At 39.8% G+C, this 140,367-nt stretch overlaps 2 protein-coding genes across 5 annotated transcripts; both read right to left on the bottom strand.

The window, feature by feature from the left end:
- Positions 1-21,124: 21,124 nt before the first annotated feature.
- On the bottom strand, positions 21,125-64,447 carry gata1b (GATA binding protein 1b). 2 transcript variants are annotated; one of them, XM_051933507.1, is made up of 6 exons: positions 64,265-64,447; positions 38,639-38,916; positions 35,847-36,308; positions 30,095-30,240; positions 25,782-25,910; positions 21,125-21,932 (listed from the first exon to the last, which is right to left on the bottom strand). In XM_051933507.1, the coding sequence occupies exons 2-6, from the start codon at positions 38,847-38,849 to the stop codon at positions 21,624-21,626; spliced, it is 1,257 nt and encodes a 418-aa protein (XP_051789467.1). In that variant the 5' UTR covers positions 38,850-38,916; positions 64,265-64,447; the 3' UTR covers positions 21,125-21,623. The 2 variants fall into 2 exon arrangements, with proteins under 2 accessions (XP_051789467.1, XP_051789468.1); XM_051933508.1 differs by having other exon boundaries at positions 25,782-25,907; positions 64,265-64,446.
- Positions 64,448-110,682: 46,235 nt separating this feature from the next.
- cdk20 (cyclin-dependent kinase 20) lies at positions 110,683-140,080 on the bottom strand. 3 transcript variants are annotated; one of them, XM_028813309.2, is made up of 8 exons: positions 139,792-140,080; positions 137,407-137,520; positions 134,737-134,925; positions 119,987-120,108; positions 118,626-118,688; positions 115,362-115,485; positions 113,285-113,440; positions 110,683-110,938 (listed from the first exon to the last, which is right to left on the bottom strand). In XM_028813309.2, exons 1-8 carry the CDS (start codon positions 139,864-139,866, stop codon positions 110,747-110,749), a joined length of 1,035 nt encoding a protein of 344 aa, XP_028669142.1. In that variant the 5' UTR covers positions 139,867-140,080; the 3' UTR covers positions 110,683-110,746. The 3 variants fall into 3 exon arrangements, with proteins under 3 accessions (XP_028669142.1, XP_051789476.1, XP_051789475.1); XM_051933516.1 differs by lacking the exon at positions 139,792-140,080 and having other exon boundaries at positions 137,403-137,516; XM_051933515.1 differs by lacking the exon at positions 139,792-140,080 and having other exon boundaries at positions 137,394-137,483.
- Between the last annotated feature and the right edge of the window lie 287 nt (positions 140,081-140,367).

Below are 140,367 nucleotides of genomic sequence, written 5' to 3'. Positions count from 1 at the left end.
AGCAAAGCATGCCTAACTGCCCAAGGTTAAGCAAAATTCTAAACGATCTCTTTCAGGATGGTAGTTGTAAGAATAGGTACCCCATTTGGGATAGTTTGGATTTTGCTGCCCAAAACAGAAGCTACTCATGATGATAGGTTTAAAGGTTTATATAGTCATGGCTGTCACACGCACAGATTACAGTGAAATTCTTACTTGCATGTGTTAATCAACATTCAACACGTTTAAACTCTCTAGTGCCATAATTCAAGAGAAGAACTACTTTACCTCTAAATGTCTCTCTTTGACAGATATGAAAGTCATTTTGCAATTGATGCCTTGATACCCAAGAAGTAGTAATTAACAACTAGCCAAAAATGTTCTTCCAGGACAACCGTTGATAGAAGAATAACTTCCCCTAGGAATAGATGGGGCTGTATTGAAGGTATTGCTTAGTGGTAGCCTTCACGATAATACACAGTGAATCAGGACGTTGGACACACTGCAGATGCCCGGTCACAGATAAGAGACTCAATAAGTCTTCAAAGATAACCAGTTTATTTGGTTTCCACCTTGTTCACATTATATGAAACTAGCAAAGGAATCTCTTTCACCTTTACATGCATGTTACATCAAGTTTGTGTGTGGTTTTCTTTTATAATTATGTTCACTGCAAAAGATAAAAACCCTAGACACATTAATGTCCAGCTCACTGTATTGGGAAAAAGTGGCCTAGCTTGTCACCTTGTAAGTGGTAGAAAAAAAAGAAACGACTTCCACATTCTTTTTTTTTATGAAATTGGGACACCAGCCTTCTTAACAGGATCCCTGCTGACTAATGCAGAAAACAGGCAATCTGGAAACTAATGAGAAATGATACTGTGGCCTGATGAACTTTAGACTAGATATCATGGTTTACTTGACACAAGATGACAAAATGGGAAGCAGGCTACAAAATACACCAAAATGTCATGTATAAATGGTGCATACGTACAAAAATGTTGCATACACCCATTTCCACGCTAATGTCGAGATGTATAAAAACTAAACTTGGCATAATGTCATGCACATTTTCACGGCAGCCTCAGACCATGCCTTCTCTTTGATTTGTTCTTCCTCTCCCCCACTACCCCAAATGCTTTCTGAATTGTGCAAAGATGTCCCCCTTTGCAACCTTTATCCTACAAGAATTATCAAATTTTTTAAACTTTTGATTCAGACCCCTTGCTCGTGCTTTACTGAGTAGAATTTCTAGATCAGTGTCCTTTTTTGTAGTAGTTTGATTTGATAGAAAATCACCCATTTCATTTCCTTCCATGCCTTTATGTCCTGAAACCCACGTAAAACTTACACATACTCTTATATTCTGTACTAGCAAAATACCCGCGCTTCGCAGCGGAGAAGTAATGTGTTAAAGAGGTTATGAAAAAAAAAGGAAACATTTTAAAAATAACGTAACATGATTGTCAATGTAATTGTGTTGTCATTGTTATGAGTGTTGCTGTCTTTTATATATATAATATGCACACACACACACATAAACATATATATACATAAACATATATATATATATACATATCTACATATACACATATCTACATATACATACGTATATACACATCCACATAAACATATATATACATATACAAATTTACATATCTACATATATATATATATATAGACATAGATATATACATACATACATTCATATATATATATATATATATACTGTATATATACATATCTACTTATTGGCTCCTGTATTTAGGATATGGCAGGTTGGATAATGGATGGATGGACATTTGTATGCATAGCCCTATTTGCCCATTTTCGTTTTTTTTCTTTCTTCAGTAATATTTCAGCAAACCCGGAGCTTGTCAGTTCAAATCCTGGTACTGACACCACTGTGTGACCCTGAGGAAGTCACTTCACCTGCCTGTGCTGCAAAAAACAAAAGTAATGTAACAAATTGTACTTCAGATGTTGTAAGTTGGTGGAATAAAGGCATAAGTCAAATAGATAAATATGTATTATACACATAGGAACTATTCATTTATTTTCAGTTAAGTCATCTGCAGCAAACTTTTATAAATGAGGGTTTCTCCTTTTTAGATAGTGCAAACTGTTTCTTCTTCATTGACGTTTTCTCTTGGAGAGCTTTTTTCATTTCATTGAAAATGAAAGCAGCAGCTGCCAAAATATGTAGCTTTCTTATTAATTTTTCAACATTGTGTAAAATAAATGTATAAAGTAACATAAAAGGTTTAAATACTGGTTATTCTTTTACACTAAAATATTACTACACAGATACAAAAAAAGTAAAATGGATATGTTCTTTTTCTTTAAGGAGATTAAATATTACTGAAGAAAGAAAAAAAAAATTAAACAGCCAAATGGGGCTATGCATATGAACTTAAAAGGTTTAAATAAAACAGAAATATATATTTTATTTTTACTTGGTTAACTTGTGGAGGGTGTATCCTGTAGCAAAGCCCTAACTGTTTTCGTGAAAGCCCGTTTCAGTCAATAAGTCTTATGTGTGTGTTTATGTATGTGTGTATATATATGTAGATATGTGTATATGTAGATATGTATATATATGTATATGTATATAAATGTTTATGTGTGTGTATATTATATATATAATATATATATATATATATATATATATATATATAAAAGACAGCAACACTTATAACAATGACAACACAATTACATTGACAATCATGTTACGTTATTTTTAAAATGTTTCCTTTTTTTTTCATAACCTCTTTAAACACACTACTTCTCTGCTGCGAAGCACGGGTATTTTGCTAGTATATACTATATATATATATATATATATATATATATATATATATATATATACATACATACATATACACACATAAATGCAGTTTCAATAACATAGAAATCAATATAAATATTAACATCATTATCATATGAGAATATGAAGTAATATATAAGAAGCACATTTCATATAAATATAAATTATTAAACAGTAAAAATCTTCTTCTGTAATTTGCTACCGTGGCAATTTGTGTGTCTGTCCAGGATTTTAAATCACCTGTAGCTCGCAAACCGTTTCACCTATTGACTTGAAATCTGGTACACATATAGTACGTCACGTCTACTATCCGCTTTATGGGTGATGATTGTATTACTCTTTTTATGTTTATTTTATTTTATTGTAGAATCAACTCCTATCTGCGCACACCAGGGCGGCCGTGGGCGGATGCGTATGGTGTATTCACTCCATGTTATCGTGCATTGCGCTGTCACTGGTATTTTGAAAAAAGAATTTGAACAACATATAAGAAGCGTATAAAATTATTAAACAGTAAAACATTAACATTTAAGAAGTAAAGTTAGATTAAGTACTACTGCAGTGCCCTCGGGTATACCTCATTTTTTGTTTGTCCATTACATGCTTAAATGTATACATTTTTTGGTGTACCTACCCGAGAACACGCGACATATAACCGAGCGTGGGAGAAGCATGGATTTTAAAACACGCGTTGAGTTCATCTGCTGGTCTCCCTCGTGGAATAACTGGTAATGTTTGAATAAAATCTACAGCGAGTAAAACGACATTACCTCCTATTTTTTGTTTTACGATCTCTGAGATGTTGCTTTTTTCGGTTCAAGGCTTCATAAGCTCTTTTATGTTGTATGGTGTACTTATCCCAAACCATCATCTTTGAATGTTGCAAGACTTTCGCCTTGTATGTAGATCGGGGTAATTACATTCATTGCATTCCTAGTCTGAATCACAATCTGATTGTATGGGTGGTTACCTGGCACTGTAGGGTTGCCACCCGTCCTTTAAAATACGGAATCGTGCCGCGTTTGAGAATGAAATTGCGCGTCCCGTTTTGAATCAATACTGGACGGGATTTATCCCGTATTTTTTTTTATCATTTTTTTTTTAAAGCAGCGTCTCATGCAAATCATCCCACACGCATTTTTATGAAGATGCCTCCTTTCCTACTTTTGATTGGGTAATACTTGATGTCATCGTTAGTTTGATTGGTGTTTTTAACTGTCCAGTGAGGAGGGCGTGTCTTTTAAGTACAGTCTGCAAAGTGTTGGCACTGAGATGTTGCGTCAGCGGCATAGTTGAAGCCCCTAACGTTGCGGTCAGCAAGTCGGCTAACATCCGCCATGTGCCGTCTTTCAGTTGCGAGAAGCAGATCATAGAATGGTTGAAACTGTTGCCCCTAACGTTGCGCCACGGCGTGTGCTTCGTTTATACCTCGTGTCTTCTCATTAAACTTTTATCTCGCGAATATGTTATTGCAATCCGCAGCGGGAGCGTTTCTATTAACTTAATTTAAAGTTACGTTTTACACCGTGCTTTGTTTCCCTTATGAACATGCTTGTATGCTTAACTCGCTCCGTTCTCAATTGTTTAATTAATTTTTTGCTCTTCGCTGTTTGCGGCTGTTCCTCCATTTCCCCCTACTTCGTTCTTTTATCTCGCGAATATGTTATTGCAATTCTTAACGGGAGCGTTTCAATAAACTGATTGAAAATAGTTTTGCATTTACCTTTTTAGTAAAAGGCGAGCTTTTAAGCCTGAGAAATCACCCCGTAAATGCACACGTTTAATTGGACATGTGTTAATATGTATGGTTACACAGTATTAAAAGACAGTGAACAACGTCAGTTACCTTTCTTCCCGCGTTGATAAAAGGTGAGCTTTTAAGCCTGAGAAATCACCCCGTAAATGCACACGTTTAATTGCACATGTGTTAATATGTATGCTCACACAGTATTAAAAGACAGTCAAAAATTAACATAATTTACCTTCGTTCCCGCGTGTGACTCGTGCTGTAAATGTGTTCCTTGTTTTTAGTTCACGTGATTACGTAGGAGGCGTGATGACGCGATACGTGACTCCGCCTCCTCCATTACAGTGTATGGACAAAAAATATGTTCCAGTTATGACCATTACGCTTTGAATTTCGAAATGAAACCTGCCTAACTTTTGTAAGTAAGCTGTAAGGAATGAGCCTGCCAAATTTCAGCCTTCCACCTACACGGGAAGTTGGAGAATTAGTGATGAGTGAGTCAGTGAGTCAGTCAGTCAGTGAGGGCTTTGCCTTTTATTATTATAGATTCTAAATAATGCCTGATTAATCTCCAACATTAAATCATTTCTTCTGGTAGAACATCCTGACTTAATACTCGTTAGTCCTGATAATGACCCAGCACATATTGCTGCTCTATCTAGCTGGATTTCTTCAACTGATTGTAAAACTACAATAATAACTATTATTTAAGCAGAAAGCACTAAAAGGTGATAGATAGCTTTATCTTTAACTTGACATTAAAATCTGGAATAAAAACAGCAGCTCCAGTATTATTATTCTTTTGAACCATTGGCATATATATGCAATAATCCATAATAATTCTTGTTGCTATATTGATTAACTACTACTGTATATCATAGGCAGAAAACCTCCTTCTAGTTGATTAAATAACCATGGAGGAATCTCAGACACGGCCATTGTTGGACTCGAAACAATGTTTAACACACCCATCATCTCAGCATTGTTTGAACTCATCCATCTAAAACTGTGAGCACTTTTCTTGTGATGCTCCCAACTGCTCTCCATTACCTTTTTAACAGGATTATTTATTGTAATACTTTACCAAAAAGACATAAACAGTTGAAGTCTCTACAAATATAAGAATAATTGTCCTGCCTCCACTTGTAAAGATGAAATTGGAGATGATTTTACAGCACCACAACAAATCCTTAAAGCTAGTGTCTATATTACCTCCAAACATTTTAATATTAAATTTGTTGCAGAACCAAAAGCTACTCATCCATAATCTAAACAAAACTATATAAACATTTAATAAAGACCTTCTAGTAGCTCCCCATTCATATTCACACAAGCATCTAAGTACGTTTAGAATCCCCTTACACCTGTCAACAGTTTTAGTTATATGGCAGCTTTAAAGATCTTCACAGGAAGTGACGTAATTTAGGTCAGAACCGAAAGTGACATCTTTCTTGGTGCCAGAACAGGAAGTGACATCTTTCTTGGGGCCAGAACCGGATGTGATGTCATTAAGGCTGAGTCAGGCAGAATTTCCAGTATTTGGTGTGCAGAAATAACAGAGGAAGGTTTATTGCACCCCGCCACCCAAAGGTCTGGTGCGGAATTACCTTCATTAGGTCCATTCAGATTCCTCCTAAGCACATGTGTGTCATATAGTGATACATATACAGTATATATTGTAAAGGCCAGCACTGACACAGACAGGCATAATACACAAATTCAAAGCACAAAGAGCTTTTATTTCTTTTTCTTTTCCCTTGTGGAACACGTCTTCCCCGTCTCCCACAAGCACAGCAACACAGTCCCAAACACAAGCACAATAATTAAACAAATCTTTTCCTTCTCCTTTTTCTCCTCCAATCCTCCTGGCAAGCTTTGTCTCCCTCCTCCCAACTCTGGCTCCCGGAGTATATATATAAAATTTTATATATGTATAAAAAACCAATAACAAAAGACACATCCATTTTGTGGTTTTGCTTTTTTTTTATGGAGAACTGAGAGATCTCAATAGTTTAAAAGTTTAAGATATGCTGAATACACAGGCCTCAAAACTACCGAGTCCACTGGTTTGAGAGCAAGAACTAAAAAGAAGTGAAATCAACATGAGGTTCATGTAATGTAGGCATCAGTACACCAACAAAACAGGGGAGTGGTTACTGGAAAGTGGGCAGAGTTAAAAGAGATGCCACTGATAGGGGCACCATGTTATGGGCCTCAGAATGTCCTTGCCATAAAACTGTATTGTCCTTATTACACTCAGGGAACCCAGGATAGGACTCATCACACTGAATTGAAGTACAGTAAGAGGGTTTAGAAATCGAGCATTTACAGATGTTACTTGTGGATAATTTAGTATTTTTTAAACTTGGTTTTTAAGATTTTCATCCTTATCACTGTGATTCTCATTCTGCTTTTTCAGCTGTTCTGGTTATTTAATCATTTTTTTCCAATGAGTGCCCTGCTGGGTCTGATGCTGAAGTATTTGCAGTCCATCAGCGTTCAGAGTTGTTTTCCCATGTGTCTGCTCTTCTTGTCTGATTTTTTAATTTAAATTTTGTTAATAAAATCCTTTTAATAAAGATTCTATTATTTGCCCTTTTTTTTGCACAAACCATGGGTTAATAGTTATCCCTTTCTTTGTGGGGGATTTTGATTATTTTGTGATATTGCTTACATAGTTTTGGACTTTTTAAGACAAAGCCCATTTGGCCCAGTGTAGGCCGAAGCCAGCTTGTAGAGAAGGAACTCAGGCTGTCGTCGAGTGTACCTTATCTAGGAAAACTGGTTAGTCTGCTTTGTGGCTATATTTGAGGCCTCGCACCTTTTGCTATTTGTGTGCTGCTAGAACACAGAAGCGAGAGATGTACAGTAGCCTGAATCCATAACCCTTTGCTCTCAGGTTTCTCTGCACTGATCTTTTCTGCCTCCCTTCTTGGGGTTTGACTGTTTTAAAATCAAATTCTTAGCCACAGATTAATTTCTGCCTGAATTAGCCTAAACCCTGTTAATAATCTGTCCAGATGCAAAAGCCAAAATGACAGAAATCATTCCAAAACTAATAAAACTTACACGTTTTAAATTGAAATGACCATTAACTACAGTATCAACAACTATTGATGAATTAAATTAAACAAAATGATTGCCTAATTAAATAAATGATTTTAACCAAGGACTTAGAAAAAGAACAACTACTGTAACTAAAATTAAATGCAGAATTAGAATGAGATCAATCTGAGGCAAACAGAGGAAGATACAAAAAAGAAACTATGATATGAACAAACTAGGGTGTTATGAAGTGGCTCGAGTTCAAAAAAGCACAACTGCAAAAACAATTCCAAGGTTGCCCACTAGTGTGGGGAAAGACCATCAAAATACCCTGACTAGAAACAAAAAGGGCCAAGATGAATCTTGATAAAAAAAAGGTTTATTTTCACCAAAAAACTGCTCAAACCCTAATGCAAAAGAGCACAAGGAGATGCCTGAAACTACAATTTGATATACAGTAAACAAAGTCCAAAAACGGAATTAAAAAATTGTGGTCCAAAAACAAAGCAGACATTGAAAAATATCAATAAGCATGGTACCAAAAAACAGAATCCTAGAGGCATAGTCAAAAGCAGAGCACAGGGTCAAAATTCCAGAAAACACAAAACAAACTAATAGCGCATAAACTCATCAAAACACTGTCCACTTCCAGCGTATTCAAAGAACTGCCAGGAACTATTGGATGCCCTCCCTTAAATAGGGTGGTGGAGCATTCCTGGTGGTAAAGGAAAGTTGATTTCATCCCTTGTGGGACCACACACAAAGCACAAGGGACATAACTAAAGCCCTTCCCCTTTTCCAACATACAAACAGACAAATATACATAATAACTAAAATAAACATAAATACAAATAGACCCAAAATATAAATTTGAACCCCAGCCTGGGGGAAAATATTGGCTGAAACATGACAAAGGGCTTAACAAACTGATTTAGACACAGAATAAATTAACAATAAGAAAAATAAATAGAAACAGTAAAATACCCAAACAAGAACCTAAATAAAGAAAGAATTGATCAAATGCCAATTTATCTAAAATATGAAAGTCTTACAAGAGACAAGCTCTTTTAATATAAATCTACTGTAAATGTCTCCAAACATGTGAACACTATAATGCAAACCTAAAGATTGCATGCAAAAAGACCAAAGAAGCAAAGGGACCAATGGCAGAGGAGAGCCATGGTAAGTCAAAGTCTTTTATAGTCACCCAGGTGACTGCAGTCCTCATGAATGTAGCACCTGAGAGTCTCAATTGCACATTATGCCCCAACCTTCCTGGCTTATAATTGAAAATAATTAAAATGCAAGGAGACAAGAAACCAGGAACAATACGAATCACGGGATTAAGCTAGTGGCTCTTTTGTATCCTTGTATTTTTTTGTACTTTTGTACCTACACCTTCATTAGCCCCATTAAAGAGCAGAGTCTCCAAGACGGCTCCAATGCTGCCTATAAAATGTCACAGTCATATTTCTCATGCCATTACTCCCCAAGTAAACACCATGTGTTGTCTCTTGTTGGTCAGCCCTTTATGGCCTCTCTCTCTCTGTTTCTCTAGTGTCTATGTGCTGTGTCACTTGTCTTCTTTCATTCTGGTAGAATTGCTTCAGACTCCGTCCTAGGCACCCCTCTCTCTCTCTCTCTCTCTCTTTCTCTCTCTTTCTCTCTCATACTATTTACCTTGCCCTTTTACCATCAGTTAATCCTCATTTGATTGGATCTGAGAACTGATGTATTGACTGCACAAGGTGGCAGCAGCTTTAAAAGGATTGGAATTAGAAGAAGTCACCAAGTCAAAACCTTCAAGCAAGTGTCAGAACTATAAAGCAAACACTTCTCTAGACGTTTCAAGAATCATAGTCAGAATGTGGCACAGGATAGTTTGGTACACAAAAAATAAAAAGAAACACAAATCAGAGTCAAAATCATAAATTGTGGTCAGAAAGCAGGGCTATAAACTTAATATCCAGGAAAAATGTATCAAGAACCAAAATTAAACAAAGTACGAGATTCCTTGTACTCAAAAAAACAAAACAATATAAGACCAAATTATTTTTTGAGGTCAAAGAGAATGTATAAAAAATTAAAACGCTTGATCATGACAGTTGAAAATTCTAATGTTAAGAACACTTAAGCTGACTTATGATTTATGTATAATTTCTTACCATTTTGGTGTCATATGATTATACCATAGTAGAGTGTGTAGTCTGTGTATGCATGATTGTAAAGTCATGGGTGTCAAAATGTGTAGTTTTCTATAACATTGTTTTGTTTTTTCTTGTTTTAGTTCTTTTTTCTGTTTTGCGGATTATTGTTACTATTTGTCATTAGTCTGAAGACTCCATTTTATGTTTTGTTTTATGAACTCTTGCTGCCATCTCTGCACAGTCACAGCTGTGTTGTATTTTAGTCATGATGTTCAAGTTTCTGGATATCTAAACATCTTTGTGATTTGTGCTAGCTGGTTAAGTTCCATTTAGGTAGCTAAATATCTTCAGTTGTTTTTGACTTTTGGTTAACATTTTGGGTTTGGGTGCTTTTGGTTAATTGAGCCTCTGGATTTTGATCTTGCCTTTTTCAGACTCTGCTTCTTTCTTTTTCTCTTTCATCTCCAGGTTCTGTTCTCTCTAAAAATAGCCTTTTGGTTGTCTAATTTCCACCTGGGCAGATCACCAAGGAATGCAGTAAAATGCTTTGAGCAGCCCTGTATTTAATGTTCAGGCACAGAGAGTGCTGAAAATTATTGTGATAAGTCAAATGGAGCAATAGCGAAGTCAGGACAGGCAGAAAGTCAGGACCTGGGGATCAAAAGATACTGGCAACCAGGAACAAAAGGACGAGACAAGAAATAAAAGTCAAAACTAAAACCAGTGCTAGGGCCTCCTTGATATTCAAACTAACTACACTATGGATTTTTAAACAGAATCCCAGCTCACCTGTTATAAATTAGTAGGTACGTGATGGTCAATACTATTTGAAATTAGAAAAAAATCACATTCTCACTTAAAGGATCTTTTCAAAACTTTTTAAAATATGGCAAAGTCTAATTAAAACAGATAGAATTATCATTTATATCGGAGACAAAAGGACATTTACACATTGTTAGATTTTTTAAAAAATTTGCTCAGGCTGTTGGCTCTCGTCTCTCGTCTCATCTCCCAGATGGGGGTTGAATTCTGGTTTGTTAAATTTGACTTGACTGCATGTAATGTTATTTCCTTTGTTGTATAAGTTAGGCTTGATCATAATGAATTTTTTTTTCTTCAAATAAATAAATAAATAAAAAGTTTTTATTCACCAAGTAATAATGCTTACTGAAGCTCTCCACCATATTTATACCATCACATTTTTGATGTCAATAACGCCATGATTGTGATTACATGATTACGTGATGCACGCAAGACTGGATAAAAAAAACTATTTAAGAGAAATCAAAACTAAAATTAAACTTGAGAATCATAATCCTGGTAATTAAAAACACCACAGAGAACAAAATACACATATAAAACTCATTATAATATCAATTTTAAAGGCAAGTCAAATGCTTATAACTGTTTGCTTTGTTTTAAGCAAAAGAAAGACTTCTTCGCTACATAAACTTGCTTCTCAAGCAAACCCATTTCTGATCTTAGGTTGATGTTATAATTTTTGGCTGTATAATGATCATTATTTTGTGTTGCCCTTTTATTTTGGGCACATATTCCTTGCCTATTAGTGTTTAGAACCTTGTCTGGATTTGATTACTCTCTTTTTCAGTTTCCAACTCTCAGTGCCTATCATTCCACTTATCTAGGATCATTTGCCCTCACTGCCTGTCACAGCCTTCTAACATCTGCATGCCAAGATGATCTCCATCTTTGTTTGAGAGGGTCCATCTGTTACTCTGAAGTTTGTTTCAGAAATTCATCGATCCCACCCATACCACATGCACTTTAGAACTGGTCATCCACCTGAACTAAGCATGTTCTGGCCCAGCTAATGGTGGGATGGGAGATCATCTAGGAAAAGCTTGGGTTGCTGCTGGAAGAGCTGTTGGCAAGGCCAGCAGGGGGCGCTTACTCTGTGGTCTGACTGTAGATCCCAATGCCCCAGTGCAATGTGGTGGACATTAAAAGCGTAAAATTGAGGTCCTGACTTTCTGTGGTCATAAAAGACCTTTGTAAAGAGCAGGGTGTGTCCCCATGTCCAGGTTAGACTGCCCTCCATGGCCTAGTCATTCTGCACCCGAATTCTTCCCCTGTTTCAAATTGTCTCTCTCACCACTTCAACACCTAATAAATTAATGTGTGGTGAGCATACTGGTGCAAAAATGTCTGCTGTTACATCATCCAGGTGGATGCTACACATTAGTGTTGGATGAAGTGGCTCTGCACTTACTATGAAAAGTGCTTTGAGTAGTGAGAACAATGCTATATAAATGGAAAAAATATGATTATTATTATTATTATTGTTATTATTATCCTGGTGTAGCCCTTGCCCCATCGATTTCTTATCAGCCAGATGCCTCTTCACGCTATACGATATCTTTATAAGTTAGTCGTTATTGTATCGCTACCCAGAACGCAGGTAACCTTCTCTTTTACATTAATTTATAATGCTCAGTTGGAAGGAGAGATGTTTCAAAGGATGAAGGCTTTGGATGAATGTGGAAGTTGAAAGTAGCTGGCAGCAGTGGTTGGAACCCTCCCAAGTATCTACAGTTGCAAATCCCCTGTAACTGGGAAACTGTGGCTCATCACAAACTGCATGTGGTATACTTGACAAGAGGGGTGCCTTATAATACATTTTATTACTTTCTTGGTGCCATTTACAAAAATTGAGGGTGTGATTCACAGATTAGTCTTCAAGGTTTCAAAGCCTTAAGCTCCTTGACCACTTCCTGCATGACTGAGTTTATATGAAAAAGCGATCATGATGAATACTTTCTGTTTTCTACATCTTTAAATTGAAAGTTTCCCTGACAAATTTAGGTAGGTCTCATGTGATGACCAAATTAGTCATTTTATGCTACAAATGAAAAGTGACTCATATGTACAAACCTGACCTTTAAGTGACTTTTTGGAATTAAAGAACAAGTGTCTTTAATGCCAAGGCTTAGTTAATTAAACTTGTATAGGATGCAAAATATTGAAATTTTGAAGCTTTACAAATTTCTTTTCTTTGCAATCATAGAAGGGTAGGCTGCCGTTTTCAAGCACCCTTTTCAACACGTTTCATGGAGGATAGAGGTGTCCCCTAGGCAGTCACAGTTTCACATAAATTGGTGTCCATAATGGATGGCAGGACATTTATGTTTTTGTTCCTTATTTCATCTTACTCACAAGACATTGATTTGCTGTGACAAGACAAGACCCGGTTCAATATAAAAGTAAGCTAATAGAATTATTTATGGCTTATCACAAATGGAAGAATAGCTATAGAAGTAAAATTTGTTCATCTGTTGTTTTAGTACTCCTTAGAGGGATAACATGGAGGCAGGGCAAAGTTACACCGGAGGTCAACATTCTTCTTGTGAGTTGCTCCACTGACTTGGAGGCCTACAAGTCAGGGAGTTTCTCCAGGCTTGAAATGGTGTGTGTCCAAAGCCGCAGATTCAAATGCCAAAGAAAAGCAGAGAATTAAAAAGCAGAGCACAGAGTTTAAGAGGTTACCAGCAGAAAACACATGCATAGAAAAAAAGGTTGAAAAGACAGAGTGGAAGCAGGTGAAACTTCACCATGTAACTTACCTGTGTGACGTGGTTGCAAACATGCACATGTGGAAAGGTGTAGGTTTGAAATAGTGAAACCTCGAGTCCCAGAGTCTGAAACTGTGCAACAGTGCCATGGCACGGAATGCCACATTTGAACTGATGTAGCGAATAGTAGGGCTTAAGAGGCGACTACAAGAAATCATGAAAATATGGTTTCATTGGCACATAATTATACAGACAGGTAAAGCCCAGACCACACATTCCTTCTCTTTCTTCAAGTTGGTGTTAACCAGTAAAACACTTAACACCCTAATTATGTAATAACAGTCTGCCACTCAAGGCCTGAGCAAAGAAAATATGTCTGTCTGATTTGTATCATTTAGCAAACTATAATGGATTAATAGTGTTTTATGCAAACCCATGTGAATTTAATTGGATTAGGCAGGTTTGAAAATGTTAAGTTGATGAATTTTAATGATAACCAGATTGCTTTTCGGTCCACACATTTGTGCTTTTACGCACTTGGACATCCAGTTACAGTTTGATCTTAACATTTTTCCTGTGTCCATAAGAGATTACTTTGATTTTTTTTTCATTGATCAGAGACATTAAGAACTCACATTTGTTATGGAGTGAATGGCTACTGTGGCTGTACATTGAACTAAGCAGGCTAAAAAACAGAGTGTTGAGAGTATAATTATAGATGTTATTGTGTGCACCGCAAAAACTGCATATACAAAAGCTAGACAAAAAAAATAAATGGGAGTTGTTTTGCTTTTATTTTGCAAAAATATCTGACAATGTGTTGAGCAAAATTTACTTGACAAGATTTCTTAAAGTAATCTTCTTCTTTCGGCTGCAATAAAATTTAAAGTCAATAATTCTTAAAATAAAGAAAACAAGATTTAATGTCATTATATAAATACGTTTCACTTGCATAGACTTCATTTTTTGCAGTGTAATGCCAACCACAAAAGAATACAACTCTGTATTGGGGTAGAACCTTTCCAGCTGCCTCTAAGAATACACAGAGAGTAGTATGAGGCAGTGTTTCTCTCCCAATTTTGAGTTATAGGATGCCGCCAGTGGCTTATGAGTTGCTATTGTTTATAATGATAGTGGATTTCAAGTGGGTTTCAGGTGGGTCATGGCATGTTGTGTTTAGTTCTTCCCCAGTTCTGAAATTCGCACTCAACTCACCAAGGGGTGGCATCCCCATCGATGTTCATGGGAGGCAAAGACTTACTGTATATGGTCAAAAGTCGGTCACAACACCAAGAAAGTTGAGAAACACTGGTGTAAGGGTGTTATGGAATCAAAGGTTCTCCCCATCATTGAAGAAGACTAGGAAAGCTTAGCTATCAAGTAAGCAAGCAGTCTTTTTTTAATGGTGTAGTACAAACCCCTGACCTTTAGTAGTTTAGGATTGGGCAACCAGCTTCTAGAATTTATTTTTGGATTTGGTTTGGGCCACAGCCTTGTGCAATATTCTAAACATAAATAGTTGATGTTGATATCTTTACCTGCATTACTGTCAAATACAGAAGTTCCTGCTTTACAAAGTTGCACTCCTAAATTCTGGTCCAGTGTTAATCTTTGATGTAAACACTTATCACAGTGAGTATCAACATTTTCTGCACTTGTCTCTAGTTCTGTGTTTGTGGCTGCATTCTCCAACTTCCTTTGGTCAAGATTACCTTGGGCTAAGTGTAAGTAAACACAGGCTGTTTTTCAGTATTTTGAAATATTCATATGATGTTCGTATTATTCTGTCACTTACAGGCAATTCAGATAATTAGAATTTGTAAATGTCAGTTTTATTTGACCTTATGACATTTTTTAGCTTTCTAAATCAAATGTTTGACCACATTTTATGCATGAATGATAACAGTAAGTACTTAAATAATCAGTAATCAATGTGTTACTGTGATCTGTACTCAAAATGGACTTTTCCATATGTTTACACATTAGTATACTGTAAATATAGCTGATGGTTATATGCACAGATAAAATCTAACTAAGGTCAGATGCGGTATGAAACACAAGGGTGTGAATTTTTAGTTGCATTAATCTACAGGACAGCCACAAGATTCTTTAGCAGGAAAGGATGTGTGTGATGAACTTAGATGACAAGCTATTTTTGTGCCTGTTTGTCGATGTCAAACCACAACAAGAGAGTTAGCAAATGAGCAAATGAAACCTCACAAAAAACATAGATTACTGGCTTTGAATATCTTATTATTTGTCTTAGTAGTTTTGTGATAGTTTCAGGAAATGGTGTCTGATATTATGATTTTCAGTCACTTTGTAATTTTTTTCTTGGATTTAATACATTTTCTATTTCTTATTATTTCTTATTTCTTTAGTTTTACTTTTATTTTGTTGTTTTGGACTTACAGTATATTTTATCATCATGTTTTCATTCTCTCACATCACCATCTTGTTTTTCATTTTGAGATTCTGTCACTACAGTATGATGTCCCATCCATTGCCATAGTCCCACTTCCTATAAGCTACAATGTATACCATTGCCACTGCAGCAGTTTATACGCTGGCTGTTTGATCATTCCAATGCCCAAGCAGCAGCAGCGTTTGGGAGTGGCAAGTGGGGCAACCGCCCCAGACCCCACGCCTAAGGGGGCCCCACTTTTGAGGTCCGCATGTCCCATTCGAGCGGATTTGTCAAGTTATATTCTCCAGTATACCTATATATTTGAGATGCTTCTAAGAGGAACCCTTTTAAAATCCCTCATTAAGGTCAAATTCTGTACATGTACTTCTTTGAAAACATTCCATAGTCAGAATATTAATGCACAAAAACATGTATCGCTAATGATAACCGGCTGACATGACATCAAAGTGAGTTATGACTATTATATCCTGCATATCGAGACTCAGAGTATACTTGCAATTTGGGTACTTTTCCAGAAGAGGCCCTGCTAATTTTCACATGACACAGCATCGCATTTCACACTGTTGTGGTATTGTCATGAATTATGAATTGCACTTTTTTAATAGATTATATCGTTATATTTTGATAAAGTCCGCATGTTATCTTGCAAAAATTTAGCTGAATACTGTAATGAGAAAATCTGGTGTATGTTAACATTATTTTTATTAAATTCGCCCACAAGTTTATACAGTCCACACATACCGGTGACAGCATTTGATATAACCAGCCCCGGGTGGGGTTGGTCAGCCCTAGGCCCCACATACCCCTAAGGCCGCCTCTGCGTCCAAGATTGCAGGTAATTCTTGAAATTTTTGGTGTGCATATCTTTTGTTTCTGGCTGTGTATGGCTTTAATTTTGTACAGTTTTCCATGGGTTTTGACAAGGTTTTGAACTTTTGGTATTGAAAGATTTGATGCCTTTTGACCTTGCCTGTTTTTCCTCTGACCTTACATGTTTTTCTTGTTGAAAGATCTGTCTTCTAGTCCTTATATATAAAAGTTCCTAAGGGCCTGCTATTTACTATCAGTTTCATCTAGACAGAACAAAAAACCTGAGATTGTGAAGATTATGAAGATACCTGTGAAGAGGAGTAGGCCTGATTGTTTTAGTTAAAGTGGATGACATACTCTTGCTCCGGTGTGCTGCTTTCCTGTGCCTCAGCACTTGCTTTGGTTTTTTGGGTTGGCCAGGATTTATAGTAATATTAAGATTATTTATTCTTCAATAAAAATTAAATGTTTCTTCTTCCATCACATGGTCTGCATTTGTATGGAAGCGTTTGCTAGATAGCATGGGTACAAAAAAGGAAGAAGAGGAGAGACAAGTTAAACAGAGCGGCATGAACATAAACATAAATTGTTTTGCCACTATCACTATTAGCACAAATGTAACCCAAACAATCTCGCTATGCTATGTAATGGATGCGCACAGTTAGCCTGTTAACTACCTGCTTGCACTCAGCCACCTGTACTTTCTTTTCTTTGTATGCTTAACAGTGCGATCTAGACATTATGGACATCACCAGTTTCTGTAGTGGTGAGAAAGATTTTAAGGAAGATATTGCATGTTGAGCCTGAAGTTTTTGTAATGTCATAATAATTATCTAATTAATTCTATTACCCAAGCATGCCTCCATAGCCATATTAAGTCAACAGGGAATATCCCCCAAAATTTGTGTTTATATCCCTGTATTTAATAGCTTCAGTCAGTGACATGGTCCAGTAATGTTATAATAAAAGGTAAAAGGGGTGACTATGTAATATCATTTATGTCATTTGAGCCACCCTCAACAAACACGTCGAACTCAAGTGTCCCTGTTTCTTCAGTTCTGCAAACACAAAAGTTCTTTTTGTTACGTCAGTCCTTAAATTTTGGTAACTGTTAGTTGTGAAAGCTCTGTAATTACTGTGTTATGTTTAAGTTATGTAATGTGTAATGTATACAGTTCCAGAGATATTTGTGTTCTTTAATTTATAATTACATTCATATATTTTTCATTTTGCATTTGCCTGAAAGCACCTATTTAAGGTATTATTATTGTCAGCACTTTGCCTATGTTTAGTTAATAATAAAAATAACAATAAATCTTTACATGTATACAGTTAGGTCCATAAATATTTGGACAGAGACAACTTTTTTCTAATTTTGGTTCTGCACATTACCACAATGAATTTTAAATGAAACAACTCAGACGCAGTTGAAGTGTAGACTTTCAGCTTTAATTCAGTGGGGTGAACAAAACGATTGCATTAAAATGTGAGGCAACTAAAGCATTTTTTTTTTAACACAATCCCTTCATTTCAGGGGCTCAAAAGTAATTGGACAATTGACTCAAAGGCTATTTCATGGGCAGGTGTGGGCAAGTCCGTCATTATGTCATTATCAATTAAGCAGATAAAAGGCCTGGAGTTGATTTGAGGTGTGGTGCTTGCATGTGGAAGATTTTGCTGTGAACAGACAACATGCGGTCAAAGGAGCTCTCCATGCAGGTGAAAGAAGCCAACATTAAGCTGCGAAAACAGAAAAAACCCATCCGATAAATTGCTACTATATTACGAGTGGCAAAATCTACAGTTTGGTACATCCTGAGAAAGAAAGCAAGCACTGGTGAATTCAGCAATGCAAAAAGACCTGGACGTCCACGGAAGACAACAGTGGTGTATGATCACAGAATCATTTCCATGGTGAAGAGAAACCCCTTCACAACAGCCAACCAAGTGAACAACACTCTCCAGGGGTTAGGCGTATCGATATCCAAGTCTACCATAAAGAGAAGACTGCATGAAAGTAAATACAGAGGGTGCATTGCAAGGTGCAACCCACTCATAAGCCTCAAGAATAGAAAGGCTGGATTGGACTTTGCTAAAGAACATCTAAAAAAGCCTGCACAGTTCTGGAAAAACATTCTTTGGACAGATGAAACCAAGATCAACCTCTATCAGAATGATGGCAGGAAAAAAGTATGGAGAAGGCGTGGAACAGTTCATCATCCAAAGCATACCACATCATCTGTAAAACACGGTGGAGGCAGTGTGATGGCTTGGGCGTGCATGGTTGCCAGTGCCACTGGGACACTAGTGTTTATTGATGATGTGACACAGGACAGAAGCAGCCGAATGAATTCTGAGGTGTTCAGAGACATACTGTCTGCTCAAATCCAGCTAAATGCAGTCAAATTGATTGGGCGGCGTTTCATGATACAGATGGACAATGACCCAAAACATACAGCCAAAGCAACCCAGGAGTTTATTAAAGCAAAGAAGTGGAAAATTCTTGAATGGCCAAGTCAGTCACCTGATCTTAACCCAATTGAGCATGCATTTCACTTGTTGAAGACTAAACTTCAGACAGAAAGGCCCACAAACAAACAGCAACTGAAAGCCGCTGCAGTAAAGGCCTGGCAGAGCATTAAAAAGGAGGAAACCCAGCATCTGGTGATGTCCATGAATTCAAGACTTCAGGCTGTCATTGCCAGCAAAGGGTTTTCAACCAAGTATTAGAAATTAACATTTTATTTCCAGTTATTTAATTTGTCCAATTACTTTTGAGCCCCTGAAATGAAGGGATTGTGTTAAAAAAATACTTTAGTTGCCTCACATTTTTTATGCAATCGTTTTGTTCACCCCACTGAATTAAAGCTGAAAGTCTGCACTTCAACTGCATCCGAGTTGTTTCATTTAAAATTCATTGTGGTAATGTACACAACCAAAATTAGAAAAAAAGTTGTCTCTGTCCAGATATTTATGGACCTAACTGTATAGCACTTTTGTCACTATTCAAAGTGCTCTCCACACAGGGAGGATCTGCGTAGTCTTTGCTGTTATTTTGGTCTAGAGTATTAAGCATGGGCATCTGTGTTTTTTTACATCCGTTGTTTGTGCAATTATTTTGCCATGGTGGTTTTTTTTTTTTTTTTTTTTTACCAGTGGTGAACTTTGCACCTGGGATTTGACCAGCAATGGATGGGGCCACTTAATTCAAAAATCTTTTTCTTATTGGAGTAGGAGCGGAAGCACCTCCACACCAGCAGCTTCAGCAACAATACTACAAAGCTACTCTCATTTGTATGTAATCATTAGATTCCTGTAGTTATGCACCATACAATATGATAGTGTTCAGTGCAATTTCTGATGAAAATAACTGATCAGAGGCAGTTTTCAATTTAATTTGAAATCACAGAACTGTTAATCTGCACCTAAAAATATTTAAATACCTTTCCACTTAATATCTGACTCTCTTTTTTCCAACACAGAATCATGGGTACTCAGAATCAGTAGTGTGTGAAATACCTCATGGAAAAAGGGGGATCCCGTTAGTGCTCCAGTGTTGTCTGAGCACTGAAATCTCATTCTGGAACTATGTAATATGCAATAAAACAAGTCCGGATAATGCAGTTTCTTTGAATATGCTTACCTCAAGTACAGGATTCACATCACATAGGAAACACACTCTGCAAAGCCCAATCCATGGCACCTTGTGCTTCTCACCAGCATCATAACACACATGCACTTAGGCAATACATGTTAAAGACTGCTGCAGCGCCACTCTGAACCACCAATCAAGTCTCCCTCCAGTTGGAGTCTGGGCACTACTGCTGACTGCTGGGAATTGAAGTCCTCTGGGTATTACTATCACAGACTCATTGCAATAATAGGCTTGTTTATTGTACAACAACACATTAGACTGATGACTTCACTTTCTGTTTTTTACAGACCACAGGAAACACCTTAAAAGCAAACAATATGAACTAGGAATAAGATGTGGCTGCCTTCATGCTATGAATAACCTGGACACTTTTGGTATCAATGTATTAGCAATTCACTGAGATGATGCCCCTTCACATTATCACTGACCCTAGCGTGGGACTCTGATTTATTTATTTCCTGTGAAGATTTTTGCCCTCTTTCTCAATTACTTCTGATGCAAAGGATGTGCCTCCCTTCCTTGCTGCTGGGCTGCTGCCACTCAAACACTTTCAGTAACGGGAACAGAGTAATTTATAATACTCTTACTTGTTTTTAAATTTTACTTTTCAATAATTACACACAAATTTGATTTTCAGACTTAGCGTGGGCATGAGGTTATTTACAGGGCCCAGACCCCTCCAGGACCCCTTATATTTTGTAGTAAAACAGAATCACTTGAGGAGGACTTATCTGTTCATATTGGGTGAATTTAGGATTGCAAGATAACTTTCAATGTAGCACACTACTTTGGGACATCAGAGAAAACAGGAATAACCTAAGAAAACCCATGAGAAAACATACATTCAAGACAGCCAGTGATCAGGCCAGGAAATGAACCTAGGTACTTAGAACTCAGAGATCAAAGCGTTAACTGTTATGCTACACATGAACATACATTTAAATACAAACATTGCTTTTTTAATCTTTTATTCCTTTTTACTTATTTAACAAAAATATAAATCACAAAGAAGGTCAAACATGAGGTTAGCATTTTACCCGCAATCCTTGTTCTTCTCACCAAAACAAAGAGACAGCTTCAGAAGCAGAGTAGAATGTTTAGGCCGTTTCATCATATAATTTACTTTTCTCTTGGTTACACTTTACACATCAAATTGCTCATGGTCTGTTTTTCAACACATACCAAAATAAAAAACTCCACAGAGTGGTTCCCAAAACATCAAAAACAGCCCGAGAAGACTCAATGGACTCTCTCATCTTAGGCCTAAGAAGAGTTGGTGGGGGGCACCAAGCTCAATAAGATCCTGCCAGCTATCAGGGTGCAGCTGTCAGAGCAGAACGTCCATATCAGCATTGCAGTACTTGGCCACAGCATGTTTTGAGCAATGACCCTTCCCTGTAAATTAGCTCAAATAATCAAATGATCAGTTTAAACCCTGAAAGTTTGTGCAGATTACTATACCAAGGTGGGCACCATTCCAGATGGGCCATGATGCCCATATGACAGTCCAGTGCTGGTATGTAAGGAAGATGGGGACGATGTAAGAAGATGTGGAGAATGGCTGAAGGGAAGCATGTGACTGATAGGTGTCATGTGAGCAGGCAGGGAGGATGGACTCAGAGGGTAAGGGCCAGATTCATCATAGTGCATCTTGGCATACTCAGGGAAGCTCTCTACTGATTTCTTGGCCTTCTTCGACTTGCTGGAGACTTTGCGGTTTCGTGTTTGAATTCCTTCCTTCTTCATAGTGAGAGGTCTGTTCACCTGCAAGCCAAAGCCAAGAGTGAAAAATGGGTAAATTCTCTGTTAGTGAGGAAGGAAAGTAGGATGAAGATGTCAAGGTCACTAGAGGAACAAAACAGCAAGTTTAAGAGCACACAAGCAAACTTCTATTTAGGGTCAACACATTACCTATAATACAAAAGAAGACAGAAAAAAGTAATGTGTGGGAAAAATAAAAATGAAATGATCCAATCTATACTTGTGTGTCTGCTTAAGGGTACTATTGGGGCACAAAAGAGATGGTTCTGGAGGGCTGTAGTGGTTCTTAGTTTTTGTTCCAACCTGACTGCTTAACTAGAAAATGACCCTTGCCAAAAAAGATCTTATTTAGCTTTATATGTTGTTAGTGTTTTCATTCTTTCATGCAGGACCAGCTCTAGCATTTTTGCTGCCCTAGGTGAAGCTGTAAATGGAGCCCATGCAAACAAACATATGACCTTTTCAGTGTGGTAAGAGCTGGGTCATTGGGTCAACACGGAGGGAAGTCTTGTGGTTTTACCCTTTGGCATACTGTAGTATTTCAGCAAACCTTTTTTTTTACTCTGGTAGTTTTCATGGATTATTAAGTAATTTATAAATCTATATTCAAGTATGTATTTAATGGGTCTATTGGTATATATGAATTTCAATAGATTTCACAAATAAACGGCAGCAAAGAAAACTAGCAGTTTACTACAGATATTAGGTAAATGAATGGAAATTTGACTTAGCTTTTTGAAATGGGTATATTTTACTTACAAAATGTGCTGACATAAACATAATAATCTATGAGAAGAACAATGTAACTTAATAATAAAATAGGTGATTTGCTTGATTGCAGTTTCATGTTCAGTATACCAGTTTTAAAAAGTAAAAAACAATATGTTTAAGTAAACTTCTTTTCAAAATATAAATTACTAATATACAAAACTGCTTTTTTCTTGACTTTATCTTTGCAAGCAATTGTTTGAACAGGTTCCTTCTCCAATGATAAATTTGATGAAAATTATATCACTCATAAACCTATATATTGTGAACTGGACGCTGTATAGCGCCCGACCTGGCACAGACTCAGACTGAGGCACATACAAAACACAAGAGGACTTTTATTTTTCTTCTCCTGTGGGGCACGTCTTCCCCGTGAACCCCACAGGCAATACACAGTCCCAAAGCACTTAATACCAACCAACAACACAACACTCTTCCTCTGACACCACCACTCCTCCCAGACAACCTCGCCCTTTTCCTCCCGATTATGGCCCTGAGTGGTGGTTGCTGGCCCTTTTTATTGCCCTTTTTATGGGGCTGTAGAGTTGTCCAGGCTGTCTCAGGGACCCATGCAGCACCCCCTGGCGGCCACCCCAGATCCCAACAGGGCTGTGGAGAACTCCATCTCCCATGAAGCCCTGCGTGAAACTGAGGCACTATCCTTAACCAGGGAGGCTGCCACCAAGTGTCCCGGGGGAGGTATTGAACAGTCCATGATTGCTCCCCCGGAACATGTGTAGAAGGGGCGTCCCGTCCACCCACCACATTATATATATATAAACAGTATATACACTGTACACTACAAAAGACCACTACATTGTATGATAGGATTTTTCTATATTTTTAACTAATTAAAAACAATTATTCATATAAATGTATTAATACAAATATAGAATAATTATGGTAATTGAAAAGAAGCATAATATTTATAGTATTAAATTTGCAATTCAAAAAATTCCAAGGTTGTAAAGTAAATGCTAACTAGTTCAATAGTTAAGCAGATATGAAGCCTTGGAGTGTTTTTGTTCCTTATTTGGTGCAGATAAATATGGTGCAGGATTAAAAACAGGCACATAAAAGGACTTCCTAAAACTGATTGGAAAATTAAGAAATGGAAAGCTGAATATATGCATGCATCAAGAATCTGCATCAACCCAATGTTGAAATAAGGATGGTAAAAAATATAAAGAACAATAAAGACAGCCTCTTTGAAGCTGCATACGATGAGTCCTGAGATGTGGAAGGCCACTCATAAAGAGTTTGTATAGCTTTTCAGAGATTAAGACCAAAATCATTAATATGCAGAAAAATGTATTAAGAGTAATAGAAGACAGACAACTGCATTAAACTGTGTGTTCATTGGTCAAGGTCTGTACTTATAAAAAGATCAATACTCCCTACACTAATTTTGCCCCGTAGGTGTGTGCCTAGTTGTTCTAAATAGTAGAGTCGGCCCTGCTATCATGTCAAGTCAATCTTATATCATAGACTTTCTCTTTTCACCAAGTCAGGTCAGGTCAGATTTATGGAGCATGCACTGGTATAGCGCATTGCCACACCAACCACACAATGAAACAGCTCGGGATCCTGGTTGGCAACCCCCCAGGCAGACACATGGTCCAGTCCCATCCTCCAGAAATGACCATCTATCTTTTGTAGTCAGGTGTTACATGGGCATTCCCTTGGCCTGGTCCAGACTCTCGGGTCCTTAAGAATGAGGGTCCTGCGAGCTGAATCACCCTTGGGGAATCACGCTACATGGCTGTGGTGCCGTAACTGACGCTCCCTCACAATATAGGTAATGTGCCTCATTTGGGACTCCATGAGCAACTGCTCATTCAACACAAAGTCAAACCAGCAAGGATTCTGCAAAGAGACACAGTACCAAAGTCCAGTCCAGTCTTCATATCAGGTCACTGCATAGTGTCCATGTCTTGCAGCCTTATAGCAAAAGAAGAAGCACCAGGACTTTCATCTTTTTGCAGAGATATCAGGAATGCCACACTCCCCTTTTCATTGACCTCATGACCCCCACCCCCCACCCCACCACCCCCGTGCCTTCTCATTCCATCTACTGACTTCATAGAAAGAGTCACCAGAGACATGAATGTCGCTGTAAGTAAGTAAACCTCTTGTTTACTCTTAAACTCTGGTTTAAGGTAAGTAAACCTCTTGACGATTCACTGATATCATTTAAATGATCTAATAGCTGAAAGAGAAAAATAATCCTTAGTCGTTCACTTTTTTCTCTTCAGTTTTCTTCCAAATATTTTAGTAAACTAGATAATTGATGATGAATATACAAAGGTGTAAATCGAAACAAGTTATGTGGAGAACTGCTTGTTCCTTTGTGATTTGTATCTTATTGCTAATAAGCAGCCAGTAAAACCAGTGAATGCAGCTGTTTAAGATAAAAAAAAAATCTTAACAAGTGAGACAATAAGTGTTTGAACAGCAATTATCAATCTTTCATTAAGAAATCAGGTTGGAAAAAAAACCTGCAGCCACTCTGGCCGTCCAGGATGGACTTTGCCTACCTCTGTTCTAGATGGCTGATTCTCCAGGCTGCTAAAATATCAGGAGTGCATGCATAACTGTGGATTGCCTAAGCCCGTTTTGAATTAACAAGAAACACTTTGTGGTCATAGATCTGATTAAACCGTGACTATAAAACAAGTCTCATTCAAGCGAGAATAATTCAAGTCTCAATTTTATATGTGTGCTTCGCTGAATTACCCCCTGGTGTCTACTCAATTCTGGGTTATAGATTATTCTTATTCATTCATTCATTCATTTTTGTATGTTGTCTGTCCAATTGAGGATTACAGACCTGAATTATTATTATTATTATTTGCTTATCATAGGAATTTACAGGTTGCTACTGGGGTGTCTGTGTCCTAACCAGATACCTGATTCCCACTTATTTTCTTAAGGTAATACTATATAAAACAAGCATTTAACTATATATTACTACAGCACAAAGTAATCCCAATTTAAAATTGTACATGAGTGACAAAACAAGACATTATCTGCCTCAGCATCAGGCTGAGCAGTCTCAGAAAGTGTAATGGTTGCAATACTCACATTATGAAGCTTGAAGTAGAGGCCACAGGCATTGCACACTGGTTCCCCGTTGGAATTGCGTCTCCACAGTGTCGTGGTATTTGTGTGGCAGTTAGCACACTGGGTGCCAGCTCGCTTGCTTACAATCTGCTTGAGAAGAAAATAAAGCCTTCAGAGAAAGCCCTCTTAGTCATGTTCCTCTAACCAAAAGGACTACATCCCTGTATTTTAGACACCTTGGATATCTGCTATAAAAATCAAGTTGCCTAAGCACAAAAATGAAAAGAGGAGTATCAAAATAGAGAAAGCAACAAAGTTAATTTTTTGAGGAACAAATCCCATGTATGTCCTTTGGAAGGCTTTGTCCTACTCTATAGGGTATGGTAGACACCACCTTATTTTTTGCCAGAATTGTTACAAATGTACTGCTGCTATCAGAATAAAATGTCCTCTTTTAGTGGTCTTTCACTAAGCAAAACCATTTAGCCCTCACGTGAATATCAATATATTAAGCGTCAAGTGACACCCCAGATGGATTGATGTCACGTGTAGACACAGGCGTTTATTACTGACGCAGATGTTTACCTGCTTCACCACTAAGTCATCCACAACTACAACATTTTAAAATGGATTAAGTGAGATAATTGCTGAATCCATTAAAAATTAAAAGGAGATGATTCCTTAATATTTCACTTAATGAATGCATTTAAAATTATAATACTTTCATCAATTAATTATATGAAATATTTGCAAATAAAGAAGAGAGAGGAGCAGCTGTTCCTGTTCTGTGTGAGTGAATGAAGTCTGGGTTGTGGTAATGACCAGCAGAATGGCTACAGCCTGACACTTTGATGGTGAAGCAGGAGTTTGTTTCATACAAAACATTGAAATTATTGGTCAGTGCTCCTCAGAATTCTCATTTTTTGGGGCTATAAGTGAGGGTTCTGATGTGTATGTGAACAGCGACCAAAATGGGATCACCGGTACAGGAGTTACAGGGATATTTCTTCACAAGATTGCAGTCTTGGTGGCAGTAAGCAAGGACTTGAAAGAAGTGTTTTCATACCTCAGAATCAAGAATAGTTGGTTTGGGCATCTAAAAAGAATGCCTTCAGGCACCCCCTGCTGGAAGTGTGCTGTGATTGCACATTGGAAGTATTTATTTAACCCCGGCCTAATGACTGAAAGTCCTCCTGGAAAAGCTAGTTGCGCTTTGTGCTTTAGTTATTTTCTCAATGTTCTTAGGCCAGTATAGGGACATGGGCAGCTGGAGCATTCTTGGATGCACTCAAGGCCATGTTAACATATGGGCACAATGGGCACTGGCTGGGGGTCCCAGGAGCATAAGAGCCCACAATGTTTCTGATGCCTATGTATGTTTCTGTTTTGCTGTCAAAACAAGACAACCCTGGACATACTGGACACAAGTATGAAACTGATCCTGGTTGCTAGTCTATCATCTATACACGGCTATACCCATGTACAGCAGGCCAATTTAGAAAAGTAAATTGGTCTAATCTGCTTGAATTTGAAATGTGAGCAAACATGCAAATTACACATGGACAATAAGAAAGAACTCAAATGAAAGATTATCAGCAAGTACAGTTTTTACAGTGTTAAAATGCTGTGAATTTGTGACAACCACTTAAACCAGGAAGAGCTTCCTCCATGCCAAAATGATTAGATATGATCATTTTTATTTTCTGGAGCTTGAACATTGATTTAATAATAAGTGCTGTGTTTTAAAAAATTTTAAATAAGAGTGCTCCATACTGCAAGGTAGTTCTCTCAGTAGAAAGGCCACAATGTGTTTCCCAAGGACACAGGCGTATGACGCAGAAGGCTGACAAAGTAACTTGTTACACAAAGTATTGTTATCACACTACAACAAGAAGAGGAAGTGACATTTGTTGTAAGAATAGTACAGGGTAATAGATGCTGCAAACATTTTGTGGGCTTTCCTTAAACACCTCCATGTTTGAAGTCAAGGGATGAAGGAATGGTGCACAACATAAAATCACACATTACCTCATTGCATTGGAATAACTTTTACCTGAATAGCTTTTCCTATTTTATACAGTATCTTTCATGGTGCATAGTATCTTAATTTTCTTTACAACTATTAAAAGTGAGTCTGAACTAAAGACTCTTGTATTTTAATGCCGTATGCCCTAAGGTGTTTTTGCCATTATTGTGCCTAAATTTCATAACTAAAGAAAATGGCTGTTATTCTGCTTATCTGATAAAGGAGCTGTAAATAGCTGAAGAGTTGTGAGTGTAACAGCCGAATCGAAAACGACCGTGCCGGACAACTTGATGTGTCAAACATTGTTAAGCCTTTTGCACAACAGAAGGCACACGAGCGAGTATTTTAAGGTACCCGCTGTGGCAACCCCTAACGGGAGCAGCTGAAAGAAGAAGAAGAAGTGATATTATACTGTAAGTAATATGATTTGTGAATTGTCAGTCAGTTCCATTTTTGTAAGCTTTAACAGTTTAACATATCTGTAATCTGTTTTATTGTGTACCTTAGTATGGCTTACTATGCATTAGTGTCACTACTGTGAGGATTTCTGAGCATCACCACTTTATGATGTCAATTTTCTCAGAACTTGTGTAAAACGGGTTGATTGTGTAGTAGTATCCTGTCAGCTGGTGTTGCCGTTTTAATTTGCTACAAATTGAAATTGTTTCTTTCATGTTATAGCACAGAACAGTTTCTACTTACTAGCTTATGTTACATTTTAATCATCTTCTCTCACAAAGTTGTCTTGGAAAAGTAAGCGGGTCCACATTTTACATATATTTATGTATGACTACTACTACTACCCACATCTCCTACATTCCATTCTCACAATTTATTTATTTTTTATTACAGAGGCTGTAATAAAGCAATTTAAAAAGTAATTAAAATTTCATTTAGAGAGCCAGTTTGTTTGTCACCAGCGTGACACCACTGCCCAGCTGGCCCCTACGATCTAGTTGTGAATAAATTACTAACAGTTATGCTAGACAGGAGGGACCCACCTTGGGCCGCTGCACAGGGGCCTTCAGCGAGCTAGCTACACCACTGTTCCATAGCACTGCAAAACTTGATTCATGCATTAAGCACATACCCATAGCTATCAACCAAACTCTACCTTACACATGCAGATCAAGTGATGGAAGAAAAAACATTTCATTATTGAAGAAAGAACAATCTTAAGTTTCAGTACATCAAAAAGTAAAGGCAATTTGAAAATTATGCAGTAACCGTAATGGATAGAAGCTGACACAATATAACACTTCACAGTGGCTTATGGGTAACTCGAACATGCACAGCGTAGCCTCTACATTTAGTCTAGTTGAAGTCAAGGTCAAATAATCCTGGATGCTGTGGGATTACACCATCGTCGAATAATCAGCTGCAGTGAGATTTCTTTAGGCAGAGAGAGTGAAAACTTTTGAAGCCACTGAAGGCTTGTGCAGATCAGTGCGCTGTTTGGGTACCCATCTTGAGAAAACTTCACCTCAAGTCATTATGCAGTATGTCATGTGCAGATCATTGGCTGATATCAAAATGTACAGCAACAGCGGACAATGTAATCCATCGATTTTCTGTGATGAAGGCATTCACCATGTCAATTGGGGCTTATGTGCACAATGTTGATGGTCGGCCAGATTGAGCTTCGTTGGTTGCATTTATTCTTCCTGCTTTAAACCTCTCTACCCTTTCATAAACATTTTGTTGACTGATGCTATTTCCACTTCCATACTGAGCTAACATCTCACAGTGAATTTCAGCAGGTTTTACTCCATCAGCCTACACATTACAGCGTGTTGTTCAGCTATGGTGCAATCCAGCAGCAGAGCATCCATGTTCATTTGACCCACCTGACTAACAGCAGGGTTCTGTGCTGTGAGTGTTCATAGTTTCCAATTGATCAAAGTCCTCATAGTGAAAACCTTGAGAGGCTCAGGTACAGTGTAACAGTTACGCTAAAAATTGATAACAGTATTCTAAGTTGAAAATGAAAGAGTACTGCTCAGAAAACTAACTTGGAGAAAATGTGCAGCAGACAGTGCTCGAGTATGGTAATTGAACCCATCACACTTGAACTGTAAAACTGCACGCCATTACACTTCAAAGTTTGTCCCACTCCTTTAATCTCACTGACCTTGCTCCGGCGTGTTCTCTCTATACCCTGCTCCATGCTTTCCTCTGATTCCAAGCCCATGATTCTTCATTCTATATGTAATTTCTGTCCTCTTGTCCTACCCTTACATTTCTGTATTTTCTTGTTTCACTCCACTTTACCAAATATCCAATGTAGACCCACTAAATTGATACATACCAGTCTTTTTTTGGGCCGGATGAGGGGTCTGTTCTGTCCATTCATCTTGTGATAGAGACCACAGGCATTGCAGAGGTAGTGTCCAGTTCCATCTCGCCGCCATAGTGGGGTAGCAGTTGCTCCACAGTTCACACACTCCCTGGCCTCTGCAACAACAAAGAGGCTAAGATTCTTAATTCATGAAATCATTGTAACTAACAACCAGACAAGTTATGTAACATCATGAGTGTGCAAAACAGTCTGAACAAAATTGTTTATCAAAAACTTTCATTTTAATTTTCCAGTAAAGAATACAAGTTACCATTGTGCCATTCTGTGAAATGCAGGTCAAGGACACCATGAATTTTAAAAAGTTAAAAGAACTCCTTTGAGACATTTAAGGAGTAGGTCAGACCATTGCAGCCAACCTTCTGTGTGTCTTACCCTTGGGGTATTGTATCCTCTTAGGTATGTGCAGCAAGTCTCTAGCCCAGAGAACACCTCGCCATGTGTTATGGCTGCATAGGCACAGAATATCAAAATTGTTAGACTTCTCTAACGTATGACAATGTTAGATATTGAAGTTGATTTTAACTACAGTAGGAGTAGAAGGAAATACAGTAAAAACAAATCAAATGATCACTACCTCACACCAACACTTTATTTTAGTTCAGGTCTCCTTAACTACTGGGTAACAACACAGCAATCTATCCATCCTTCTGTTTTCAAAAATAGCTTTAGCCTACTTCATGATAGGAGGTGCAAGAGCCTATCCCAGAACTCTTAGGTGCCAATTCAATGTACAGCATACTCATGAACTCACTCATATAGAGACAATCAAATGAAACTTACGTAGTGCAGGAAGCACAATAATATCTTCTGAAGACACACCATTAAACTCGTCACCCAACCACCACCTGGAATTTTTCTAACTCTGGTATAACCTTCTTACAATTGAAAGATGAAAAATACCGACAGTTTTCAACATGTGGACACATTTGTGCATAACCACATTTGACTTGTACTTCATACGGTGCTGACACAGTATAACCCATCATTCTATTAGCCTTTTTGACCACTGCCTAGTTGAGGACAGGGATGAGTCCACATCTTTGTGCTATCTCTCACCCATTGCATGATTATAGTGAATTCTTCTTCACAGTTCCTGTAGGTAGTCATAAATGTTTTACTGTAAAAATTGTTATAAAATATCACTTGCATGTATTCTGACCAATAAAAAACAACTGAAATTCTGCTTAAGTACTACTAGTTCCTCCATGCCTGAGGAGACATTTTATTAGAGAGAAAATTATGAAAAGAGCAATTTCCAAAATTTGGACTGCCAAAGAAAGGTATACTGGGGGGCATTGCAAAAGTCCTTAGCCTTTTATGAAAGAAGTAACAATGTGAAGCAAAGCTTATTCCCCCAAAGAAGGCTCATTTATTTGTGACTTCAACACAGCATTCCAGCTTCTTCCCCATAGTCACCATCAAGATCAATATACTTTCCATTTGTCAAAACAAGCAGCAAAAACACTTTGAGTTAAGCTCACAACTTCCTAATTTTCTTTATCAGACAATTCATCACATGTCTCAAAAGCTTTTCAACTCAAATGTTCTTTAACGTTAGGGAACAGCAGGAAATCACAAAACTCTAAAATGAATGAATAAGGAGGGGGTTCAACCAGCTGCACACCAGATTTCTCTAAGGTTTCAGTGGTTATCCTTTCTGCATGTGATGGTGCATTGCCATGGTGGAAAAATCAGTTGTTCATAATCAGGTAGGGACAACTTCCACTCCTCTCACTCTTCCACAATCTACCACTTGCCATGATTTCTTGTGGGTAAGAAATTTTCTTATATATACTTGGAAATGAATAAAGTTGGTCTCCAATTGATGTGAACACCATGGCACCTCACTAAGAACTGAAGGCTAAGGACTTTTCTAATGCCGCTCCTAGTCTTGAGAAGAAGCACAGCTTTTCCAGCAAAGTATCCTCAAAAGGACAAAGCTGTTTATTGTCCTTTCTTTCAATTAACCACCACTAAACAAACAGGCTTCTCATCAACTACAGATAAATATTTTTTTCTTTTCACTCAGTCTAAACCCTGACTGCATTTTTACTTCTAGAAAGTGTGGCTTATTGACCACAGTGTTGGACTATAAAGCACACAGAAGACAGTGACTCTTAGTCAGTGACCCAAAGGGTCACCACATAAGCTGCTGCTGCATCAGTAGCTTGTCTCATATTCATGAACATAACAAGAGGAAACCATGTTTTTGTTATGGTTTCTTAAATCATTGTAAATTAAAATTAAGTTATTTTTTCTTCCAAATAATCTAAAGTATTATTTTACATTTGGCTAGGAAACCCTTGGAATGGGCAACATCTCTAAATGATAGCAGAGTAACAATTTAGAAAACTTTTCTAAGGCAGTTCTGATCAGCTTTTGATGCTGAGCTTCCTGAAAGAAAGGCAACAGCTACAAGCTGATTGCTGAATTTAAAACTGTGTCAATAGTTCATTGGTCAATATAAATACATATATAGAGCGGGTTTATTCTTGTATTATTATTTATTTATTGATTATTGTATTATTTACTTGTATTATTTGTATTCTTGTGTTCTTTTTATTAGTATTATTAAAGTGTGCTTGAGTGTAGCAATCATAACCCACATGCCTTTTTACATACTAACAACTATAAACCTAATTTTACCCACCCTTATACAGTGTGTGTATATATATATATATATATATATATATATATATATATATATATATATATATATATATATATATATATATATATATATATATATATATATATGTAAATATGTGGTTTAATTTAGAAATGATCTTTCTGAGGAACTTAAAGGTGACATGCCACTCAGGGTATGTAAGAATTTATGAAAGGGACATTAATTTAGTGAAGAAACTGGGTACTAGGCTATCTAAAAGAGAAAGAAATAAATATACCTCAGTAGTTTATGTAAAAAAACCTTTTGAACCTCTAAGGAATCTTAGATGCCCATGGAACTGGTAAAACTGCCATACCCTCCTAGTACATAGAAAAAATAATATACAAAAATAGGCTTTGCTAAAGATTGATCAGTTCTTGTCTGGTGTATCAGTATAACTTAAATAATAGTAATAATAATAATTCTTTCCATTTATACAGCACTTTTCTCACTACGCAAAGCACTTTTTACATAGTTAGTGGGGTGCCACTTCAACCACCATTAATGTACAGCATCCACCTGGATGATACTACAGCAGCCATATTGCACCAGAACACTCACCACACATTAGCTGTTAGGTGGTAAACTGGTGAGAAATAGCCAGTTAGAGACAGGGGATAATTAGGGGGCCAGAATGACTAATGATGGACAGTTTAGCCAGGACATTGGGATACACCCTACTCTTCAAGAAGGATCTTTAATTACCACAGAAAGTTAGCACCTCAGTTTTACATATCATCTAAAGGATGGTGCTGTTTTTACAACACAGTATCCCCATCACTGCACTGGGACATTGGGATCCACAATCAGACTACAGGGTAAGTGCCACCTGTGGGCTCACCAACAATTCTTCCAGCAGCAACCCAAGATTGTCCTGGTTGGTTTCCCATCCAAGTAATGGCCAGGCCTGAACATACTTAGCCTCAGGTGGATGACCTGTTCTTAAAACTCACCCAACAAAGCATGAAAATTTGAGATTTATTTCTTTCAGTCCTTCACTTCACCTTTAAAAAATGACAACAGGCCTAATTCATAAAGACATAATATTCTTCAGTATGTCACAGATTCATAAAAAAGTAATATTCTTTGAAGTATATCTCACACACACATGCTTAGGGAGCATATGGAGAAGAGAACAAATGGCTCATCATCCGATGAATACCACATCATTCTTGAAACATGGTGGAGGCAGTTTCATTGCATGGGGATGCATGATTGCCAATGGAAGTCAGTCTTTAGTGTTTATTGATGATATGATTGCTGACAGAAGTTGCAGGATGAATTTTGAAGTGTACAGGGCTATACATTCTACTCAGATTCAGACAAACACTGCAAAACTGGTAGGACAACGGTTCACAGTACAGATGGACAATGAGCCAAAACATACTGTGACAGCAAACCAAGTGCTTTCAACACAAAGTCATGGAATATTCTTCAGTGGCAAAGTTTATCAACTGACCGTAACCCAACTGGACAAGCATGTCACTTCCTGAAGACAAAACTGATGGCAGAAAGTCCAACATTCAAGCAGCACCTGAAGACAGCTGCAGTAAAGGCCTGGCAAAGCATCACTTGGGTGGAAACCCAGCATTTGGAGATAGCCATGGGTTCCAGACTTCAGACAGTTATTGAATGGAAAGAATTTTCAACTAAATATTGAAAATTATCATTATGTTTATGACTGTGTTAGTTTGTTCAAATACTTTTGAGCCCCTGGAAATGGGAGGGCTTTGCAGAAAAATGTCTGTCAATCCTAAACGGCTTATTCAATATTTTTGATAAACCCCTTAAACAGAAGCTGAAAGTCTACACTTCAATCATGTAATTATTTCTTCATTTCAAATCTATTGTGGTGGTGCACAAAGCCAAAATTCAGAAATTTGTGTCAATGTCCAAATTCTAATGGATCTGACTGTAAACTGACTTTTTCAAATTACCATAATACTCGCATTATTTTTGTGAGAAAGGTATTTACAAGACTAAGGAAGAATAAATTGTTTCCAAAATTGTAAAAATGTGAGTTCCACTAAACATCAGTGCTGTTTATGTCTGAGGTTGAAAAAAAGCAGTTTCCATTATTCTGAATTGCAGACCACTAGACAATGTAAATTTAGTACAGAGATTCCTTGAGAATTTGAATTACAGTTCTCTTTTCATTAAGATTTTTAGTTCAATCATTTGCCATATTATGGCTCTTACTACGAGTAAAAAGTCACATAAGTGTGCTTGGACTACTGAACCTCAAGGTCCTTCAACATTTTGAAGAATCTATAGCGCACTTTTTACTAAGGCCAGTTTTCTGGCCTAACGACCGCAAAGGGTTAAGAATTATTTTGATATTGATATTTCTCTTCAATTTGAAGTGGAAGTTGAAACATCTAGTACCTTGAGGTAGGTACAATACTATTATAAAACTTCAGCAGAGCAAAATTATTATGTCGGAAAATAATAATTATTGGCCTTGAAAAGTGGAATCACTGGCTAGATGGAGCTAAATACCCCTTCATAAATTACTCTGCCCATAAACATTTCATGCATATTAAATCTTTCAGATGTCTTAATAATATGCAAGCCAGGTAGGTTGTATTTTTTAGTCAGTTTGATTTTGGTATCTTCTACTGATCTTCAGAGAATTATCCCCATTATATACACATTTAAAAATCTATTGATGCTATTTTGATGTGGTGTGTATTTCACTATTATTACTTCCAGTTTTAAATTGGTGCAAAACACCGCCTTCTCACTGAAAAGAGTGTTATATAAAGATTGCTTGAAATAAACAACTAAAAGGATGAAGAATGTGCTGACCCACCAGGGATGATTTGCATGATGGATTTATAAAATGGTATAAAATGTGACTCCATGGTCAGAGAAAGTCATACTGCTTAATTTATTCATCTGAGAGTAATGTAACACTGAAATGATGACTATTAGGGTTTGACATAAAACAAAACTTCAGTTTTAAAAGCAGGAGTATGTCAAAAATTGACCTAAGAGCTATATGACAGATCAAAGAAATCAAACGATCCTTACCAGGAGGAGAAAGTCGCATTTTGTTGCGCATTTTGGGGGAGAAGCTAGGAGAGAAGAGCCCCACTGTGCTGGAGTACATTCCTGTTCCACTGTAGTCCTGAGGCGAGGTAGGGTATGTGGCGTAAGGCCCCAAACCATGTGAATGCATTGAGCTGCTGCTGAGGCCAAGATTCAGAAAACTACTGCTGCTTCCAGGGCTGGCCCGCTCTGTCTTCAAGGCCTCTTGCAGCCTTGGGCTGTCTTTATCCTCTCGGTCTGGAGAGGGCATGATGTCTTTGGGTGGACTGTACAGTTGTGTAGAGGAGGTGGCAGGATAGATAGAACTGGAATGCTGAGGGTGGATTGGAATTTTGCTGAAGGAGGTCATTGACCAGTTGGAGCTGTACGGGGATGTCAGAGTATGGGTACCACTCTCCAGCCACTGCAGATTGTTGAGGATGGGCGACGAATAGACCGGTCTCACTGAAAGATAAAAGAGAGAGTGTAAACATCTCATCAGTGGAGCCAATTCTTTATTTTAAACTCAGGGCAAGAAAACAGAGTCAAATGTAGGAAATATTGTGTTCAGACAAGGATGAGTGCTGACAAGCATAGTAGAAAGAGACTGGGCATTAGGAATCCTGCCACACACTCAGATACAGAGGATAGTCATTATTAGAACAAAAACATGCTTGTACATCTGCATCAGTGGCATTTTGAAATTTCAGCTAGAGACTAACAGTCTGCCAGCATCTGCACAGGACATTTCATCCATCCATCCATCCATTTTCCAACCCGCTGAATCCGAATACCGGGTCACGGGGGTCTGCTGGAGCCAATCCCAGCCAACACAGGGCACAAGGCAGGAACCAATCCCGGGCAGGGTGCCAACCCACCGCAGACAGTACATTTCCTTCTGTATAAACAGTAACTGAATACCTCATGATATACTGAACAATAAAGTGTAAACATCAAACCTAGAAAGTGGGCTAAGAAAACTAAAAATTACACGTATTTTATACTTATTACATAGGCAAAATGTGATATATATTCAGCACATCTGTAATTTCTTCCAATATATCTATTCAGGAATTTTTTCAGTTCACTTTTTTCTGATCAGCAATGCAATTAACCACAGTCTAAACTGGCAGCAAAAAAGGGATTCCATTTGTCTCAGGCAAACACACAACCATACAATGCCAAGTTAAAATTATCTTTCCAAAAAGTGAACTAAAAGTGGAATCCAAAGTTTCCAAGGAAAGTTCCTCTGAATGAATGGAGAACATATAACATTTGCACAGAAGACACCCTGCTGAGAGTCACACAACAGTCAAGCAACTACAAGGTAGCAATGACTGCTGTTGACCCTCTATGTCATCTCTTACATCCACCAATCCATTTTCTAGGCTTACTTTTCATTTACAAGATTATAGCAAGGTGGTGCCTCTGCTGTAAGTCCATGTCATGGAACAGCTTTCGATAAGATGAGAGCTGTCTGAAGGACACACTAAGGCACACCAGTACTAACTGAGAATTGTCAGCTAACCTAACATGGAAATTTTTCGAAGAGGAGTGAAACCAGAGTATTGGTTGAAGAACCACATGCACAAAAATTCGAGCTCTTGCTGCATATTTCCTGTCAAGTTTGTGTACAACAGAAAGTGTTACAGTTCTAGATGGACATGCTGTTTGTAATGCAGTTGATTGACTTTACCTAGGCACCTCCCATTTTGCTTCAAACTTTGTGGTGCAAAAGTTGTTTTCAAAATCTGAGAACATTAAGGGTGGAGTTTGGATTCTGTGTCTTGTATCTTCTCCTGTTCTTGATTTACATTGACAGGATACCAATTCACAGCCAAATATGTCGAAATTATCCAATATGGAAACATTGACACATCTCTGCTGTTTGCAATTGATGTTGTCCTCTTGCTATCACTGGACTGTGATCTCATCTGTGTAATGGAACAGTTTGTATATCAGTGTGATACGCATCATCACTTCTATATCTGAGGTTATGGTCCTTCTAGAACAAAATGGGTTGTTTCTTGCATATATGGAGTTGAGCAGCTGCCCCCAAATGAGAGTAAAGGCAATTGTGAGATTGACTAATAACCAGGAGCAGTGGCAGTAGTTTTATAGGTTTTGTACCAGGCCATGATGTTGAAAAGAGGCCTAAGTCCTTGGACAAAGTTGTTGATTTACCACTCAGTCTACACTCAAACCAATTTTCATGAGCTTTGAGTACCAACCAAAAGAATGAGATTATGATTTCAAGTGGCTGAAATGAAGTTCCTGTACAAATTGCTGGACACACCCTGCATAATGGGGTTAGGAGCACAGGAAAATGGAGGAGCCAAACAGCTGGATTGACTATCTAGTTTCCCACTGGAGGTGTACAAGGCACGACCACCTGCCAGAAAATTTTGGAGATATAACCAGGAAATTCTGGGGGTTTTATATTTTTTCATTGTTCTGAAAACATCTAGGTACTTCTCAGAAAAGAGAACATTGTTGGGAATAGGGAGGCCTGATAAGCCCTGCTGATTGTGTTTCTACCAAAAGTTGCTAGCATGAACCTCACCAGGAAAAGTGGCAAAAAATGATGAGGATTACAATTATTTCAAAGCATTGTCTACAGGCATACTGTGAGTTTTTTTAAATATAAGCTAACACAAATCCTTCATATATTTGGTTGTTTCCACCAGGAAATGAGGAAGTGAGTAAAGCAGTTATCTCGATATTAGTTAGCAAACACCATAAAGATATCATAACAATATTAGTTGTACAAACACTACTGCTAGGCTCCTACTCACCGGGTGAGTGACGGTATGCTCCTCCTGATCGACTGGACACTGGATTGCTAAAATAGGAAGGCAGCGATGTGAAGTCTGAATCAGATCCATTGTAGAAAGATTCAGGCTCTTCAGTGGGCTGCAGAAGGTTCGGTTCAGAAAAAGATGTTAAAGCTTCTTGTCCAATCAGAGCCGGGGAAATCCAGCGGGCTTGCTCACCAGCATCCTCCATGGCACCTGGGCTCTGTGTGGAGGTTGAGAAACAGCACTGAGCCTGGACGTGTAAGCCGAGACAGCACCTGAAAATGCAGAAGAAAAACTGATATCTCATTATAAAGACGATTGGCCTGTCACAATGAGCTTAAAAACTGGAGCAGTTCTATTTGAGACAGAAACAGATGACAAGTGGACATTTCTCAATGCAATTTTTAGTAGAGCTACAGTACCTAACAATAGCAGACAGTGCGTAAAAGATAAAGACAAGTCTTAGACAGCTGCAGCCAGTCATTTCACACGATGGCACCAGTTTATGTTATCAATCCTTTCATCCATCCATTTTCTAACCCACTTGTCCAGTTCAGGAATATGGGTTGACTATTATTAATTAGTAGAACATTGTTCAATCAAACACCTTCCATAGTAAACATGTCTGTAAATGTTTTGACAATAGGCCTGGTGCAGCTGTACATGTTAGATGGGTTAAGCGAATACTATAACAGTCGTCAAATACAAGCCTTGCCATATTTAAGAGAATTTGAGATAAGACACAGCTGGGGGCAGAGAACAAGCAGGTAAGTATGTGGAGTAGGTGGAAAAACGAGTGAAGGTTAAGTATGTGCTGAAACATAAAAAATAGATGAGCCAGACGATTCCTACTATTTTTATTGACCTTAGTAAATTTCTGTACTCTATACTGTCTATAAGAGGCAATAATGACCCTATAAACAGAGATCTAACTCATTCTTATTACATCAATGTATTTGCATGTATTAAGATCTTTTTGAAGTACAGTAATCCCTCGCTATATCATGCTTCTACTTTCGCGGCTTCACTCTATCGCAGATTTTATATGTAAGCATATCTAAATATATAACATGGATTTTTCGCTGGTTCGCGGATTTCTGCGGACAATGGGTCTTTTTATTTCTGGTACATGCTTCCTCAGTTGGTTTGCCCAGTTGATTTCATACAAGAGACACTATTGGCAGATGGCTGAGAAGTTACCCATTCAGAGCACGTGATTAAGTTCCTGGGTGCTTATTGGCTCAGCAATGGAGTGTCGAATTCGATTCCGCTTTGCGTTAACCAGGAAATCTCGTCTCGCTCATTCAGCATCAATGTGTTTCGCTGTGTAAAGAGTTAACTTTTGTGCACTTTTGTGTTTATCTTTGTGCATTGTCAAGCCCTTCATTATGGCTCCAAAACGATCTGCTCCTGCTACTGCTTCAGGGGCCGTGCCCAAGCGCCAACGGAAGATGCTAACGATTGCCGAAAAGGTAAACGTTTTGGATATGTTGAAGGAAAGGAACAACTACGCTGCTGTAGGACGCCATTACGGCATTAATGAGTCCACGGTTCTTTTTATTTAAAAAGGAGGAAAAGAATATAAGATCTACGGCCGCAGTGTCCTTTAACCAGGGCGTGAAACGAGTTGTAAGTGGACATAATAAGTCGGTACTCCCGATGGAATCTGCTTTAGGGATTTGGATTGAAGACTGCTGGAAGAAGAACAACGGCGGTGCTACACAGTCGCCTGAAGAGGCTCCTTTAGAAGAGCTGTAATGCTCTCCTTTGTTGTGCAGTAAAATTAAACTCATCGTTATCGGACAAGTCGTCGTGTCACTGTTGGTGAGTAACCATAATTAATTTCCTATGTACAGTACTTAGTACATGTACATATGTTTAGTATCACTGTACACATATTTTACTGTATACAATTTTTCTTGCATTGTATGTATTTATTGCTGGTGGCCTGTCTATCGTAATGGCTGTAACATATGTGATATCGGAGACGCTCAATATCTTTAAAATAACATTTAGGTTTTACTGTATATAAACAGTGTGTTTACATACATAATTTCAATGAATCTTACCTAATATTTAAGAGAATACAAAGGGTTTATGCTGTATAACCGTGTGGGAAATGTTTATAAGAGTGGGGGAGAGTTTATAAGAGCTTAAAATATATAATAATAACCATATAAATATATGTTTTTTACTTCGCGGATTTTCACCTTTCGCGGGGGGTTCTGGAATGCAAACCCCGCGATCAAGGAGGGATCACTGTAACCTTTTAATTAAAACAGTAAAAAGTAAACAGTAAAGTACCTACTCTACACACTTTCGTTGAATCCATGGCTAAGATATCCTGATGAGGAGTAATCAATTAAATCCACCAATTATTTACTCACCCTGCTCAATCCTGTTTTAGAATGACTGGTAGCCAGCGCCTAATTCAGCAGAAGCCATCACTGGAAAGGATACCAGTCCCTGCCACACAACAGTCACAAAGCACACAGTTAACCGAAAATGTATCCTTTTGAGATGTGGGTGGACATGAGAGTAACCAGAGGAAGTCTACATAGGCAGAAGGATAGACAAAAGGACAATACGCCAACTGACTCATACAGTGACCAGGCCAGAATTTAAACATGTCTGTGGCACTGTGAGGCAGCAGTGCTAATCACCACACCACTATGCTCTATTTTATGTGTAGTTGTGAACATTGGGATTTTTATATAAAATATCCTTATGTATTGGCGATTCTAAATTGGCCCTAGTGTGTGCTTGGTGTGTGGGTGTGTTTGTGTGTGTCCTGCGGTGGGTTGGCACCCTGCCTGGGATTGGTTCCCTGCCTTGTGCCCTGTGTTGGCTGGGATTGGCTCTTGCAGACCCCTGTGACCCTGTGTTCGGATTCAGCGGGTTGGAAAATGGATGGATGGATGGATCCTTATGTACCTAACATTAATAGATCAAGTGGAAAAGATTTAAGAACCATTACCAAATTCAGACCTTACCAAGGATAGTGCTCTATAAGTTGAAGGATCACTAATCAGCTTCAAGAAAATATGTTACATTCTTTGTCAAAAACAAAATAAAGTTGAAAAAATAAATTTTTAACTAAAATATTGTTATTAAAAAATATGTTTTTCATGTGGTCATTCCTTTATTTTACAACAAAGTGTACACACTACTTTACCATATGTCTATCATATATAACATGGCAGCCATGATGTCACTAGTCACATGGCATGTGTATCATTTGCCTACCAATCACACAGCATCATAGTGACCAGTCATGAAATGGGAGCTCATATGACTGCAAGAAAAGCAAAATGATGGTGCTCATATAAACAAGGCCACAAGAATGATAGTCAGAAATACACTGCTGTTACAACAGTAAAATTAGAAGCAAATAATAAAACAACTGCGGTGGGTTGGCACCCTGCCCAGGATTGGTTCCTGCCTTGTGCCCTGTGTTGGCTGGGATTGGCTCCAGCAGACCCCCGTGACCCTGTGTTCGGATTCAGCGGGTTGGAAAATGGATGGCTGGATGGATAATAAAACAAAAAACGAAAAATTTTTAACAGGTGCTTGACATGAATTTTGTGTAAAAATATTTGAAAACATCTTATCTGCTTGTCAATTCTTACTGACTCCACTTTGATAACCCTTACCAGAGATATCACTCCATCTACTAAATAATAAAACACTAAGGTCTATGTGTGTGTCATGTCGCTCAGAACAATATGATTGGTCAGTTTGGCTTTGGTGATGCAATCAAAAGAGATACTGCGAGTGTGAGACACACAAGGATGAGAAACAGCATAGGAGACCCATTGAGATAGTCACCTTCAGAGAAAGAAAGTACAAAAACAAACAGGTGGCAAGAAAGGCATCTTGAAAATAATGATGGGGTCTGTGAAGCAGGCTTTATGAGAATGTGTTTGAGGTGAGGGTGCACCGATCAAGAAAGGTTTAGACACATGCAGTTACTGAGGAATGGCGCTGAAGGTACACATAGGGTACACAAGAGGTTGCATATATTGTAAAAGTATTCTATTGTCTGTCTTTGACAGAAATAAGAATCAGCACCTGTATACATGAGGTTATAGTTCTCCCAGAAAAGAATGGCTTATTCTTTGTGGATATGCATTACACAGCTGCCCCAAAGTGGAGGAATTCAGTTACCTTGGATGTTTGCTCACAAGTTTTCAATAGGTAGTGTGGCTAGTCTGCTATATAATAAAGCAATAACGTCTATGTTTCCAGGCCCCCAGGGCAATCAGATTGGTCGGTTTGGTTTTTGTGACACAATGAAAGAGGAAGTGTGAGTGTGAGATGCACAAGGAAGAATAAAGACGTGAGTGCATGCATCATCTGTCATGATGAGACAGAATATTATTATGTCTCAAATCTCTGGCCTTTTTTTATAGCGGCTGCTTTTTCTGAAGAGAATTTTTTATCATTGCAGTAGTAAAAAAAGCAGACAGAAAATGTCCTCTATTAATCATTGAAACTGCATAAAGTTTTCTGATGGAGTTTTGGCAGCTTCAGAATAATGAGCAAAGGTGAGCAGTCCCATCCAACCTTGCGTCACTCTTGAAATCAGCTACCTTATTAATAAGATTTGTTTTTGGCCTAACATGCCTGACACTGAATGTGATTGGAATCTGTTGATATAATTTTTGTCCCAGACAATACAAAGCACTTTTAGAGAAAAGACAAGGATACAATCAGAGAATAGGCTAAAACCTGAATACCAGTGAAGACTAAAGATAAGTGAGACACCAAAACAAGAACATTAATGAGAAACTATGGTCTTAAACACAGATCATTGAATGTTAAGGACCTAAGCTAACAGGAATATTTCCCTGACTGTTCCACAACAAAGTTTGTTTGCTATAATCATATCCAGTACTAGGATACAAAAACAATACACCACCATCTTTTATAAGCAGGAAAGATGACTCATGCTGCTGTAAGACAGACTGACATTACCTATTTTGCTTCACTTTAGCACTCAAGAACTTCACTTAAAAGTAAACTACCAGACATTCTTAATTCTAATCAAGAGTGTCAGTTTTCATTCTACAGGGCCTCTTTGGAGTGCAGCCTCAGAGCCATATCTGATAAAATTATCAATCACCTAATGACACCCCAGAGGTGTCTTCTTGCAGTACCACATAAACATTTGTCTCAAACAATGAACCATAACTTCAACGACTGGCAGCCTTGATGCTCAAAGCTTTGAATCAACATTAAACCAAAAAGGATGGGCTTATGTGCATTCAAGAAACCAACAGCAAGATGTGTACACGTTCCTTTAAAAAACACTGCCAGCAACAGATCAACTGTATGATCTCTCTGTATGCTCACTGCTTGGATTGGCCACAACATCTCCTGTCTGTAGCAACTATCCTAATGCCTAGGGCATGGCTACAACAAAGGACTGGAAGAGTGAAAGATGTGTCCGAATTGGAGTCAGATGAGTCCATGGTGCCATTAGTCCAAATCTTGCTAAAGAATAGTAACGGCTTGAGCAAGAGAGATACCTTATATAAAAGCCATACATTCGTCTTGCTGACTGATCACCAGCCTCCCAGCAGACATAAACTTTATCCTAGTCAAAAGAGGACACTGTGTAAAAACCTTGAAAAGAAAACTGCAATACAGCCCGCAACCCTGAAGATGTGGTCAAAGCAAAAAAAAAGACCCTCTAAACAAAGAAAGCAGGGTACATTTAATATTTCCAAGTGAGCCTACGAAATCCAACCAGGAAAGGAACAAAGCATCATCTACACCAATCCATAAATACACCTGCATTTATTCCAAAAACTATTAATTCTAACTTAATATTTAGGAAAAAGCCAGTCAATGTACTATAATATTAGTATCACTGTAACTGAAAAGCAAGAAGTACACAATGCAATCCCAGTAATCACCAACACGAATGGAGAAGAAATCATTGAACATAAAAATATAATGCACACATTTAGAGATTACTATAAAATCTTATATTCTACTGAGTTCAAAGAAGACAACACACAATCTAATGCATTTCTGGATACATTACAGACACCACAAATAAATACTTTAAGTGCTGAGGAACTGGATGAATCTCTGACCCTATCAGAATTACTAGATGCTATAAAGTCACTTCAAAGCGGGAAACCAGCAGGCCCTGATCGCTACCCTGTAGAATTTTATAAGAAATTCTCCACTCAGCTAGCTCCCCTCTTATTGGCAACATTTACAGAAGCTAGAGACAATCAAATTCTACCTCAAACTTTTCGTCAAGCATTAATCACCATCTTTCCTAAACAAAATAAGAACTTGTTACAATGTGCATCATACAGACCAATTTCACTCCTGAATAATGTTAAGATACTCTCAAAAATTATAGCTAGAAGGACGGAGAAAGTGCTGCCTTTGGTAATATCACAGGATCAACCTGGATTTATTAAAGGTTGACACTTATCTTCCAATCTCCGACGCCTGTTTAATGTAATACGTTCACCAGTAAAGTCAAACACCCCAGAGATATTATCATCACTAGATGCAGAAAAGGCATTTGATATGATTGAATGGAACTACCTTTTCACTGCATTGGAGAAATTTGGGTTTGGCACAAATAAATGAACATACACAGGCTTGGTCCGCAATAGAAGTAAAATCCTGTAGTACTTCTTTATACTCCCTGCTCTGCGCTCCAATAAATGCAAGTTATCGCAAATATACTAATAACCCAATTGTGCTTTACTCACTCAGAATATGGAACCAACTTAGAAAGCATTTTAAGATGGAAAATCTTTTATCTGTGGCACCCCTGTAGGAGAACCACCTCTTTCAACCCTCGCAAACATATCCAGTTTTTAATACCTGCTCAGAGATCTTTATATAGACAATATCTTTGCATCCTTTGAACAATTACGTTCCAAATTCAACCTTCCAACTACACATTTCTTTCACTATCTTCAAATTAGAAACTTTGTTAAACAGAAACTGCCTGATTTTCCTCATCTCGTACCCTCCATCATGCTGGAAAAAATATTGCTCAATTTCAAGGAATTAGAAACCATTTCCGCATTATATAAAATTTTATTAGTGTCCCTTCCTTTCAAAGATCCAAGAGGACAATGGGAAAAAGATCTCTTAATTAATATATCAGAAAAGGAGTGGAAGGTAGCAATGCAGAGAATTCACTCGAGCTCCATATGCGCAAAGCATGAAATTATTCAACTAAAAATTATATATTGAGCTAATCTGTCTCGCTTAAAACTGTCCAAAATGTTTCCAGGGCAAGATCCAACCTGCAAATGCTGCAACCAAGCTCCTGCCTCACTGGGTCACATGTTTTGGGCCTGCACCAAATTAACATCATTCTGGACCAAGATTTTAAAGATGCCTTTCAGACAGCCTTGGTATCACAATCCCTCCTAACCCATTAACAGCTGTGTTTGGTGTTCTTCCAGATGGACTTGAAGTGGAGAAGGACAAGCAAACTGTGATTGCATTCACTACACTTTTGGCAAGCAGATTTATTTTGTTAAATTGGAAGAATCGTAACTCTCCTCTGATAAGTCAGTGGGAAACCGATGTTTGATATTATTTGAAATTGGAAAAAATCTAATTCTCAGTTAGAGGATCTGTACAGAATTTTTTCAAAACCTGGCAGGATCTAATCAACATTATTTTAGAGTAAGAAGAAATAATTGTTTCTGCATTTCTTTTCCTTCTCCATTTATTTATTTATTTTTTGTTTATTTTTGCCCTATTAAAAAGCCCTAAGCAATTCTCCTTTGGCCATGCTCTCCTTCTCAAGGGTGGGGTTTGATTTGTCTTCAATTCTTTTTTGTATTAATTGATCTATTTGTATGGAATGATTACAATAAAATTAATAAATAAAATTTTAAAAAAAAAAGTGTTAACCTTTGTGAAGGATGTCTTTAGCTGTTTTATGTTTCTTCTTAAATCCAGTAGGAAAGTTCATAGCAATATTTCACCCATTCACACACACACAGACACACTCCACAGTGTAGACGCTATAAGTTTAATAACTAGATAAAGAATTTATCATTTTGACCTCATGAATTGAAAGATCAGAATTCATAAGTAATTTACCTTTTTCTGCAGGAGAGTAAAAGTTAAACTAAGCTATCATAATATTGTTTTGTGTTGTTTCTTATTGTCCTTCATCTATCTATCTATCTATCTATCTATCTATCTATCTATCTATCTATCTATCTATCTATCTATCTATCTATCTATCTATCTATCTATCTATCTATCTATCTATCTATCTTCTCTTACCCTTATGTTATAAATAAATAATATTATTTGATTTATTGCAGCAAGTCTGTCTGGGCCCTTTGTTGAAACATAGTCCAGCATCATGTCTGAACAACAAAAGAGAAAGTGGAAGTATTTCATGTAAAGTTTCACCAATATATGAATCTTGCTCGTACATTGTATAAATCTCTTCATACTTCTGGTGTCCTGGCTGGTAGGTGAAACAAAGACCTTTGGTTGGGAAAAAGTTAAAATACTTACACACACAAAATTCATTTGGTATCCCTGGGTGGGAGTCTTAATATTATTTTTTTAATTAATTACTGTCATTGCTGAATGCAATGCTAATAATTAATTAACTGATTGATTAATGTCAATCAATAAAGTGTTTGTTTCACATTATACACATATCCTATAATGTCACATAATCTTTTTGTCATGTGACCGATGATGGGCATAATGACCATAAACAACATAACTGTGGTGCTGCAAAACTGTCACAGAATAGTAGCAGGCATTCAAAAATAGTCTATAAATTGCTGTCATGGTGATGTCAATGCCATAATTTAAAAATAAAGCAAATGATAAAGAATAAATGAATTATAATTTCAAAAAAAGACCAAAGTGGAAAGCCATAATACAGATTCATCAACTTTAATTCCTTGGACAAAAATTTGCAAATTCTGTTGAATTGCATTTGCTGTTAGTGATTAATGTTTTGAATTCCATGGCATGCTCAGCAATTACACTTTTCCTATTGACAAACACTCAGCAATCTACTTGAAGTGATAGTCAATTAAAACCATAAATGGCAGAACACTTTGTACAGATGGAGCCTGACAACATTTAGAAGTGTGCGGATGGACAAAGTGTAGCTACTGCTTATTTTGAAGTCAGAATCAATGCATTGCATGAGAAAGGTAAGCGGAGTGAGCAAAGGTGTTACAGAACATGTTCTCCCAGATATTACATACAGAACTTTAGGTATGATGTGCAAGGGGACAAGATACACAACGGGTGCAACAGGTACAAAAATATAGACAAGAGATACTGGTGTGCACTGAAAACAAACAGCATTATAATTTAGTAATAATCCTGCCATAATATAATGACAAAGTGTCTAGACCAGGTTGCTTGGCCATGACTGAACATGGTGTTGGTTTTTGTCGTCCTTTTGTTTTCTGTGATGGCAGCATACAGGTAATGGTCATAATCTTTATAATAATTACTAAGTATTAAGTAACACCTAAATGCTACATAAAGGGTGCAAATATGTGTGTCAATGTAATATTTCAGGGTTTTTTTTATTTTTAATAAATGTATGAATATTTCTAATATACTCTTTTCACTTTGTTATTCTGGGATATTGAGTGTTGCTTGATGAGGGAAAAATGAATTTAAATTATTTCAGCACAATGCTACAACATAGCAAATTGTGAAAAAAATGAAAAGTCTGAATACTTTCTGAATGCACTGTATGTACAAGAATTGAAATAAGTATAAAACAACAACTAGCTTTACCTGCAGTGATCAATCTTACATTTAATATTGTGCAATGACTGAAACCGTGCTTCCAGTCTTGAACTCATCCAGCAGCTGACCCACCCTCTATGAACAAGTGATTGTTGAAGAGATTTCTTACCTCCCACCAAGGTGTGATCATGGCAGCATGGCTGGATTATCACAAACCACACCCGTGACTATGGTAAATGTTTTTTTTTTAAAACAATACAGGCTGTGACTGCTGGTCTTATTTATTTCAGAATCACTAAACTCAGAATTGGAAAACAGTAAAGGGTGATATGGCAAAACCAGAATTAATTTTCAAGGAGGCTAACAAATAATACAAGAAGTCCTAACCAAGAATATGAGGTATTAGTCTTTTAGTCTGAGACAGTCTTTCCTTTATTTTTGTGTTACGTATGGAAAAGGACTGTGGTGGAACCTCTGGTTCTTACATAGACAGCATGTGAAGTGTCAACAACCGGCAAATGCACAGTGACATGTTGTAACGAGGATGCATCTTGGGATGGGAAGCATGGTATGAAAGCAAGACATGGTGTATCAGGGTGGCAACAAATAAAAGAACAGAAACAAAAGAATAAAACTAATTTAAAATTCCCCAAAAACAGCATTAAATTACGTTTAATCTGCTGAAAATGCTGACAGCACCGATCTCTAATTGTACAAATATACAAATATGCAAAAGGAAAATTCATCAGATAAACTGTAAGCCAAACAAAAAGGTACATTAAGTGAAATACTAAAGCACAGTGGTTAAGGCAAATGCCACCATCACCGCACATAGAGTGAAAGCAGAAGTGTGACATTTGCTATTTGTATGCCTCTCCTTAAAAGTGTGCAACTGAATCAACAAGAAAGCCAATAGAGGATAAACTGAGTCTTTGTTATCTTGGAAAGCCATCTTAAGCCTCCAGAGTAGCCCTCCATCATCATCAAATTCAACTGCACACATATTGGTTCAGGTCTCCCTCACAGCAATCTCTGCTTCTTCCTGATGTCCTTTAGCACCACTGCCAAGAAACACAGCTTTAAAACAAATTCAATCTCCTTTCACATAACCAGAGATTTGTGGCATGTGGGAACAAAACTGGAGGTAAATTTGAACACAGCATAACTTCCAGGAGTTTATCAGGTCGGCTACACCTAGGATATGCTGATGTTGATAGACATGAAGCAATCACAAGAGTCTCCAACAATAGTAAATTAAACTATATGACTAACATAAATTGTTTTACATATTTTATTCATTTTTGGAAGGTCTGTTGTTTGGGTAAGTGTTTGAAATTTGAGGGATTCTGAAATAATGGAGTCGCTGCTGCTTTTATAGCCAAAGAGGAATTTGTTGATCTTTTTTACCACTGGACACCGCCTTGATCCATTCACTTCAGGTCTGCTTTATTCCACCAATGGAGGGAGAAGTGTGCACAAGTGACGGCAGAACAGTTGTCTGGTCAAAATTGAGCAACTCCTTAGAAGAATTAAAATTCAGTATCTTATCAGTCAAAAACAACTGTGAGGTCAGTGATCATGGTCTTCTTGCACCTTGTTTGGAGCTCTAGGCCTCTTACCTGGACTGGTATGTGTGAACGCTATCAACATCCAAAGGAAGCTATGTCATGTGTGAATGAGCCAATCGCAGTCATTTCCTAGGATACTTTGTTTAACAGAGGACACCCTTGCCATGTTCACTCCCAAAGCAGTGCCCCAAACCCACCACAGGCATTCAAACCAAATTCTTTTACATGGAGTCGAAGTATCAAGAGATTTAGAAAGAAATTAGAACATGCAATAACACAAATATAACATTTATATCAATTCAAGTCCTATTTGAACATAAAAGGTGGATTAACTAGCTGAAGGATCTTTTCCTACTTTACCTTGCTAGGCCCCATATAAATATCCTCATTCTCCTGCTTCCTTCTTCTGGCTCTATGTATTTACTACATCCCAGCTCTGATCGCCAGACTTGCTGGAGCCTGTTATTTCTTCTATTTGCACCACATGGGCCACTGATCAGGGTAAGAATTCAAGTCATAGGGCACGATGCCACCAAATGATGCTTTGTCTGGTTCCCTGAGCCATCACTGCACTCCAATCAATTTAAAGATTTGCATCAGTGTCCAATATTTCTGCCATTTCTGTACTTTGAAAATATCACCAAGTGGATCCCCACTAACATTTCTGCTACTGATGGCCCACAGTCATTTTATGGAAACTAGTAATTCTCTTCATATTACGCCAAAAAGCTAAGCTTTTTTGCCAAGCCTTTCCCAGTTATCATGCCTGGGCTGCCTTTCTCTAGCGGCACACCCACTGCTGCTGTGTTCTTATCTCAGTATAGTAGAATGAAGCCACCAGCAGACCTGCAGTTAAACACTGGAGTTTTTTTTTTTTTTGTCCCTTTGACACCCCATGGCATTCAACAACAGAGAAGTGGTTCCTCAACCAGCTCACTTATAACCCATCTCTGGAACTGTCAGCTGTGTGTAGGCTCCTTCATGGCCACCATTAAGAGACAGGGTGATGAGGAACCACTTCTCTGTTGTGCTGGTAAACCTTGACACTTGAACTTCTAGTTCTACTTTATTTTCCATTCAAAAATAAATTTACTTTTATTTATTATTTATTTTATCTCCCTATATTCTTCTATCAGGTCACAATATATTATAGACTGTTGCATAGGGCATCAAATAGTTCTCTGTCTTTGGGACATTCAATCTGTTCTCTCCTTAACAACACTACTCTCTCAGGTAGAAATTCCAACTATCTGCAAGTGCAGCTCAAGGTCATACATTACTTGCATGTTACCCCCATAGATATTATGCTATGGGCCATTAGATCTAACCCTAAATGTCAGGTCTGGACCGTCCCAGGTACTTTTTTTTACTTAAACTTACTCGGATTGCCTCCCAGTCTGCATCTTCTGGCCTAGTAATTTACATTTCCTATCCTTCACTTTTTTGCATTAATATCCCTTTCACATTCCATATATTTCTTCTGTTAGGTCTCTCTGTACCTCTTCCCTGCTTCACCCAGAAAAGGCTCTGCTGTCTTTTGGGACAATAAGACAAGTTGATCTCAGCCTCTTTGTGGAACTCTTGTGGCTCCCTGTCTTTGAAAGGTCTCCTCTCCAAGTGATACCCTGCTAGCTTACAGCTCATCCAGCCAAAATTTCAATAAGTGGCATCTAGTTTGGGAGTAGGAAACTGCAGGTCAACAACACAACCTGGGCCTTTGTCTTTCTTCTCTTTATCCAAACTGTGTGTCCCTTGTCTGGGTGGGATTGTGTCCAGTATATCTTTCCTAATTCCCCTCTGGCATTTTTCATTTTTTTATAAGCATATACCATATACTTGTCCAGGTATGGGTGGGTACAGGGCACCAGCAGAGGTGAATATGGCTGTTAAGAATCCCTGTTAAAAAGTGTTTTTCATGATTATTTCTTATCTTTTTACTTACAACTATTTGCATTCAATTAAATTTACACCCCCCCCCCAACCAAACCCCCCCCGCCAAAAAAAAAACAACTCAGACACCTTAATCAAACTGACATGCCGGTCTTTGGGATATGAGAGGACCACTGGAACAATCAGAGAACAAGCAAACTCCCCCTGTGTCCAGGGAGCTGTGAGGAAGCAAAAGTGTCACATTACCACAATGTCACCCTGTTTTAATCTTAGAAACCTGATTTTTGGTCTCTTTTGATTCACTTTCTATTGTCTACAGTCCCCTGTGAAACAGAAATGGGCTAAGTGAGCTTGAGAATGTTTTTATGTTATGTTATGTGGCTTTACTGTTTTCCTTAATAGGATTTTATTTAATTAAGTTTATTATGTAATTCTATATAATTATAAAATAGTAAACTATGACAGATGTTATAGAGCATGAAAACAATGACAATGAAAACTTTTATAAATATAATGCACTTAACAAATAATTACATGCACTCAGCAATTACATATTTTTTTAATTCATAAAAAATTCAAACACTTTGCAATTTCTCCTTGTATTACTTGCCTTTTTTCTGAACATACTTGTCCATTACAGCTGAAGCAAATCCCACGACCATTCCTGGGCTGAACAGATGTGGACCATTTCAGATCCTGATAAATTAGAAATCTGAAGGCTTTATCAAATGAGACACATATGATATTGTCTGCTCTTTGTTAGTTGTCATTATTTAGTGGTCAGACATACAAATAAAGCCAATGTCACGTTACATGACTTCTAGTCGTGGAGTATGCCAGTCTTAATGACTGCAGTTGCTGATGATGTCACTGGAACAAGTCCGTCTGAATGACTGAAAATCATTGGCTATTTCACATTTAGCGACTACGTGCCGACTTTCTAGCACAGTTGTGCTCGCCCCTCTCTGTGTCGGCATAGCGTGCTGTAGGAAGGGTTACCAGGTATGGTGAGCTCAGCCATTGTCTCTGCCTTTTATTACTCTTCTTCTTCCATTTTGCTGTCATACATAAAACATGAAATTTCAAAGACGTCTTCTCTTCTGTTTGTGAGGTCCACTTTCTTATTTTTGGTTGCTGCGCTCTATACATTACACTTCTAGATGAGCATTTACTGCTTGGCAGCTCACACAGAGCCCACCCCTACGACTACAGATAAAATGAAACCTTTTCGATTTTACCAGAGTGAGTCGTGGACTAGTTGGAGTGAGTCACTGGCATGTCACATTACACGACTTCCTTTCACAGGAGCACAGTGTAAATGAAGGCTACAATTGAAAACCACTGGAAAGGATCATCTAATGTGGCGCGGGCTTAAGAATGTCACTGTACTGTGTACTCTGTTTATGTGACAATAAACCTGAGCTGTTTGTACAGAGGGCATGTCAAATTAAATGCAGCGTTGTCTCCCCTGTTTTACTCTCAGTTAGCCTGCTTTTTCATAGATTTGAATAAATTAAGGTTTCTGTTTCTTTCTCTCAGCTCACTTGTAGCAACTGTAGCCCCTACCCCAGTGTGAGGACTGTTGGAAATTGTAGGACTTATTAAAGCTTTTTATTTTTCCCAAGCGACAATTGAGAGACAATGTTATTGTTAAGGGCTGCTCCAATTTTCTTAGATCAAAACATTCACATTAGTAATACTTGTCTATCACTTTCTGAACATTTTTTTCTGTTAAAGGCAACCCCGGCAGCAATAAGCAGACAAAACACAAGTTCGACTTATCACCATAGACAGTGGGAGAATGTGCAAAGATACTGACACAGAGACAGTGACTGGACTGGGATTTCTGAAACTGTGAAAAGGCAGCAGCACTAACTACTGAGCCACCATGCCAGCCAACTTTCCCGTGAGTCCCAAAACAAAATTCCATCTATCCATCCATTTTCCAACCCGCTGAATCCGAACACAGGGTCACGGGGGTCTGCTGGAGCCAATCCCAGCCAACACAGGGCACAAGGCAGGAAACAATCCTGGGCAGGGTGTCAACCCACCACAGGACACCCACAAACACACCCACACACCAAGCACACACTAGGGCCAATTTAGAATCGCCAATCCACCTAACCTGCATGTCTTTGGACTGTGGGAGGAAACCGGAGCGCCCGGAGGAAACCCACGCAGACACGGGGAGAACATGCAAACTCCACGCAGGGAGGACCCGGGAAGCGAACCCAGGTCCGCAGATCACCCAACTGCGAGGCAGCAGCGCTACCCACTGCGCCACAGTGCCGCAAAACAAAATTCACACTTTGAAAATAAAATATATATAATGAAAGCTGAAAAAGTTTAAGGCAGGACACAAGTCATGACACCTTCAGCAATGGTCAACTAACTGCAATGGTCAGGTGTAAAAATCACAGGCAGAACAATAAGGAGAAAAATAACAGCAGAGTACATAGGAAGGATGGCAACACGACAAACCCTTGAATTAATCAGCAATCCAAGCTGAAAAACAGCGCCTCCCAGTGGGGAAATAGGTTTACCGAGGCTTAGAGGTTAACTAAGGATAGAAGAAGAAAAGAGAGACGACAGTCAACACCTTGAGATGATGGCAGCTGCTGTGACATGTTTACAGGGTAATTACTGTCACATGTTGTACAGTTAAAATCATAATTACAACATGAAGCACGACCCCACACTCCGGCGTCGTGATTGGCTCGTTTGAGTTATTTGAACCAGGATGCTAATCATCAAGCAGATACTATTAGTATTAATAATCGTACTGTCACATTCACAGAGTAAAGTGAAAGTCTTACTTGTGTTATGTTGCTAGTCCCCAGGCCCATGATGAACAAGAATATATAAAGTACATAAGTCCACTTAATTATAAAACACAAATCAACTTTCCAAGCAAGATTTTGAAATGAATGGTTATTACACCAGCTGCAGGTTTTAAAGCCTTTTTTCTGGACCAAGAGCTATTAAATAGTTCAATAATAATTACCAAAAGACTGAAAAGAAAGCTGAATGCATCTGTTAAAAGTTTGATTCAGTCGTATTAGTCTAAGCTAAAGTTATGGCGCCGTGATTAATGCAAATAAGTCAAAAATTACGATTCGATTCATTTTATTCTAACGCTGTTTTTAGTAGATCTGTTCAGAGCACTGCGACATCGGATTCAAAAAATGAACAAACTGAAACAAAAACACTAACTGCGTGCCTACCATAGCCAACTGCAATACAATAAACGTCTGTGTCAAAATAAAGTTAGCATCATCTTTAAAGCACAGATTCTTCAAAGCTTTGGTCTTAATAATTTATATATTTTATAAACTTCCAAATCTGGTTATGCTGTATGCTACTTCGGATAAACGTGCCATTAAAACAGGTAACTTACTGAAAATGTAAAACAGAGGTATTACTGCAAATATTCTTAACACAAGCCCGACTTTTTTTGCCCGTGGACCCACTCGTGAGGAGCATGGCGCTATATTTTGGATATTTAAACGGGGGAAGGCACCCACGCTGCACGCGCCACGACTCCCACTCTGAATTCTATTCAATCACATGACCGCAGAAGGGGGCGTGGGCTAGTCGGGCAGCGGCGGACACAAGATACGGACTGGCTCTCGACGGCTCAAGGGACCAATAAGGAGCCTCCAAATTTTAGTTTTAAGACAGAGTGAAGGTTGAAACCATAAAATGAATGACTTAAGTGATGTTATTTTCCAATGGAGGGACCGCTGCGCTATGTCAGTTCTCACCGCATGAACACGCACTGGCGCCCAAGGAGCTCTAACCCTATATGTTTTAGCCAGGAAACCCAACGTTGACAGATAAAGAGGCTGAAAGAAAGATTTTTATCTCCCCATGTATAAGTCTGTCATGTCATTGTGTGGCTGTTTGATCGAATATGCTATCAGCTTAATAGAGATATGCCTGGTCCAGCAGGAAGCAAGATAATCGCCCTCGCTTCGGAGGGGGAGGTTTACCATTAAAAGATGCAGACGTTCAGCAGTTCACAGTCTCCCTTGTTGGTTTCTTTATCTTTTATTTTTATTAAAACCACAAAAAGAATCATCGGACCTTCTACGTAAAAATACAGAATATCAGTGAGTCAGAGCCAGGCTAACCATAACTGAGGATCTAGGGGCAGCCAAAATTCCATTACCATCCGGGCTGTTTGGCTGAGATGGAGGGGTAATAAACACTAAACAAGCGGACGACACCTACGGCGTTAAGGGGATTAAGGGGGTGTTATGATCGCACAGAAAACTCGTGAGTGAATGGGGCGGACAGAAAGTGACTGAGAGATGGAAAAAGGAGAAGACGGAAATTCGACAGGCTCGGGTCCGACTTTGAGGAAATTAAAAGGAAAATAGGGACTCGTTTTATTGAGGGTCCGGAAAAGCAGGCAAAAAAGAGGCATCTAATTGTAAAGGCCCAATTGGATAGGTTAGAATAAATATAGAGAAATTGGAAAGAGAAGTATAAAGTGGGCTTTGGACATCTTAGTTTGGATCTAAAAGAAGAAAATACGAATCGTCTTGTTGATGGATCAAGAGGAGTCTTTTCAGTAATATTTGGTATATTGTCTGAATATCATTAAACTATTTGAGGCAGATACTCCCCCTATGATATCGAAATGAGCACAAACACAGATGACGTTCAGCAAAATGGATGTAGAAAAAAAGACATGAGTTGACTGCACGTGTCCAGCTGGATTACAGCCCGATCGAATCGGTGCCTTTCCACTAAATTAACGGCATCATCTTATTGAGATGAACATCACTTCCGGGCACCAGTTCAACTGTCACAAGGTTAAATGTTTAAACACAAGCGATGTGAGAGGGTGCAGATGAGAGTTCATGTACCAACAAATCCATCCCGTTTCAAACCCGTTTAATCCAATGACAGCGTCACAGAGGACTAGAGTAAGAAACGGCCCTGGAGGGGGCGCACACCCAGACAATCTGACTCGGTTGAGATTCCATTCCAGCCTCCATGGGTTGTGAGGCAGACCTGAAGTGGCTCAAATAGAGCAGAGACAGTGCTAGAGGTGGCGAAGATGTTCAGATGAGAACAAGTGAAGTGAGATTTGTAGTCGAGTTTAAAACGGTATTATCGCATTTGTGCAGAAGACGCGATTTACTCTTCATTAAGTATAATGAGAAGTCAAGCAAAATTACGCCTTTTATTGGTTAACTGGACAGATTACGATATGCAAGCTTTCGAGGCAACTCAGAGCCCTTCTTCAGAAATTTTGCAATCTCAGGTCCCTAACTGCCTGAAGAAGGGGTCTGAGTTGCCTCGAAAGCTTGCATACTGTAATCTGTTCAGTTAGCCAATAAAATGTGTCACTTTGACTTGACTTCTCATTATACTTAATGAAGTGTAAATCGCGTGTTCTGCACAAATGCTTCTCATTGCATCCATAATGGCTAACATGGTACAACACTGCTACTACAGCAGGTGTGTAACGTAACGCACAAATAACGATCCGCAAAGAGAAAGGAACCCATCGGGATATACAGAGCAGAAGACTGCGTGCGCGCGCACCAAACGGTAATCGGGTTCGGCCGACCCCACCGTGACATCCAGTGCTCAGCGAACTGGGGGCTAAATCACTTTGTAAGTACCACGTTAACGTCCCTCCAAGTCATCGCCTAGGTTCTCAGTATCTAAAATCTTGACGGTATTGTGACATTCAAACGCTGCTCCGAGATAACATTTAAAAAACACAATCAACAGAAAGTAAGTCTTCCTGCTAATGTTTGATCTGTTTTAAGAGATCTTTAGAAAGGAAAGTAGATAAAAAAAGAAGAAGAAATCTTTCTTGGGGAACACTTGCCCATCAGCCCACAGTTTCTACTTGTAATCTTACCCGCAGACTACGCCGCATAAACGCCTAAAGAGAGCTCCTATTTGCGCTTTCCATGCACATTGGTTTCTGGGGGGCACGGAGACCGCACATGTCGGTCTGTTTGTCTGTCGTTCTGTCTGTGCGACGAGCGTTTGCTGCATTCCTCCCTGACGCCGCTGTTCCTCTTCACTGCACTTTCACTAAACTCTAGTTCCCAATGCAGTCTTCCATTGATTTATCAATCCTGATTGGAGAGATTGCTGTGTATGATCACGTTCGAAGCAGTTAAAATTAACATTTTTCCTCATGTTCGCTTTCAATACATGTTGCGAGTTGGTCCTTTTACGACACAAATTACATGTAAGGAGGGTGTTATTTAACTCCTGTTTTTATAGCGCCTGCCCTAGCTGGCATTCTCTCGAAGCCCCAACCCCACATAAAAGCAGGCAATAATCCAAAGAAACGGAATATTTAACAGCGCACATATACAGCTCTCAGGCAATAAGAAAGCAACACAGCTGCGCGTGGATGGCGTCCAGTCCGAGTGTGTTCCCGTCTTCTGTCCAATGTTCCCTAAAGAGTCTTTAATTCTGGTGCTACGGGACCACAGTTGCTGATGTTCTTTCCTTCTTGTTTCTTAGGCACACGCTGTAAATGGGCCGAACCTGTCCATCGGACTGCTGATTGCAGCTTTCATTTATTTGAATCGAGAATTCATGGCAGAGTGGATTTTATTTATTATAAGAGCCTATTTGGCGGTTGTCTCCGATGCGATGTACACGTTTTGGATACGTTATTACACAATGTTTTTCAACTGAACCATAAACAACATGAAAGATTTGGCCAGAGGTACAGGTGGGAATTGAACATCCAGACTTTGGAGTCTCGAATCCAGTATTTTAGTCCGTACACCGCACTATGATGAGAAATGCGGAAATGTTTGGCACAACTTGCATTCGTCGATCGATAATCAAATGATTGCTATTTTCCCTTATTTTTCTACATTTTTTGTTACACGCATATAAAATGAGACAGGTAGGAACGAATCGTTCATCATTACCTGAATACTCTTCTGCCTGCACCTCCATTATTAAACGGCAGGCAATTAAGAGAAAAAAAAATAAGTTAAAAAGTTAAGGAAGTGAGTTAAAATACTTTAGAGCTATCGTTTTGATAATGCTGCTATAATCCCGTCTACACTATTTAAAGTAACCTTTCTTTATTGGCATGTGTTTTGTGGTTTCTCGTTGAACCATCGCTTCACAAAGAACTATTTCACTTATTTGGAAGAGTTCTTTGTCTATGGCATTGGTCTTTTGAGAAGGTGAATGGCTTCGGAGGCCGTGGGTTCAAATCCTGTTACAGACATGAGCAAGTCACTTCACCTATACCTGTGCTGCAAATGAAAAAAGAAAAGAAAAAATGTAACCATTTGTATCTGTCAAATGTTGTACCTCACCTTGAAAAAAGGCGTCAGCCAGATAAGAACAAAAATAATAATACAGTATGATCTCTTTAAGATATAGTGTAGGATAGTACCAGATAAAGAAAACCTGCGTTTATCCTGGGTTATTCTCATTTTAATATTCATTTTACAGATCTATTATCATCAATTCCTGATTATTTAAGAACTCTCTTTTGGATCTAAAGGTTCTTTTTGGAAACATCACGTAGATGGGTCTTTTGGGAACCAAACATGACATCGCTCTGAAGAACCGCACTGTCACCTTCATTTTCAAGAGTGCATCGTAAATCGACATTTAAAGTGCAGACAGTAGTGATGAGCAATTGAGCTTTTTGTCTGACTAAGACATCGGTTGGCACGAAACCTGCAGCCACAGCAGTCGGGACTCCGGGACAGCAGCGGCAAGCATGCCGGGAAAATGGAGGGGCGGAACACCCTTAAAAATAAAGGTGCCAAAGTACGTCTTCGGAGCCACGTAGGGTGACAGTCATTGGAACCTTAAAAGCCCGTCCATATGAAAGTTCCAGGAAGAACATTTTATCAATTTGGATGTGCAACAGGCTCCACACAGTAATACACAGATAACAGATTTTTGAAATGGCAGAGGCTCGTGATTTTAAGGGACTCTCGCTGCATACAATCACTCAGGCAAAATTCAGATTTTCTTAATCTTTTAGTGTCCTGCTGCGTTGCCTACCATACATTAAATGTTTTATTTCTTAATATATGAATCTTTTCAAAGCCCAGAAAGTCAAGCAAAATGTCATCTCTTATTGGCTAACTAAAATGATTACAATGAAGAAGGGGCCTGAGTTGCATCGAAAGCTTGCATATTGTAATCTTTCTAGTTGGTGTTATTTTGCTTGACTTCTTATTACATCCATAATGGCTGACACAGAACAACACCCTAGTACTAAAGCCCAAAGAACCAACTTCATAAACAAAGAACCCTTGCCAGAAAAAAATCGTGCTTTGTCAAGCAATAGTCCTACGAGGGACCACATAAAACCCAATAAAGAACCATAAAACGCCATTAAAGAGCTCGTATTTTTAGGCATGGCTGGGTTTAGAAAATGGAGCTGCGCGTGTCTGAGCCTGATCGTAGTAATGTGGGCTTTTGACATTATAACACGGTAAACTTTAATCAGATTTCGGTGTTGCTTTTGGTTATTTATGGCAAAATGGTATGAGACTTAATCACGTTTCAGCTGAAAGCTTTGGAAGTCGGAGTTCTCAACAAATACAAATCTGAGCATAGCACGTTTAGGTTTAATTAAATGATTGCTTGCAGTCTTAATTGGTTGATTTTAGGACAGCAGACATTTCCAAAATAACATATTGAGAAACCGATTTATTAGTCTAGTTTCTGAATTTGATCAAAAACCCACCCCAGAGCGATGTGTCTCTTTGCAGCACTGATGTCTCCCCTGGAATGCCCTATAAAGAAAGCGTCTTTTCGTTGCTGAGTCTGCGCAAAGCACGCGCGTTTTGTGTCCCCTGTTCATAGCCACCTGCTGTCATCTTCAAAAACGAAATCCAAAGCGGGCCACCTTTCAATTCCTTCACTGAATAACCTAAACTGCCCGCAGCGAGCAAGACACCTCTACCAACTTGTCTATGGCGACTGAAGCCCTGCTGTCCGGCCCATCGCCACGCTCCACGCTCTCTCACGCTCCATTTTTATCATTCTTAATGATACTGCAGCCCCCCGAGCTTCGGGGTTTCGGTGTCCGTGTCACTGGAGGACCCTAGACGCGCTATAGCGCCCGTCTGGTGTCCCACCCCTATCCTTTCAGGTCATTTCTGCCACTTCATGCCCGATGGTCTTATCTAGACCGTGCAGATCAACTGCCAGACAGATGCCAGGAGCCGCCTAAGCGGCCTTTCTGTCCAGTCAGAGAGGTGAAGGAAATCGCCCGAGCCCAAAGTTACTCCTCAGCAGAGTCTAAAAGTAGAATTCCTTGCCTGAAGATTAACTGAGAATATTGAACAATTTGCTCTGTTGCTTTTTGGTTTGTTGCATGAACATACACGCTTTAATGAGTTTTCTGTTTTCATCTGTAAGTTAATTTCAGAAAATATCCTACTTTGTAAAAAGATTATAAAGACGGCATCTCGGAACGACTGCACAGACTTATTCACAAGAACACCAAGACGAGATTTGAAGGCACCTAAAGCCCTCCTCTCCACCGCATGTAAGAGTTTCAGGGTGCTCCGTACACGGACACTGCTGGACTGCGACCATGATGATGAGGATGATGATGATGATGAGTTAATGATATTCACACCACTGTTGCAGCCTGTGCAGTTCGATAGGGGCTACACTGAGCTCACTTGTCTGAACAGATCGACCACCGCAGGCAGCACACTACTTTATATAGCGCCTTTCTATAGTCAACACCTTTCCGAGTCATTTTTCACAGGTCATTTTTAATGTTGTTTAGATGGGTGCCATAATTTCGTGTTCCTTTTCAGAGTAAGAAATGTAAACAAAATGTGCCCAAATGTCTTTTAACTCTAAGTATGTTATTAAAAGCAATTATTAATTAAACGAACTTTAGTTACCGTACAATATGATCATCTCAATTGCAGTGACGCTAAGCGACTTTTTGTGGTGCGGTTATTTTACAAACCACTGCAGTTGTTAAGCACAAACCTGCAGCACGGAACATTTCATTATCGAATAATATAATTGTTAAGCTCCACGTGAAAATATAACCCTGATGTAAAAAAATAATTCAATTAATTATCTAGCTTGACTGGTCTGATACTATTCCTAGAATAAACTCCAACAAACCATGCGATCATCTTCTGCTTGGTCGTAAAACACTTTTAATCTTGAAATATCAATGGCAGGCATACTTATAGTAAAGCTTAACAGAATCGACAAATTACAGACGTCCATCTGCCTAAGGCAGAGAGAGGAGCTGAGACTGGCGTCTTGCCCCTGGCAGCTTCTTGCCGTGAGCCCACCGAATCGGGACAAAGCCGATTCAAGAGCGCAATGGAAGGAATAAATCAAAACATGACTGAAATACAACGCTTAATTAAAAAAAGAGGATGACGATTCACGCCAGTGAATGCAGGCTTAAAAATATCACGGTTATTGAGTACATATTAGTGGGAGGGAGATGTCCTGCTTTTCAGTAGCTTTATACAACTTGTTCCAAAGTTATGACTTTTATTCTCGACACACTGCGTCATGCTGCTATCGTAGTATGTTATTTAATACTGCAGAGTACCTCAGACAGAAAGACACAAGCAGCAGAGGCAGCCTCCTAAGACAGCTGGGATGGCATGTGCATCTCTGCCATTATTAGTACTTATCCCCATCTTTGGATATTCTTTAAAAACATTAGCGGTGGAAAGTCGGAAAGATCGAAGAGTGCAGGGTGATATCAGCGACTTCCAGGACATCCAACCGGCCGCAGGCACAAAGAATGTGAGGATCCGTCAAGCGCGCCTTCAGGTAAACCAGGTGGGCGTCCGAAAGGCGACTTCGGCGTGGAAGTGCTGTGCAGGGTGATTAGGACGAAGATAGGCGGACTGTGCAGGGTAATGAGGACGAAGATAGGCGGACAGTACTGTCAGTCCGCCGCTGTCTGCTATTATATACTCGGTATATACATATAGAGCTACATTAGAGAGAGAGAGGGAGAGAGAGAGAGAGAGAGAGAGAATATATCTGTGCATATGTATATGTCTCAGATAGATAGATAGATAGATAGATAGATAGATAGATAGATAGATAGATAGATAGATAGATAGATAGATAAAAAAATTCCAGAGGAACGGACATAAATACTACATATATATATACTGCATACATACATACATACATAGACACACCCACTCTTTGTCCCTCTTATACATTTATTTTATATATATATATATATATATATATATGCAGACACATATAGATAATATAGATGTATTGTATTATCTTTATAATATATATATATAATGTAGACATACATGTATATATACACGTGTATCTTTTTGCATATTGCATATATTGTATGCTGTTTCATTGTTTTCATGGTTACATTTCTTGTTTCCATTCCCGTATCTGAATTAAAATTGTAATGCTTACTGTAATACAACTTGTGATAATATTACTGGGAACCTAAATGGAAGCCCACGTAATAAGAATAAATTCAATATAATTTAACACCCCGAGCCCCCTTCTCCTAACCAGAATGTCTGTCTTCCAGTTGGCGAACTTGTGTGTCTGTTTAAAAGCAGTTATGAGTTCCATTTGAAGATCCCAAATGTAAAAGAGAAGCAGCACAAGCAGTTGTGTCCACACAGATGTCACAATTCCAGTGCATTCACACAGACAGACTCTATTCTGTGACAGTCACCTGCCATCTGTAGCTTCAATGCGTCCATCTTTATTTTATATAACAAAATGCATCATACTAATAAGGCTACAATAGGGTGTCACAACTCTTCAGAAGACAAACTGGAGACTTTTTAATGATGGGTGTAAAATACACAAAACATAATGAATGACAAAAGACGAGCATTTATTAATGTTGGTATTTATGCTCTAATTCCGAAATTGCTAGGATATTTTTAATCTCTTGATATTAATAAAAAGTGTGTGACTTTAATGGATTCCAGCAACTTTCCTTCAACTTGTTAACTAAACATCTGAGAGCCTTTTGACTAAAGCCTTAACGCAGGTGCATTTATTTAAAATAAAATCACCTCTGGCTAGTGAGGTGACGTCAATGTTGTCCCAAGACATTTTCTTAAGTGTTTTGTACATAAATAAAGTACCACTGTGACTAAGCTGACCCTTAGTCCCCTTCACTGACTGTGCACTAATAATTCACCTTTCACCACTTTAACAGACACCAATTTTTAAATACAAAAACTGAAGAAGTGCTGCCACAAACCAGCACTGCCTTTTATACAAATAATAAAAAAAGACAAAAAGTGAAGTTGAGTACATGCAGTGCAACTTTTTACAAAGAGAAAGACTTTGGCAAGCCAGTTAGAACGGATAGCATTTCTGCTTCTAATCCCGAGGGCGTCCCCATAATGACAGCACAATTCAAATTAAGATTCTGATTAAGTGAGTGGCTCACCTTCTCTCTCTCTGCCTGATGAGTCAGATTTGGACGTTTTCCTCTCCAAACAAATGACCTCCACAATGTAATTTCTGAACTCTCATATAATTTACTGAAGACAAATAGGAAGGCTGCAAGAGGCAGAGGTGGTGCAGAAGTGACGGCGCAGCCCTGGATTGCTGTCCTCGCCGGCAGCCCCTAAGGTTAAGTGGCAGGGTACAGTGGGAGGGCTGAGGGTCCAGTCTGCAGGGTTTCATTTGCTGCTCTGGACAGAAGCCCTCCCCCTTGAGCCTCTCATTAATTCATTTCTTCTTCCCTTTTTGTAAACTTTTACTTGCTCTGTGGAAGTTAAAGGAGGCAGAACTTATGAGGAGGACAAAAAAGGACTTGTTGCTGCTTTGTACACTGAAAGAGCCCTGTTGTCCACAGGCGTCTGCATTTTCTTGGTTTCTCGGAGCTCCATAGTGCCTTACCCAGGTTGTTGGGGTATAATGCACCTCATTTTATCTAGTGCACTTCACTGAAGACAACCTTAGTACATTTATGCTGATTTATAAATGTAATTTAGCAAGAGAAAAGCACATTTCTGTCCATTGGAACTTTGAGCAGGAATGTAGTTAAAATCTCATTAATGGAAGATCTGGCCAGTTGACAACAGAGCAGAGAAAAACAAAAACTCCAAGTAACACAACCTTCTGTCTGCCATTGCTGGTTTGTACCGTGAGTCCTGGGTTCAGATTTTACAATGTTGTTCAGCAGTAGGAGTTTACAAGAAACAACAAAAGAAGCCTGTACAGTGGAGATTGCCATAATCACAAAGCCCACTCTGATAGTGCTCACTGTGAAAGGAGCTATATTGAAACTAACTTCAATGAAAACGTTATTGAACTCAGCACTTGCACCCCAATTCATGTCTGTGCCTTTTATGGCACATGTGCAAGGCCTTCCTGTATCTATGTAGACTATGTAGACACCTCTGCTCTGTGATGGCCATTAGACTCATTGGGGTCTCTGAAGAACACTTTCTAGCAGTCAATGCCATTCAAAGCCTCTTTGGAGCTCTAGACGGGGTCATCCCTCATGGTCCATTGCAGGTGGTCGATATTATTAGACCTGTGTGTGTGTGTGTTGGGGGGGGGGTCCTCCTCAATGTCCACAGCACACACCCCTTTTTGTTTATACCTCGGGCGTTAAGGCACCCAGCAGTTAACAGTGCCCACTCAGTATCATCAGATTTAGGTAACCTGTGGGGGGGGGGGGGGTTACATAGGTCACATAAGGGACTGAGTGCCTTTGCTGTCACTGAACGTGGATGTGTGCTTTTAGACAGACAAAACTTCCTTCCATGAATACTTCCTGCTTTGCACCTGATGCTGCTGGGATAGGCTCCAGCTCCCTCTGCTTATGCCATTAATGTGCTATTGGATTAACTGGAGTCTCTAAATGGGCCTGCTGCCAATAAATGCTGATGTGTGCTGTAAGACAGTTTGGCATCCCTCCTAGGACTAAGTTCCTGCGTTGTGGTGGGACAAGCTCTAGTTCTCCATGTTGGTGCAGTTTTTGCAGATCTGACCTACTATTAGACTGATTAGAGCCTTGGCATAAGTTAGTGTGTGCACCCCATGATGGACTGGCATACCTTCAAGGGTGGGTTCCCACTTTGCATCTAATGCTGCTGAGGTTGGCTTCAGATCCTCATGTTTGTGTAAGGTTTACTGACACAGGCCAGTGATGTGCTAAATGGATAGCTGGAGTCTTCAGATTGGCCAACCATCAGACAGTTAGGACTTGGAAGACAGACTGTTTATTTAATGTGCCCCTACTATGTTTTCCTATGCTATGCTTTGATCATGGACAAAGATGACTACATTACTTGAACGTCATCTATGGTTAGATGTTCCGTCTGATATGCTGAACCGTCAGCCCAAGGAGGCCAGTCAGAAACCATGCATCACACATACAGGAACACACAGCTTTAACTGAATTACCACTAAAGAAAGAAGACAGACTAGTGTTGGAAAATGAGACGGCACATCTCCAGTGCCTCACACTACCATCCTGCAGTACGCCAACCTGCTGACCAGATCAAAATGAGACACAGAACTCAGAAACGGACACCTCGGCAGAAAGTTAAAGCTGTCCACCTACTGTGTCACCCAGTCTATCAGTTCAAAATGGTGCCAGCCCACCATAAGCCTGGGTGATTTAGATAGATAGATAGATAGATAGACGGTACACACCATGGTAGGGAAAAGGAGACAAATGCAGCATTATTAGGCCTGCTGATAAAAAAGATTAAAAGGAATGGGCTGTATTTACATGTTGTCCTCCCATCAACTGAACACCCCATAAAGATAGATATCACAGCATCAAATTTTCATTATTAAAAATACGAAGAGAGAAGTTTAAATGTACACAGAACTCCTTGGTGACTTACCACATGCTGCCTCAAATTGTCAAAAGAGATCACAAGGGAAGAATCATAGGAAGAGCACATAATAAACTCTATCTATCTAAACCTACTGTCTTTCTTTCTTTCTTTCTTTCTTTCTTTCTTTCTTTCTTTCTTTCTTTCTTTCTTTCTTTCTTTCTTTCTTTCTTTCTTTCATTGCAGTTTTAGTCCTCTTTTCCTGCCAAACACATCTCCTGCCAAGCTCCACCTCAGAATCATTTTTAGGGTCCCTGTTTGAATGAGTGCGCTGTGACAGACTGGCATCTCTTCTATGGGAATGCCCATTTCCTAAATATCCTGGAGTCGTTTGTGGTCAGAGCTGTCTTTTCATCCTACAGAGCCATCAAATTAGAGTTCCCTCTGTTTCCAAAAGGTTTTTTGGCTTCCTGTTATCTGTTTAAGGCAGTGCTGCCACCTGCTGAGGAAGTGTGATGGCAGCCTCCCAGTTGTCTACATCCCCTTGGCATTTGATCAGTTGCTTGACCTTCAACACATCAGTGAGGTCATATGTGCTTATTGCTGCCATGTAGAAGGTATGAATGATTTCCCCTGGTTTCTTGGCAGTCCTCACCATGAACTCCATATCACAATACATTGGAAAACCATTCCTGGTGCCCATTTGCTGAACTCATTGCTATTCAGCAATACTTTGCTTCTGCCAGAGAAGATGGCTTCTGGATCTCCATGTGTAGGATTAGCGTCTACTGGTCAATGGTGTCCTTTTCTTGAAAAGTCAGATACTCATTTGATAGGCTCAAGACAGGTATTAAGTTCCTATGTGACCTTGTCTGTCAAGTAGATGGAATAGAAGAGTTCTCATGGTCTAATGGCAGTCCTCACCCATGACGCGTCATCACAATGCCATCCTCTGGCAGTCATTGTCTGAACACGTTGTACTCCCTATTGCTAGTGTGGATTTCACTCTCTTTCTTGGTCACCAAGCTCTTTTTGCCAATTGGATTGTCATCCTATTTTTTCTTAGGCCGTTCTGTAAAAGGGAAGGCTTTGACTTGAACCCTTTTTGATCAGTGGAATCATCTTCATGAAACGTCGATTTGTAAATAACACTGAGATTTTTGGGGCTCGTCAGAACCTGGTTAATGGAAGTTTTATTTGTCGTAAGCTTATTTTTTGATTTCTAGTCTGTGGTACCCCATGCACAAATGCTTGCATGGCCGTGCTCTGGCAGAACGCCACGACTTGTATCATAGAAAACTGATATCCTAGACTGGAGGCAAAGCTACCCCAAGGTGGATTCAAATTTGGTTGCCACTGTAGTCCTACACCCACCAGAGCAAAGGCACCAGACATGTCATCAAACGTAGTGAGAAGAAGCTAGCAGCTTACGAACGAAAGGAGGAAAAGGCAACATGGAAAGCGGGGAGTCAGGGATTCACAAAATGCAAGTAAAATCCCTTAAAAGGAAGAGGAAATAGGGCATTGAATATATGAAAAATATGGCTGACTCACCTAAGCGTATGGTGGTCTTCCCATTTCATAGGCATGCACTTGAATAAACCAAGCGAACAAAAGTCTGTTTAGCAAGAAAGCTGTTTTATATAATGCTCTTGTATATGAATTTGGACCCCAAATGCAGAGTTATAATTAGCTCCATGTGAATACTTTTTAAATGTGAAAGTAGGTGCCAGTGAGGGAATTTGTTGAGTGAACCCACTGTAACATTGCACAATGGATAGCACAGCGGAGCAGCAGGAAACACTGAGGCCTCACACCCACTGGCCGCCATCTTGTTTAGATGATCTTTCCAATATTTGCGTTGTTTTGCTGCCACCTCCCAAAGACTCTGCCTGTATGATCTGCCATTCTTAGTTGGCCCAGTAAATGTAGATGTGATGGTGTCATGTGATGGTCAGATGTCCCGTCCTGCTGCAGTCCTATGGCTGTCGTGACAGACTTCATCTTCTTATGAAAATATATGGATGTATAGAATGGATGTTAGTTAAAATCCAAAGCTGGACCAGAAGGTAGGCTGATTGTGTTGCTCCCCTCCAGTCCCAGCTCTCAAGCTACACTCCTACTTCCCTTTATTAACAACATCTGTCCCAACATTTGTGTCTGTGTCCTTTAAACTGATATTTATTCTGTTGGCCTGAGATGGGATATTTCTAGTAGTATGTGAATGTTTAAAGCCATCATGCAGGCCACACACTCAATAAATCCCAATGCAATGTGATGAACATTCTAAGAATATATGTTTAAAATGTAATCATTTTTCACATCGTACTAACCAATTTTTCATCTTACATGGTCCTCTGTGAATTCAACCAGAAGGAGATTATTCAGAATACCACTGTAGTGGACAATATTGGCTTGCAAGGATTTTTAAAGTCTTTCTTCTGAGGCGCCTCCTTCACCAAAGCTCACATAAAGCAGTAAGCCTTCCATTCTTTGATTCTTCTGGATCATCTCGTATAAAGCAAGAACCAGCCTTGTCAAGGACACCGATTCCATTGCAGGATAGTCGTAACACCACATTCATTACATTTTGGGTTTTTGACAGGAAGGTAGAAATCAAAGAATCAGGAGGAAAAATTCCCATGAGCACAAGGAGAACAGCAAGTGGCAGGTCTGAGAACCAGTGTTCAATTCCTGACCATGTGTGGGAGGAACACTAACTACTGTGCCATCCATTTCCATGAGATCAATGTACATACCATACGACTTGACTTGTCAAAATGTCCAATCCCTTTGGCCTTGCTAGTAAACCTTTACACTGAAGCACATATTCAACAGGTAGCGATTTTCATATTTCAAACTCATCTGAGGTTCTCCTGCTCTACAAGTGACTCTTCTTGTTTCTTCTTGTCCTGTTCAGCTCATTTCTTGCCTTATCATTTAATCAGCCACTTATTATACCCCTAATTCAGTTCATGGTTGCAGGAGGACACAATTTATCCCAACAGCACTTGGCACAACAAATGATGGTGTGCCAGTCCACCACGAGGCACGGGGCCAGCTTAAGTCTGTCATTGGATCTATCTTGTATGTCTATAGGATTTGGAAGAATACCAAAGAAAGTAATATTAATATTAAAATTAATTAATAAAGTATCTATCTATCTATCTATCTATCTATCTATCTATCTATCTATCTATCTATCTATCTATCTATCTATCTATCTATCTATCTATCTAACCACTGAGCCACCATACCACCGTATCAATTCAAAAATAAAAGAGAAAAGCCATGCAAAGCTGACACATGCTGTGAAGAGAGTCTGCAATGGCCTGTCAATGAAAAAAGGGTACTAGTGACCACTGAAATGCTCTAATCATGTGACTGATGTCGGGTAGCCAAGTGGGCACTCTAAGTCCTCTAAGAACTGCCACACCGTGAAAGAGCAGGTGTCTTTCTCACTTATTTGATCTCTGCAGTGATCAGCACACCACCAGACGTGAGCAGTGCAAGCCAAACAAGGAAAGTTCCACGCTGTAATCATTGCGGTGAGATAGCAGTTCCCAGAATATAAATGCAAATTGGCTCTCCTATCAATTAACAGAAATCGCAGCAGTGAGCCTTTAGAGTGAGACACTGCAGGATTGTTTAATGGCAAGTGCCTTATTTGTTAAGCAAAACGTGCAATTGCATTCTTCTTCTTCCTCCTCCTCCTCCTTAATTCACATGTAATTGCCTCGGTCAAAGTCCTCTGCTTCCCTCATTCCAATATCAGCCTCATAGATCATCAAAGAGAATGGTGGGAGAGAGCAGACTATGGCGCGCCCCCCCAATCCTTTCACCACTGCAGTTCGCCTCACACTGAAGGCTCAGGACTCTCATGTGTTTTGAATTCCTTAGGATAGTAAATCCTGGGCCTAATGGTTTGTCAGTCTGTGGAAGGCCCTTCACCATTTTGTTCATTTGTAGCAAGCTACATTAGGATGCCAGGTCCACAGACATGGGCTTTTTCATTGTACCCCTTTCCATTAACCCCTTTTCTTCTTGTGGCATGTGTCCAGGGTAAACACAATGTGGTCAATGTTTAAAAATGACAATTTTTTGCATGTTTTGATCTGATGTGTGCCATCACTGCAATATCTTATCCAGCTTTCCAAGATGTAAGAATTTTCCCTGTCCTGTCCCTTAACAGACTTTTCATTCTTTGATGTCTTTGGGACATCTGGTGTAAGACCTGGTGAGGATGGCACATCCACTGCAGGACAGTCACAACCTTATACTCTGTATGGAAGGTGGAAGTCAAAGAACCAGGAGAAGAACTTTCATGTGCAAAATTGAGAAGAGCCGGTGGCAGGTCCGGGGATCACACTTCAATCCCTGGCAGTCTGTGTGTCCCCCAATTTCTTCAGCCCTGTAGTCAGCCTCTCACTAAAGGGTCCAAACTCTTCAGCACAATCACTTACAAAAGGAAAAGTCATTTCTGCTGTGAATACTACTGGTCAATTGCCTTAAAGAGAGAAGAAACATGAAAAGACTAACCACCTAGAAAGAAGAGGGCACATCTTGTGGGACATGCATGTTTGCTTAACTGGTGGTGCCATACTGGCCCTGTGTGGGTGTGTAGTAGACTGGCACCTTGGACTGGCTGTTTAAGGACTTGTGCCCAATGCTGCCTGGATTCTGAACTAGATATGAGGGTTTGAAAATAATATAATATAATATAATATAATATAATATAATATAATATAATATAATATAATATAATATAATATATAAACGTCTGCGCATGGAAGTGTGTCTGTCTGTCTGGCCTGGAAGTGAGAGGTGGAGTCGGGGTAAGCACTTCACCTCCAAGGAAACAGAAAACTCACTTAGCTACTAATACACAAGCGGGGCCAACATGTCAGCAAAACAAAATCTTCGAAGAAAAAGACCCTCGTTTAGCCGCCAATAACACAATCGGGGCTGGCATGTCAGCAAAACAAAACCTCTGAAGAAAGACAAAGTCGCTTACCCACTAACATCGGCAAAATGGTATCTCTTTTACTTTTCCTCCTACCGCTAATGCACAAGCGATGCAAGCGGAGAGAGATGCCCAGAGTAGTTCCTTTCAATTACTTGACATCTACACATTTCATTTTTTTTCTGACGATTTCAATAGATTCTAGGAACCTGGGCTTTTTACAGCACGGGCTTACACAGCTAGTATAATATAATATAATATAATATAATATAATATAATATAATATAATATAATATAATATAATATAATATAATATCCATCCATCCATTTTCCAACCCGCTGAATCCGAACACAGGGTCACGGGGGTCTGCTGGAGCCAATCCCAGCCAACACAGGGCACAAGGCAGGAACCAATCCCGGGCAGGGTGCCAACCCACCGCAGGACACACACAAACACACCCACACACCAAGCACACACTAGGGCCAATTTAGAATCGCCAATCCACCTAACCAGCATGTCTTTGGACTGTGGGAGGAAACCGGAGCGCCCGGAGGAAACCCACGCAGACACGGGGAGAACATGCAAACTCCACGCAGGGAGGACCCGGGAAGCGAACCCGGGCCTCCAGGTCACCCAACTGCGAGGCAGCAGCACTACCCACTGCGCCACCGTGCCGCCCTATAATATAATATAATATAATATAATATAATATAATATAATATAATATAATATAATATAATATATAAGCTGGTTAATCTTAATCGGGAGAACTGGAGCATTGTACGGTCCATTACAGGGCCCACTCACACTCAAATGGGACCAATTTACAGTTGCCAGTCAACTTAACCTGCATATCTGAGAGATGTGGCAGGAGAGCCCTGAGAAAAACCCTGTCAGCAGGGGGAGGACATGTAAACTCTACACAGAAACTGACTGATGACAACAATCAAGTCCAGGACCCTGGATCTGGGAGACACCAGAAGCAGCCCCTGCTGCACTGTGCCAAACATAATATCATATACTGCCCTGCAGCCCTGCCCTGGAGAAGTGGGTTAAGAAGATGGATGAATAGATAATATAATATAATATAATATAACATACCCTGTGATGGATTAGCACCTTGTTCAGTGTTTGTTCCTACCTTGCAGACTGTGCCAGCTGGCATAAGCTCCAGTACCCCCCCATGCCCCTGGTTTGACTAAGAGGTTTAGCAAATGACATAATGTAATAAAGGGCCACTTGGGGACCCCACATTTACAGAAGACCATCCCCACACTCTCAGGTTGCCAATCTCAGGTCGGCTATCAGCGGGACATATCTAATAGTAATCCTTGGATAATACTAAGTGAGGGGCAGTACAGGTTCAAGCCACACACCCTGTTGTTGTTTAGGTGGATTTTGTCATGTTCTCTATATGTGTACGTTAGTTTATTTTGGGGTACTTTGTTTCCTGCCTCATCTGGAAGACGTGCATGTTAAGTTTTAACAGGAGATTCTAAGTGAAAATGTGCCCCCCACTGGACTGTCACCACATCCAGGGTAAGTGCCTGCCTAATAGGCTACAGACTGCCACATCCCTGAAATTGATGATGCAGGTTTTAAAATGTGTATGTTATGCTACTTTATGTAGTTTGTTCAAACAATGAAGACAAAAAAATGCTTGTTGTACAATTGAGCTTCATGGAGGCTCTTGACTGCTCTCATCAAGAATACAAATAGAAGATAAGAGAAATGGAGGAGGTGTTACGAGTGTTTGTCACACCACAGTCCTCCACACAGGTGCCACTTAGGCAAAGTGTCATATACAAGGGGCATTGCAAACCAATTCAGACAATCCCAGACGTGAGTGAGTGGAACAGCACAGACCCTCAGTCTCAGTACGCTCTTTAACTGCGTTCACACTCCTGTTTGAGGTGAAGTGCCCTCCTCGTAACAACAGACAGTTTGAATGTGTAGGGTAGCTTAAACAAGCTGCCACCACTGAGAACTTTGTTTTATGAAATAAGACGTTTTTTCAACAAAGAAAAAAAGTTAAAAAAAAACACCCTTGCTGGCCTGTTACATTTCTTTCTGGCTGAGAAAGTTGTTCTGGGATGTGGCTGGTGGCTTGCTCTCTGATGACTGCACTCGCTTGATAAGAGGTTATCAGATGAAACGATTCAGCCGCTGGGTGCGCAAGATGTCACAGCTCATGCGATTGAACCCAAATGAGCAGGGAGGAGGAGAAGGCAGCAGTCTGAGGGGGAGAGGGGGACAGCAAAACAATACAGCAACCACAAATTTGTCATCACCGGGCCAGCAACAACAATCAGAATAGCACAATTAATGAAGCCGGCTACTCTTGAGCTATAAAGTGTGAAACCTTAACAAAGCACAACACCACCCCCTCCTAACGCTGGCCCCAAACTTCCACCACACTGCGTGCTCGGTGAGTGCGGGCAAGACAAGGCTGCTCTTCTTCAACATTGCAACAGAGGCTGTGGTCCCGATTGCTCTCTCACCCCTATTACTGCACTCTCTGGATGTCACCTTTGTTTCCAACTGTCACTCACCTTGAATACTTCATGAAAATTGAGCAGGAATCCCCGACACTTGAAAGGGGTTATCATTCGGGCCTGCCTTTTGGATGAAACCTCCATTAGTAGATGATATACAGAGCAGAGTGATGTCTGAAAGCCCTGTAGAGAACCCTGCTGTCATCTTCAAGGAACCTTCCTGATCTTCCTGTTTTTGCCTCCCAAGGCAGCGATGAAGAGGAAGGATTGGCATTATTATGTCATTTTATTTTACATTATTTACATCCATCCATCTTTGAACCTGAATAATCTAAGTCGAGGTCACGGGCTTGAAGACAGCAGTAAACAACATTTGACAGAGTGCCAGCCGTTCTTGGGCCAATTTAAATAAAATGACGTCATTTATTTTGATACTTTCTTGGTTATCATGGTGCTGGAGTGTGGCAACACATTGTTGGTAAGACATGCAACTTACAATGTCACCGTAGTCTGTAAGCATGACAACACCAAGACTAGAGTCGTCAATAAACGTTATACCATTTTCTAACCCGCATAGTCCTGAACAGGGATGCAGGGTTCTGCTGGAGCCAATTCCAGCTGGCATAGGGCACAAGGCAGGAATAAACCCTGGACATGGCACCAGTCCATCCCAAACACACACACCCGTAGGCCAATTTAGTGTTGCCAGTCCACCTAACCTGCATTATCTTTGGACTGAAGGAGGAAACCCATGCAGACACAGTGAGAACAAACAGACTCCACACAGGGAGGACCCTGGACACGAACCCAGGTCTCCTTACAGCAGCGCTACCACTGTGCCGCCCGCCAATAAATGAAATAAATACATGAAAATGTGGCGGAAATTTAGAAAGCAATTTCTTTATTAATCTGAGGACAGCACAGTTTAGTGAACACTTTTGAGTGTCAGAGCGGTTCACGTTCTTGAAGGTCTATCTGTCAGTACATCCATTCATCTCCAGCCAAAGTTGACCTGGCATCAGTAACTGGCATGAACACCAGACTAAATGTAGGATATATTAAAAAAAGAGAAAAGTAAAGTCCAATTTAATATTAATATTTCAACAGACTGTACAGTTCCATTAGAGTCTAAACCTGCAACATATCACCACTGCCCAGTGCCAAGACAAGCAAGAAGGTAGTCAAATACAGAAGTCTACTTTTTTGAACGCATCCAAATTAATTGAGTAATTGAGGGTCCGTCCTGTCAGCATAGAGAACTAAACCCAAATTGGGACAGGAAACTGCCTGAAAATCACTAGTGTTCAGCATCATGGTGGTCTTTTAGTCTTGTCGGTTTGGATGCAGGTATGCTAAGCTTAAAGACAGATATAATTACATTTTGACAATTCAACCTTACATATCAATTTAAGATATTCATAGCAGAAGCAAAAGGATGTTTTAGACAGAAGGTAAAAACTTAAGCATTCATTCAGTAAAATGGAGGAGCTTCAAGTTCACAGATGTATAAGGCTAATGAAGAAGCATAAGGTGGGAAGTGAACTTAATGTGCTACGTGCACTGCTGCTCAGCAGAAGATGTGCTCATAAAGTTAGTGGAGGTTATGCTGTACTTGATGCTACTACTGCTGGTACTTCTAGTAAAAATCCTTTACAAAGGAGGTGAGGCTCTTCAGTTTACCTAACTTGCTAGGCCCGCTTATCACTTTCTTATCCTAATATCTCACATGGAGATTTTTAAAAGTCATCAGAGTATCTGCATCAACTACATGACTCATTATATCCAGATGACGATTACATTTCTGTGAAGAGGCATTTCCTGGCTTCCGGCTTGCGTATTTTTGAATACGGGAGACCCAATGCTATGTGAGGAATTCACCGTGATAACTGTAACAAATGCATCTAGGAATTCTAAAGATGCAGATCTTGTAGTTCCTATTTTGCAGCTTCTCTCTGGATGTTATGCTGGCGTTGTTATGTCCTTAGTGAGGACAGTCCCCCAGCTGGGAAGGCATTGCCCAATACAAGGGCACCTCAGGATGACAATGAGCGAGACACACACTGGAAGGGGAATGACAGGGACCACTTGGGTACAAAAGACTCTAATGGGTATCCGAAGTGAAAAGCTACAAAGAAAGAAGCTCGCAAGGCAAACATCGATTATATCTCCCTAGGACAGCCATTCCAGTTTTCAATTGCATTTTGTTTTTTGGACCATTGCCTTGCTGCACAACATACTGTAGCTATACTTTAACTGCTTGGTTGGGAATGGATGATGGGAAAGTTTCCTTAAGAATGATTCTTTCAATTACTGCAAATCATCCAGGTCCTGAGTCAGCCAAGCATCCCTCTTCAATCAGACAATAACTGCCATGTTTGTTCGTATTGTGTCATCTGTATGCTGGACATAATGGGACACACTTTTCTCTCATTTGTCTACTGTGTACTTCCCCAAAAGAGTTGGGGGATCATCCAGGTTGCTTCATGGTGAATGAGAGATGAACTTTCATATTCTTCTTGGATAGCCGTGGCTTCTGCCTTGTTTCTCTCTGATGAAGTTTATTTTTCCCATTGTTTTTATGATTGTGGAGTCATTACAACAGTAAAACATTCTAGATGAGAACAAGGCATTCAGCCCAACAATGCTCAAATCTAGTCTTAACTGTCAACCACACTACTTGATAGCTTATTCCAGGTGTCTAGTGGTTCTCTGTGTGAAGAAAAACTTCTTAATGTTTGAGGGAAATTTACCTTTAGCAAATTTCCAACTGTGTCCCTGTGTTCTTGATGAACTCATTTTAAAATAACAGTCTTGATCCACTGTACTAATTCCCTTCATAATTTTAAACACTTCAATCATGTCACCTGTTAATCTTCTATTGCTTAAACAGAAGAGACTCCGCTCTTTTAATCTTTCCTCATAATTCATCCCCTGTAGCCCTGGACTACAGTAAGCCTAGTCGCTCTTCTCTGGACATTTTCTGGAGCTGCTATATCCTTTATGTAGCCTGGAGACCAAAACTGCACACAGTACTCCAGAGGAGGCCTCATTAGTGTGTTATAAATGTTGAGCAGAACCTCCTTGTACTTGTACTCTACACACCGTGCTACATAACCTAACATTCTGTTAGCCTTCTTAATAGCTTCTGAACACTGTCTGGATGTTGATAGTGTAAAGTAAACTTGACTCCTAAATCCTCCTCATAAGGTGTACTCTTGATTTCCAGACCTCCCATTGTGTATTCAAACCTAACATTTTTATTTCCTAGGTGTAATACTTTACATTTACTGACATTAACCTTCATCTGCCACAAATCTGCCAAAGCTTGTATGCTGTTCAAGTCCCTCTGTAATGATTTAATGGATTCCAGATTATCTGCTAATCCACCTATCTTGTTATCATCTGCAAACCTAACCAGCTTGTTACTTATATTCCTATCCAAATCATTTATATATATATATATATTAAAAACAGCAGCAGCCCTAGCACTGACCCCTGTGGAACACCACTCTTAACATCAGCCAGTTCTGATAAGGTTCCTCGCACCATTAACCTCTGCTTCCTGTGTCTGAGCCAATTCTGCACCCACCTAAAAAAAAATCACCCTGAATTCCCACTTCTTTTAGTTGGATGCCCAACCTCTCATGTCACACCTTATCAAGTGCTTTCTGAAAGTCCAAATAAATATCATATGCTCCACTTTGATGATATGTTTTTGTTGCTTCTTCATAGAATTCCAGCATGTTAGTAAAATACGACCTCCCTCTTCTAAACCCTTGCTGACTCATCAGTAAAACTCCTGTTCTTGCCATGTATCACTAAATCTTATTCTTAATAATTCCTTCCATTAATTTTCCCGTGATGCATGTTCAGATTACTGACTAATAGTTGCTTTGGTTCTGCATGGTCACCCATTTTATATAACGGGATAATATTTGCCATTTTCCAGTCCTTTGGAATTTCCCCAGCATGCAGTGACTTCCTAAAAATATGTGCCAACAGTTTATATATGTAATCGCTAACCTCCTTAAGCACTTGAGGGTAAATATTATCTGGTCCTGGAGATTTATTTGGTTTTAGCCTATTTAGTCTGAGCAATACTTCTCCCTCTGCAAGTTCCAAATTCCTCAATACCTCCTTAGTAGTCCTTTTTACCGCTGGGAGGTTATCCACTTCTTCCTCACTTGCGAAGACCTCAGAAAAATGCTAATTTAGAGCACTGTCTGTATTTTTTAATTCCCCTTTACTATTCCTGATGCACTGCATGTCCTTCTTGACTATTCTTTTACTACTAAAATGCTGAAAGAATCTCTTTGGGTTGTCTTTTGCCTTAACTGCTATTTTCCTCTCTAATTGCCTTTTAGCTTCCCTAGTATCCTTCTTAATGGCTGTCCTCGTGTTCTCACACGCCCTACAATTCACTTTGGAGTTAATAGTCTTATATGCCTTACACAGCTGTTTTTCCTTTTGTAGCTTCTTTTTTAACCCTCTGCTCTTTTTTAACCCTCTTTTAATTCCAAATTTAAGTGTGTAATTATCCTGCTTTATCCTGCTTTATCCTGCTTTATATGCAACATGTTTTAAATCTGTTGCACTGCTCCTCGACTGTCTCCGCACTTAAAGATTTATCCCAGTCTATCCTCCTCAGACTCACATTTGCTAAAAATTTGCTCTATCAAAGTTGAACTTATCGGTTAATAGACATTACTGTTCATCTTTGCTGAAGATGCCTATAGTTGTTTGGATGTCGTTTGGGATCCTTTGTTATTTCCTGGATGATTTTGGAAGGCTTACAATTAAGGGGGGTTCACTGTTGTTCCAAGTGTTTTCAGTTTGGAGATTATTCCTCTCCCAGAACCTCAAAAATAACATTTTTGTCTTTTCCAGACTGTTAGATATCAAGAACGGTATTCTGATCTTTCAGAAATTATCTGCTATCATGATATTATCCATCCATCCATCCATTTTCCAACCCGCTGAATCCGAACACAGGGTCACGGGGGTCTGCTGGAGCCAATCCCAGCCAACACAGGGCACAAGGCAGGGAACCAATCCCAGGCAGGGTGCCACCCACCGCAGGACACACACAAACACACCCACACACCAAGCACACACTAGGGCCAATTTAGAATCACCAATCCACCTAACCTGCATGTCTTTGGACTGTGGGAGGAAACCAGAGCGCCCGGAGGAAACCCACGCAGACACGGGGAGAACATGCAAACTCCACGCAGGGAGGACCCGGGAAGTGAACCCGGGTCCCCAGATCTCCCAACTGCGAGGCAGCAGCGCTACCCACTGCACCACCGTGCCGCCCATCATGATATTATATGCTTGTTAAATCTTCATGTCGGCAATTTGAAGCTAAAGGTCAAAATGAATGAGTTGTGCACTGAGCAGGCCTTTTCTGTTGGTAATCTTGGTCGTGTTTAACCTACTGACTCTAATTATCTCTGAACTGAATGAAAATAACTGGGGGCAATTTCTTTTTCATACAATGCCAGTTTGCATTGTATAACTTGTGTTCAGTAGATGGTAGTTTTAAAAAGTTTCTCCCATTCACTCAGGTGCTCTTTTTTGAATATTAAATTTTGTCTGAAGCCCTGACAACACAAGAGTTTTACAGATGAAGTCAGAAAAGGGGAAAACAGTTTTAAAGCACTCTAAAAATAATTACTAACACTCATCTATTGCTCCTTCTAGCCATTCCGGTAAGTCCGAGTCGTAGTGTTTCTTGTTCTTTGTTCTGATCATCTGAATCTGCTTGTGATCTTTCATGTTCCACCATCCGCTTGCGTCAGTCATGACTTTTCCTAGACTTCTCTGTTTGCTCTTTCCAGATGCATGCAGAGCCACGTGACATCAGCTTTGGTTGTTCATGCAAGCAGATAAGCCCTAGTACCTATACATTTACCTAATCTGTAACTGACAGTGCCTTATAAAAATTGGAGGTGAGGTTTATAGACAAAAGACCCCTGAAACTGTGACCATACTGGCATGGTCGGCTAAATTCATCTCACCATGCAAATTCATTCATTTATCTTATCTTGAGTCAAATATACAGTAGACAGCAGGTAACTTACAATTACTCTCAACTACGGGAAACTGCTCTTTCCATATGCAGCCGACAGTGACAGGGACTATAGATTGTGAATTCCAATTGACAACAAACAAAAGTTCATTGCAGAGAATCTGTGCACACCGACTGAAGTTCAAAAGAAGCAAATAGACCCATTTAGAGAACTGCTTCAGGTTCTAGTAAAGGACGAAGTGAGCCCCTGCTCATTCTTGTTAGGCTTTGAGTGACACGCAAGGTCTTATCTACTGAAAAAACAGACTTGGGAGGGACCCAGAAAGCCAGCTGCCCCTTCTCAAGATGAATTCCAGATGGACAGAAAATGACATGCATGGAGCAGTTCTGCATCTGCACGAGATTTGATCAGCCAAATTTTCTGATTATCACAGTTGTTGATCCAAGATAAGCTGATGCCTCTAAAAACTTTGCTAGTCCAAGAAGAGCCTGAAAGGAACTCCGGGCAGACATCTTGCTACCTCTAGTGGAAATATTCTTACATCTATGAGCAGCCAGTGACCTGCACCCAGTCGTGCAGACTCCCATAAAAACAAGATGTGTGCATCTCCTCAGTATCCCAGGGGAAAAAAGCACCTGTCTTCATGCATCCTGGATGATCTCCTTAGAGTTCCTGGAGCTCAACAATCGCAGAAGTCCTCCTGAACTTCATGAGGGATCATTGGCTCAAAAAACAGCTAATCCAAGTCAAGCTGCCAGTGACTCAACCACAGTGAAGGTTAAAAAGCAAAGTTTCACATCAAACGCTTGGAAAGACAGCTTATCACAGCAGGGTGTTCAGACACTTTTCTCATGAAATTGAAGAGGGCAAAACAAAGCTTCACACCCAAAGTGAGCTGAAGAAGACAACACCACATCATGGACAAGTTGTTCATTTGAACGAAAGCAATGACAATATATAATGCCTGGTTTATACTTACTGAGACCACATCGCAAAGCGTGTGCTGTGAGCAACCAAAACACATTTATACTTGTTGCAGTCCATTCGATTAGTGCATTGATAGCCTCCTGGTCAGTAAGTGACCGTGTTTGGTCAGTGTGACACAACTAACAATGTCATGGCAGAGGACGGGAGACTGCTGATGGATGAAGAGCTGTGCCTGCTATTATTGATTTTCAAGAGGAAGAAAAGGAGGAGTGTCAGACTCATTGACCAAAAGTGGGTAAGGAACGACGAGTGAGTGGGGACCTACATGATGAGCAGACGCATTTCAAATGTTTTTGCAAGTCTTCTTTGCAATTTGTTGACCTGTTGCTCCATAATCAGCCCTTTGCTCATCATTCTGGCATCCACATTATCAAGCTTTCCTTGAAATTCACCATTTTGGATACACAGCGCCATGCCTGTATCACCACGCAGTGTGCAGTGGAAACACCGGTGGTGTGTCTTCAAGACTGACATCATTTTCACTGCACGGCCTTCAAGCCCAGTGTGGACGTGTCAAATATAAACCAACCTTAAGACGTCAAGGCTTGGTATTGTTAAAACTGTTTTGTATATGCCTAGACAAATTAGAACTCTAAGGCTACGTCCCCACTACTATGTTTTTACTAAATGTGTTTTTAAATAAAGATGATACATCCATACTAGCATTTTCACATTGTTTATGAAAGTATCTCCATCAGCACTAAAACAGCTGAAAGCACATATGATGTAGATGTTCGGCTACACTGGACATAGGCATACGTTCATCCTTGAAGGGGACTTCGCACTAAACTGGAGCAACTGGTAAATTATTTGCATTCAAACTATACAAAACACAATTTGGATGCCCACAATATGCAACACACCAAACGCCATGGAAATCAACTTCTCCATGCCCTCCATCTTTTTATTCTGTCAAGGGTGACCATTCATGTGACAAGAGGTTGTAATGAGCAGGATCCAATCAGGGAAGGGTCACGTGATCGTCAGCACGAACAAATCAGAGACTGAGTTTTTGATAAACTGCATTTTCGGAAGTCCAAATTGGAACGTTGAGACTGTGCTATCAGAGGTATACGGCTCTGGAGGACATTTTCAAAAGACTATTTTCAGGGGTTGAAAATGACAGGGTAGTGTAGAGGAAAGGCTAATGTCTGCTTTATTAAATGAAAATGTAGCAGTGTGGATGGATCCTAACTAGCTAGTAAACAGCCTGCCAATGGTATATTTCCTTTCTCATGTTTAATTGTTATGGTGTAACAAACCCAACAATAACAGCATCAAGGAAGTTTCTATCTTTTACCTTGCACTCTCTCTGCATTCACATGTGAAAGGACCAACTGAATGGAACGTCATGCAAAGGTTCCAAAAGAGAAAATGCTAAACAAAAGCTTTTAAAACCAAGAAAGTGCAGAAAGCCTCTAAATAATCCAAGAGAAGTCCTGTTTTTTTTATCTGTCTTCGGTCCTGCCTTTTATGTTGCTACAAAAGCAACAGTCATATTTCTGTAATTCATGTGGTTACGCGCATGCGCTCAGCTTGATGGCTCCGGTGATGTTAAGTTCCTGCCGCTCCAGGGGTTGCCGTTGTGTCCAAACTTCTTTTCTTTTCCGGCCTCTGCAGACCGGATGACTGATGGCTTTAACACCACTGATGCCACTTCTGGTGTCCGCCGACCTGGACCCTGGCTTCTCCCTGCTGGGTGTGTGCTAAACCCTGAAGATCCACCATCTTGGGCAGTCGACACTTAGACTTCAGTCTGAAAAGATGTGATCAACGCTATTTGTAAAATGCATTTTTTATTTTTTCCATCAGTTATACGTTGTTTGCCCTCGGGTGCCCGAACACTTTATGTTGTTTCTGCTTTGTCTCTTATAATGTCTTTACTGTACCTATAAATTGGACTATTCTATTTCAGTTACTCTAATGTAAGACTGGAACTTACTGAGAAAGACAAGTTAATAAAATGAGAGCCTTATTGAAATGTCTGCCGAAAGCAACGCAGATAATTAAATGGCTGACTATCATCAAGCGGTCTGCTTCTTCTCCTCACACTAGCAATGGATGCTGCCTTCAAATGGGTTCTCTTGTCTGCTCCTCTTAATGACACTACTCTCGTCACATCAATTCACCTTAAAAACAATATTTATACTCTTTAAAACATTTTAAGCAAATAAGTTATTCAGTGACTGTTTTTGGTTTTATTCATTTGTTAGATTTGTGCATTACTAGCCTGCTTTTTACAACATGTGTGACATGAGGGTGTAACGATTTTCAGGCTGCTGCGTGGGGTGGGCTTGTGCTATGTACTAAATGAAATTTCAGTGGCCATGCGCTGATTTGTAGAATTCAAATCTGTAACCGAGGTTCAAAGAAGATTCTGTATTAAATTTAACGTACTTCAGTGAGGGGGCACTCCCATTCATGACACTGTTGTGAAGTAGTTCAATAAAATTCATTCCACATACAGAGTGAAGGACATGTTTGTTTGTCCAATCAAGAACTGTAACAATAGCAGAAAATATTGAAAGGCTGAGACAGGCAGTAGAGAGGAGAATTCAGCAACAACATTAAACTGGTAAATAAGGAAAGGAGAATACACTTCATTGACTAATTCACTTTTGACTGCTTTATTTCTTCTCTAGCTCAATCCAAACATTCAAAGTATCCTTCCTAAAATCAGTACATAGTCACGCTGCAACTGATATTTTGCTCCTTCGCTGTCCTGCTGCCTTTGCTGTGCTCAAATGCTCTGAAAGCTTTTTGAATTCCCACCTAACATTTCTTCTTCCTAGTCGTGACCACTAGAGGGCGTTGAAGCTCCCCCAAAGCCCAGACAGAGCTGCACGAACACAAGTCCCAGGTTCAAATCAAAGGTTTATTATAATAAATTACCTTAATAAAGGTAACCTTAAGGCAAGCACAAGCACAATCCTTTTTCTCTTCTTCCTTTATCTCTTTCTTTCCCTCCACACCCAACTCCATCTCTCCTGGATGAGGTCAAATGGCTTCTTTTATCTTGGACCTGGGAGAAAGTCCAGTGCTAGAGTATAGCCTGTTGGAGGTACTTCTGGGTCAATCAGAAAGTATGGATCATGGATGCCTGTAGGACCCCCTGGCAACACCCACGGAACCAGAGAAGGCTGCCCCTTGGGACTACAGTTCCCAGAACACCTTGCAGGTGTCTGTACAGGTAGTGTCATCCAGGTATGCTGCCATCTAGTATATCAGGAGAGCTTGTAGTCCTTACAGGTTGTCTCCCCTTGTCCTTCCATCACACTGGACTCCTTTAGTCCAACACTGCCAGGACACCAGCGTACCCACTTCTGCATTGGCATCTTGTGCCTGTTTCCTGGCCAAGGCAGGACGGTCCTCAGCTTTCTTCTCATGCTTCTGAAGGGCTGATCTCCTGTCCACATAAGGAACCTTTGCTTCAACCGAGCCGGGATGCCACCCAATGTGATCTATCCATCACACCATTCATTGCATTTGTGTGAATTATCGATCAGATTTTTCAGAGAAAATCAAGCCCACTGGTGATTTGCTATTTGGTGCTTACAAAAACCAATTAAAGAAGCTCTCATTCTTCTGTGGAACTAAATAGCAAACTAAGCATCATTAAAATGTATCGGCCTGTTTAAAATGCAATTTTTAGCTGACCAGGTCATTGTTTATTGCATTTTATATTACTTATGAGGTGAAAGGTCAATGTGAGTCAACACTCCAAAAGCTCAAGAAGCATCGTTTTCTCTGAAGCGCCCAGCTGATAGCTCACCCCTTTATTTATCTATGTTTTAATCTGTGACATGACAACAAGATGGTACAGAAGCCAAATCCAGACAGTGTAGAAACATTAACTGAATTCAAAAACAGGAAGAAGACCAAAAATCAGGAAACCCAAACAAGATCAAAAACAGTTGATAGTATTGAAAATATCCAAAAAATAAGGAAAAGTCTACAGACGTTTAATATTCCTATAAATAAAAGCGGAGATGGACTATTCTAGCAAAGGCCCAACTGAGCTCCCCAGTTTATGTCCCCGGACCTGCCATCACATCTTGCATTCTAAAAAGCAATGAATGGATAACAAAAAATAGAGACAGGAAGGGCCAAAGATAAATTATCTTCCAAAGGCACAGATAACGTTGGACTAGCAGCCATGCCCCGGCCCATTCCTGATTCCAGGCTTTAAAGTCATTTACCTTGAAATGGGGCACACTTATGTGTTTTATCACACTGGGGGTCTCAGAATTTAATTTAATGCAGTAAAACTCCCAGCCTCTGCTAATACTTAGTCTCACCACCCCTGTCAAAACCACCATAGCTTAAACATCATCATCAAATTATTGACCTACACATTTCTAACGCTTAGCTTTTCTTATCCAATAGCATTTGTGGCCCATAGGGGGCATAGCAGAGCCCCACACCCCAGACACAGCTGGACAAAGACACAGGTTCAAAGGGCTTGTTAATTTAGTAAAATCCCTTCTTGCAGGTCTCAGTTTCACACAAGCTTCTTTTCCTCTTCCTCCTTTCTCCTTCAAACCTCCACTCCTTCTCCTCTTCTGACTCCAACTCACCCGAGTAGGTTGGACTCAGGAGTACTTTTGGCTCCAGAAAGTTGCACTCAGGAAGCCACTTCTGGGTCATGTGGAACTACCAGCAAAGTAAGGAAGTCCTCTCCTGGCAGCACCCAAGGAACCCAACTGTGCTGCCCTCCAGGACTACAGGTATCATATAGCTCTGTGGGTATCCAAAGTGGAGTCACACCATACAAGCATTGCCACCTAGTGTATGGTGGAAACAGCTGACTTTGGGAGCCAGCCTTGTCTCTGTCCATTTACTATTCGTGCTTCTCCACTGAGGCAGAGAGCAGCACCCATCCATCCCTAGTGTTGAGCTTCTTCCAGTATGACCACCCTGCCATTCATGGAGGCATCATGCAACCCAGACAGGATGCCAGTTTATCCATTACTTTGTCCTCCTGGCTGTGAGGAAGAACAAGCAAGAACTGTCTTGGGATGTACTTCCATCCTTTAAACTCATCCTTCTTCATGACTTCTTGGCTGGGATGGCAGGTCTTCTTCACTTTACCTAACCAGGTAAAATTAAATTTATGATTGAAACCTTAAAAAAGACACCACTGCAACCTGTTAAGCCTTCATTGGATGATCTTCTAAAACTAAAAACCATGATGGTGCCTGGCATGTAAATACTCCCTGCCCCAATATCTTAAATGCAGTAGGATTTCCTAAATTGGCTTGTTTTATTTAAGCTTGTGCAGATGTTTGTTGGCTTATAGACCACCATCTAATCCAGAGCGGGTTTCTGCCAGATCTCTGAAACATCAAAAGGATGCTCAGAGTGTTGGATGGATGCTACAGTTTGGTAACTGAGACCCTGGATAAATGAAATAGGTGGTGAAAGTAGGGTGGTAAGGGCAGCACGGTGGCGCAGTGGGTAGCGCTGCTGCCTCGCAGTTGGGACACCTGGGGACCTGGGTTCGATTCCCGGGTCCTTCCTGCGTGGAGTTTGCATGTTCTCCCCGTGTCTGCGTGGGTTTCCTCCGGGCGCTCCGGTTTCCTCCCACAGTCCAAAGACATGCAGGTTAGGTGGATTGGCGATTCTAAATTGGCCCTAGTGTGTGCTTGGTGTGTGGGTGTGTTTGTGTGTGTCCTGTGGTGGGTTGGCACCCTGCCCAGGATTGGTTCCCTGCCTTGTGCCCTGTGTTGGCTGGGATTGGCTCCAGCAGACCCCCGTGACCCTGTGTTCGGATTCAGCGGGTTGGAAAATGGATGGATGGAAGTAGGGTGGTAGAGAATGAAGTCTTGTCCATTCAAAACACTCAGAATGATTCCACACTGGAGAATACCAACACAATGGTAAGTGAAAGATTTAATAGGAATAAAGGTGAAGATCTTCAGGTTAAGAAGGCTCCATTCAAATGCACATTGTGTGCTTTTATGCAAAGGCCACACCAGGAAAGCTTGGGCTACGACTGCACATCGTTTGCTCTTCCTCATGTACAGTTCTGACTCCGCTAACATAAATTTTCCATTTGAGTCTGCCAAACCACTCAGTAAAGGGCAGTTCACAGTAGACCATGTGTTGGAACAAAGTAAATATGGATCTGTAGGAAATAATCGATAAAGAAAGGATCTGGGGACATGCTGACGCATCTGGAACAGTGTGGACGGAGAGCAAAGACAAAAATGTGAAATAGAAATAAATGTTATTGTATAAGAAACTGGTAGCAGCTGGCCAGGATGGAGACAATGGTAGCTGAATGTGGAGCAGACTGTGGACTTTGAGTGAAAACAGCAGAGGCACTGCCACCACCTCAGTATTAACAGGAGGAGAAGGTGAAAGATGCCCACTTTACAGAGGACCTGACCTTGTCCAAGCATCTTGGTGAAGAAGGCACAACAACACTTTTACCTCCTCAGATGCCTCAGGGATTCCAGGCTGCCATCGCAATGACTAAAGGACTTCTACACATCGACCATTGAAAACATTCTGATGGGAAATATCACTGCCTGGTTTGGGAACAGCGCACAACAGAACCACAAGGCTCCACAGAGAGTGGTGCGGTCAGCTGAATGCATCCCTGGGTGTGCACTTCCCAACTTCGAGGACATCTACACACACGGGGCAAAGAAAAGGATCAATGATTCCAGCATCTCAACATGGCCTCTTCTCAGTGCTGCGGTCAGTAAACACTTCTGTGCCTAAAGTCCAGTTCAGAGAAACTGAGGAGGAGCTTCTGTGCACAGTCCATATGCAACTTCAATAAGGAAAGTGTCTAGAACTACATGATACCCTATTGTTAACTTTATTATTTATTGAATATTTAAAATTCTGTGATATTGCATAATATTGAACTCATTTAGCATAATGATTTTTATTGATATTTATAAAGTCATGTATTATTGTTACTGTCCTTTATATTCTTCCTGAGCATTAGTTGGAGCTGAGCAACTAAACATTTCACTGCATGTTGAACTGTGTGTATAATTTGCATGTGACAAATAAAATTTGACATTGACTTTTGTGGGATGAAGTGAGCATTTGAACTGTCTTGAGGTTGATTATAGTCTCAAAGACATTTTAGAATTGTGCTTTTCATTGGCATCAAGGAGCTGTAAACAGTAAGGAATAGTCCTTTTTATTATAATTTTATTTAGTTATTACTTTACTAGCTGTGCTACCCGTCAAAGACAGGATGAAATCTAAGTAATCAAGGTAGACTTCAACATTGGCATCTGAAGTGCACCAACATCCTCTATAATAAAACCCCTGTGTGCGTCCATGTGTCCGTGTGTGTGTGTCTTCTGGTGAAGTGCGCATGCGCAGGGCACAGTGCAATGCTTCAAAGCAGATGCTTCAAAGGCCGCCTGACGCGTCACACAAGACAGAGAGGGCGGGACCTATAAAATATCTCGTGGCCGATCCAATCGGATTTCGGTAAATGAGGTAACACCTAAAACATAACACACGAAAAACCCCATCGGGTACTGAGATGCAGAGACCAGCTTCCCCAAAGAGGTGGGATTAGTGTTTATTGTTGTGCAAGTGTTCACTCTGAGGATGTCAGATTTGCGATTAACAAACTTGTCCCGGTAAAGCGTAAAGTGTCAGTCGTTGAAGGGGTTTTCCTAAATATACGATTTTTCATGATATTACAATAGGATGACTTTTAAAAGAAGATTTATTTTCGCGCACATAAAATCTGTTGCTGGGGAGACGCCACACATACAATAATCAGCGGCATGCCAGCACAGATTAAAATACTTGCTGGGGAACTGCACAGTACTTGCTGGAGAGACGTATTACTGTGAGAGAAAATTAAAGGCACACAATACAGTGACGCATATTACAGCCACATACTAATGTTTATGCACTACTGTTCTAGCGCCCGTTATTGTAATGGGCTTAATGTCTAGTGTAGTAATAAATAAATAAATGCATTGCATTAGTCATTCCAACAGCTGGCATATCACAAATATTTGGGTCTAACTTCAGCCTGCAACAGGTATGATGCAGGTCATGTAACACCCACAACATCAGTCACAAAATGCCCTTTCCTCTGAGTCAGATAACCTTTCCACAACCATAATCTAAACCATTCGATGGGCACTTAATGACTGACATTGTGGGCAGTGCGTGATGTTGGGGCATTAAGTGTTTGTGGGCTGCAATTACACTCTGTTGAACACTTGCAGTAATGAAGTGCAATGCTTTTGTCATTTTAACAGATGATGCATCTGTGATATACTCTTTGGTAGGGGATTTAAGGGGAGTTAAGTAGGGTAATCTGTTTATTTGTTGTTTATATTTCTATTTCATTTAACATATTGCATTATTAATGATTTAACTGAGTCTCTGTGAGTGAGTATATAATAATAATAATATTTTTTTTATTCATAGGCACCTTTCTAAACACTCAAGGACAATGAACAACAGATAAAACACACATTATATACAAACCTAAAAATACAAAAAATAAAATCACACAGAGCAATTGTAACCAAAGAGTAAAAGCTATCTAAAACAGATGAGTTTTAAGTTTACATTTGAAAAGTGAGAATGAATGAATATTTCTAAGCTCGGATGGTAGTGAGTTCCAGAGCTGGGGAGCAGAGTGGTAAGACGCATAAAGGGGATAGTCAAGTGGGTGGAAGGAGAAGGATCTAAGGGTGCGGGAGGGAATGGCAACATGGAGGAGGTCAGATAGATATGGACGGCAAGGTTATGGTGAGCCTTAAATGTTAACAAGAGAATTTTGAATTGAATGCAGAACTTAACTGGAAGCCAGTGAAGCTGCTGCAAGATGGGAGTGATATGGTGAACAGATGGAGTTCTAGTAATGATGTGGGCAGCTGAATTCTGGACCAGTTGAAGCTCATAAAGAGATCTGCGAGAAAGACCAAAGAAAAAGGAATTGCAATAATCCAGACGAGAAGTGACAAGGCTGTGAAGAAGGATAGCAGTGGTGTGGGGAGTGAGGGAGGGATGAACACAATTAATGTTACGTAAGTGGAAACATGCAGACCGGAAGATATTATTGATGTGGGACTGAAAAGATAAAGTACCGTCAAGGATGACACCCAGACTCTTAACCTGTGGGGAAGGGAAGACAGAGGAATTATCAATAACAAATGAAAAGTGATCAGTTTTGGATAATGTTGATTTTGTACCAATCAGGAGAAACTCAGTTTTGTTACTATTTAATTTAAGAAAATTTGAAGAAAACCAGGATTTAATAGTCAATAAGCGAGGTGGGTGGAAAGGAAAAAGTAGGTTTGCTAGTGAGATAGAGCTGTATGCAAGGCTAGGGGCGCTCCTGGGATTCCCACAGAAAAAAAATAAATCACTGTCTCGACGGTGAAAATCTTAGAGTCACCATGACCGCTGCACTCTTAGTAGCTTACTAGTTCTTCTAAAAGAAAAGACATCACTGGAGTTTTCAAAGAGGGGAAGATGTTTTTTTAATATGTGTGCTTAGAGGACTGAAGGGTGAGAAGAGATACTTTGAAGAGACAAGAAGGCTAGTCACTGAATCACAGTGTGCTAACCAAAGCAAAGCAATCAGGAGCCAAGATTATAGGAAAGAACCACAATTCTGAAGGCAGTATGGAGGCCAAGGAGAACAAACATGAAGTCAGGGGAGACAACAAGCAAAGGCTGAGAAGGTGGAGATGGGAATGAAAGTGCCACCAAGAACATGAAGGAGTGACAAGCGAGAATCAACGACAAACATGACTGCAAGTGACAATAAGATTGACTTGATAGCCAGCAGAGCAAGTAGAGAGGAGAAGTGAAGAAAATGAAGGAAACAAGCAGAGAAGAGCAAGGATGTTAACATGGAATGACAGAATTAAAGAATATGGAGATGGATGAACGAAGGAAGTCACTGCCAAAAATGTGATTCAAATGAAAAATCAGAAAAAGAAACTATAATGCAAACGTTGGTTGCCTCCTTCCTCAGCAGAAGAGAACTGAACATGGATGGATGAACATTTGCTTCATTATGTGGAAGAAACACATGCTTTGCTCTTTGTTGGGGTGACCATCACTACAGAACTGATAAGCCACCTGAAGCTAAGCCTGTTCAGGCCTGGCCAGCACTAGGAAAAGCCTGGGTTGATGCTAAAGAGGCCAACAGGGGAGCTTACGGTCTGTGAATGGATCTCAATGCTCCAGTGCAGTGACGGGAATGCTGTACGTTAAAAATTAGTCCCATCTGATGAGACGTAAAACTGAGGTCCTGACCCTCTGTGGCATCTTTTGAAAAGAGTAGGCTGTTTCTTGATGTCCTGGATAAATTGCCCACTATGGCATGGTTATTTTGGCCCCCTAATCATCCAGATACGGTCAGGTTTGCGAGTATGCACTGGTACGGTGTGTTGCCACACCCACCACATAACAAAACACCTCGGGATCCACCTGAAAACACACAGTCCAGTCCAACCCTCCAGAAATGACCCTCTAACTGCTGCAGCCAGGTGTTACGTGGGCATCCCCTTGGCCTGAACGAACCACTCGGGTCCTCAACAATGAGGATTGTGTGAGCCGGACCATCCTCGGGAAATCACCTCAAATGGCCATAGTGCCATAACTGAGGCTCCATAACAATGCAGGTGATGTGCCTCATTCAGAATTTCATGAGCAACTGCACATTCAACACAAAGTCAAACCAGCGGTACCCAAAGATTCCCCCGATGAGACACAGTACCAAAGGAGTCCAGTCTTCATCTCAGGACACTGGATAACGTCCATGTCTTGCAACAATACAAGACAGGAAGCATCAGGACTCTAAAGACTTGGACCTTCGTTCTTTTGCAAAGAGTCACACACCCCTTGCCAGTGACCTCATGACCCTCCATGCTCTCCCAATCTGTCTACTGACTTCACAAGAAGAGTCAACAGAGACAAGAATGTTGCTGCCGAGGTAAGTAAACCTCTTGACTCTTGACCCGGTTGACATTCTCTCCGCAGACAGGCACCCTGCTGATGGCTGTGCCCAAGACGTCATTGAAGACCTGGATCTTGGTTTTTACCCCAGACAGTGGCAAGCCCAGTGGTGGAACGGTCTAATTGGCTATCTCTGTCACCACCTAATAATTAATGTGTGCTGAGCAAACTGGCACAAAAATGGCTGTCATCGAATCATCCAGGTGGATGTTGCACATTGAGGTGGCCCCCCACTGCCTATGTAAAGCACTCTGAGTAGGTTACAAGTGCTATATAAATCTAATTAATTATTATTATTATTATTATGTCTTTAATAAAAAGAAAAACACATGGAGATTCATACACAGCACACGTGTGAATCTCAGTTTGCGGCCGTGATGCTGCTCTTTTAGAGTTCAGTCCTGGAGTGGTCCTACATGTTCGTGTATACCCCTCGGCAAATCCGCAGAATGACGTTTTGATATCTTTACTTACAAATCCATTCGTTCACACACCTACAGGGTGCATCTCGAGGAGGACAGCAATGACTGACCAATAAAAGAGATAAGAATGGTTTCTCAAGAAGGTTTACAAAGCCTTACACAGATAAGAGGGGAAGGTGACACAATGTGATAAATCTCTCTTGTTCTTCAGCAATCATTTTGACAAAATGGCAAAATCCATCAATGAGCCTTTATCTTATATAGTACCTTTCATAGATCGCACTGCCTCAAGTCACTGATAGCCGCATACGACAAATGAACTGAGTGCCATGTCTGTCACAAGATATTTTGTAGGGAAAGGAACCGAAATGGAAAACAGAAACTTTAATAGCAGCAGTTTCCCAATGAAATGGAGGTGAGGAGGTTAGGCATGGAACGGCGGCACCAGAGGAACTTTATAAAGCATAGCAGCAGGAAAGACGAGAGAGCACCAAATGCTGAAGGAGACTTTCATTAGTGACATACAGAAAGTGAGCCTCGGATCAGTGGTTAAATGTGCCACTCAGGACACTGAAGCAGACCAGAGTTAGCCATGTTAGCAATAAAAATACAAATATAGTTTTCTAAAAGTGCACAAAACAATAAAATGTATGATATGAAATGTACCTTTAATGAAGTGTTCAGGCTGCCTGTTTTGATCTTCAATGGATGGATGTTCATTCAGGAAGTTCAATTCCTAACTGGAGCTGGAGGACTTTCATGCTAAGCTCCATTACAAAGTGCTTTACAAGCTTTTATGAGAGTATCCATCCATTTATAAATCACTGTGACACTATTGTCACATGTGCAGGGGACAGTGAAAATCATCATGCTGTATATTGCCAGTGTGAGCAAGGAGGAGCACTAACTACTGCACCACCATGCTGTCCGTGAGGAGATCATGGGAGACAACTAAAACTGCAGACTCACTCACACGCCATGACAGGCTGAATTATTGGTAAACTGGTCCCTTTTGATTTCTTTTACAACTTTGTGATGTGTGTTGGGACCCAACAGAGTCCCCCCCACCCCAACAACCACCACCACCACCTCTCTCCATTTCATCCCTGAAACGAGCCCAACTGGGTGTACGTCACTTGAGGCCCACGCTTTGCCTGAAAGCCTCTTTCTCTGAAGACGCCTTATCTTTGACAAACACACAAAATGCTGAGCAATAGTGAGATGCAGGCAGGCTGTGACAAGCTGTGAATTTTTACATCAAGACCCTGAGCTTTTTATTTTCGTTTTAAAGTTGACTCTTTATATACTGTTCAAATAAATTAAAGGAGCACTTTTTAATCCAAGTATAGCATCAAGTCAGTGAAACTCCTGGGCTAGCAGAGGGGGTTGTTAATCAGTTTCAGCTGCTTTGGTGCACTAGAGGGGCAACAATGAGATGACCCCCAAAAACAGGAATGGTTTAACAGGCGGAGGCCACTGACATTTTTCCCTCCTCATCTTTTCTGACTGTTTTTTCACTAGTTTTGCATTTGGCTACGGTCAGTGTCACTACTGGTAGCATGAGGTGGTATCGGGACCCTACAGAGGTTGCACAGGTAGTTCAGCTTCTCCTGGATGGCACATCAATACGTGCCATTGCCAGAAGGTTTGCTGTGTCTCCCAGCACATTCTCAAGGTCATGGAGAAGATTCCAGGAGACAGGCAGTTACTCTAGGAGAGCTGGACAGGGCCATAGAAGGTCCTAACCCATCAGCAGGACCGGTATCTGCTCCTTTGGGCAAGGAGGAACAGGATGAGCACTGCCAGAGGCCTACAAAATGACCTCCAGCAGGCCACTGGTGTGAACGTCTCTGACCAAACAATCAGAAACAGACTTCATGAGGGTGGCCTGAGGGCCTGGCGTCTTCTAGTGGGCCCTGAGCTCATTGCCTGGCACCGTGAAGCTTGATTGACATTTGCCATAGAATACCAGAATTGGCAGGTCCACCACTGGCACCCTGAGCTTTTCACAGATGAGAGCAGGTTCACCCGGGGCACACGTGACAGACGTGAAAGGGTCTGGAGAAACCATGAAAACTGTTATGCTGCCTGTAACATCGTTCGGCATGACCGGTTTGGTGGCGGGTCAGTGATGGTCTGGGGAGGCATATCCATGGAGGGACGCACAGACCTCTACAGGCTAGACAACGTCACCTTGACTGTCATTAGGTATCGGGATGAAATCCTTGAACTCATTGTCAGACCCTATGCTGGTGCAGTGGGTCCTGGGTTCCTCCTGGTACACGACAATGGCCGGCCTCATGTGGGGAGAGTATGCAGGCAGCTCCTGGAGGATGAAAGAATTGATACCATTGACTGGCCCCCCCATGCTCGCCTGACCTAAATCCAATAGAACACCTCTGGGACATTATGTTTCGGTCCATTCGACTCTGCCAGGTTGCACCTCAGACTGTCCAGGAGCTCAGTGATGCCCTGGTCCAGATCTGGGAGGAGATCCCCCAGGACACCATCCGTCATCTCACTGGGAACATGCCCCAGCATTGTCAGACATGCATACAAGCACGTGCAGGCTATACAAACTACAGAGTACGATGTGGAGCTGCTGCAATGAAATTTCAGCAAAATGGACTAGCCTGCTGCATCATTTTTTCACTTTAATTTTCGGGGTGTCTTTTGAATTCAGCCCTCTGTAGGTTGATAATTTTCATTTCCTTCAAACGATGTGTCATCCTTTCATTCCTAACACATTACCCAGTCCATATCAGTAGAGATATCCAGCAGGATTGTTTTATCCCATTGAGTGTTTTCAAAGTGTTCCTTTAATTTTTATGAGCAGTTTATTTAGCATTCAATTGAAACAAGCTACAATTTCAAAATTGAGGTTCTCAATAGCGATGCCGTCATTTTTTAAATGGTAATTTACTGCAGGGCTGCACAGCGGTGAGCATTGCAGCTTCACAGATCTATGGAGTCAGGTTCAGCTCCCAGTCCAGACATTGGCAGCGCTGACTTTCTCAGGTGCAATCTGGTGTGCTAAACTGGCGCCTCTAAGCCGCTTCAGCATGAGGGTGCCTTGCAATGGACTCGTTGCCCTATCATGGCTTGGCTCCTGCCTTGCACCTTAACTTTCACGTGACCCAGAATTACAAACAGTGAGCAGATGACAAGTGTATTAGATCATAATATCGTCAAGTGGTGAGCTCATTTCAAAGGATTTTTCCACACAGAAAATATGAACAAAGGGGAGAGAAGACACCCCAGTCCAGTTACACTTGTTTTCAGCTGACTAGTTCACCACCCAGGATTGATGCACCCTGCACATTTTGTGCGTATTCTTGTGGGTTTCATAATGGTGATTACTGTGACAAGGTGCTATACATCGAGCGGCCACCTTTTAGGTGGAAACAGAACAGCTCTGAATTCTTTGAGGCAAGGATTCAATAAACCAATAAAATTCTGCTCCATGCTGACGTAGCCTCCTTAACGTTATGTTTACCACCGGGAAAAGACAAGCCAGACAAAACAAAAAATGCCATTATGTGTAACAGAAAGACGTAAGCATCAAAGACGTCAACATAATCCCAGTAGGGCACGCCTAGCGTCCACCGCTGTTCTGATGCAGATGTAGTGCACGTGCTTCATATAACAAGCTTTGAAAACGTCACCAGCGCACATTGGGAGAGTCCAAGCTTACGTTTGACAGGGTAGAATTTCACTGCCTGACCTATCCAATCATATTGACTGTCCATGGCCCCTTTATCAGTGTAAAATTTCATTTTTCAGATGTTCCCATTGAAGTCTTCACACAAAATATACAACGTTAATCTAACTCGTGCCTGTTTGGATGCTATATACTATATCACGAACAGCCTTCCACTGTAACCCATGCAACTTTCCTCAATACGTACGTCACATCACGACTGTGAACATACACACCTTTCTGTATATTTCTCATGATTGCCTGAGACGCATCCCACAGTTTGTACAGTTTTGGTGCCGGGAGTCCGGCTCCATCATAGTCGTCGTTATTAGTGAAATGCAGGGATATCATAATGAATGAAAAACCATACTTACTCATAACTTTGCCAAAAATTGGCTTTTGCAACAGCCGATTTATTGACCAGCACCATCTCTGAACTGGTTTATCCACAATGCCATGCAGTGAAAATACCCACGTCGTCTGCAGCGACAGGTTGTCAGCAACTGCAACAAGCAAATGGGATACTTTGACTTTTCCAGCACCGCTCAGTATAGCGGTTTGTTTCAGCAACTATTTTCTCCACTAGACTACCATCGACAAGTCATAAATAATCCAGGTAATCATGATGAACAGACATATTTAGACCGGGGTTACCTTTAAATGGGCAATGAGGAGGTGCAGGATTGTCAGCAGAAGTATGAAGCCAACACCAAACACAAACATCATGGAAACTTGGAAGGTTCGGAATCCGCCAGACAGCTGTCAGTTTCACGGCACACCTCAACATCGGATGCCCAATTCACATCAACCTCATTCGATTTGAGCAGTGGTTCAGCCTCAGTTTGTTCTAAAACTGGATTTACAGCTTTTCATTTGTCATTGTGTTTTTGGTTGAAGGCTCCATCCCATTCATGAATATTAATGAATTGGCATAGAGTGGCAAAATGCACGGAAATATTCATGATTTTTGGTAGTATGATGATATTTCATCCACTAAATGGCAGCAGCATACTGTCCCAGAAGCTATTTGGGATTAACACTAATAATAATAAAATAATACATTTTATTTATATAGCACCTTTCCCATGCTCAAGGCACTTACAGAATATAAGACAGAACAGCAGAGTATACAGTATATAGCATTGTACAAACCAGATAAATAAATAAAGAAGATTGTGACAGTGAATTCAGAGAAGAAAAATAAAGCCATAAACAACATAATTGATGGTCTAGCATACATACATACAGGTTACTTGAGCATCTTGACAGAGAAGTAAACTGAGAGAAGGGTAATAAAGTCAAGCAGAGCTAAAAGCCTTCCTGAACAGATGAGTTTTGAGTTGTTTTTTAAAAGAATTAATGGAGTCAGCTGATCTAATTAATTTTGGTAGGTCATTCCAGAGTCCATGGAGTGTAGATTAGTGAGGGGCACAACAAGATTGCCAGAATCAGAGGACCTTAGTGGGCGGGCAGGCACATATAGTGATGGAGAAGGTCACTGATGTAGTTTGGCACGAGGTTATTTAAAGCTGGCCATAACACATCACCCCAAGTCTGACTGTATTTATGCAGAATTCCAATCCCGAGTCACATTCAGGGTTAACACTAAGGATGTTAATAGCATCACACAATTCCCTCTGATTTTTTTAAGATGCAAATCAATCATTTGGACTCATCCTGAAGGTGATTAGACTCGGACCAGGAGAATGTGTAGGCCATCAGAGTAATAAGACATGTTTGTGGAACCAGCTTGAGATGATGCATACTTTATGAGTGCTATAGCATTTAAATGACACTCAACTGGTGTTGACACGCTACACCTCACATCAATACAACACCAAGCACTTGCTAGTACTGTTGATGGAAGGCAGCATGGAGCCACATATTCATGTAACTTACACCAAATTCTGGCTTAGTCATCAAGATTTGTCAGTCCAGGTGACATTTATTCAATTCCAAGTTGTCCAACTTTGGAACCCACTGTAGCCTTACCTTGCTGTTGTTAGCCACCAGGAGTAGAAGCTGACATCATCTCCTGCTGCTGCAGCCAATCCACTTGAGGGCCCAAATGCACTGCAAGTTCAGATGCCCTTCTGCACATCATTCTTGTAAAGAGCTGCTGTTGGTGTCTTGTCTTTGAACAAGTCTGACCATTCCTCTATGACCTTATTCAGAAATGTTTTCATGTATTGCACCTTTGTCTGCAAGCTCAAGAGACTGTAGTGTGTGAAAATCCTTCCACGGCTGAAGACACTTAGGTTATGCACCTTGTCCATTTTAATGTTTGGAGTAACAACACCTCAGCCTATTGACCACGTGATTGGCTGTTTGAAAGGCAGTCTATTTGCATGAACAACCATGTGTACTGTCAGACATGTGGATGGTGGGAGCATTTTACTGATTTGTGCTTGATGAAGATGGGGAAGGAAGGGAGTGTGACATTGCTACTAACTTTTCTTCTGTTTATTGCCTTAGTATTAAGGAGAAAACACCAGACGACCAATGAGGTCACTTCCTTCAACAATGAAGTCCCACCCATTCCAGTCACAACCTATATATAGTTGAATCCCTCATCAGAAGTCGGCGTTCACTTTCAAAGCAGGTTATGAGAACGGAGCTCTGAATCTCTTAAATTTCTGGTGTGTTTTCAGGTGATACCCCAACCCTTTTGTTCATCACATTTGTGCAACATCTTCATCATCCTTCAGACAACTAAATTAAACAGGGCATCCCAACCCTTATTTCTCTGTTTCTTTCACAGTACCTGATTAACTGACCCCTGACTGTGCAATATGATTGAACAAGGTGAGACGGTGAGAACTGAGAAGGTTGTAGGGCAGTAACTAATAGAAGCACTGGCAGAAGATGAAGGTCATAGGTTTGGCCACGTTTCCTCTTCCACTCTTTTTCTTTCATATTTTGAACAATCTGAAAAGCTCTTCTCTGCCTCCACTTGTCTATTTTCAGGCACCTGTTCACCTCTACACAGTTGCATTTCCTGATGGTGTTTCCTTCATTGTTTCTTATTCTGAAGACAGCAGCAATGCATCGCCAGCTGCCGGGGTGAACAGGGGGTCACACGGTGGTTTCATGTTCTTTTCCTGACTCACACCACAAGTGAGTTTGGGGTTGTAATGCACTTGAGATGGTCTAGAGGTTAATATTGGCACTGCAGATAGAATCTGAAAAACCACTCCTCGTCACAAACTTTCAGAGTTAGAGAGGGGATGGCCTTTGCAGACCCTCAGACGCTTGTTCTTCATGTTATGGACAGTCCTGTCTTTGTGACAGCATAGGCCCAAGCCCAACTGTCTTTTAAGATAATGAACAAATGAATGAAGAGAGAGATGCACTTGAGGGTCTGTAATGGAGGCACTACATGTATGACTTGAACAGCATCATATTATTTCAAGGTCAGAAATTAAAATATGCACAGCAGGTAGCATTGGTCAAATCTACACAACATGGCAGGAGCTCAGCTCTTCTGGAGCCTCATGCATAACGCCATGCACAGAATTTCTACTAAAACATGGCATACGGACAAAAGCATAAATGTGTGTATGCACAAAAAAATCCATATGCATAAATCTGTGTGTACGCCAACTCCCACGTTCTTCCGCGTTAAAAGTAACGCACGTGCCTGCCACCACTCCCAAACATCTCCCAGAATTAGGCCTCTTTGAATATGCAAATCAATATAAATAGCCCTTAAGCTCAGCGTTCTGTGAAAAAGCAATGGCAAAAGCACGGGGGAAAATAGAAGAATTTCAGCGAATACCAAGTGGAGGCAAGGAAAAATATACTATTTGTTGGTTTAAACAGTAATATAAACAACAAAAGGAAGTTGATCGAGTGACATAGAGTGTCAGAGAAACTCGAAAGCTCAAGTTCACAAAGTTGCACAGTGCCCGAAAGTTGTCGGATATCAAAGTCGCTGTGAAAAAGCGAGTTGTAGCCCACCATCTGAGTGTCATATGAAAGCATATTAGGGTACAGAGAAACGAAAAAAAATAGGGACACAGTGGGAAAAAGCTTGTAATGTCAACCTTAATCATGTAGTTTATTTTGTCATTAATGTAGAACATCATAAACTTAACTTAAAATCGTTTAATTTACTAGTTTCTCAAATACCATCATAACTAAAGCATCACGTTAAATGCTTTGTTTTGTATTTGTTCTTCTATGTGGCTCTATGTGTGTGAATCACTACATGCTTCTTAAATGGGCTTTCTCTTCCTCCGACAGGACAAAGAATCCATTACATTCGTGATATTACAGCTCTCTGAATAATTAAAATACTGAGATGTATACTTGATATCATTTTCATGATGATAGGAGTTAAAGCATGTTATTAAACATTGGAACACGCTGGCGCAGTGATAGTGACGAGCAGGCGCCTCGTCCACAGATTGTTCCTGTCTTACGCATGATGCTTGCTGCACCATGCATGACCTTTGATGGAATAATTTATTGCAGCAGTACGGTCTCTTTCAAATGTACTAACCTCCTATTCCTGTTCTTCCTTTTCTTTCTCCAAGTAACCAATCGCCACACAATCAGCTCTGTAATAGATGTTAAGCCATCTGTAAGCTGAGAACGGCGATTCTTCAACACTTTTAAGGAACACTGAAATATCTTCGTAGTACGTGTTTAATTATTATATCCATCTATCCTTCCAGTGTCGCGCCAGCCCCAGCAAGAACACAGCGTGAGGCATGAACAATCCCTGAACTAGCTAGTGCTGGGACACTGTGTCCTCACATGTTTAATTATTAACAATATAGATTATTTAAATGATGTTAACATTTTATCTGTATAATGTAATAAACATATTTTGCTGCATTTCATCTTAAAAATGATATCGTCATCATATGTAAACACGCACTTTATAAAGTGGCTCAGGTTGTGCAATATTATAACAGTATCGCAAGTTTACAGTGAGGTGATTGTACTAATAAGCACAAACAGTTCTACAAGTAGCACTTGATGGACTGATTGAGTGTGTTTACAGTTCTTGAGATGAAACTGTTTCTGAACCACGAGGTCCCTACAGGAAAGGCTCTGAAGCGTTTGTTGTCTGAGGGTAGTTCAATAGACAGTTCACATGGCTGAGGCAGCGCGTGCTTATGCTGTATAGCGATAATTCTCTTTCCGATCAGCTGCTGTAGACCTGTGATTCCACACTCAGATACAGTGGGATAAATACTTGAGAGTAACAACGCTAAAGCAGCTATTGTATTTGGAATAGTTTGGCCATTCCGTGGACCATTATATTGTTACAGGTTAATTACAATCAGATGCCATGAACTAATAAACAATATGTGGTTAATTTCGGTGTATTTGATAAAGACGCATCAGGGATGTGGATCTAAAAAAAAGAAAGGGAAGCCACACTGGAACAAAAGCACTGCTTTGATGCTGGGTGCTGCCAGTTTGCAAAACCGAGCAGAGAACTTGCGTACACCAAGCATTTAGCTGGCATGAAAATGTGTGTGGCTTCATGCCAAGTTTAGTTTAATACATCGCGATGTGAGCGTGGAAACAGGCTTACACAACATTTTTGTGCGTACGCACCATTTATACATGAGACCCCTGGATTCTACAACGTGTGCTCTGCCACCTAATTAAACAAGAAGCTTAAAGTAAGGAAATTTGTTTATGCAGCCATTTTCAGAACACAATCAATATAATTAAAGCTGGTGGGGAGCCAGAACAGGCACTAATTCATTGTAGACCACCCTTGACATGTCATCTATTCACCCAGTTGATTGATTTGAAAGCCTTTGGGATGTTGGAGGAAACACAGAGAGAACACACAAACTCCACACAGGCAGAGCCTGAGCTGGAATTCAACAGCAAGACCACCGCGGCATGACACACAGAATGACTTGAGAGGGGTCTCTCTGAGACATGTCCCAGTAGTTAGCCAGTAAAGCAATCACGTCATGTTCTAAAAGGAGACAAATTGTTACTCCAATTCTCTACAATAAAGATCATGTATAATATTAGTTTAACTATGAAGATGACGTACTGCGTGATGTGACACGGGTTCATCAGTCCATGTTCATTTCTTAAAGAGATGACAGACTATACAGCACATACTGCGAATATCAGAAGTTCTAACACAACTGCTTCTGCACCTCAGCTTGAAACACCTTGAAAATGTCAAGCTTGTGGATCAATAAAGCATATGGAAGGATAGGAATTATAATTTACTTGTGGTGAAAGCGAAAACTCACATGTGACCCAACACGACTGTGATCTGGAATTATTATAAGAGTAACCTGAGGACACCAAAAACAACAAAACTCAGAGAAGTTTCTTGCTGATTCAGCTTTCATTAGTTGGAAGATCTGATAAGGCGGCAAGTCCACTCTTTGCTTATTGGGTGCTCAGTAATTGTCTGTAGTCTCGCTTGGCTGCAGGACACAAACGTCTCCTGCATCACCCACGACTGACTGAGCCATTGACTTGGCCATTCAAGCAGTCAGCAGTCAACTTTTCATCAACACTTCCACAAGTCTCTGCTTAGATAGATACAGACAGATAGATAGATACTTTATTAATCCCAAGGGCTTATGGCCCCTTCACTGTTGTATAGGACTACATCACCTCATGTGGCCCTTCTGTTTTGAGGTTTTTGCTGATATCATTGCTTGTTTTCAATTATTTTGTCAGTTCCTTTCTGCTCTCATTTTCTCAGTTCCTGTATGGGCATTTAGTTGTTTGATGTTGTCTGCATTTCCTAATTAAACCGAATCCACAAGGAAACATCAAGAGCAGGTCAAATCTCATTTTCCTAATTAAAGTCTTTCATTCACAGTTACACCTAAGGGTACAAGTTTTAGAAACCACAACCATGAAGCTGAAGAATCTCTAGTTGACCATGATGAGCCAGAAAAAGGTGTTGGATACAAATTCTTCTGCATCACCAGTGCTTGATTGACTTTACTGGCAGTGCCATTTCAGCAGCTGCTCCTGTTACATACAGTAGGTGAGCAAATTTTTGTTATATATTCCACCTTGACAAAATGAGAAGTGTCTCCGAGTCTGTACAATTGCTATGTATCTGTAATTCCAACACCTGGATTATCACAAACATGTAGTAATAAAATGGATTGCATTTGTCATTCCAATAGATGGAGTATCACAAACATTAACACTGCTTTTACGAATCCTATATCAAATGATACAAAACATTGGCATATGTATTGCATGCAACACTGCAAACGTGAATGCTAAAGTCTATGTGATTTTTTTTTTAGATTTCAACCTATCTTAGACAGGTAGCGCGACTAGATTAATAATAATTTAACAAGAAAAAGCCCAGTGGCTAGCACTGCTGCCTCACAACTCCAGAGTCCTGCTTTTGAATTGTGTTCTGGGCACTTGTTTGTGAAGTTGGCATGTTCTGCTTGCGTCTGTCTGTTTTCCTCCCACCTCCCTAAGAATTTTATCTGGTCCTGTGTGACTGAGTGAGTCCTGCAATGGACTGGCAACCGACCCATTAATGGCTTCTGTTATTTCCCTAATCCATAAGAAGTTTCACAGCTGTTTACAGAGAACTGGCGTTGCCCATTAAACACAAATTTAACGATAAGTTCGGTATTTTTTAAACAAGTTCTTTTTACAATGGGGTTTTTGTGCAATGGGGATCTAAGGTGGTACCAGGAAACACCCAAAACAACAACTTTTGACACCAGCACAAAACCTTTGTAACATAAATGTCTAAATTGCTGTAAGTGTCTAAAATAAAGCAGGCTGGATACACACCACGGGATTCTAACCACAAAGAAGGGCATAGCCACATCCACCACAAACACATTAAAGCCAAAATGGTAAACCAGAGGGGGTTCAAGGTTGAGAGCAATCAAAGGCTATGGTTTTATTGTGAACTCTCAATGGACCTGAAGAGAAAAGAGTCTCCTGGTAGTACATCTTAAGTGAAACATATGAGGCGGCTCACTTTGTCTAAATTATGTAATTCCTGGCAGTATGAATTGGGATCTCGTGTTAAGCTTAGCCTACTGTCACTCAAAATAAAATCCATTAGACGCCTACCCAAGCCACAGGTCACATAGAACCTAAAAGTGCAGACCACCAGGGGTGCCTTTACCACTGGAGACAGAAACAAGAGAGGAAGAAAAGGAAAAGGTAATGAAGCATGATTCACAGGCCTACCATCGCCATGTCCTTAACTTAGTGGGTTTCTTTAGTTCTAAATGTAAGAGATCTTAGAGACAACATTTCCAAGTTAGGGGAGAGTACAGTTCAGGATGTTTCCAATGTGAAGCTAACTGCAGCTTTGCTGCTAATAAGCCAAATTTATAAGCTTCCACTGGAGAGATGAGAAACATGAGAAAAAATCCTATAGTACCATCATTTGAGGAGACAGAGTGATATGGCAGGAAATAACTGAGGAGAGGGAGTTAGAAACACTGGTCCAAAGAGAAGCAACAGGGAGACAGTTTCAGAACATATGGAAGAAGGTTCCAAGAGCACTGAGAGCAAACGAGGCATAGCACCAGGGGCCATCATCCATCCATCAAGAAACCGGCTTTGTCAATGTCACAGCCACCAAGACTGAATTGTACCTTAGTAGCACTGGGTACAAAGCAGGCATCACCACTCCATCAAAGGGTACAAAGAGACACAGACCCACACTCAGACAAACATGGTTAGTTTAGCATAGTGAAATAAATTAGCAGGAATGAGTTGGGGACTTGAGGGAACTACAGGAACAGCAAAAAATGCTGTTCATGTGGAGCACATGAAAACTCTACAGACAAGGACTCTACAGCTGGATAGTGTAAGCATGGACCACGGCATCACCACACTAGCTCACAAAAAAATTCAGTCTATTTAAAAAAAAGACTTAGTCTTCAGACGTCTGGTGCTGTTAGTGCATTGGGCAAATAATGCATGCCATTGAATTTGATCTGAAGCTACATTTTCTGTGTCTATAGATATGATATTGACAGACTGTAGGTCTTCTTGGAATACTGCATGCCACTGTGTTTGTTGGTCGACCTGAAACCTTTGTGCAGTGTCCAGTACGTTGTAGTTTTTGGTAGGAGCTTGCAGAGAGATGCAGAATGTATCCAGCCAGTCACATTCAGAAATCTGTAACAAGATCTTGCAAATATGTTGAGTCTTGTTGCAGGATCTCAACGTTGATGATATAGTAAGTAAGAAATGCGAAGTATATGGTGAAGACAGTATATAAGTGGAAGATGTTCAGCCTCTAAGGAACCCATTTGACGATCTTCCATGTTCTGCTGACAAAGATGACCATTAGAGCAAGGATTGTTTTGTACAGCTGAATCTTTATGGTTATGCTGATAGATGGTGAGTACAAAATTAGGCCAAGTCGCTGAAACGCTGCAAACACCTTGCTGATTCTGCTGTTCACATCCTTCCTAGTGCCCTATCACAGGCCACAACACTGCTGAGATAGTTAAATTCCTGGACATTCTTGATTACTTGCCAGCAAATTCTGATCTGCATCTTCATGTTGAGACTGACTTTCATGGCCCTTCCATTATCCTGATCTTCCCAGTCTCTGCCAGGTTGTCATGTCTCACAGGTTTTTCGTTTGCGAAAGATGTTGTTGGCGAAGTCCAGGTCGGTGAGTTGCCGCCCAGGTCTCCAGGGGATGCCAAAGGTGGATTGTGCCACTGCTTTCTTCATAGTAAAGTCCATCATGATTCATAACAGGAAGGAGAAACGAATGCAGCCCTGATGCTCACCACTGTTAATGGTAAGTCTGTATTTCCATCACCTGTCTCGATGCAGCAACTGGAAAAAAGCAAAATTATTTCTGAGTTGAGTGGAAGGTAATTTAAGACAATTACAACTCAAGGCATATGCAGTGATAGGTTGCCTCCAATATGGCACTTCCAGAAAAAGAGCAAATGTTAATGGTATAAATAAGAACATGGAATACATAAGTGAAAAAGCTCATCTGAGGGTCAATCACTGCCATAAAAAATTTAAAATTGATCAGCCAGACAGATTGAAAGCAGCACTCAGGCAAGTGTTAAAATTACACAGAATACTAAAATGTAATAGAAATTTGATGATGGGTGCACTGGAAACTCACTGCCTTTTGGCATTAGGTGAATAGCACACATTGAGTAATGTACAGTATGCCAACAAAAGTTTAGGTATGTTAAATTTGGAACAGAGAGAGAGAAAAAAAGCTGACAACACCATTCACACCCCTGAAAACTACTAAATACACGTCACCCGCTGGGAGAAGGCCCACACTCCAAGACCACAAATGTTGAACACTCCATACTAGCCTTTGTTTAATTGGGAGTAGAGTGATGCAACTGTGACTACACTTACAGTTTAACAAATGTAGGCAGACGTGTGAGTAACAACTCACTGTTGTGATATGAACCATATAGATACACAGACTTGTGGGATGACTTACTTTAAAGGAGGCGCAAAAGCAGGCTGTATGCTAGGTATGCCAGTCTGAACAGAAGACATATGCTATATGGCTATAGACATAGGAGAAATAAATATTTTTGCAAACTGATGAGTTTTTGTCAACAACAGTAAACAATTTATATATGGACTATCAGACTGGACATCAGCAAACTGTCATTGTATTAAATGTGGCAAAGCAAAATCCCACCAGTGATTAATTCTGAAATCTAAACAACTAACCTTTATTTTTTTAAGTACCTTTCTATAGCTAACACCACCCCCAATGCATTTGAGTAGCACAGGTACTTAGTATGACTTCTTACATATATTTTGTACAAATGGAGCACAGGTAGATTGAGTGACTTTTGGAGTCAGTGTCACACAATGGCTTGGTGGCAGGAATTAAAATGGCAACCATGTGGTTGAGAGTGCTGCTTTTACCCACTGTGCCATACTGCATGAATGTGCTATTTAGCCTCAACACCCTACAACATGCTTTGGGCGTACAGTGGTGTGAAAAACTATTTGCCCCCTTCCTGATTTCTTATTCTTTTGCATGTTTGTCACACAAAATGTTTCTGATCATCAAACACATTTAACCATTAGTCAAATATAACACAAGTAAACACAAAATGCAGTTTGTAAATGGTGGTTTTTATTATTTAGGGAGAAAAAAAAATCCAAACCTACATGGCCCTGTGTGAAAAAGTAATTGCCCCCTGAACCTAATAACTGGTTGGGCCACCCTTAGCAGCAATAACTGCAATCAAGCGTTTGCGATAACTTGCAATGAGTCTTTTACAGCGCTCTGGAGGAATTTTGGCCCACTCATCTTTGCAAAATTGTTGTAATTCACCTTTATTTGAGGGTTTTCTAGCATGAACCGCCTTTTTAAGGTCATGCCATAGCATCTCAATTGGATTCAGGTCAGGACTTTGACTAGGCCACTCCAAAGTCTTCATTTTGTTTTTCTTCAGCCATTCAGAGGTGGATTTGCTGGTGTGTTTTGGGTCATTGTCCTGTTGCAGCACCCAAGATCGCTTCAGCTTGAGTTGACGAACAGATGGCCGGACATTCTCCTTCAGGATTTTTTGGTAGACAGTAGAATTCATGGTTCCATCTATCACAGCAAGCCTTCCAGGTCCTGAAGCAGCAAAACAACCCCAGACCATCACACTACCACCACCATATTTTACTGTTGGTATGATGTTCTTTTTCTGAAATGCTGTGTTCCTTTTACGCCAGATGTAACGGGACATTTGCCTTCCAAAAAGTTCAACTTTTGTCTCATCAGTCCACAAGGTATTTTCCCAAAAGTCTTGGCAATCATTGAGATGTTTCTTAGCAAAATTGAGACGAGCCCTAATGTTCTTTTTGCTTAACAGTGGTTTGTGTCTTGGAAATCTGCCATGCAGGCCGTTTTTGCCCAGTCTCTTTCTTATGGTGGAGTCGTGAACACTGACCTTAATTGAGGCAAGTGAGGCCTGCAGTTCTTTAGACGTTGTCCTGGGGTCTTTTGTGACCTCTCGGATGAGTTGTCTCTGCGCTCTTGGGGTAATTTTGGGCGGCCGGCCACTCCTGGGAAGGTTCACCACTGTTCCATGTTTTTGCCATTTGTGGATAATGGCTCTCACTGTGGTTCGCTGGAGTCCCAAAGCTTTAGAAATGGCTTTATAACCTTTAACAGACTGATAGATCTCAATTACTTCTGTTCTCATTTGTTCCTGAATTTCTTTGGATCTTGGCATGATGTCTATCTTTTGAGGTGCTTTTGGTCTACTTCTCTGTGTCAGGCAGCTCCTATTTAAGTGATTTCTTGATTGAAACAGGTGTGGCAGTAATCAGGCCTGGGGGTGGCTACGGAAATTGAACTCAGGTGTGATACACCACAGTTAGGTTATTTTTTAACAAGGGGGCAATTACTTTTTCACACAGGGCCATGTAGGTTTGGATTTTTTTTCTCCCTAAATAATAAAAACCATCATTTAAAAACTGCATTTTGTGTTTACTTGTGTTATATTTGACTAATGGTTAAATGTGTTTGATGATCAGAAACATTTTGTGTGACAAACATGCAAAAGAATAAGAAATCAGGAAGGGGGCAAATAGTTTTCACACCACTGTATATATATACTTATATGCAATTCAAATTACTAAAGTGTTGAGTTTGGATTGTGGGTAGAAATGGAGATTCTCTCTTGTTCATGCTAAGAAAGAAGTACATAACCACAAAATAAAAAATGATATGAACTGATGATGAAGATTACTGCAGAAAAGCAGCCACTTGGCTAAAGCTTTGTAAAGTTTTCAGTAAAATATTTCTTTGTACTGAATCTCCCCTCTACTCTTTTTCACAAAAAGACAATTTCGCCGAGTACACTGGTGGCAATGACAGAGAATTTACATTATACAAATGCAACTTTTAAACTACTCATATCAAAAATCATACTACATACAAATAATGCAGTGCAGCAAAACACACAAGCAGAAAAAACAGTCTGTTAAAACTTACAAAGCATGATAACCTATGTTGAAATATATATAATTGAAAAACAATTTATCAAGCTTATATAGAAACAAAGTTCAAATTGTTCAAAACACATTTAATTAAGTGAAGAATGACCTTGACTTGTCAACTGAGTGCATACTTGATTATTCATTTAAAATATGATTGCAAATAAGCAGCAGTGTCTGTTTTATTTCAATCATTTCCTAAAGCAATGACTCAAGTTTAGTCAAAGTGCTGTTCTTTTTATAACAACAGGATTCAATTTATTTTTGAACTATTAGCAGTAGCTGTTTAAAAGTTGAGCTTGTCAAGTATTGTTATGTAAGTTTGATATTTGCAACCCAATACTTGGTGACTTATTTATGGAGTTAAACATGACCTACAAAAAAAATTGTATGCATATAATTTGTTCAAGTATGTAAAGCATACTAGTAAAAGGAGAAACTTTACTTTATACTTTTAAGTATCCAATAAAAATATATATCATCTTAAACCACATGGACAGGGACAAACCTCCTTGTGATTTTCTGTATTTTTAACAGCATAGTTTATGCTTCACAAAGAGGTGGCCTAACACACATTCTTTACAATTTCCCAAGCAGTGCACCTCTGAAATCGGCCACTGCACTTTTCTTTTTTTGTGCAAACTTTTTGGGGTTTGAGATACGATATCATTCATTAAATTAGAGGAAGTATATTAAACAACGGTATCTGTCAAATTGTATTTATTTTTGTAAGTTTAAAACAATTTGCTTAGCATATCATTAGACTTAAGAGATTTTATTTGAATATTTTCTGAATGTTCTTTGTTACCCAATAGAGCCACCTAGTGGTAAAAACACATTTTACATTTCAAGGCATATTCTACACTCACCTTTATTACATATTTAACTGACACCTTTATTTTATTTGAATATTTTCTGAATGTTCTTTGTTACCCAATAGAGCCACCTAGTGATAAAAACACATTTTACATTTCAAAGCAAATTCTACACTCACATTTATTACATATTTTAACCTTCCGAAAGGTAACTTACAATATTAGGATATTGTAAAACCGTCATATGTATTTTTTAAAGTTGAAGCACAAGATGGAAATCTGGCAACCATGTGGTTTAAAGCCGAGTTAATTAGCCACTACACAACATTTTCTGCAATTTATAAGATTCAGGAGTTTCAACCCATCCTCTGTGTCCCTTATTTCACATAGCTGTATTCTGTCTTACCTTTTCTTACTAAATCGTCAAAAAGATCATAAAAATAATTTGATGTAAAACACTGTATGAATAGAAGTGATTTCACATTAACACTGAGTCAACTAAAGGACTGGGATAATTTAAATGATTTAACATTCAATAAAATTATAGTGTAATTCCAGAAAAAATAAACAGAAGACATCCTCCCTGAGGACTTCTCTAAAATGCATAATGCATACTGGTGACACCTGTTTAATTTCAAAGTATATTAATTCAAAAGGACAGCTTCAAGTATTGTGGCAAGTATCAGTTAATTTCTTGATGTAGTATAAGCAAGAAACGGCATAAATAAATGTAATGGCTAAAAAGAATACAAATTTATTTGGAGGCATTTTGGTCAATTTGAGATCTGGAATTTGTCAAAGTAGCACCTCTGCATGTCTACATATTAGCTGTGGATCAACTAGACTCTCCTCAATGGGCTGGTCCACAGTAAACTCGTAGGGATGCTGAAGATGCTGGCGGGACTTCTTGCTACTCCTTTGAGGAATTGGAAGCTCTGAATGGTGAGCAGGAAGAGGCTCTGTGAAAAAGTATGGGTGCAGTAGTGCCTGAAAAAAAGCAAAACGAAACATACTTAAAGGGTATGTAAATAGCATATGCATGTATTATATTTATTTTATACTTAGTTTTTGAGTCACACGCATGAAGCAAAGTCTCTAGGTAAAGTCTGAAGAGGTCTGCATTGTATCAGTGATATGACACTTGAAACAGGCATTCCGGCTTTTAGGACTTGTACTGTATATATAATGAGTGAATAGGTAGAAAACCACTTGAAAGGATAAATACGATACACTTATTTAGAGCTTTACATTGCTTGATGTTATAATTAATCTACGATTATACTCCATGTGTTCTGTTATAATGTCAGCTCAGGCCCTAACAGGAAGAGACACCAGACTAACAAATGAGTCTTTTGAGCATTCTGAAGCTACAATTACCTTTTGATTACAATGGAATTATGATGATGATTGATTATAATGGATTACAATGGAATAACTGAACTGTACATTGAGTAATTTTTTCAACAAAAATACAGTGCATCCGGAAAGTATTCATAGCGCATCACTTTTTCCACATTTTGTTATGTTACAGCCTTATTCCAAAATGGATTAAATTCATTTTTTTTCCTCAGAATTCTACACACAACACCCCATAATGACAATGTGAAAAAAGTTTACTTGAGATTTTTGCAAATTTATTAAAAATAAAAAAATTGAGAAAGCACATGTACATAAGTATTCACAGCCTTCAAGATTGAGCTCAGGTGCATCCTGTTTCCCTGATCATCCTTGAGATGTTTCTGCAGCTTAATTGGAGTCCACCTGTGGTAAATTCAGTTGATTGGACATGATTTGGAAAGGCACACACCTGTCTATATAAGGTCCCACAGTTGACAGTTCATGTCAGAGCACAAACCAAGCATGAAGTCAAAGGAATTGTCTGTAGACCTCCGAGACAGGATTGTCTCGAGGCACAAATCTGGGGAAGGTTACAGAAAAATTTCTGCTGCTTTGAAGGTCCCAAAGAGCACAGTGGCCTCCATCATCCATAAGTGGAAGAAGTTCGAAACCACCAGGACTCTTCCTAGAGCTGGCCGGCCATCTAAACTGAGCGTTCGGGGGAGAAGGGCCTTAGTCTGGGAGGTGACCAAGAACCCGATGGTCACTCTGTCAGAGCTCCAGGGGTCCTCTGTGGAGAGAGAAGAAACTTCCAGAAGGACAACCATCTCTGCAGCAATCCACCAATCAGGCCTGTATGGTAAAGTGGCCAGACGGAAGCCACTCCTTAGTAAAAGGCACATGGCAGCCCGCCAGGAGTTTGCCAAAAGGCACCTGAAGAACTCTCAGACCATGAGAAAGAAAATTCTCTGGTATGATGAGACAAAGATTGAAGTCTTTGGTGTGAATGCCAGGCGTCACGTTTGGAGGAAACCAGGCACCGCTCATCACCAGGCCAATACCATCCCTACAGTGAAGCATGGTGGTGGCAGCATCATGCTATGGGGATGTTTTTTAGCGGCAGGGACTGGGAGACTAGTCAGGATAAAGGGAAAGATGACTGCAGCAATGTACAGAGACATCCTGGATGAAAACCTGCTCCAGAGCGCTCTTGACCTCAGACTGGGGCGACGGTTCATCTTTCAGCAGGACAACGACCCTAAGCACACAGTCAAGATATCAAAGGAGTGGCTTCAGGACAACTCTGTGAATGTCCTTGAATGGCCCAGCCAGCGCACAGACTTGAATCCGATTGAACATCTCTGGAGAGATCTTAAAATGGCTGTGCACCGACGCTTCCCATCCAACCTGATGGAGCTTGAGAGGTGCTGCAAAGAGGAATGGGCGAAAGTGGCCAAGGATAGGTGTGCCAAGCTTGTGGCATCATATTCAAAAAGACTTGAGGCTGTAATTGCTGCCAAAGGTGCATCAACAAAGTACTGAGCAAAGGCTGTGAATACTTATGTACATGGTGATTTCTCAGTTTTTTTTATTTTTAATAAATTTGCAAAAACCTCAAGTAAACGTTTTTCACGTTGTCATTATGGGGTGTTGTGTGTAGAATTAGAATTCCGAGGAAAAAAATGAATTTAATCCATTTTGGAATAAGGCTGCAACATAACAAAATGTGGAAAAAGTGATGGACTGTGAATACTTTCCAGATGCACTGTGTATCAGGATGGAGGCAAGACTCTGAGGACTTGATTTTTCCCAAAATACTATACAAAAAGCATAAACATAATTATTAGCATACAGAATCAGTTCAAATATTCAAGTTTTTTTTTTTTTTTTTAACAATACAATCGTTACACAACAATTAATTCTCTGCTTACCATTTTGTTCTACATACAGGTAGGCCATTTAGTACAAATGTTGACTGAATGCTAATATACTGACCTGCTTGGCTCTGATCCTCTTTTTGGCAGGATACACTAAGAACCTCTTCAGCAGATCCACAGCCTGCAGTGTAGCATCTGGAACAATTTGCTCTAAAGGAATGGGAGGGTTTTCTCTAAATGTGATTTTGTTATAGTCTGGTAGCTCTGTGATCTCCTAAGAAATAAACATTATAAACCAAGGAAGGTCACTATCACTGAACGACTGAAAGCAGCAACAAAAAACAAATATTTCTAAAATTCCTTACCATAAACATAGATCATTGTAACAACATTTCATTAAATAATAATAGAAAACATTCTATCCTTGATAGCATTTTACAGGCCAAACATTTTCTAAAAATGCTTTCACTTTATCACTTCAACCTAGGTTCACTACCTCCAACCCACGTCACATATGCCATTTCACACTTGTGATGCTCAGCCTGTGAGGAGCAAAGGATCATCAGGTGTAAAATCATTGCAAAAGGGTACACGTCAACATAATGTTTTTACTAATCAAACATCTATGTAAAAGTAACACACTACATACCAGTTCCAAAAAGAGTGGCTGGTAAGTCAGTTATGAGCAGGATCCAGAATGAGATATCGGAGGGGATCACGAAGCGGATCCCAGAGGGTAAAATGCCTGGAGGCCTCACCCTCTACTCAGTGTGACAGAAGGGCCATGGAAGGCAGACAAGAGGCTACAAAGTTTTCCACCCTAACTGGCAGCAGCACAGGGGAAACTGAAACTATGTTGCCCATTTCAGTGTGACACCATAAAGGTCAAGAATAGGGTAAACTAAGCTGCTAAAATGCAACAAACATCCCCTGATTGGAAGGAATGGAATCTTGTTGCTACTTTAAAGGAAATAGCACTACGGAGGTTGCTTTGGGAATCCAAGCCTTTCTAGGCTGCACAGGGCTTGGGATGTACTTTATATGTAAAGGAGACTCAAGCCTGGTGTTGTCATTGTAGTCAAAAAGGGCCATCTATGACTGAGGGTTTTTTTTCTACTCCCTGGTTAAGACGCAACTCCAAGGTTTATGCTGGTAGAAGCGAGTTTCAGATCAAGGCTTGGTGGTGAAGAATGAGAGGATATGTTTGTTTCAGAAAGGCCAGCAAGTGCTTTAGTATATATTTGTAAGGTGGTCATGTTTTTAACCACTCCACCATAATGAAGAAACTTTAAACAGATTTCTTCTTTTATAAAATTCTTCTGTACTTTGTGTTCTCCTAGTGTTGATCCCTTCTTTGTCGGCTTGGACTCTGGTATTTTTGATTTAGTTATGTGGAGATACTGGTAGGGCACACTATTTTCAGTTTGTAGATTCCAAAAATCATTTTCATGCCATGAAGATGCATTATATGATTTGGGAAATATTATTATATTGATTTGTTTTAAAATTTTGCTGATGACTATCTCTGAGTGTTTGAATATCTGACTTGAATGTATATATACTCTCCTAAACACAATTTAAAGATTTTTTTTTAATTTCTGTGTACAAAACTACAACATAATAGCTCCATTAAACAAGCATAATCAAACATGAAATATAAGGACCTTATTAAAGTTTTTCCACTAAATTGGGTCACAGATACACAAAAATGTGCCTTCAAACCAAATGAGCATGCTACTGTGGTTTAAATTACAAATTATTTAGGAGTAAACTTAAAGTGTCTGTATATAAATCTCTGTGTCTGTATGGAAAAATTCAACATTAATTCCAGGGTGAAGACTAGACTATTGCTGCATCTAAAACAAAAGGCACTTATGCAATCTGCAAGTTTTAGATTTTCCGCCAAAAACACATCACTGAATTTTAAAGTGCATGTGCTTTTGACTTTACTGGCATTCAAAAGCATTACTTGATTTGTTCTTGAATGTTATCAGTTATTTAATAAAATAGTAGGGTGCAGTGATTACAAAGAAAACCTCTATATAATGAAAGGGTGATTTATCTTGGCTAGTTCCAATCAAATGACAAGAACCTTAAATAGTATACAGAGAAGAAACTGTTGACTACATCTGTCAAGCAATTTGTATTGAACGTTTATACAATAAGGTCACTCCCCGGTATAATGACAGTCTTACTGGCCAGATTCTTTCATTAGGGGTGCCCAGAACTCGCAAGACACAGCAAAGTTGCTCAATGTCATTTTCTCCTGGGAAAAGAGGCGAATTGTTGAGCAGCTCTCCAAAAATGCAGCCAACAGCCCTGCAACACAATAAAAAATCAGAACAGTAAAAAATTGCTTTAGTATTAGTCTTGATGTAATTCTTCAGTTTTGTGGTGGCAGCATTATGAGTTTATTTCACAAGGCAGAAGATCTTATTGCACCAGTATAACTTACAAATTAACTATGGATCTCTGAATATCTTCAAATCAAACACTTGCTAAATTTAGATAAAATAATTACAAAAATTCAAACAATTTTTCTAAAAATATAGTGTACAAAAGTACTCCAATACTAGTTTTAGTGCTAGATGGTTGTATTTATAAATAGCGTTAAACCAAAAAGCACTTAATATTAAACATGATTAAAATATTCAGTTCCATGTAAATGCACATAAAAGCATCAAATTAGTGAACTCTATATGAGAATGACTAACACACTGAAAAGAGCAAAAGTCACTTTCCAACATTAAATAAAAAGTAATGTATAAAATATGTGAGGAACTGTGAATATATATAAAATAGGACTATTTAAGAATAGTTACTCTAGTCAGGGAGGTTAAAAAGCCTAAAGCATATCTAAAGTACATTTACTATGAGATGGAAAAAACTCTCCAAATGGCAAATCTTTCAATGAGCTTCACAAAATGTGTGTTTAATAGGAAAGTAGCAAAATGAAACAAAATTGAAGTAAGATCTTAATTACAATTAGCCACATAAAAAATGAGATGCTATGCTGTGGTAGCAGAAGATCTATGGAGTAGTATGATGGGCCAAAATTTAACTTTTACCTTTAACACTAGAATTACCAGAGCCAACGAAAAAAACTCATAAATCTGGCCCATTTTGAATCCCCTTGCACCTCTCCGTCAGCGTCTTTTGCCTTCTAAATGTGTCATAAGCCCAAGCAGCAAGCAGCCTGCTATACCATCCCCCCACCGCCTCAGAACGGGCAAGAAGTTCTCCCAGTTCCTGCCTTGATTATCTGGGAGTGAGCTACCTAGAATTGTAAGGGGAAATAATTTGATGTGCGTTTTGTGTCTACAACAATCTATGTAAACACTGTGATATGAAGAGACATGAGACATGGCAAAGGTTTGGGGCATCCACCCATATAATTCTGTATCCTGGCTGCAAAAAGTAAATGTTTGAAGTTGAGTCAAGTTTACAAGACAGAGTCCAAAACAGAACTGAATTCCAGGGGAAACAAGTGAGGCTTTATAGGAAGTCTGGGGGAAGTGATGTTGTCCTCGGGGCCGGGACCGGAAGTCATGTTGTCCTCGGGGCTGGGAGCGGAAGTCATGTCGTCCTCGGGGCCGGGACCGGAAGTGACGTGTCTTGAGTTGAGGCAGTGGCTCCTGGTGGGATTTCCCGGGGAAGGTCTGCAGGGAACTCAGAAAGAGCGTTAGTGTACCCCACCACCCCCTGGGCAGATGTATTACCATTCTTCTCCAAGCCCTTCAGCTGCCTCCTATTCACACATGTGTGACAACACATTGTTTAAACAGAAACATTTTTCACGTTTTAGTAATAAATGACAAAATGTAGACATGAACTGTATAATGTGTGAAGGCTGATGGCCAAATATCAAATAAACACTGTCACAAAAGGTGCAAGTATAATACGACAGCTTCCGTGGTGTAGTGGTTAGAATTGCTGACTTATAAACCTGAAGTTCTGAGTTCGAAACCATCTCCCCCACAAATTTACCGTTTTGAGTAGTGAGCTGCTCTTATTGTTAATATTATACAGTAAACACATACATTTGATTTGTGTCTGTAACAGCCAGTTTAAATGTATAGAACTTGTAAAAGTTAGCGTTTTTTTCACTTTTATTCTCTCAGTCACACTCACGATACAACACCTACCCAGCCCACAAAGGATCTGACGTGGTTACTTTTTATCTGAAACTGGGAATAACTGTAGTTGTGAGTGGTGTATTGAGACAATGGAAACGGAAACAGCATCGTTCACCATAACGTGGAGACTGCACGGGCAAGATCGAAAAAAAAACAAAAAAAAAAAAACGCAGTCACTGATTACAAGCACAGGAAGGCATGCGAATGCATATGAATAATATGAATAATGTTGCATCAGTGCCACAATGTTTTCCGAAATGTACTATACAGGTTATAAAATGAATAATTCCAAATATCATATATACCTATGTCTCTGTGGTGAGATACGAAGAAGGCAGATTTTGTGTTTCAGCTTTTATCTATCCAGATCAGAGAATGTCCAGTTCCATTGTCTCAAAACAGCACTCACATCTACAGTTATTCCTGAGGGGGGGTGTGGGGGTGGCTGTAAATATCGTGATCGTGACTGAGAGAGTAAAAGTGAAAAAAAAAATGCTAACTTTTACAAGTACTATAAATGTACACCGGCTGTTACAGACGCAAATCAAATGTATGTGTTTACTGTATAATATTAACAATAAGAGAAGCTCACTACTGAAAACGGTAAATATAGGAGACAGTCAGAATCGGGGGACTCTTGATGACAAGTCAGCAATTCTTACCGCTACGCCACGGAAGCTGTTGTATCGGCCTTGAACCTTTTGTGAAAGAGTTTATTTGATCTTTGGACTTCAGGCTTCACACATTATATAGTTTATGCCTACATTTTGTCATTTATTACTAAAATATGAAAACGTTTCTGTTTTAACGATGTGTTTACACAGATTATTATAGAAAGGAACACACATGAAATGCATGTGTTCCAAATAACGATCTATTATTTCCACTCTAAAACTCCAGCACTTCACTCCCAGATAATCAAGGCATGAGCTGGAAAAACTTTGTGCACGTTCTGTGGCGGTAGGGGGATGGAATAGTAGGCTGCTTGTCTTGATCGGCACATTTACAGGACAAACGACACTGACGGAGAGGTGCGAAGAGATTTAAGGTGGGCCAGTTTACGTAAGCTTTGGTAATTCTAGTGTTAAATGTTTAAAAAAAATTAACAACACCTGTACCATAAAGCATGACAGAACCATGTCAAAAACTAGAACCTTAATGAAGGTAGAAGACAAAGAGTTAGCAAAGTGCAAAAATACTGAAGAAAAGCCTGTTGCAGTTATCTGTAAATCATTAACCAGCCAAAAAAAACCCAAAACAAATCATTCAGCTGTTATGTAGAAAAAACAGAACAAAGCAGATTACTAATGGAAGACTACTTACCACAAATCCACACCTTCATCATACTTACGAGCTCCATAAAGAAGCTCAGGAGCACGATACCATCTACAAAGTAATCAATAACTTTTTTTGGGTATTTGGTACACTGTATCAATGCATTAAATATGTATTGTCTAAGAATTAATTTTCAAATACAAAAGTCAAAATAAAGTTACAAATATAATCATTTTAACTAATTAGTATTTTAAGACAATTCCAAGAATTTCTTGCAAACACTCCATCATTGTTGGTTCTCCACCCACCACTATTACCACATTCAGCTCGATATTACTGTTGATTCTGATAAATTCTTCACAAAAAGTCAAATGTACAGGGCATGGTCATAACAAAACACAAGGAAATCTCTGATTTCAAAAAGCAATCAAAAATGTAAAACACCAACATCCAGACTACCTAAAGATCAACAGGTTTACATGAGCTACTTTGTCTAGGTAAATCAAGGTACATTTTGTATTGTGACAATACACTTCAAAGACACACCTATGACCACAACTCATATCTATTTGCTAAACAAATCTGATAAAGTTTGGGTGGAATTCAGTCTTTACAACTGACTTGTATTATGACAAAAATTGCAAAGACCTGAGCAAATGTTCATTTTGGAGGCTAAGAAACCAATGTACATGTGTGGGCAATAAGCATGTCACCAAAATAAAGCAAATGGCAATTCAAAGAGCTCTCCATACAATATTGTCCTAAACCATTCCAACTGATTAAATACCTTTGAATAACCATAAAGTAATGGTTTACAGTATTTTCATATATTAAAAAGTATGCACAAGGACACATTATTTATCAATGGTATAACAAAATTATTCACCGTATAATAAAATAAGGGCTTAATTCATTTCAATTTTAAAAAATACAAAAACATTTAAGACTGTCATTTTCAATGTTGAGATTTTATATTTAATGAAAACTGGCACTTGTATTTTGCTAAAGAAAGTGCCTATGTAATTAAAACGTACAATTAAGTAATTAAAGTAATTAAAACATGTATAAAAACAGTAATTTGAAGGAAAATGACAAACATCAATCTAAGAAAATGGCAGCATTATACATTTAAAAATATCCAGTTTCAAGGTTGAGAGGCTAACTAAAAAGATATGCAAGCTTTCAAGGCAACTCAAGCCCCTTCTTCAGGCATCTTGCATGAAGAAGGGGCCTGAGTTGCCTTGAAAGCTTGCATATTGTAATCTTTTTAGTTAGCCAATAAAAGGTGTCATTTTGCTTGGTTTTCTCTACATTCATAATGGCTAACATGGTACAACACCCTAGTACTAAGGTAGAGAGCAAAAAACACTTATTAGTAAGGAAACAAAAACATTTATAGTTGTTCCCACCTGGTGGCCACCTGGTGACTGTAGAGTCTGTCCCCCTCATTTGAAAATACCCTCGCAAGTCCAAAATCAGCAATCTTTAAGTGACCCATTGAACTTATTAGGAGGTTAGCAGGTTTCAGATCCTACCAATTTATACAAACAGACACATAAATAAAATGCATGTTTACTATACATGTACCAAAAACAATGGACAGAAAAATTCAAAAGTATCCTGTACCTGTGCAGTCAGTTGTTAAGTGTGTTTACAATGTGCAACAATAGAACAAATGAGTATACCATCCATAATAATATTAAAAAGTATATAGGAATGTGCTATGTGGAAGGAAGACAAAATATTCAGGAACAATCCATTAGGACTCTAGAGGTCACTGACAAAAAAGGAAAAAGTTTGCAATACATTGAGGCATTTGCTGAAGCAAGTGGGTTCTTCAAGAAAATCATATCAGACAACATAAACATTCAATATCTTGATGTTAAAGGAGGGTGTTTAAGTTCCAATGTCACCTAGAGTTGAGTAATACATGATAATTGTACATAGGTTTAGGAATGTTTAAGAATTTTCAAGTTAAAGCACAGACCTTATTCCTATTGACACATTACGGCTGGACCCGAAGAAAAGTGGGCATAAACAATTTCTCTCCAGCATCAATGAATGTGTGTGTATATATGTTGTCACATATGTGCGCATGGGAAACAGCTGAAGGGCCTAAACACTTGTAATTCTACGCCAGGCCAGGGGGCGGCGAAGTGTACTGACTATCTCTCTCAGTCCCTTGCAGACCTGTCCCGGGAAACCCCGCCTCTTGCCGGCCCCAAGGATGACGTCACTTCCGGACACGAGGACGCCACTCCCAGTTCCTGCAACGCTGATGACTTTGCCCAGCCAGTCTGGGGAGACTTTCATTCCATGGACGAGCTAATGGCTCAATTAAGACCTAAGCCAGCCTCACAATCTGTGAGAGCAGAACGGTCCTCTAGTGGACTCCGTAGGGATTACGTCCCACTGTATAAGTCCCTTCCATATAACCTGAAGCCTGTACCGATGTCCCCGGGGCGCGGGGTGGGCTGCTCGCGTGGGAGCGTGGAGGGATGCGGGTGGAAGGAGGGAGGACAGTTATGTGAACTTACGAACCCCCTGGCTACTGGTCACACGGGAGTGGTAATAATCAATGGCCTTAGAGTTACAGCACTTCTGGATTCCGGCAGCAACATCTCTATTGTTGATTGCCGTTATGTACTACCGCGACAGAGGACGAGAAAAAAGACCAGTTTCTGGTGTATACACGTTCATATAAAACCGCCCTGTGTATCATCAGCTATGAGGGAGTGGTAAAAATGTTCTCTGTGGCGGTCCACCCACACCCACCTTTTCCTGTGATCCTAGGGCGAGACTGGTCTGACAGTAAATGCGGTGTACTGATAACCACTCCTCGTAACTCTGTAGGCCTAGTCATAGAAGGAACAAACCCGTCTCAGGCTGTTTCCATGCCGTGTAACCTGCCGGAGGAAAGAGATACAGAAGACTCCTAGGAGGACGGGGAGGTTCCTGGGCCGTCATCAACCCGGGCCTCGACGAGCCGGGAGGACTCCCCGCCCCTTAAGGTCAGACCGGACCCTCTCTCCGAGTTACAATTTCAATTCAATGAAACACCGGCGTCTCTCAGGAGAGAACAATGGAATGATGACTCCCTGAAGTTTGCTAAAAATGCAGTCGTGCTTGTCAATGGCCAATGCACTCATCTGCCCATGCCTCGCGGCCCTCACTTTGCACTTGACAACGATCTGTTATATCAAGTAGCTGATCATGAGTGCGGAGTGCGGAAGTTGTTGCTAATCCCACGAACCTACCGGTGGCAGGTTTGTGAGTTAGCACACGCCCACCTCCTGGGAGGCCATCTAGGCACCGAAAAGACTTTAGAGCGGATTAAGCTCAAATTTTATTGGCCGGGAATAAATGAGGAGGTTCGCCGTTTTTGCATTTCTTGTCCAGAATGTCAATTACGGCAAATTCCTAGGAAGGGCCGCGCTCCTCTCGTTCCCCTTCCCCTGATTGATGTTCCCTTTGAGCGTATTGGGGTCGATATAGTAGGACCTCTAGAGCCCTCGGCCCGAGGACATAAATATATATTAGTCCTCGTAGATTACGCTACCCGATATCCAGAGGCAGTTCCGTTACGCTCTGCCACTACTAAAGCTATCGCACGTGAACTAGTGGGTGCATTTGCACGTGTCGGGATCCCTAAAGAAATCCTTACGGATCAAGGGACGCCCTTTACCTCGGCGACGTTCAAGGAAACGGCCAAGTTACTCAAAATAAAGCACTTAAGGGCCGCAGTGTATCATCCTCAAACCGATGGTCTTGTCGAGAGGTTCAATCAAACTCTCAAGCAAATGCTGCACAAGGTGGTCAGCGGGGACGGGAGGAACTGGGATCAGCTCCTCCCCCTCGTACTCTTTGCTTATCGGGAAGTCCCACAAGCCTCTACGGGGTTCTCCCCTTTTGAACTGTTATATGGACGACAACCCCAAGGATTATTGGATGTTTTAAAAGAAGGATGGGAAGGAGAGGCTCTTCCCTCTGTCAATATATTAGAGTACTAGCAAAATACCCGTGCTTCGCAGCGGAGAAGTAGTGTGTTAAAGAGGTTATGTAAACATAAATATACATAAACATATATACATATATATACATATCTACATATACATATATATATACATATATACATATATATATACATATATACACATCCACATATATACATATATACACATCTACATATAGACATATATACACATCTACATATACACATATATACACATCCACACACACATATATATATATATATATATATATATATATATATATATATATATATATATATATATATATATATACACACATATCAACATATATATACAAATACATATACACACATACATATATACATATACACATACATACATACACATACATATATATACATACATACATACATACATACATATATATATATATATATATATATATATATATATATATATATATATATATATATGTGTCTGTATATACACACATACAGACACATATATATACATATTTACATATCTACTATATATACATATCTACATATATATACACATATATATACATATCTACATATATCTATAGACATACATAGATAGATAAAGATATATATATTGATATAGATAGATAGATAGATAGATGTATGTATATCTATATATCTATATCTATCTAAATCCCCGCGAAGTACTGCTTTTAAATTTTTATTAAGAAGAAAAGAAAACCTTTCTAAATTGAGGGAAAATAAACCAATAACAATTTGCTAAGGATCTGTTTTTTTGTGAAGCAGCCTTAACACAGCTTTTCCGCTGTTTTATAAACGAACGCCATATAAGGTCTTCCTTTTTCCTTGCTTCGCCAAGGAAGGAGCCTTTTTATTTAATCCACGGGTTCTTCGCTTTTTTTTTTCTTCTTTTTTTACGATTGTTATAGTTCTGTTTGTATACCACGTTGTCAGTTCAGCACTCCGGTTGTAATATGACCAAGCTGTGCAAGCTTACTGTTAAGAATGCAACGTATAGTTGTACAGGAGAAAAGCAATCTTGCCTCAAATCAATGGCAACCTTTTGTAGGTCTATGAACTTAATTTAAACTTTAGGTTTACACGGTGCTTTCTTTCCGAAGTACCTGCACTCATGAATATGTCTGTATGTGTCAGTCGCTCAAATCCCCGCGCTTCGCACCGACGAAGTACTGCTTTTAAATTTTTTTTAAGAAGAAAACCTTTTTAAATTGAGGGAAAATATACCAATAACAATTTGTTAAGGACCTGTTTTTTTGTGAAGCTGCCTTCACACACCCTCTCCGCTGTTTTATAAACGAACGCCATATAAGGTCTTCCTTTTTCCTTGCTTCGCCAACGGAAGCAGCCTTTTTATTTAATCCACGGGTTGTCCGCTGTTTTTTTGTTCGTTTATTACGATTGTTATAGTTCTGTTTGTATACCACGTTGTCAGTTCAGCACTCCGGTTGTAATATGACCAAGCTGTGCAAGCACACTCTTGAGAATGCAACGTACAGTTGTACAGGAGAAAAGTAATCTTGCCTCAAATCAATGGCAACCTTTTGTAGGTCTATGAACTTAATTTAAACTTTAGGTTTACGCAGTGCTTTGTTTCCGACGTGCTGCGTTCAACGTGCTGTTAGCTAAGACCCAGCACTTAAAAGTTTCTCGCTACAGCAATTTTTAATCCATTACAAAGTCATCGAAAGTCTCGTTTATACCTTGTGTCTTCTCATTAAACTTGTATCTCGCGAATATGGTATTGCAAACGGTAGCGGGAGCGTTTCTCATTAAACTTGTATCTAGCGAATATGGTATTGCAAACGGCAGCGGTAGCGTTTCTATAAACTTAATTTAAACTTACGTTTTACACCGTGCTTTGTTTCCGCAGTATCGAAGTGATCACTCGTGCTGCATTCAGTCAGTTCACGTGAGCCGCTCTCTTGTGCCTTCTCAATTGTGTAATGAATGTTTTCTTCATCGCTCTTTAGGGCTCTTCCTTGTTTTCAGTTCATGTGATTACGTAGGAGGCGTGATGACGCAATACGCGACTCCGCCTCCTCCATTACAGTATATGGACAAAAAAGAGGCTCCAGTTATGATCATTACGTGTACAATTTCGAAATGAAACCTGCCTAACTTTTGTAAGTAAGCTGTAAGGAATGAGCCTGCCAAATTTCAGCCTTCCACCTACACGGGAAGTTGGAGAATTAGTGATGAGTGAGTGAGGGCTTTGCCTTTTATTAGTATAGATATCGCACAGTTACGCCATCGATTCGGAAAAATCCGACCTATTTTAAAAAGTCACATAAAAGAGGCGCAAGCAGAACAGGCCCACTACTATGATCGTGGCACGGTCCTCCGGGAGTTCCAACTGGGGGATCGCGTCATGGTATTGGTCCCTACCTCGCATTCGAAGTTGCTTGCCCATTGGCAAGGCCCGTATGAAGTTAAGGAGAGGAAGGGGCTCATTGATTATTTGGTGAAACAACCCAATCGTCGGCCGAGCGAGCGGGTGTATCATGTTAACTTGCTGAAGCCGTGGAAGGAGAGGGACCCTGATCCCTCCTCCGCTCAGCCCCACTCTTTCTTTGCTCAGAGTGACAGCCTTAACTTCGGTCCCGACTTGAATGCTAAACAGAGACAGGAACTTGAGACAGCGATCTTGTTCGTTCCAGAGATAGTAAGTGAGCAACCCGGAAGGACCTCTCTGATTGCCCACGACATCGTGACAGAACCCGGAGTTGTCGTACGAGAACGCCCATATCGTCTTCCCGAAGCAAAGAAGGCAGAAGTGGAGCTTGAGATCAAGCGCATGCTGGAGCTAGGTGTGATTGAGGAAAGTTATAGTCCCTGGTCCAGTCCAATTGTCTTGGTCAGTAAGCCCGACGGGAGTTGGAGGTTTTGCAACGACTTCTGTCGACTGAATCAAGTCTCCCAATTTGACACCTATCCAATGCCTCGCGTGGACGACCTCTTTGAGAGACTTGGACAAGCGAAATTTTTGACCACACTTGACATGACAAAGGGGTACTGGCAGGTTCCTTTAACGAACTCCGCGAAGGCTAAGACCGCGTTTAGCACCCCTAGTGGGTACTGGCAGTACACGGTCCTCCCATTCGGGTTACATGGGGCTCCGGCAACTTTTCAGCGTCTGGTGGACAGAGTGCTCCGGCCCCATAACGCGTTTAGTGCTGCCTATTTGGATGACGTTGTCATCTATTCCAGCACATGGAGGGATCACGTGCGGCAGGTGGCAACGGTATTGCGGACACTGGGTGAAGCCGGGCTTCGAATTAACCCAAAGAAGTGTTTCTTTGGATTAAAAGAAGCTAAGTATTTGGGCTACCTGGTGGGTTGTGGTGCCGTGAAACCACAGTGCTCCAAAGTTAATGCCATATTAAACTGGCCTCGTCCGAATACCAAGCGACAAGTGCAGGCTTTTCTCGGGTTAGCAGGGTACTACCGCCGGTTTGTACCCCGGTTCTCCGAGAGAGCAGCACCCTTGACAGACCTTACAAAGAAGAGGGCCCCAAACCACGTGGTATGGACTGACAAGACTGCCGCTGCATTTTGTGACCTAAAACAGGCCCTTACGTCAGCACCCATATTGAAAGCACCCAACTGTGCACTTCCTTTTATACGGCAGACGGACACTTCGGACACAGGCCTGGGGGCCGTGCTGAGCCAAAGTGTCAATGGTGTTGAACACCCCGTCATGTACCTGAGCTGGAAACTGTTGGATCGGGAGACCAGGTATGCGGCAGTGGAACGGGAGGCTCTTGCGATAAAATGGGCGAATACGCAGTTGAGGTACTACCTCTTGGGCTGTGAATTTACTCTGGTGACGGACCATGCACCCCTCCAGTGGATGGCCGTTCACAAGGAGTCAAATCCGTGGGTCACTAGGTGGTTTCTTGACCTCCAACCTTATAAGTTCTCGCTTGTTCACCGGAAGGGTTCTCTCCATGCCAATGCGGATGCTCTCTCTCGAGTCCACGACCTCTCAGACAGGTCCCCCCGACCCTGTGGGTCTGGGCTAAATTGGGGTTGGGGGGCTTGTCACACATGTGCGCATGGGAAACAGCTGAAGGGCCTAAACACTTGTAATTCTACGCCAGGCCAGGGGGCACTCTCTCTCTCTCAGTCTCTTGCAGACCTGTCCCAGGAAATCCCACCTCTTGCCGGCCCCAAGAATGACGTCACTTCCGGACACGAGGACGCCACTCCCAGTTCCTGCAACGCTGACGTCATTTCCTTTCCAGGCCTTTAAAACTGCCATCTTGCCTCAGTACAGGCAGTTCTGTTCTGGACTCTGAACTATACACATCGTGTACATAAAAAGAGCAATTTTGCAGCCGAGCATAATATACAGGTGGCTGCCCCCAACCCTTTATGATGTCTCCGACTTATTCTTGTGACAATGTGTAATAAATATAAATGTAACAAATATACATAAATGACAAAAAAATTAAAAAACTAAATGTGTTATGTGTTGTTTTCATTTTCATGTCACTATATACAAGACTGCTTAAAAATGATGTTTAAAAAAAATGGAAATTTGTATCTTTCTGCAATGATTCACCTAACCATATTTTACATGTTAAATGCAGTTGATCTGAAATAGCATTGTGTCCTGCCTAAGTTGATAATGTACTGCATTGTATTTTAAAACAGAGTTTTTAAATATGATTCATATGATTTTATACACTGGTGTTTGACTTTAAAAACACTTTGGCCATTCTTGATCCTTCTTAATTCTAAAATTTATTGCAAAAAACCTTGTGAATCTACTTTAAATAGCAAAAAGCCACAGGCAAATGGAGTTTGTGCTGCCAATATCAAGCTCAAGGCAATTTACAAAAGACTTCTGCATATACTTATACTGGGGCCTCTTGCCAATCAATTGTAACTTGCATGCTTACTCTGCAAGAAAAAAGTCAGAGATTCACAACTGAAGGCACACTTTTATGGCACAGGTTCCTCTACTGCAGAGGCGTCAAACTTATAATGTGGCTTGCATCGTCAATTTTCAAAACATGTTAAATACAGCCTATAATGACAGTTACTGTTATATTTGTTTATATATACAGTTGATTCCGCTTAATCAGGACACCGGTTAATTGGGGCAGCCGTTTATTTGGGCCAAATTGTAAAGAACAAATCCGGACAGGGTAATCATACATGTTTTCCGTTCGGTTATTTGGGCCACCATTCCGCTTATTCGGGACAGGAGTCACTGGCTGTTTTAAAGCCCAGATGGGTAAGATGAAAAAGAAAAAGCTCAGTTCAAAGTAAATTTTCCAAGAATCGCACAAATTAAAGATAAAATAAGGAGTCCTGTTAAGCGAGCCACTCGGGGATGCCCGCAAGGAGCAAGAGAAGGGTTGAGCCAGTGTTATCTTTAGGAGCTTCTTGGTCATTTGCTTCGGGAGCTCCGAAAGTCGTGTTTGAAACGTGAAGTGGTGCTGAAGACATTTTATACGCTGAACTTCGACACCGCCTTTTTGGTAAGTGATAATAAGCAGCAATTTTTTTACCACTTGTTTTAAACTGAGTCGTGCAAATCGTCTGAAAAATTGTGAATTCCATGACGGTTGATAGAATTCTTTTCTTATTTTCATTCATGATAGGGTGCCGCTGTTAGGATGCCATGGAAAGACCTAACGCTTTCTGATAAAACTGACCTGCTTGATAAAATCAAAAACCAAGCGACTAACACAAGCACCCATATGCTGGAGAAGATAACGGGCGTTCCGAAATCAACAATTTTGCATGTTCTAAAGAGCGAGCAGAAATTGAGTGGTGAATGGGCATTGCGAGAAAATGCACAGGGGACATCCCATAAACGGAAGCGTAAAGTGACTACACGTGACATAGCTGCACGAGGCGTGCATATCAGTGGGCCTATTCTGAAAGCGAAGGTGGAGGATTTAGCTAAAAGTTGGGTGTTGACAATTTCAAGGCGACAGATGGATGGTTGTCTAGATGGAAATCTAGGCATAAAATTAAGTTCAAGAAAGCACATGGCGAAAAAGGCAGTGCTGATGCTGACTGAGCTGAAAAGTGGAAGTCCAGTAAATTCCCCGAGTTGCTTAAGCAGTTTTGTGCAGATGACATTTACAATGCAGATGAAACTGGCCTGTATTATCGTGCAACACCTGATGGTTCGTTGTGCTACAAACATGAAATGCTAGTGGGTTCCAAGAAAGAAATGGATCGCGTAACTGTGTTATGCTGTTGTAACATGTCAGGAAGTGATAAAAGGAAATTGTTAGTTATAGGCAAAAGCGCCAAGCCTCGATGCTTTAAGGGGCTTAGAATGGACGGATTGCCAGTTCTGTACCATGCAAACAAAAATGCATGGATGACTTCTGAAATTTTTTCGAAGCAGTTGTCAGAATGGGATGTGGAATTGCAGCGCAAGTCGAAAAAATTCCTGTTGCTTCTTTATAATTGCACGGCTCACCCTCACTTAGATTCTTTAAAAAACATTCAATTGGAATTTCTGCCTCCTAACACCACATCCATCCTCCAACCAATGGATATGGGAATCATAAAAAATTTGAAAACTTTGTATCGAGGCAAATTGGTGAGCTACATTCTGGAAGCAATCGAAGAAAATCTGCTGCAAAAAAGTTCAACAGGTACGGGTGTTAGTGGAAAGATTAACATATCGCAGGCAATACAATTTGTTGCTGGCAGTTGGCGAGAAATAAGCCAGAGCACTATCCAAAACTGTTTTGCCCATTGCGGTTGGAAGAACTCTGAGCAGTCGGAGACATGAACTGACAGCAACTATGTTGATGAAATGATTTTGCAGGTGCAAAGTGTGGAAAATTACGAGGAATTTATCAGCATTGATGACAACATCGGGTGTTACAACGAAAATGAAGATTGTGATGACGCGATCGTTGAGGAAATTGCTGCGAAACGCGAAGAGACAACAGATAACTAAGAAACTGACTAAGCCGATGCGCATGAAGAAATTGAGCAAGTGACTCATCGGGATGCCAGGAAATTTATCGCTGGATTGCGATTGTATTTCATGCAGACAGGCAACGAGGGCAGCCCTTTATCTGCATTAGATGCATTCGCTGATTTTGTGCAATGCCAGTCCATAAAGAGAACAAGACAAAGCAAAATCGACGGCTTTCTTAATAAACAGGATTAACTATCAGTAACCATATGTATGAATCGATTTACTACCTTTCTCTTGTTATTTGGATAGAAGGGAATATTATAATGTTTGGATGACAAATTTGTCAAGTCGTTTCTAAAAGAATAAATGGCAATTTATGGTGTGCAACATAATTCAAACGTACGTAACGTCTTTCTATTACAAAATTTTACCTTTTTTTGCGAACTTCGCATAATTGGGCCAGCCGTTTACTTGGGGCAAAACGTCTCCATTCAGATGTGTCCCGATTAAGCGGAATCGACTGTATATATAAATATATCTGTATATAATTAATTTACATTTACACATGACATTAAAATGCTCATTGAGGTAACTAACCTGTAGTTAGAATAGAAACTGGCTACCCATAATGAAAAAGTGAAAAGAAATTATAATGCCTCACTGCCATAAACAACTTCAGTATATTAACTTGCCAACTATGTGATGCCTCTCCTGAAACTGGCTGGCTATTCTTTTGCAGCTTACCTGACTGATGCCACCACACAATCATTTTGTCTTTTCCACAGATGTGATTATTGTATATGGATAGAAAAGCATTTGTATTTCCAGTTGTTTTAAATGTGATCATTACATATTTCTGACCAACTCTGACAGTGGTCTATGTAATCCATCGCCAGCGTATTTGACCCCGTTTTTTTAATGTGTCAGGTGCCATCCAATAATGGTCCATATTAATGCAAGTGTGTCTTTACACCAAACTGTTTTTTTTTTTCCCTTCTGATGCAGGTTAATAGTTTTACTTTTGTTTTTGTCCTGTTTCCCTTTAAGCAAGTTTTCTCTTTATCTTACATTTATAATATTTACAGTATTTCCATATTTATGCATATTTTGGATATATAAATACTCTTTCCTTTCCATTTCTTCATTTATACCATTGGTTTTAGAAAAATCATTTATGTGCCCATTACGAATCCTCATAATCTTCTGCCACACCAAATAAGGAACAAAAACAATCCAAGGCTGGAGTTCTGCCTATTCGCTAAACTGGTCAGCACAAACTTATAACCTTGGCAATATCTGCATTGCATATTTAATAAAATCTATGAAAGGTCTGTTTTATATGAATATAATGGTAATTATTAATATTATTATATTTTAGTATTGACATGAATAATTTATGAAACACCTGTAGCAGCCTTGTGTGTCTTTTATAATGTATACTAGGGGGCTCCGCCCCCTGCTCGCTTCGCTCGCCAACCCCTGGTGTTGGGAATGACAAAGAGCGTGATGTATGAATGAGATATAGAATAGTGTGACGGTGTAGATGATGCAAATAGAAATCAAACAATAAAGTGTGTGGCACAGTGTAAAGGTTTATTTGAAAATGTCTTTGTACACGCCGTTTAAGTGTAAAAGGTAATTCCAGCTCAGAACTTGTAAGGTCATTTAAGATGGTTATGGTTGTGATCAGAGTCAAGTTTGTCAGAGCTTAGAAAGAGTTATGTCTCTCCAGGAAGTAATGGAATGACTTGGGTATTTATGTTTTCCACATTAATATTTTTTGGACATAATATAGTGCGTTGTGTTAAAAGGGGCATTTGGTCTAATGAGATTGCTGTTCCAAATGTCTCTGTAACTAAGTCGTCGCAGATAAAGGCTTGAGGAATTGTAATAATATGTGGCTGAAGTCCATCTGTATTGGTGAGTGTACCATCTCTCAGTTGTAATAAGCAATTGTTATGATCTGGTTCTGGACATCGTATCTTTTTTACTAACTGTATCTTTTGAAAGTAATGCCAATTGTCTGCGTATTTTAAGGTGCACTGAACAATAGCTGAGTGCATGGCATCTGGAAGAATAGCTAATCACTGTCTAAAATCTCCTCCTCATAAAAGTACCTTTCCTCCAAATCGAATATTATTATTCATAAACGTTTGTAGAAGTTTATGAATGGTGTTGAGTAAGTGACTTCATGTCATTGAACATTCATCAATAAACAACATTTTTTCAAGACGGATGTCACGTGCAGTGCCACCGTTAATGTTCATAGTGGATACCGATTTTTAGGATCTAATGCAGTTGATAAAGATTTAACTTTCAGGTACATCGTCAGTTATAAGCTTCTGTAGATATTCAGTATATGAATGTAAAGAAGGCAGTCTAATTTGACCCTTTTGACAACAACGTGTAAATGTATAACTTGTATTGCCAGTTGTTTCTTCAGGGAAGTGAACTGAATGACAATGATTGCAAATGACATTCATTAATCCGAATGAATTTTCCTGGTGTATGTTTTCCTTGTGCCGTTTGAGAGGCGCGTTGTTGCATGTGTAGTATTTGGGACGTGTTGTTTTGGAGCTGTAATCGATTTGCCTGTGCTGTGTGAGAAGCCCGTTGTAGCCTTCGCTGCCATTAACGTATGTCTGAGATGGGAGGTGTTTCGTTTTGAATCCGTGCCTGTTGCGATGCAGCACTTTGATTGATAGATTGCGTAATGTGGATCTAGGATGTAGATTTGTGCATATTTGCGTTGTTGATTTGTTTCAGGGTGCACTGTTCCAATGCGATGCAGTATTTGTGCACATATGCGAAAGCAGTATGGTCCATTGCCTTTTGGTGGCCTGATATTTACTCCGGTATATGCAAAAGCAAATGAACTATTGTAGGATCTAATGCAGTTCATAAAGTTTTTACTTTTAGGTACATCGTTAGTTAGAAGCTTTAGTTGAGCTTTGCGTTTTTGGAGTTGAGACATTTTTTCTTTTAGAAATATGGATAAGTAATAAGGAGTATTGCACTCACTGTTAATATGGAGCCTTTTCTGCGGTTGAATGGTTAATAGTGCCTTATTGTAATGAGATCCACCTATGCTGCATAGCCGTCTATTTTGTTGTTTCTTTCGTGTTCGTGTGTTTGTTCCTGTTATCATTTCCTTTTCGTTTTGTACCCGTGACCGTGTATTCATGACTTGTTTCTTTCTCAGCATGCGAAATATGGATAAGTAATAAGGAGGATCGCAGTCACTGTTAATATGTTTCCTTTTCTGCAGTTGAACGGTTAATAGTGCTTTATTGTAAGGAGATCCACCTATGCTGTCTAGTGTGAAGGTGTTGACGTTCACTTTAGAATATGTGGCTTTGGGTGTCACTTCTTATGGATGTGTGGGGGGGGGGGGTAGGGGGGGTGAGGATTGTTGTTGCGCGAGCGTCTTCTTTCTTTTTGTGTTCCTGTGTCTTGTTTGAATCCCCCTCTTTGTGTGTGTCCCGTCCGTTGCTTGTAGGGTCTGTGGGGTGGTTTTGTGTTCTTTTTTTTGTGTTCCATGGGCTTGTTGAATCCCCCTCTTGGTGTGTGTCCCGTCCGGTGCCTGTAGGGGGGGGGGGGGGGGGGGGGGGAAATGCCTTGCTGTTGTGCGCGAGCCTCTTTTTTTTTTTTTTTTTTTTTGGGTCTAGTTTCGTGTGCAATGTGTTTCGTGCTTTGCTTGCGTTTGAATACTTTTTTATGTGCCTTTTCCTTTTTTCGGTGCTCTTTGCGCCTCATTTCTCCATTTTTCCTGTGCTCACTCCTTTTTTCTGTGGTCTTGTCCGCCTCTCGCGGCCCCTCATCCGCCTCTCTCGCCCTCTTTTGTCCGCCTTTCTCGGCTCCTCAGCCGACTCTCGCGGACTCTTTTTGCGCCTGCGCAGTACGTCTTTTTGCAGCTACGGCCCATTGCCGGATGTGCCTGCGTCCATCATCCGGTTTAGCATTCTCGGTTAGTAATATGGATACTGTAATAAATCCTTGTGTTTTGGTCTCCTCCAACAGTCCAAAGACAAAGGCTAGGTAAACAAGCGTTATTAAATTGGTCCTAGTATATGTGAGGATGTGTGCGTTTACCCTTTGATTGACCAACACCCTGTTCAGGTATTGTTTCTGCCTTGCGCACAATGCTTGCTGGGATAGGCTCCAGCTTATATACTATAGCCATAATGCGTCCCCAGGTTTGAGTTTGGGAACCACTGCTATATACTATTATGTGTATATATTTATGTTTTTCTGTTTTCAAAATTTAAATAAAAAATATACAGTCCTAAAATGCCAGATCTAATTTACATTAATTTACCTAATATATGTAATAAACTATTACTAAGCTATTTACTCAATACTGAATCCATTAAAACAAAAACATAGTATCTGTAGTTCACATAAAATGCATACAGTACATGAATGTAAATATATACATCCATTCATAATCCATATAAAACTACCAGGTTACAAGCAAAATGTCGCACAGATACAACATACAGTAGTATTATATTAAAGGGTAAAATAGCAACAATTCTACATTCCATGACATAGGGAGGGTAGAATGGGGAGCATCATTTACAGATTCACCTTGGGCAGCAAAAAAGGCAAGAGCTGGCACTTCCACTGATGTAATTGTTTCCATGCATTTGACATTCAAAGTCTTATTTTTGGCCTTCACTGAGTTTGACAACCCTGCTCTAATGTAACTGTCTTCTAACAGTGAAACTGTATTTTATACAGCATTTTTCAATGAGTAAACAGTAACAAGGGGCTTTAAAGCGCACAAGAACACATCTCAAAAAAAGATTACAATTTTAATGCTTTTTGCAAATAAATCTCTTCAAGTTTTTCAAGAAAGTAAATAGGTATCAATGGAAAATAAATGCTTTATGATTTCAGTAGAAAATATTATCTTATTATTTTTGACTAAATATATCAAGCATTTGACATATCTGAACAGAAGCCAACCTAGAAAAGACGCAAATACACGTCTATATTATTAGATGATAATAATGACTAAATCTATTTTCATTACTTTCCTAACTCTAAGAGTCTCAAGTTAATTAATTGAATTCTAAGCAAATTATAGAAAATCAAGACCTCTTCCACAATTACAGAGAGCAAGCCTAAAAAAAGAATTTAGGCCAAAAAAGGTAATCCAAGACACTCTACAAACAGCATTAATAAGCTAACTACTTAATTTTGTCAAAAAGTCCCGTTTGCAAGAAGTATTTAGTTACCCGATGCATGATAAAGTTTTCATGACAGAAAGCTACTCCCTTCAGAAGCATCATCATGTATCCTTTAACTTGTGATTCCGTGAGTGGCCTGTCAGAATTCCGAATGACCTCAGACAAGTCCGATAGCATGTATTCAAAGACCAGTACAAAGCCTGTGCCATGAGGAAAAACATTTTTCAGCTTCACCACCTATGGAATTAAGAATACAAAAGAAATAGTAAGATATACGGTACTAACATACAGTATAACCAATGAAAAATGACTAACTTAATCACATTTCACACCATCAGTTTTTTTTCAATGAAAATGAAACGCTATGCAAAATAATTCAAATAAATGCGAGAATATGAATGACTTTATTAACATGCAAACATCAAACCAAGCAAATATTAATTAGAGTAGATTAACAGGAAGAGTTGACAAACAGCATAGCCAAGCCAGAATTATAGCTGGGATTCAAAGAAGACCAACTGCAAAGACTTTTAAAGCTTCCTGCCACTTGCAAAATAAATATTATTGAAATGGTATTGTTTAACATGATGTTAGAAAGATGCTTCATAATCTTATTACTAATCATATTATAGACATCATCCGATAAACGCTAAGTAAGGAACTAATTAAGTTAGGACTGCCTCCATTCCCAAACACAAACATGATCACATATAATAATACCAGCTGAACAAAGCAAAGATGAAACATGGCATGCATATTACAGATAAACTAGAAAAATTACAGTCGTTAAATATTAAGCCTACATGATCAAATAATTTTTCACATTGGTGTGTTAAAAAAGCAGCAGAAAAGGGTTTGAAAATTAACATAAAAAATCTGAGAAATTAAAAATACAGTATCAAAGTTGGAGGTCCTGTTTTGTGATTAATATCAAAAAGTTACTGAATGTCATTAAGTGCATTCAAAAACACATAACCATTATTTAGCTTTAAAGAAAGCATATACAGTGCATCCGGAAAGTATTCACAGCGCATCACTTTTTCCACATTTTGTTATGTTACAGCCTTATTCCAAAATGGATTAAATTCATTTTTTTCCTCAGAATTCTACACACAACACCCAATAATGACAACGTGAAAAAAGTTTACTTGAGATTTTTGCAAATTTATTAAAAATAAAAAAATTGAGAAATCACATGTACATAAGTATTCACAGCCTTTGCCATGAAGCTCAAGATTGAGCTCAGGTGCATCCTGTTTCCCCTGATCATCCTTCAGATGTTTCTGCAGCTTAATTGGAGTCCACCTGTGGTAAATTCAGTTGATTGGACATGATTTGGAAAGGCACACACCTGTCTATATAAGGTCCCACAGTTGACAGTTCATGTCAGAGCACAAACCAAGCATGAAGTCAAAGGAATTGTCTGTAGACCTCTGAGACAGGATTGTCTCAAGGCACATATCTGGGGAAGGTTACAGAAAACTTTCTGCTGCTTTGAAAGTCCCAATGAGCACAGTGGCCTCCATCATCCGTAAGTGGAAGAAGTTTGAAACCACCAGGACTCTTCCTAGAGCTGGCCTGCCATCTAAACTGAGCGATCAGGGGAGAAGGGCCTTAATCAGGGAGGTGATCAAGAACCCGATGGTCACTCTGTCAGAGCTCCAGAGGTCCTCTGTGGAGAGAGGAGAACCTTCCAGAAGGACAACCATCTCTGCAGCAATCCACCAATCAGGCCTGTATGGTAGAGTGGCCAGACGGAAGCCACTCCTTTGTAAAAGGCACATGGCAGCCCACCTGGAGTTTGCCAAAAGGCACCTGAAGGACTCTCAGACCATGAGAAAGAAAATTCTCTGCTCTGATGAGACAAAGATTGAACTCTTTGATGTGAATGCCAGGCGTCACGTTTGGAGGAAACCAGGCACCGCTCATCACCAGGCCAATACCATCCCTACAGTGGAGCTTGGTGGTGGCAGCATCATGCTGTGGGGATGTTTTTCAACAGCAGGGACTGGGAAAATTGTCAGAATAAAAGGAAAGATGACTGCAGCAATGTACAGAGACATCCTGGATGAAAACCTGCTCCAGAGCGCTCTTGACCTCAGACTGGGGCAACGGTTCATCTTTCAGCAGGACAACGACCCTAAGCACACAGCCAAGATATCAAAGGAGTGGCTTCAGGACAACTCTGTGAATGTCCTTGAGTGGCCCAGCCAGAGCCCAGACTTGAATCCGATTGAACATCTCTGGAGAGGTCTTAAAATGGCTGTGCACCGACGCTTCCCATCCAACCTGATGGAGCTTGAGAGGTGCTGCAAAGAGGAATGGGCGAAACTGGCCAAGGATAGGTGTGCCAAGCTTGTGGCATCATATTCAAAAAGACTTGAGGCTGTAATTGCTGCCAAAGGTGCATCGACAAAATATTGAGCAAAGGGTGTGAATACTTATGTACATGTGATTTCTCAGTTTTTTTTATTTTTAATAAATTTGCAAAAACCTCAAGTATACTTTTTTCACATTGTCATTATGGGGTGTTGTGTGTAGAACTCTGAAAAAAAAATTAATTTAATCCATTTTGGAATAAGGCTGTAACCTAACAAAATGTGGAAAAAGTGATGCACTGTGAATACTTTCCGGATGCACTGTATAGTTTTGGTTTTGACTTTTTTTTTAGAACTTTGGTCAAAATAAATCTAAACAAGATAGACAGGTTTCACTTGCATATTGGTTGTCTTCAATCTCCTGCAGTGCTTTAATTTCTCTCAAAGCTTGGTTGGGGATCCCATCTTCTAGTTTTCTCAGTGCAACCTTCTTGAGAGCAACTGTTTCTCCTGTCTGAATTCAAGAATTGGATACAAGAAGCCCAGGTCATATGTTATCCAGGAAATGTCATAGAACACTATAATTTAGGTTGGCACAATAACAGGGAGGCAAAGATAGAGTAAAATAAACTTAAAAGTATACTATATACTCATGTAAAACAAGTTCATAGAAAACATTAACCTCCAGCACTTTAAAATTTCAGATTTCTGTAATTACCACACACTGCTGAGAGGAATGAAACAGCAGCCTTGTGCTTTGCAGTAAAAAAGCACACATTTAAGTAGAAATTAAATTCTGTGGAGCTAGACATTACAAATTACTGATTGATTTGCTTTAAATGATGTACAGAAGATTAAAAAGGCAGCATTATAAAGGTAGCATAATGGAAAAAGGGAGTGGGTTAATATACTTAAATGGTTACACCTTTGTTAAACTGTATTGGTACCAATTGTCTGAACTTGCTTTCTTCTGAAAACATTAACAAGTAATTTAAAAAAATTCTGGGGCTATTTAGAATTAAAAAATATATATGATACTAACACATACTAACCTTTTAAAACTTTTATATTAGTGGTAACATTTTAATGTGCTGTGCAAACATTAGAGAATGTGTTTATTAAATTGTACATAAAAACATTTTGGGCTTAATTTTTAAATATTGAATGTTATTTTTGTTGTTGAAGTGTGTGTTAGAACAGGGGTAGGCAACGTCGGTCCTGGAGTGCCACAGAATGTGCAGGTTTTTGTTCCAACCCAGTTCCTTAACGAGAACTCAATTATTGCTGATGAAGCACATATTGCTTAAGTGACATTTTAATGCTTCATTTTAGTGGTCTCGCTTGTTAAGGTTCTCCAATCTTAATTGCTTATTTCAATCTTAAACTGCTGCATTCAGTGTTTTAATTGCTCCTTATTAGCAATAAGATGTAAAAGACAAAGCAGCCAGCAGTTCTCCAGCTAGCTTTTTTCCAATTACATCTGTGTGTGTTCATCATGCACGGTTTGATTTAATAAAACACTTAATAGAAAAATGTGACAGACTGAAAATGATCTGTTTTAGGCTTCAAATCATTTGGATGATATCCTTGGAAAGGAAAAAAATCTACGATATAAAAGCCTTACATTGCACAGACTAACAAGCCATAAAATTAAATAAGGTCTGAGATTGGCAATGATTGGTTTCTAATTAAGCAATTGGGTTGGAATGAAAACCTGTAGCCACTGCGGCTCACCAGGACCGACATTGCCTACCCCTGTTTTACATCTTATTGCTAATAAGGAGCAATTAAAACACTGAATGCAGCAGTTTAAGATTGAAATAAGCAATTAAGGTTGGAGAACCTTAACAAGCGAGACCACTAAAAGGAAGCATTAAAATGTCACTTAAGCAATATGTGCTTCATCAGCAATAATTGAGTTCTCGTTAAGGAACTGGGTTGGAACAAAAACCTGCACATACTGTGGCACTCCAGGACCGACGTTGCCTACCCCTGTGTTAGAACCATGCCTAGATCATGAAGCCCTCAGAAAGAAGATTGTAGATACTTATTTTTTATAATTATTTTTCAAAAACGTATGTTGTGTACAGCATGAATTTTATTCTTATGCAGTGCTCTTCTTCATGCAGTGACTGAGTGCTGTACACATTTACTTATACAGTAATGCATATTACACACGTCTATAAAAATAATTACTAAATCTGGCTTACTGCTGTACATGATCATTTGTAACTTGCTCAGTACATCAATGTGAATAGATAAAACTGCTAAAGCTCAAGACAATTAAGACTGACTTGATGTTAAAATTAGCCCGATTGCAGGATGAAATACATATAACTGACATTACAGTTTTAAAACGCCTAGAATTAACTATAAAACACGTAGTTGTTTTTACTCAGTTGTATTACATGCATAAAATATTCTGCTGAAAACGATTAATGTGACAGCAGAAGCCTATCCCAGCAATCACGAGATGAAATCTAGAATAACAAAAACTTACAAAGTTTCAGACGTTAGTCCCACATGTGGTGTAAACAGAATTACTAATTACAATGCTAAAATGAAAGTGGTGCTGCTATAGCATAACTTCTTCCATCCATTTTCGAATCCCCTTAACCCTTTCCCTTGCAAGAACCTTATTCCGGGAGCATCGACAGCAAGGTCAATTTATAAGAAACATTCACACACAAGAACATAACGTTAGACAGATTTTAATTAACAATGCACAGTTTTCCTTTACATATTTTTAAAACAAACATATAAAAATGAGTTATAACAGTCGCACCTCGATATGCTTAGCTTTGAATACAATGCCGTGAGCCCCTTCGCCGATGCGACCCAGAATGCTGTACTGGTCCATCAAGGAAAAGACGAGGATCGTGCGGTCTTGTCGGGCCTAAACGAAACAACGTGACACAGAGTGCCAAAATGTAATGTACTGACAGAAAAATGAAAAGGTGCCCTACGATAATAAGTTACACGCTCTGGGACAGCAACACATTTAAACAACGTTCCTTTACAGCCCGACCTCTCATTTCCGACACACCAAGCGAAGCACCGTTACCATGACAACTGAGCACTGCACAGCGCGCAAGGGACCCTGGGAAAGACTGCGCGACAACTTTTGAACGGTCGCACGTAGTGAGCGCCTCGGTTGCAAAGGGCTGCGTAATGCATGTCCAAGTGACCGAATTCCTAATGCTGGCAAGGAGCAGCTATGCTTTAATTTCTATTGTGAATATCAACTTAATTCACTTTCAGGTATATCAGATTACAATTGTTTCAAAATCTCCACAGTAGAATGCTGGCAGGGTAAGTAGCTCGTTCAGGGTCACACTAGATGCAAACAATAAGAAGAGCA

Source organism: Erpetoichthys calabaricus, chromosome 11 (genome assembly GCF_900747795.2).
Source record: "Erpetoichthys calabaricus chromosome 11, fErpCal1.3, whole genome shotgun sequence".
Lineage (NCBI taxonomy): Eukaryota > Metazoa > Chordata > Cladistia > Polypteriformes > Polypteridae > Erpetoichthys > Erpetoichthys calabaricus.
Note: the sequence above shows the minus strand (reverse complement) of the source record. Positions and strands in the feature narration are given on the sequence as shown.

What these genes read in the sequence shown, in the direction of transcription:
- gata1b (XM_051933507.1), bottom strand. Translation starts at nt 38,849, where the DNA reads ATGGAGGATGCTGGTGAGCAAGCCCGCTGGATTTCCCCGGCTCTGATT. An exon ending in AATGCGACTTTCTCCTCCTG is followed by an intron (nt 30,241 to 35,846) that starts GTAAGGATCGTT and finishes TTGTTGTTGCAG; the next exon opens with AGGCCAGGGAGTGTGTGAAC. An exon ending in TCTACTTCAAGCTTCATAAT is followed by an intron (nt 21,933 to 25,781) that starts GTGAGTATTGCA and finishes TTTGGCTTGCAG; the next exon opens with GTGAACAGACCTCTCACTAT.
- cdk20 (XM_028813309.2), bottom strand. Translation starts at nt 139,866, where the DNA reads ATGGACCAGTACAGCATTCTGGGTCGCATCGGCGAAGGGGCTCACGGC. An exon ending in TCAAAGCTAAGCATATCGAG is followed by an intron (nt 137,521 to 139,791) that starts GTGCGACTGTTA and finishes TCTTGAATTCAG; the next exon opens with ACAGGAGAAACAGTTGCTCT. An exon ending in AGATTGAAGACAACCAATAT is followed by an intron (nt 134,926 to 137,406) that starts GCAAGTGAAACC and finishes TTAATTCCATAG; the next exon opens with GTGGTGAAGCTGAAAAATGT.